This window comes from Nymphaea colorata, chromosome 7 (assembly GCF_008831285.2).
Source record: "Nymphaea colorata isolate Beijing-Zhang1983 chromosome 7, ASM883128v2, whole genome shotgun sequence".
Lineage (NCBI taxonomy): Eukaryota > Viridiplantae > Streptophyta > Magnoliopsida > Nymphaeales > Nymphaeaceae > Nymphaea > Nymphaea colorata.
This window is the reverse complement of record NC_045144.1, coordinates 3,427,257-3,571,435: the sequence shown is the minus strand read 5'-3', so window position 1 is coordinate 3,571,435 and position 144,179 is coordinate 3,427,257. Positions and strand designations below refer to the sequence as shown.

Sequence of the window (144,179 nt, the reverse complement as noted above, 5' to 3'; positions counted from 1 at the left end):
GAATCCTAGGAGACTCTTTACATGTTACAAGGACATTAAATATCTTAACACATTCTACAAGGAGGTGGAATCCTAAGAGACTCCTCTTCAACGTGCTGGTGAAGGATTTATATTTTAACACCCTCCCTCAAGTTGTGCATGGTTTTGCACCATGTACAACTTGCCTTTTAGAAACCAGAATCGTTCCTTTGTTAATCCTTTTGTAAAAGTCTGCAACTTGTTCATCTGTACGAACATAAATAGGCTGAATCCCCTTGTCTTCCACCTTTTGTCTAACAAAGTGTTGATCAATCTCAATGTGCTTTGTTCGACCATGTTGTATGAGATTAAAGACAATGTTAATAGCGCTTTGATTATCGCACATTAACATTGACGTTTTAATCTTTTCTCCAATGTCTTCTAGCAAATGTCTAACCCATGTAACTTCAGTAGTACCTGCAGCCATGCATCTGTATTCAGCTTCAGTGCTGTTTCTTGCTACTGCCTTTTGCTTTCGACAACTCCAAGACACAAGATTACGTCCAATGAAAATACAAAAACCAGAAATGGACTTTCTTTGATCGGGATCTCTATCCCAATCTGCATCTGTGAATGTCATAAGTTGATGTCCAGTAGTTATATTTTCACTCTTACCATAAAGTAAGCCATCTCCTGCTGTCCCTTTAAGATATCTTAATATTCTTTTGACTGCATCCATGTGAGTATCTGGTCTAGTAAATGTATGATATTGAAGTGCCCCAACAATACTTCGATATTGCGTAGGATCTTCATATAACTCCCCATCCTGAGCACTTAGTCTTTGATTTAGAACACTAGGAGTTCCAACAGGCTTACAATCAGACATACCTGACTTTTTCAGCAGATCTAACGTGTATTTCTGTTGTGTCAATGTGAGGCGATTATTGTGCCTATCAATCTCCACTCCAAGAAAGAATCGTAAATCACCAAGCTCTTTCATTTTGAAGTTTTGCATCATCAAAACTTTAGCTTCTTCTATGTGTTTTTCTGAATTGCCTATGATAACAATATCATCAACATATATAAGAAGTAAAGTAAATATGTTTTCCTTTCGATAAATGAAAAGAGAGTGATCTAGAGGACATATCCGAAAACCACATTCTTGAATCTTGCAGGAGAAACTGTCAAACCACGAACGTGAGGCCTGTTTAAGTCCATAAATAGATTTTTTTAGTTTGCAAACCCATGCATGAGAGTCTCCTTTCGTGTATCCTGGAGGTTGTTCCATATATACTTCCTCCCTTAAATCACCATGATGAAAAGCATTATTTACGTCCATTAGATGTAGTCTCCATCTATATTCAACTGCCAATGATATAATCACGCGAATTGTTCCCATTTTGATCATAGGGCTGAATGTCTCATCATAATCTTCTCCATATTGTTGTGTAAACCCTTTTGCTACTAACCTTGCTTTGTGTCTTTCTATGCTGCCGTCAGGTTTGTATTTAATTTTGTATACCCATTTGGAGCCCACTACGTTCTTTTCGTGTGGCCTTGGAACGATCTCCCATGTTCCACATTCATGCAAGACATCCATTTCTTCTTTCATAGCCTTTCTCTAATGATGTGATTTTGATGCTTGATCAAATGAAGTGGGTTCTTCCTCCTTGCCAACTTTTGCCATGAATAACTAAAAATCAAGTGATAACGAATCATAGCTAACCCACCTGTGAATGGGATGACGAATGCTTTGGGATCTTCTAAGGTGGGGCATGTTGTCTTCTTCACTGTGAGCATCTCTGTCCCTTAGTCTTCGGCTGTAGATAAGACCCGAATACCGATGTGCATCGTTGCTCTGTTCTTCATTATTGCTTTCGTGATGACTTGATGACTGTGTTGGATCTTCTTGATTTTCACTTTGAGCCATATCCGACGGTTGTATTGCTCTCTCTGGATCTTCATTTTGAGGCACATCATTTTCTATAACAGAATCTGCATTGAATAACTGTGTACTGGTCCAGGGATCATAAGATTCAATGGTCATAGGCATTTCATTTGTATTATCAAAACTATGTTCATCAAAAATGACATTTCTTGAAGTTTTGATACGTTTAGTTGTTAGATCATAGCATCGAAAACCTTTATATTCATCAGCATATCCAACGAATCTACATTGAATAGCTTTGTCTCGAAACTTGTTCCTCAAGGCAGCATCAACGTGAACATAGCATACACAACCAAAAACCTTCAAGTTCTTGTAATCAGGTTGTTTGCCTAAGAGTGTAAAATATGGCGATTTAGACATCAAGAGTGTCGTAGGCAAACAATTTATTATGTATACAGCAGTATGGAAGGCTTCAGTCCACAAGGAAATGAGCACATTAGTATCATGCATCATGCTCATGGCGCTTTCAACTATATGTCGATGTTTCCGCTCAACTACACCATTTTGTTGTGGTGTGTAAGGCCAGGAAATTTGTCTAGTTATCCCTTTTTCATGTAGAAATTCAATAAAATCAAGCGAGGAATATTCTCCCCCTCCATCACATTGAAAATGCACCACATTGGATGAAAATTTGGTTTGAATCATGACATAGAAGTTTCGAAATATGTGGGGTACTTCTGATTTGTGTTTCATGAAGTAAATCCAGGTGAAACGTGAGTAAGAGTCAATGAATAAGACATAATATCTTGACCCAGACATGGAATCAATAGGGGCTGGCCCCCATACATCAGAAAAAATAGTTTCAAAAGGTTTGGAAGCCCTTTGATTTATATTATGGAAAGGTAAAACATGACTCTTACAAAGTCCACAACTTGAACATTTTTTGACACTTGAAGTAAGAGGTAAGCTTGATCTTGGAATGAGACTATCTGTGACAAGTTTTTCAATGAAATGTCGACCACAGTGTCCTAGCCGACTATGCCACAGATCAGACTCCATAAATTGGTTAGGGCCCCTTACTTTTGATTGAAAATGACAAGAACTTGGCACTGATGACGCATTATGAGAAAGAGAAAATGTCTTCAATCCTATATCAAAAGTGGATGAATCCTTGGGTAGACATTCCTTGAGGACGTACATATTCCCTTGACGCTCCCCTCTAGCGAACATTTTCTTCGTTTGGAGGTCCTTGACATAGACAGAAGAATGTGTGAATTCAACAGAAGAGCTTGTATCATCAATGAGTTTAGAAATGGATATGATGTTCTTTTTGATATTGGGAGCAAGAACAACATTAGACAGTGATAAAGGCGAGGATGATAATGGAATATGTGCATTTCCAATATGTGTAATGGGATGAGATTTTCCATCGCCTGTTATAATGCAACTTCTACCATAATGAGGGGATAAGTTAGTTAATTTACCTGCATTTCCTGTTACATGGGTAGCTGCACCTGAATCCAAGAACCATTCTCCCTGCTCATTTTGCTTTATAGTCATCTTTGAGAATGCGGTCATCAATAGCTGTTGCATATCTTCCGCGGTGGATTTAGAACTTTGTCCTCCTTGTTTATAATCATGTCTTACCCCTTTGTTTTTATTTTGAGGATTAAACCAACACTGTGCCTTCATGTGCCCTTTCTTGTTGCACTGAAAACAAATTGGTATTTTTCTTGAAGTATCCAAAGGAGACATACCTTGGTTATGTGGTGTTGGTAGAATGCCACGACCACCATGGTTGGAGTTCCCATGGCTCTTACCAAACTTTACATTCATAGCCAACACATTTTGGGAGTTCCCTTGATGAGTCATTTCAATGACTCTTTTTATATTCATTTCGTGTTGGAGAAGTTTACCTTGTAGTTCGTTGGAGGAAGGCAGAACAGGAAGGACCTCAAGAGCTGTAATAAAAGCATGATAATCATGCCCAAGTCCATTCAAGGTTTGCTGCACCTTTTCCTTATCAGAAATGTTATTCCCTGAGGCAGCAAGTTGGTCTGCGACGACCTTAATACGCCCCAAATAATCCATGATAGATGTTGGACCTTTGCTCAAATTCTGAAATTCTTTCTTTAAGTACATAATTCGAGCTTCTGATATTTGGGAAAAGGTATCAGCAAGGGTTTCCCATAATTCTTCTGCAGTACAATCATCAGAAACTGAAAGTAACACTTGTTGAGATAAAGTGGACAAAATATACGCAACCAGACTTTGGTCACGTCTCATCCACATAGCATGTTCAGGATTGCTGTCTTCATGAACAACAATAACTTCTCCTGCCTCATTTTTTATTTCCTACAGAACATGTATTGGTGGAGCCTTTGTTGAACCATCGAGATGTCCAAAGAGGCATTGACTTCTTGTGAAAGACATGATTTGCCTTTTCCAGATCAGATAATTCTCATGGTTGAGTTTTTCTGTAATAAAGTGAGGAAGAAAACTTGAGGACATGCCAGAATGCGAAAGGTTTTCCATAACAGCAGAAAAGAAGGGTATAGGTAGAAGATGAGAGGGAAAGAAGACACGATATAACAAGATGTGTCCTTAGGTAAGCAAGAAGAAAAAGGAACAAGAATTGTGCAAGAGAAAAGTAAATTCAGGATAGAAACAAGATGAGAAAAGAGTTCTGACCAGATCAGATCAGTTTGGGCATTTCGTTTGGTAGAGATAACGTAACCTGGCGCTCTGATACCATGATAGAAATCTAGCACCAATATCTGTAACCAGAAAACAGTACTTACGCAGGAAGATATATATATATATATATATATATATATAGAGAGAGAGAGAGAGAGAGAGAATGAAAACAAGAAGAAACTGAGGAGAAGAAGTTGTAGCCAAAATGGTTTGCATGGCCTCTATTTATAATCCCATTTCCAGAATTCTAAGAGTCTCCAATCGTAGAATCCTAGGAGATTTCACAAGCTCCAAGGACATTAATTACATCATAGAAACCTAAGAGACTTCACATATTACAAGGATATTAACTACAACATAGAATCCTAGGAGACTTCACATATAACAAGGATATTAACTACAACATAGAATCCTAGGATACTCTTTACATGTTACAAGGACATTAAATATCTTAACACATTCTACAAGGAGGTGGAATTCTAAGAGACTCCTTTTCAACGTGCTGGTGAAGGATTTATATTTTAACACCGGGCTCGGCCCGATAATCTTGCCCGGCCTGGCCACCAAAAGTCAGGCCTGGCTCGGCCCGCCGCGAAGAGGGAGACACGGGAAGGGGGAGCCGAGCGGAGAGGGAGACAGAGGCGGAGAGGGAGAGGAGTGAGCTGCGGGGGACGGAGGCGGTGTGGGAGCAGAGCGGGGCTACGGGAGACGGAGGCAGAGAGGGAGGGGAGCGAGCGGGGCTGCGGGGGACGGAGGCGGAGATGGAGGGGAGCGAGCGGGCCAGGCGGAGAGGGAAAGGGAAAAGGGAGAGGGAGACGGAAGGGAGATGGAGCAGAGGGAGACGGAAGGGAGAGGGAGAGGGAGCAGAGGGAGACGGAAGGGAGCAGAGGGAGAGGGAGACGAGAGAGAGGGAGGGGTTAGGGGAGCGAGCGGAGGGCGGAGGCCGCCCTTGCCGCCCGGGCCCGACCCGGTTTGGTTATCGGGCCGGGTTATCGGGCCCGGGCCCGGCCCGGGCCAGGTTTTCCCTGGCCCAGGCCCGGGCCCAACCGGGTCGGGTCAGCCCGGCGGCGGCCCGGCCCGACACCCAACCGGGCCGGGTCGGCCCGACGGTGGCCCGGCCCGACTCCCAGGCCTAATCCAGCCCTCTCTGTAGGTACATCCACGCTTGATTCAAGTATTTCTCGGATTATTGCCTCAGGAGCATTGAGACATTTCTGCAGTAGACCAACTTTTTTCACTTCTTTGCATAGATTCTCTCTGCCATGTCATGTCAAAATTGCAAATGATAGAATGTCTCATGTTCTGGGTTATAAAGATACGAAGCTTTCTCATTTCATAACTGTTCCATATGTCTTATTTGCTCCTGAGTTTCCATCTCATTTGCGACTTACAAACTGGGAAGACGATTGGTGGTGGCTAGGAGGAAGGGGGAGTCTGCATCTTGTCAGATCTTATGGGGTTTACAACTTCCTCTTCTTCATCTGAGTCTATGTCCTTCAAGTGGCATCTCAGGTTTGGTCATCGTTCAGGGTCCGTGCTCTATTACATCCTACCTCAGTTGTCTGTCCCAAAGTCATTTCAATGCGAGGCTTGTTAACTTGGCATGTACATTCGTAGTAGTTTTCCTTTGAGTCTTACTCCATTGAGTCAAGGTTTGTTTGATCTTTTTTATGTTGATGTGTGTGGGGACCTAGCAGGGTTTATAGCTGATCTAAATTTCAGTCATTGTCAATGATTATTGTAAAAATCAATTGAGTATTTCTTTTGAAAGTCTGAAGTCATTTGTACTCTCAAAAACCTAATTATTGAAATAAAAACTCATTTTGGTTTTATGGTCAAGTGTATTCACACTGATAATGCTCTTGAGTTCAAATCATCAATCTTAATGACCTTTTATTCTAAAAATGACATATCTCTCCAATTTACATGTCTCCATACCTCACAATAGAATGGAGTTGGCAAAAGAACACATCGACAACTTCTCACTGTTGCCCGTATCTAATGCTACATAAATATGTACCTGCATATTTATGGGGAGATGCAATACTCACAAATTGTTACTTGACCAATCGTTTACCCTTATCCTTAATTGACGACAAAGTTCCTATTAAACTTGTTTACCCTAATCGACCATTATTTCCAATTGCCACCGAAGTATTTGGTTGTACTTGTTTCATTCACATGCTTGGACCTAAACGTGTTAAACTAGCTGCTCAAGCCATTAAGCGTGTGTTCATTGGTTATCCTTGAAACCAAAAGGGTTACAAGTGCTTTGATCCGTTAGCTCACAAACAGTATATCAGTCCAGATGTCACTTTCTTTGCGTCTCAGCTTTACTTTAGTGCACCTTATGTCCCATTAGCTCTAACCAGAAAGCACATCAAAGTTTGAGATGCCTTCCCCCATTAGCTCTAACCAAAAAACACATCAAAGTTTGAGATTCCTTCCTTTACTTCGAATGTGAATTGGTTCCAAGATTGCCCACTGGTCTACACACACCGACAAGATCCCTCTAATGATCGACCCTCAGAGTCTTCTCAAGGTGTGAGCCCTATTGAAGTGAGTATACCTGGTGTTGATCCATCTTAGTATTTGTTTATAACCCTTCGCAAAGGTAAGAGACAGTTTATCATGCATCCTATCTCGCAGTTTCTTTCTACTGATCACCTTGGTGACAACTTACAGCAGTTCCTTCATGCTTTGTCAGTTTATATTGTGCCTACTAGTCATCACCAGGCATTACTAGACTGTAAATGGCGACATGCTATGCAGGATGAGATGCATGTCCTCATATAGCATGGTACTTGGGGTTGATTGATCATCTTTTAGCTTGTGATATTGTCGGCTCCAAATGAGTGTTTATAGTCAAGTATCATTCATATGGATCCGTAGAAAGATATAAGGCTCAATTGGTGGCTAACTCTGTAACACAGGTACGGCTCCAAGGGAGGAGTACCCGTTCGGTACCGGTACGACACTGGTACGGGTACGGCACCCGGTACGGCTATTTGAGGCGTTGACTGTACCAGGTACGGTCAACACACCAGAGGCCGTATCCGTCCATTTTTGGACACGGTCAAAGTTGACCGAGTCCAAATATGTCCATTTCTTTATTTTAATGACTGTTTGATTTTATCTTTTAAAACTATTTTAACGTTAAAAAACCTTAAGTTCGAAACCTTTTTTTCGTTTTAAGTTTTCTCCTCTCCGAGTCTCCGGCGACGGCAGCGGCAGGGAAGGCAGGGGCGGCGAACGCAGGGTCCTCTCCGGCGACGGCAGCAGCGAAACAAAGGCGACAACAGCGGCAGAACGGCAGGGCGACAACAGCGGCGACTGTGAGGGTATTTTTCATTTTTTTTTCATTTTCCACCCCTGCCTTCGCCGTCGGCGACGACCGGCAACGACAGTCGTCGATCTTGAGATGACATTCGAGTTATTGCCGGCAGCGGCGATTGTAAGGGTATTTTTCAATTTTTTTTTTCATTTTACACCCCTGCCTTCACCATCGGCTCTTGAGATTGTTTTTTGTGTTCCGTTTGCGTTTGTTTTTTGTGTTCTATTTTCCAAGTGTTTCCCCGGAGATATGCATCGATTGTCAGAAATAAGCTTCTCTGTTTGTGTTTGTGTTCCCTTTATTTGACCTCTTAATCAGAAAACGACGGCGACGGCAGGTTCTGAGATATATCGTTTCGTGATCATCTCTGCGTCTTCCCTAGTTATTGATGTGATATATCGTTTCATGATAAGATTCGTCTATTTGGAATGATCCCCGTTTCTATTGGTTCTGTGTTGCAGCTCTTTTGCTAGGTGCTTTTCAAACATAAGTTGTAATGGCTGATAAAGGAAAAGAAATGATGCCTACAGGAAGCGGAAATGTAGAAAGCAACAGTGGTAGTGTTAATACCGCTATAGTAGAGAAGGATAATCCATCTCAGCCTCTTTGGCGCTATGTGAAGAAACTATCAAAAGGACCAGGTGGTGGTGGGAATGTAATGTTTTCTTGCAAATTTTGTGATATGATGTTCACGGGCTCTTATACACGTTGCAAGGCACATTTGTTGCATATTTCTGGCGTTGGAATTAGACCATGCCCAAAAGTTACCAACGAGGAGATTAAGATATTCAAAAAAGAACAAGATGCAACTGAGACGAAAAAATCTTCATCCAGATCAAGTGTGTCTGTTCCTCTTTATGCTACTGAAGGAGGTGAAGATCCTTCAAAGAAAAGAAAAACATTAGCACAAGCATTCAATAATATGGGAAGGGCAGAGATGGATAGAAGAATCAGAAGGTTCTTTTTTGCAAGTTCACTTCCTTTTAATGTAGCCAGAAGTCCTTATTGGAAAGATGTTACAGGTTTGGCTAATTGCAGTTTGAGTGGTTATGTACCCTCGAGTTTAGAGAAGTTAAGAACAGTAATTCTTGCAGAAGAGAAGGCAAACATTGAAAAATTATTAGAGCCTATTTGGCAGATGCTAAGAGAAGTTGATAAAGAAGGGCAGAGAAGTTGATAAAGAAGGGCCCATGCTTCATAAAGTTTATGATATGTGGGATAACATGATTGAAAGAATTCAAAACATCATTTTTAGACATGAGAAGAAGAATGTTGCACTTGATGATTTTGAGTTTTTCGATCATGTGCATAGAATTTTAGTAAGAAGATGGAACAAAAGCAAGAACCTTTGCATTGTATGGCACACTCTTTAAATCCCAAATATTATGGACAAACATGGTTGGTAGGAGGTACTGGTCGTGTTCCTCCTAATCGAGATCCAGAAATATCAAAAAATGGGGAGATATGTTTGGGAAGATTGTATTCTGATTTTCATGGGTTAAAGATAATAAATAATGAGTTTGCGAGCTTCTCTGGTGGAAGAAATGATTCAATACAAGCTGCAATGGCATGAGATGTAGAAGATCCTGTTAATTGGTGGTTGTGTTTTGGAGCATCGACACCAAATCTCCAACAACTTGCGCTGATGTTATTATCTCAACCTGCAACCTCTTCATGTTGTGAAAGAAATTGGAGCACTTATTCTCAAATTCACAACATCAAGAGAAATAAGCTAACTAGTAAGCGAGCAGAAGATTTAGTTTATGTCCACTCCAACCTACGCTTACTTTCACGTACTTCAAATGATTACAAGTATTTTTTTTTTTTTTTGTATCTTTGATATGTAAACATGATTTAGTTTATGTCCACTCCAACCTCTTCATGTTTTAAAAGAAATTGTTGCAACTTGCAGTTCAGGATCATCGAAGTATTGGGATGTTAATCCAGAGGACATTAATGTGGAACTTGAAGGAGAACATGATTTGCATGCTTTTAACATGGACCTTACAGAACCTGTTGCTCCTTCTAATCTTCATGATGCGACTGAGGAGAATCAAGAAAGCTGACATGTTTGTATAATTGTATGTTAATTACTTCCATACTGTGTTTTGGATCATGATTTTATTCTGTTTGCAATTTTTGATATATATGTGTGAATATGTTATATATATATATATATATATATATATATATATATATTACGGCCATACCCCCATACCCAAATTTTTTGAAAATGGTCCGTACCCGTACCCGTACCTATGTGACATAGGTGGCTAAGGATATCACCTAGACGTATGGAGTTGATTTTAATCTTTTATTGATACATTCTCCCTTGTGTTTAGGTTATGAACTATTCGGCTCATTATTTTTGTTGTGGTACACTCTGATTGGCCTATGTATCAACTGGATGTGAAAAATGTCTTCCTTTATGGTGATCTTGAGGTGACTGTATATTTACAACAGCCCTTAGGGTTTGAGCGCCAGAGGGAGTGTGGGAAAGTGCATCGTCTGAAGAAGGTAATTTTGGGACTCAAGCTGAATCCCAGAGCATGGTTTCACAAATTTTCTGAAGTTGTTTCACTGTGTGGATTTGAGAGATCTCCTCTGGACCACTCTCTGTTCATCAAGAAGACCTCCAAAGTATAGTTGTTTTGGTATTCTACATTGTTGACATTATCTTAACAGGTGATTGTGATCAAGAGATTTTGGCTACAATGACTTTCCTTCATAAGCACTTTGTTACAAAAGATTTTGGTCACTTGCAGTATTTTGGGATTGAGATTGCCTATAACAAGGAATGTGTAGTTTTGTCTTAGAGGAAATATATACTTGACCGATTGCAACATACAGGGATGTTAGGAGCCAAGTTTGCGAATCTTCCTATGAATTCATGTCTTCATCTTCACAAATGATCAATCAAAGCTAGTGGATTCACGTTCTTACAGGTCCTTCATTGGCAATCTTCTTTTTGTTACTATGACTAGACCGAACATTAGCTTTGCCATTGGGAAGCTAAGTCAATTAATAAAAATGCCCAAAAAAGTTCACTAGGATGCTACATTGGTGGTTTTAAAATATCTAAAGTCATCCCCATGCAAAGGGCCTCTTATTCAAGAAAGGTGAGTCTCTAGAGATTGTTGCTTATGCTAACTAGGTAGGGTCTGTAGATAACAGAAAATCCACCACTGTTTGTGTATTTGTAGGAGACAACCTCATATCATGGAGAAACAAGAAACAAAGTGTGGTTTCTTGCTCAAGTGTGGAATTAGATTATAGAGCAATGTTTCAAATGGCTACTGAGATGCTAACAAGCCTAAGTGTTCATGTTCTTTTTCCTATGAAGATGTATTGTGATAACAAGGCTACCATTTGCATTGCTAATAATTTAGTGTTCATGAGAATAAAAGCATATTGAGGTGGGTTGTCATTATATTCGAGATCTCGTTCAAGGGGGTGTTGTGTCTACTATTCATGTAGCATCTGAAGATTAGGCGGTGGATATGTTTACTAAGACTCTTCCTATTGGTGATTTTTCTAGATGTTGTAACAAGCTGACCATGGTCAATATCTATGCTCCCGTTTGAGGGGGAGTGTTGAAACTAGAAAATTTATGTTTATGTTGGGTAGTTTTTTGAATTTTTAGAGAGTTAGAGTCCTCTTTATGTCTTTCTTAATATTTTTGTGGTGTTCTTTTGTAAGAAGACTTGCTGCCCCTTAATCTTTCTTAAGTTAGAGTGTAGGATCAGCTAACACATAAATTTTTTGCTCTTTCTCTCTTGCCGTGAGTTCGAATAGATACTACGACTATGGAACAAATAGCCAAGTATAATTATGCTCATAAAGCTTAGGAGTTTCTCAAGAAAACCCATAGCATGAAGGATATAGTGCAACCTTCAAATGAAGATTGCAAATTTCCAACAAGAAGATAAATCTATCAAAATATGTTGGAGAGATTAAACAATTAGCGGATACACATGCCTTATTCAAACCTGAATAGTTGGATCCAAGAAACATAGTATTAAGAGAGAAGCAAATTCAAAGGGGAAAAGTTTACAAATTCGTTCTTGGTCTTAGAATAGAATGTGATCGGGTCAAAACTTCATTTGCTTCATAGACATAAAGTGCCATCTATGAAGGAGACCATAACGGAGCTACAAATGTTGGAGAACAGACTTAACTTTTTTAAGGAGAAGAATGAAAGTGTTCTTGCCACTTCAAGACTGGTGCTCATATAAAAACTTGTAAACCTCCTTAGTTCAATCCTTAATTATAAGGAAAGCAACAAAGATCATGTGTTCATTGCTGAAAACAATGACATATAAGCTTAAGTGTCCCAAGTTAAAGAAATTTGATAAGAAGACTAGTGTGGCTAGAGTAATGCATAATGAAGGCAAAGAAAGCATTCTTCGACCTAGACAAGCTTGTAAGTGCACTCCAACCAAAATTCATTGATGCTCTTCAATCGCTTTTTAAAGGAAGAGTTTGTCCAATTTTCAGAGCAACGGTGGCATCTACATCTTCAAATAAGTACTCTTGGATACTTGATTTGGGAGCCTCATTCCATATGACTCTTTGTGGTTCAATACTTACTGAATGCACTAAGGAAAAGTCATGCCCCGTTGTTAAAACCGCTGGTGGGAAACCTCTTGAAATTAAATGTATTGAAAATTACAAAATTTTAATTCAAAGGTCTTCAAAATACCTAAAGCTATTCTCAAGCTTAATTTGAATCTTTTGTATGTTTCTCAAATAACTGATTATGGATACGATATTGTATTCTCACACGATAAATGTTTTGATATAGGACCATCTTTTGAAATAGACGATTGGGAAAGACTTTAGAAAAAAATAATCTCTACTATGTTAATTATTTAGATCTTTCTAACCCTACTTGCAGCATTATCAAGAAAAGTGATTCAAATTTCGTATCAATGATCATGATGATGATATTTTGCACTCTTTATATGATGAAGATTCCTTAAATGAGATTTGACAATATTTCGTTTCATAATAGACCATCAAGAGAAATAATAGTTTATAGGAGTAGAACTCAAGAAAATGCCCAAGAGTGTCAACCTACTCTTAGGAGATCTTAAAGAGATAGTAATCAACCTCGAAAGTTCGTCTTGTATGAGTCTTTTTCTCCCAAAGATAGTGCTTGCTTTTTGATTATTCACTCTTTTAATAAACCTTCATCCTATCTTGAAGCCAAGACACATCAACATTGGAAGAAGTGATAATACAATGAGCTTAGTACCTTTGAAAACAATAAAACTTAGGAAATTATTTCTTTTCCCACACGAAAAAGGCTATAGGGCAATGCTATAAAAAGTGTATGTAAGACGTATCAGTCGGGCTTTAAATACATTGTATCATAAAATATTGTAACCTATCATAACCGTATCGTATTTTGAAAAAAAAATCAGAAAAAATAGAAAAAGATTTTGAAAAAATCATAAAAAATCAATAAAAATCAAGAATAATATGTTCTCATGAAAAACATGTTTTACAGAATGATAGACTTATTATTACTATAAACTATGAAGTTATGGTTCATCATTCATAAACATCAAAATTCATAACAATATCAATCTAGAAAGCACAACAAGGAACATAACATAACATATATCATAATTTCACAACCATAGATTCATGAGTCATAAGGCCCATAAGTCTATGAGATATCACATCAAAAAACAAGTTTTAAATGTTATGTATTACATCACAAGATGATCATGAAATTGGGAAAATGTTCAATGTCAATACATATAAAATGAAAGCACTTTCGACTCTCATTCGTAATCTTCATCATCTTAATTCTCATCCTGATCTCCATCTCCATCTCCTTCTTCATCTTCATCTTCATCTTCATGAATTTGAAGATCCTCACCAACATATCCGGCAGGCTCTCATTTGTTAGCAATTTCTGTTGCTTTAGCTTCAAGGTTGAAGTATTGAAGATCATCATCATCAAATATTATAGTTGGTTCTTCCTCAATCTATGCTTCTAGATCTTTAAAGTTTTCTAAGCTGATAGGATCAATCTGAGATGTGTGCTTTCTGTTTTCTTGTTGATGTTTTTTGTAGTTGTCTATGTTAAATAAGAGAAAACTTGTTCATAGATAATTATAGTATAAAAATAATGTAAATATTAAGCTGTATTACCTTTGTTTCAACCTCATATTATATTGAACAAAGACAAGCTCATTCAACCTTTTGTGTTCGAACCTATTCCTTATCTTGTTGTGGATATGTTGAAAACACTCCAATTCCTTTCGCATCCACTATCACTGCATGTCTGCTGAGGACTATAATTGCAAAAAGTCTTAGGTTTGGACAATCATGCCCAAACCTATTCCATCACAAATCTAAGCAAAAGTAAAACGAATCTCATGTAAAAGTTAAAACAACAAAAAGAATCAAAGGCAACAAGTGCAAAGTTAATTAAAAATCTCTATGTATTTACCTGAACGCATAGTTGTCCTGGCTTGAACGGCAAAGCTTATTCCCATGTCTCCTCCACAATTATCATATAGATCCAACTTATTGTGCACAACATCTTGTGCTCTAGAATCTGCCACTAACACTTCAACACAATTTAATAAACCATGCTTGACTTCTCTGTCATTTTTAAATGTAGTTTAAAAATCTAATTGCAGGATTTAGATAGTAAGTTGCCACATGAGGAGGTTGATGAAGTTGTCCAGTCCACCTTTTATCTATAATCTTCCATATGGGCATATATAATTTTTTCTTCTCTTTCAAGTTGTCTTGAATTGCCTCTTTTGCTTTATCCATAGCCTCATATAAGTACCCTATGGAAGGCCTATCTTTGTTGTCATCTTACTTGAGAACTTTAACTAATGGAACACATACCTTCAATAGCTTCACACATGATTCCCAAAATTTGTTATTAAATATAATACCACTACTAAAGAAGATTTTCTTTTATGAGCATGTAGATATGCAGCCCATTCTTCACTAGAGAACATCTGCTTCAACGGAGTTCTTTGTTTCAGTATACTCTGCATAGTCAATACATTTATGGCAAATGTAGTTTGTGCATGTCATATTAATTCAGCTCCTTTTGTAAATTTTCTTATCAAAATCAATACATATGCATGATTATAGATAAATTTTGTAATCTCCTGGCATTGGTCAACGGTTGATTTCATATGATACATCTCACTAAGATCTTGAAGCATTAGATTAACATAATGAGTGGCACATAGCTTCTAATAAAATGTTCTATACTTTTGAAATAAAATATCCCCTGCAGCATTATCTATAATAAACTGTACAATGTTTGCAAGTCCAACCTCTTGTATGACATTATCAAAAACATTGAACAAAATCTCAGTAGTCTTAGGAACATCGGACAAATCAAGGGATTTCAAGGACATTGTACCTTTAGAGCAATAAATAAGAAAATTAACAAGTGTTTCTGACCCTGCATCAGTCCATCCATTTGATATAATGGAGCAATCTATTTCCTTCCAGCTTAATTTCAACTGGTTGCAATGTTTCATTACTTCTTTCACTGTAGCTTCAAGAATTTTGGCCCTGAATCGATGATATGATGGCATTTTGAATTCAAGGCCTATAGATGCAATTGCATTTGCCATGGCCTAGAACTGAAAGAAATCAACTGCATTAAAGAGAATACATGCATCATAAAACCATTTTCCTAGCGTCAGTTGTGCTTGATGTAGCATATCGTTGGATATCATAGTAGCACGTATCTGGGGTTGACAACCTGGGCTAGTATAAGAAAGGAAAAAGTTCCTAATAGAACCAACACTAAACCGACCACTAGAAACTCTACCACTAGGTTGATGACCACGCCCAATATCTGGTGCATCTCTTCTTTTCCTCTCCAGATGGTCAAATCGACCTCCTTCATACATGATTCCTTTTCCTTTACCTCTTGAGCTCTCCACACTATTCTTAGACTGATGTCATATTCATCATGTTCAACGTTTTCATCCGCTTCTTCTTCTTCTTCATCTTCCCAAGGCTCATTATAGCATTCATTTGCCTTTAACATTTGTTTTTTTTTTTACCTTCTTTTGATGTAAAACATTGAGCATATCTAAACATTGCTAATGCACAAATGGAGACAAAGGTTTGTCTGATTTTTCAATGCATGGAGCTATATCAGAACATGTCCCTGTGAAATGGTGTTTCATTCTAATAATCCCTCCTGAAAATGTGTTCTCACAAAAACTACATTTGATTCTTAACTGGTCATTCTCCTTCACCCTTTCGCACCACTGCCATGTGGGATCAGACGATGCCATATCCTCACACAAAAACGAAAACCTATGGTAAACTTAACGAAAAACAATTGAAATCTTTCAATCTACGGTAAAAATATATGAATCTATGGCTCTATCACATGAGTACTCCTGTTGAGGAGTACCCTCACGGTACCGGTACGACACCGGTATGGGTACGAGCCTGGGTACGGCAGTGGTGCGGTCAACGCGGCAACGGGTACAGTCAACGTACTTGGGATCAATTTCATCCATTTTCTGACTCGGTCAACTTTGACTGAGTCCAAAGTTGTCCAGTTTTTTATTTTAACGTTTAAGTTTTTAACATTTTAATGCGCTCTTCTTTCCATTTGTCCTCGGCAGACGTCGCTTTCCGCCAGCGAGCGACCAGCGACCGACGACCGGTTCTTTGGTTCACGACCGACGCTGTTCCCTTTTCTTTTCTATCTTGCCTTCTCTGGCTTTTCTCTTTCTGTATTGGTTCTGTGCATATGTTCTTTTTATCCCAATATTATGTTCAGCTGCTATGATTATTTACCATATGGGATGCATTTGTTTGCAAAGAAAATCTTGACTGGTTGGGGAAGTTTAGTGACTGATGGTCTAAGATTTTTGTTTTTGTGTCTGTCTTTGCAGCTCTTACTAGGTGCTTTTTATATAAGTTGTACTGGCTGATAAGGGAAAAGAAACGATGCCTATGTATATGTTATTCTGTTTGTAATTTTTTGATTATATATATATGTGTGTGTGTGTGTGTGCGAATATGTTACTCTGTTTGAAATTTTTTGACATATATATGTATATGTGCATGTGAGTGTACGGCCGTACCCCCGTATCCCCGCACCCAAGTTTTTTAAAAATGGTCCGTACCCGTACCTATGTGACATAGATCTATAGTAAAAACAAGAGATTTTATACCTTATGGAAAAGAAATAAAAAAAAATCTCTTTCCTCCTAACGTTGAATCAGCCACCCATGCACAAATCCACAGTTTAATCGAGATTTCATGGTGAAAATTGATGATTTCATGGTGAAAATCGATGATTTCCCTCCAAGGCGGCACAATGTCTATGGTTAGAAATGAAGAAGGGGCGGGTTTTTAAAAAGAGAACGTGAAAAAAGGGGGTCGAGACTCCTTTTTCTGAAATCAGCCCGTATTGTGAGATACGGGGCATATCGCACCGTATTATACGATACGGTGTCGGTATCGCACGATACGTGTGATACAGGCATTATACACCACCTGTTCATGATGCAAGTGGTGTATCCTGTCGTCTTTTGTAAACGATACAATACGTATCGTACAATACGACCCATATCATACGATACGTACAACAGTGATATAGGGTGTAGTTGAGTTATATATAGTTTAGTTTGGAACTGATGGTTCACTTGAAAGGTATAAAATTGGATTGGTTGCTAAGGGATATGCATAGCAGTATGGCATAGGCTATGAGGAAACTTTGTTCATGTTGCTAGAATGACACTAGCTGGGAACCTTATGGCTGTAACCTCCATCAAGTGATGGTCTATATATCAAAGGGATACCAAGAATGCTCTTTTAAATGGTTATTTGAATGGGAATGAGTACGTGGATTCACCCCCTGGGCTTGATATTCCTAAAGGTAAAGTTCATCTTAGAAAGACATTGCATGGCTTGAAGCAAGCTCCAAATGCTTGGTTTGATAGGTTTATTAATGTTATGTTTAAAGTTTAAACAAGGTTTTAAGTCATGTTATTGCCATGTTTGTTAAAAATACTACTATAGCCATAATTTTGTTGCTTTTATATGTAGATGACATGATCATTATAGATAATGATGACAAAAGAATTATGCAAGTAAAGTATTTTCTGAAGAATAAATTTGAAATGACTGATTTAGGTAATGGAACATATTTTCTCGGTATTGGACTATTTTATAGTAGAAGAGGATATTTACTGTCACAAATGAAGTTTACTAGTAATATCATAAGCAGGTTCACAGATGACAAGGTGATTCATATTCCTGAAGCATTAGGAATAAAGATGAGGATTGATTATTGGGAAGTTCTAGAGAATCCTATACCTTTTCATCAATTGGTTGGAGCTTTTACATATCTATCTATTACAGGGCTAGACATATCTGATGTTGTACATGTAGTAAGTCAATTTCAACCTAAGTCACTTGAGTGTAGAGTGCGGGTGCGGGAGTGAGAGCAGGATGCTTCAATCACAAAACCAGTATCTCACATGAGAAATTAGTTGCATGGCTGCTAGATTTAAAAGTTAAAAATCCTACAATCACAAACTATTATACAATTAACTAATATATAAATAAGACAGGGCTCGGACAACATAACTAACAAGTAATAACTAATATATAACTAAGAACAGCATTCGTCAACTGAAAAAACATGGCTTGGACATCATAACTCAACAAAAACAGCATAGCTCAAACAAAAATACTGAAATAGATGAACATTATAAGTTATAACTACTGAACAAAGTAGTAAAGAAGCAAAAGAAGATAAAATATCTTAAAGAAAAACAAATAACAACAGTGAAACAAGTGAAAAAGGTAGAACAACACACAAATTTGGGAAAATCAGTATGAAATAGGCCAACACATGAAAAAAACGAAATAAACAAAATGTAAGCATTGAACATTCGTAAGGAACAAAAAAGCACACGAATGATTTGTAAAATCACTGTCGCCGGTCGCTGCTCGCCATCGGGCATTGCTGTCGCCGATATATTTCTTCTACCGCCGAAAGCTGATGTTGCCAGGCGGTGGAGATAGGAGCACCAGAAAACTCAGATTTTTTGCTGGAGAAGTCGTCGAGGAGAAGCTCAGAAGTCAGAGGGAGGTCGAAGGAGGTTGGCAGCACTTGAACTCTCACACACAAAAGGGTTAAACCCTAAATGTGTGAAGTTTAACAATAAAACTTAAATTTAAGTAAGAAAACAAAGACAAAATTGTCCTTGGGGCACGTTGACTGCACTGACTCGGTGTTGACTCGTGTCGGGTGCGTGTCGAAAGCATACTGTTTTTACACCCATGCTTGGTAAAGCTTTAAGGCCTGGTTGTTATGCTTTAAAATTCAACAATACAAGTTATTCACCTTTGGTTTGAGGTTTTTCCTTTGTGTGAGCTCTTGGTGAGGCTGGTGTGACGGTGTCTTCAAGTGTATGTTGTTGAAGAATCTCTGTTCACTAATTCAGCTTTGATTTACATAGCCATGGGGTTTGATGAGCCTAAGTGGCGAATAAGTCTTCTAACTCAGGTGTGGCATCCCTGCATAACAAATTAATGTCTAGCTTCTTTTCCTGAAGAATTATTGTTCATACCAGCAGCAAATGAGTTGCAATTTGCAAGCTGTAGTGCCATGTGGCTTGCTTTTGATGTGGATCACTTCCAAGGCCTGGTCTTCCTTTTCCGAGTTTCAGTTATGACTGTTCTTTTTGTGCTAATTTATCCTGCATCAGTAACTTCGGAAATAAATTGGTCCATCTGAATATTGGCTTCCAGTTTCTTAATTTTTCCTCGGGTGATATTGACTGGATTACTTTAATCAGGAATGGCTTTTTTCTCTATAGTTATTGTGATTAAAATATCCCATTTTTCCAGGTAAAGCGCCGATACAGGATTGCACCAAATTTGTCAATTACAGAGGAAAGAAACTCTGGGTCGTTACTCCTAGAAGGATCAAGGCACAAAGATTCTTCTAGATCAGAGAGGGATGATTTGAGGTTTTTAACTAAATCTCATGTTGATGCCGAGCTAGCAAAGATGAGGAATATGAATGCACTGGAGGCTGCTAGGGCTGCTGCCCAAGCAGTTGCTGAGGCAGAAGCAGCCATGGCTGAAGCAGAAGAAGCTGCAAGGGAGGCAGAGGCAGCAGAAGCTGATGCCGAAGCTGCACAAGCGTTTGCCGAGGCAGCAGTGATAGCCTTGAAAGGCAGGAATGCATCAAAATTGGTAACTGTTAGAAACTTGCTGTCACGGTTTTTTACTTGAGGTCACTCACCACAAATATTTTTATGAACACACTGCAGTTACACAATTCTAAGTTTTAAAGAAATTATGGAGTTCTTAACGAATATGAAATTTTTTTTGTCCGCAAATGCTTTCCTTCCAAGCCTAGTAACACAGTTCATGCTTCATATGCGGTTTTTTGAATTTTGATATCTCTAAACTGAGGTTGTTGGTTCACAAATTTTGAAACAGGTCACCTATGCTTTATTGGTCTCTGACATCCTAGATCAGTTATTTTTATATAACACCCATACTTTTAGTGTCTAACAGAAATAAAAATAAGAAAAGTTGAGATACACATAAAAGTTGAGCTACTTAGAGATTTTCAGATATTCTAGTTTCATGCTTGATTTAGAAACTAATTCTTTAGATACCTCTCCTAACTCACACGTTACCATGGTCAGACCACATTTGCACAACATAGAATTACCTAACTACCCATAAAGGTGCATTTTGTGAATATATTTGTAGGTGGACTTGCTTTTGAAAATTTCCAAAACATAGGCATGTTTGAGAAACGTAAAAAACTATGAGTATATCCTAGAAGTTCAGAACTTGTGTGTACTATTGGACATTTTCCACTGAGCTGAATGTTCTTCAGAGGATCTTAAAACTGATGTTTGCCTTTAAAATTGAAAGTTTGTTGTTTGAAAATACTAATAATTTAGTTGTGTCTTTTAAAAACTTATATATGTTTTGTAAAATTGGAAAAAGAATAGTTAAATCATGGTTAGGTGAAAAAAAAGTAGTCAAACTACAGTTTCTTTTATTGATTTGTATTCATTTGTTGCTTTTGTAAGAAGCATTAGATGTAATACCTTACGTAGTCCACAACTAAGGTGCCTTTTCTGATCCATGGTCACAAATATCTCCAATATCTAGAAATTTTCCCAAAATATGCCATTTTATAGTCATCCAATGATTATAATATCCCTACGGCTGACATAGGTACGTTGCCCTTTTGTAAGCTATGTCACACAGACTCGCCAAAACAGCAAAAACACCCGAGTCGAGTCGACTTGGGTGTGGGTGTTCCTCCGACATGGCACCGAGTATGGTCACGAATCCGGTGCGGTCAAATTGTGTTGTGGTCATTTTGTAGTCTTTTCAATTTTTTGAAGGAATGATGCTTTTGTTGTCAGTTTTGTTGTTTTAGTATTTTGCTGCATACTTTCTGCAGTTTAATAGTAGATATTATATGCTGCTGATAACTTCATATAATGCGGAGTACACTCAGTAGGGGGGTGCTAGTGAAGCTGTAAACCAACTGCAAAGGTTCAATAGTCATGCTCGTTGTTGAATAATATGTGTGTAAGGTAAGGCTGGGCACTGGGCTGGGGCCGCCGACCCGGTACCCGGCCTGACTCGGGCCCGGGTGGGCCGACTCGGGCCTGATAATTGGTTTTTTTAATTTTTTTATTAATTTATATATATTTATAATATTTTATTACAATTAATTATATTTATATATTATTTTATAGTAAAAAATATATTTTTAAATTTAATAGGGCACCTGGCTCGGGTTTGGGTTTTCTGGGCCGGGTCGGGCATGGGCCGGGCTCAGGCTTTCTGGGCTGGTCCCAAGTCAAGCTCGAGCTTGGGTTTTTCGGGCCGGGCTCGGGCTTGGGTTTTCCTAGTCGGGCTAGGCCCGGGCCCTGTTTTTGGATGTTGGGCCAGCTCGGGCCCGACTCATTATCGGGCCAGGCCGGGTCGGCCCGATGCCCAGGCTTAGTGTTAGGTGGTGTTTTGAATACTTAAGAGTTTTAGGCACAACTCTTTACAAATAAATGTTCTAGTTTGGACTTATCTTGTAATTTGTTGGTTTCAAATCACCCTAATTCTCATTTAACATGAGATTAGGGCAGATTAATGAATCACAAAAATAGTTTTTTTCTCTCTCTCTCTCTCTCTCGTCCTTCATGCAACATGGTATTAGAGCCCAACCCTTCTTGGTACTGAAACCTATTTCTCTTCATCGCCTTTCTCATTGTACCCATCCTCTTCCTCTTCTTCTGTTCTCATGAAGGTTTTTGTGGATAAAACAGTTGGATCATGCATATTGGGCTCGATCTAGGGTTTTCTTAACAAAAAATTAAATCCCTAGATCGATGCCTTGTTGAAGTAGATGTGGATGTAAAAGAGTTAATTGTTCTTCAAGCTAGATGGACATCAAACTATATTAGTGGAGCATCCTGGTTCAAAGTTCACGTCAAAATCAGAGTTCAAGTCAAAAGTGCAAAAGAGTTAATTGTTCATTCAAGCTGGATGGACCTCAAACTATATTGGTCGAGCAGCATGGTTCAGAGTTCAAGTCAAAACGTTGCAGGTTTCTTCTTCCTTGTCGTTCGTCATTCCTTGCTAAATTCTGACGTTTTTCTTCCCTTCAACATTTGATCTATTACATCGTGGTCTCCTGCTACGTGTGGAAACATTTGTAAGTGTTAAAGGTATCTGCTCATGTCTATGGATTATGCGATCAGCCCTCAAGTAGTGGCGTGGCGTGGATGTTAGGTCTGATAAAACTATCGTGAATTACATGTGGATGCAAACGGAGCATGAAAAAGAGACCTATGATGATCAGTTTCTTGTCTACCATGGACCAGTTCTCTACGTTATGAAGTGGTATTTTTGTTATTGCAGAAGGTTCCTTATCATGCTTACTCCTGCTGCATATTCTACTTCCTGCTATGTATTCTAGTCAGTTTGGGTGGTTTTGTTCTTTTTGTGTTTTCACAATGGAACTTGGGCAGCAGTCTAATATGGTAGACTGCCCTAAGATTGAGTTTCATACTGAATACAAAGTTGTTGGGAATCTATTCTTCTATGGTTCTACTGTGAAATTAGATGGTTACAACTATGAAATTTGGGTGTGTATGTTTATGATCTGTAGTAAGACATCAGAAAGACCACATCATTGAAGAAGATGAACCGTGTGTTAAAACATGTAAGTATACCACATGGAAAGAAGATAATAGTATTGTTATGTCATGGATTATAAACAGTGTGCAAACTGATATTGCTCCTATTCTTGCTTACTATACAACTGCCAAACGTGGACATTCTTGAGACAGACTTATTCTCATGACAAGAATGTTTCAAAAATTTTACAAGTTGAGGAGCAATTACTCAAACTGCAACAAGGTCACCTGGAATTATCTCAAACATTCTTGAGGCATACTTATTCTCATGACAAGAATGTTTCAAAAATTTTACAAGTTGAGGAGGAATTACTCAAACTGCAACAAGGTCACCTGGAATTATCTTAATACATTGCTTCAGTTAAAGCAATATATGAACGATTGAAGGCTCTTTGACCTCCATGTCAGGCATGTTACATGGCTCATTTTGACCGGACAATGGTGGCAAAGTTCTTAGCTGGTTTGCCCCCTAAGTATGAGTTAGCTAAAGTACAGATGCTTATTGGAGCAGAAATTACAGATCTGGCTGAGGCATATGATACTCAGTAGATTGGTTGCATCTCTCTCTCAGTCCCAGAATGAGTCTCCTATTGCAGCCTTAGCTGTGTCTAGAGGGCATGGACAGGTCACAAGGGGAAGAGGCTCAGGTCGTGGTGTAGGGGGCATATGAAGATTTCAGTATACATTTTGTGGAAAATTGGGACATTTGGAAGATAGATGTTGGGACAAAAATGGTCGACCAGCTTCTAGTTCCCATGGTAGAGGATTTAGTGCTTCAGGTGGCAGAGAGACCTTCTCTTCGTAGATTCCTGTAGGCTTTGCCCAAGCTGCTACACCACTTGGAGAGACTCCTTCCATGACGAGTCCTGATAGCTCCACTGTGATTATAAGTAAGGTAGAGTATGATCAGCTTATAGCTCAGCGATTTCTTCATGCCATGATGTCTACAGTTGCCTCCTCGGTTGTGGTGGATTCCTCTTTATCTGTTGGTAGTAGCTCATGTGAACCAGGTACCATGTGGATTATTGATTCTGGGGTTTCAAAACATTTTTGCAGTCAGCCTCACTTATTTACTTCATTACATCGTTTTTCACAGCTTCAACATGTTAAACTTGCAACGGGAAGCTTTCTCCTATTATTGGAATTGGGGATGTAAAACTCTCTAGTTCTGTCTTTCCTTCCAATGTTTTATATGCTCCAGAGTTTCCTGCTAACCTTCTGTCTGTTACTTAGTTGACGAATGATTTGCGATGTAGAGCCATATTTGATCTTGGTTCATATGTTTTTCAGGACTTGCAAAATGGGTGGCGGCCATGAGCACAATGGAGTTTACATACTGTTGAAACCAGTGGAGAGTGTGTCTATGGCTCTATCTAAGCCTACCCTTAGTGGCATCTCCAACTAGGTCATCCATCATTGTCCATGCTTCGTGGTGTCCTCCCTAATATTTCTATGTCTAAATGATTCCAGTGTGAGGCCTGTCAATTGGGCAAACACACTAGAAGTAGTTTTCTTTCCAGTATTAGCCCATCGAGTCATTCAGTTTTTTATCTTATTCATGTTGATGTTTGGGGGCCTAGCCGGGTTGTAAGCCGGGCCAAGTTTAGGTATTATCTTGTTATTGTTGATGATTCTTCTCGTCTTAGTTGGACGGTCTTGTCAAAAGAGAGGTTTGAAGTTATTTGTATTCTTCAAAAATTTTGTTGTTCAAATAAAGACTTAGTTTGGTTCCATTGTCAAAAACATTCACACTGATATATTGCTGTAATTTTACACCAAATATGGAATTTGCCCTCAATTTACTTGTCCCCACACTTCTCAACAAAATGGTATTGTCCAACGTAAACATCGTTAGTTACTTGATATGGCTCGTACTTTCATGATATATAGCTGTGTTCCAGCCTAATTTTGGGGCGACGCCATTATCACTATGTGTTACCTGATTAACCGTCTTCCATTATTATCCATTGGCAATCAAATTCCTATTCAAGTTCTCTATCCAGATAGACCCCTATTTTCCTTTCCACCCAAAGTCTTTGGGTGTACTTGCTTTGTTCACATCCTTAGTCCTAATAGAGACAAACTTGCTGCACAATCAATTAAATGTATTTTCATCGTTTGTCCAGAACACCAAAAGGGCTATGTCACATGGGTACGGGTACGGGTGCCGGTGCGGGTATAGGTACGGACCATTTTTAAAAAACTTGGGTACGAGGGTACGGCCGTACACACACATATATATGTCAAAAAATTTCAAACTGAATAACATATTCGCACATATATATATCAAAAATTACAAACAGAATAACATATTGTTGTACACACACACAATGTTATCCGTATCGTACGATACACGTATCGTATAGGTCAAGAAAACCTATACGATACGTGTTTGAAACACGATACGCGTCTGTATCGTATGCGTATCGTCCGTATCGTACGATACGGGAGAAAACACATATTTCTTTATTTTTTAAAAGTTTAAACACTCCTCCCCCTCTCTCTTCTTGTATTTAAAGACTCCAATAGACGTAGGAGGGAGAGATTTTGCCCATTTTCATCAAAAATAACCAAGGATTCATCAATTTGGAAGATATTATCGTTGAATCAGGAAAGTTGATAACTATATGTTTTGAACTTATAAAATTGTGATGTAATCTAAGTCCTAAAACTCCAAGTCCTAAGACACTAAGTCCTAAGATTCTATAAAATTTTCAAGTTTAAAATCGTGATGGATGCTTATATGTTATTCTTGAAAATTTGATTTCTTATTTTGGAATGTGTCGTTAATACACATGAATGTTCCTTATGTATGATAAACTTTTTAATATTTGAATACATTTTTCTTAATTTCTGATTTTTTGTTCATTTTTTTCAGATTTTTAATGATTTTTAAATATTTTTTAAAATTAAAAAATTAATTTTACGATACGCTACCCTACGTTTGCGATACGTTACGATATGGCGTATAGGTCGGCCCGACCGATACGCGATACGCTACGCCTTTTATAACATTGCACACACATATATATGTCATTTCTTTTCCTTTATCAGCCATTACAACTTATGTTTTAAAAGCACCTACCTAGCAAAACAGCTGCAACACAGAACCAATAGAAACAGGGATCATTCCAAATAGACTTCCAGCAGAGATGAAAAATCTATAACTCCAAACACTCTATTGAGTACAAAGACGACGCCATTAGACGCTAGCAAAACGCCTATCATCGTGTCAGTTTGTCATCGATGCCGAAAATTGGTGTGAAGGCAGTTCATGGGGCATATGCACGTGCCTCTGGCAAGCGGGAGACACAAGCAGATCAGACGGGTACTTGTCGTTGTTCATATTACTAAACTTACAAAAATCCCTATTTCAGACAGTTTTACATTGAAAATGGGGAAAGCAAAAGGAATAAGATAAACTCTTGATTCGATTTTGATCCTGATACGATAAAAAGGGATGGCATTGTGGTAGACCGGCGAGGATAAACTAGAACTTCTAAAAATCAAATCCCCATACTTCAGTCTGAGGGTTTCGAGCAGTAGGAGAGGGCTTCCGGCGAGTGTGCAGGGGTGGTCGCAGTCACCGTCGGCGGTCATCACCGACGATGAAGGCAAGGGTGGAGCCGATGAAAATGAAAAGAAAAATGAAAAAAGTAAAAAAAATACCGTGATAGTCGCCGTTGCCGTCGCCAGTCACACACGCCGGAAGTCGTCGCCAGTCGCGCTGCCGTCGCTCGGTGAGAGGTAAGAACAGAGGAACGAATGTTTTAAGGGTTTCGTTTCTTTTTTTGTAACATTAAAATGGTTTTAAAAGTTTAAATCAAATAATCTTTAAAAATAAAAACGGATGGATTTGAACTCCGTCAAAGTTGACTGTATCAAAAAATAGACGGATACGGTCTTTGGTACGTTGACCGTACCGGGTACGGTCAACGCCGCACCATCCTATACCCAAGCCCGTACCCGTACCCGTACCAGTGTCGTACCGGTACCGGACGGATACTCCACCCTCATGGTCGTACCCATGTATCTTAGCAAAAGGGTTATATCTGTTTTGACTCCCATACTCATAAGCAGTACATCAGTGCGGATGTTACATTTTTTGAGTCACGTCCTTATTTCCAGTCTACTCCATTACTATCAGACATGTCATCATCTATTTCTTTACCTATACCACTAGTTCCCCTGCAGTCTATTCCTTGTGATTCATCCCCCAGTGTCACTAGATTCCATGATCCCCCACTAGTATATACCTACCGACATGCTTTTGCTCATGACTGCCCAACAGTTGCTTATCAGGATGTAAGTATACCTGACGTCACTAATGCTCCTGCACAAGATGCTTCTAAAATATCTTTGGATTTACCGATTGCCTTACGTAAAGGCAAACGACAGTGTACTCTTCATCTTGTATCTCAGTTTGTTTCTACTAATAGTATTTGTGGTAGCCTACAACAATTTGTGTCAGCCTTGTTAATGCATTTTGTTCCCTCCAATCACCAACTGGCATTACTTGACTCGAAGTGGCGGCAGGCTATGCAGAATGAGATGGAGACATGCAAAGGGAGGGAATTGGTTGATCGCTCTTCTGGTTGTGATGTCGTTGGCTCCAAATTTGTTTTTACCATCAAGTACCTATCGAATGGCTCAGTGGAGCGTTACAAAACTCGTCTTGTATTAAAAGGGTATACACAAACATATGGGGTCGATTTCTTTGAGACCTTTTCTCATGTGGCTGTGATGGGAACCATACATTTTATTGTGTCTGTTGTTGTACATTTTGATTGGCAGATGTCAAAAATGTTTTCTTGTATGGGGACTTTGATGAGACTGTTTATATGCAACAACCTCCTGACTTTGAATGTCAGGGTGAGTGTGGTAAGGTGTGCAGGTTGAAGAAAGCTACATATGGCTTGAAACAAAGTCCTCGTGCTTGGTTTCACAAATTCTCAGAAGTTGTATTAGAATGTGGTTTTAAGAGGTCTTTGTTGGACCATTCGTTGTTCATCGAGAAAGGATTTAGAGGCACAGTTGTGCTAGTTGTGTATGTTGATGATATTGTTTTGACAGGTAAATATGAACAGAAGATAGCACTAACAAAAAACTTCTACAAAACACTTCGTTACCAAAGATTTTGGCTAGCTATGGTATTTCCTTGCCATTGAAGTTGCTCATAGTAATGGAGTGGTGTTATCACAAAGGAAGTATGTTTTTTATCTTTTACAGGACACAGGGGATGCTAGGAGCTAAACCTGCGACTCTTCCTATGAATCCATGACTACATTTATATGATGATGACTTAGAAGAGATAGCTTCACAAGCCTAGATCGTTGATTGGTAAGCTTCTTCATGTGACCGTGACTCGGCTAGATTTTAGCTTTGCTATGGGAAAATTAAGCTAATTCATGGAGAGACCAAAAAAGTCACATTGGGCTGCAACTATGTTAATTGTCAAGTATTTAAAGTCCTTCTGGCAAAGGCCTTTTCTTTAAAAAAAGGTATATCTCTTGATGTTTAAGCTTATAATGATGGAGATTATGCGGGATTGATGAGAGGAAGTCTACCATAGGGTTTTGTGTGCTTGTGGAAAGAAATCTCATATCTTGAAAGAGTAAGAAACAGAATGTTATTTTTAGGTCCAGTGTGGAGTCTGAATATTGTGCTATGACTCAAACTGCTGCTGCTGCTGAAATGACTTGGTCGAGATCCTTACTTGAGAGTCTCGGTATTTCTACGTTTATACCTATGAAGATGTTTTTTGATAACAGGGCTGCCACCTACATTGCCAATAATCTTGTTTTTCATGAGAGGACAAAGTACATTGAAGTATATTACCATTACATTCATGATATGGTTCAAGAGGGAATCATCTCCACTATACATGTAGCCTCTGAAGATCAAGCAACTGATATCTTTACTAAAGCATTGCCTATTGCATAGTTTTCTAGATGTTGTGATAAGCTGAGCATGATTAACATCTATGCTCCAGATTGAGGGGGAGTGTTGATGTGTGTTAGGTGGTGTTTTGGATATTTAAGAATTTTATGGACAGCTCTTTACAAATTAATGTTCTAGTTGTGGAATTATCTTGTAATTTATTGATTTCACCTTAATTCTCATTTAACGTGAGATTAGGGCAGATTAATGAATCACGAAAATAGCTCTCTCTCTCGTCCTCTTCTCTTCTCCCTTCTGGCTTCACGCAACACTCGTGTTTATTTGCCAGGAAGTGTACCGCCTCCGAAGCACACAACTTGGCTACTTCCTTATTACATGAAATTTTCAATCTGCATGCTTAGCAGAATTCCAAGCACATTGTCCGACTATATTGAAAATACCTACTTGATTACGGCAAAGTAGGAACACCCAGGAAGGCCTTTTAATGTTGAGCATCCCTACATGGGCAATGGGTTTACTTGCAGAGGACCCTAAACAAAACAAGTAACGGGGAAAGCAGTGGCATTCACCACCCCTTCGCAGAGGTTGTTGTGGAGAACAACTGCATGGCCATTGTTTATAGACACCCTTTTATCCACTGCACTTGCACGAAGTGCCTCGATAAGTACACAGCAAGCAACACATTACTCACGACAAAGACACTTCTCATCCAGCAGCAATTTTGTTACAGCGGTTCACACCTTGAGGACAAGGTGTTTCTCAAAGGAGGGAGTAATGTTAGTTGTCCAGGTTTCGGGTTTGGAACTGGGTCTGAAGTGGGTCTACTGGATTGACCCAAAAGATAGATATAAAGAATCCGGGAGGGCCTTTAGTGCTGTGGTAGTAATAGGGATTTTCCTCTGGTGAGGGTTGCTCTAACTCGTTTAGGGCAGTGAGTGAGGGTGAGTGTTTTCTTGTAGCGGGTGGAAGTTAGCAGGAGGTGGCTAACAATTATGCAGTTATAAAATTTATAATACTAGATATATAACAGCTACTTATTTAATGTCTGCTTATATTATCTGAGTAAGATTGTAAAATTTGAAATCAGACTCCAGGGTATATATATTACATGGAAGAAATAGAATGCTAGATTTTGAAATCTAGGATGTGACTTTGTATTATATGTATATACATACACACCCTTGTTGCACCTGTACCTTTTTTTTCTTTGAAATTTGTTTCACCCTGCACCCCATACCCATGTGACGCAGTTTGTAAATACATGGTCTATGAGAATTTAAAAGCATAATTATATATATATATATTAAATAATATGCTCAATTGTTTTTGCAATTGAACTTATATTTTGAAATCTTTTCACAAATACATCAAGATTTTGAAAAAGTTGCAACGACAAAGAACTTGGTGGGCAAAACGCATGCATAAGCCCTAGGTGACCATGTAGGTAACTATAACACCCCAATTAAAAGTGTAGTTATGTTTCTAATATTGTAACGAATCTTAGGGGACTTATAAAGAGGTTGGCTAAGTGATGGTGTCTTGGTTCCTAGCATTTTTTGGGTTTAAACGGAAGTTGGTAGGGGATGGGTTGGGATCTATCGAACATGGAACCTAAGCTTGGTGTAGGATGGGTTGGGTTGTTATAGTGGTGTGAAAGTCGTTTAATGCTTGACTTGGCGTCCCACATGCATGGACGTGTGTGCTATAAAGGGGGTGGATTCTAACACCCGAGTAAAAAGTTTAGTCCTATACTAAGTCACATGGGTACTTTAAAATGCACCCAGCACCCGTGTCGACAAGACACAGGTGCATGTGACGCACCCAAGCTGCGCCTGATTATCGACACAGGTGCAGGACTGCAGGTGCGGAGACAGGTGGGGCTCCGACACGCACCCAGGCCACACCTGATATTTTCCCTTTTTTTCTCACCCTTTTTCTCCTTTTCCTCGCCCTTTTTCCCTCCTCTCTTTCATTCTTCTTCAAACTTTCAGCTTTGCCCCTCTTTTTAAAAAAGAGGGCAGTCAAAGGTGCAGCAGTCGTCCTTTTTAAAGGACAACCAGTCTGCTGTCCTTTAAAAGGACTACCTGACTATGTATAGTTAAATGAAAACCTTTATTTTATTTTCTTTTTCCTTCTTTCTTTTTCAAGCTTCCAACTTTTCTCTTTAAAATGGAAGGCAGCAAAGGAACGACCAGTCTGCTGTCCTTCGACTAGACTGCTTACATTAAAAAAGACTTCATTTTATCCAATTTAGAATTTTAAAAATTAACTGCCTTTAGCATGCCTGACCTTTAAAAAGGATGGTTAGAATGCCTATATTCTGAAAGACCATTATTTTATTCAATTTAAAATTTTAAAAATAAATTACATTTCTGTTTTCATGCACCCAACACTTCCATGCAATTTAAAATTCACCCAACTGCGTTTGGCATTAGCTCATATTTGTAGTGTGTTTGACTGTTTTTCAGTTCTTTTTTGTGATGTTCAGGATTTAGTGATTATTTTCTGAAATGTGGAATTGTTTGATCATTGTTTTCATGGTATACACTATACATGCTTGAGTTTGACTGTTTAAGTGTTAATGTTTTTCACCTAGATCAGTTTTTGTTTTGCTGCAATTATGGTTATACTGTTTTTTAATGTTTACTTGCTTAGCATGTTTTTATGTCTAAATTTTGCTGGGTTTGCTGTTTTTTATAGTGTCCATCATTTGATCTGTTTTGCTGCAATGACTGTTAGCTCCGAATGTTTGAAGTGTATTGTAAACATTTACTCATTTACCATTTACTGATTTAAATTTGGGTATTTTACTTAGCACCGAATGTAGATAGTGTAAATTTGTAATTTTTTATGTTTATAGACAATTTTGTTATGTGTGTGTGTATACATATTTTATAGTAATAATAATGATAATAATAAATTACCCTCGCCACACCTAAATTTTTTGGAATATGCTGCTCCAACACTAGCACCCGCACCTTGCACCTACGTGACATAGGTCCTATATTTAAGATTATGAAGAATGAAGCTTGAGGGACTTATAAGGGGGTTAGCTAAGTGATATAAGGGGGACCGGATAAACATAAGGGTGAATGCCATTGACACCCTCTTTCTTTTGTGCCTACCGACACCAGCCGATTGCCGACTTATACTAAAATACTAAAGACCACCTCACATCGAACTAGTAGATCTTACTAATACAAATTGAGGTCTGTATTGCTATTAAGGTTTACAGATGGCTTTAATTGCCTATTGGTTAGTTTTGTATTCCCTATGTGTTCACATGTTTTAAGGTTTCTAATTCTTCATTTTTGTTTCTTTCCTTTCATTTATGTACTTAACTTTATCATAGATACAGGGTTCAAAATATGAATGAGTTGCAAGACAATAAGCCCTAAACTTAGAGAGAAAACGTGAGACACAAAACTGATGGCATTTAGTGTGATTCTTTTGAAACTTATACGATAGGTAGTTTAATTTTGAGAAAACTTTCAAAGGAGCCTTGGTAGTTGCTCTTTTCTTTTCTTGTATAAATGATGGGACTATTGGACGTCCCCTCTCCGGTGTACGTTAAGTTCATCCTTTACATAGTCATGCTTTTAGTTTCAAAATAATCATTATCACAGGTATTATTACTAAGCTTACAACAGAATTAAATAAATATTCATATCATCACCATGAGGCTTCCGTTCTTCAAAATTGTTTCATCTTATAAAACAGAAATAACAAAATATCTTTTTCTGTAAATGCTTGATATTTGATTCCATTTGTAAATCAATCTTCTTCCCTATGGGTTTCAGTATCTTAAGGATTAGATGTTCTTTCTACTATTTCTGTCTTATTCTTACATACTGTGAAGAATACCAATTAGTTGTCTATGGATGATGAGATTCCATTTAACTTTGATATCCCTGCTCCCTAGGGATCTCTTGTACATGTGGGAATGTTGTCTTCTTACTGTATGCCCCAACAGGCCATAGGCAGCGCTAATGATATGATAAGATGGTGCAAAACTATACAAAAAGCATGCATTACATCAGGCAAATCTTTCCTCTCTCTTTACACACATGCACACATGTTCATATGCATACATATATAACTTGTGATTTTCAATATCATGCAATTCCTTCATTATGAGATCATTTACCTGAAAGGGATATGAGAGGAATTATAAAATGGGATTGAAAACTGTTGCCTAAATCTCAGATAAATGGAAATTTTATTGATAAAACCTCTTCAATTGTAACCAATATCTTATCACAAATAACTTTAGACAGCAGGTTGATTGATCTACTTCTATTATGTCCATATTGTTGGAGTGTGGAGCCTGATCCATAATTCATAGGCTTCCCTAATTTTGTAAGGGCATGTTTCTTGCGGGTTTGCTCTAATCCCCATGTTTAAGAGAGGGGGAGGGGGGTGTTGGGGAGTTTCCTTTGTATTTTGATTCTCTCGTGGTAGTGAAGAAACTTCTATGTGTTAGCCGTGGATGTAGGAGAACTCTATCTCCGAACCACGTAAATCTTTGTGTTTTCTTCTTCTTTCTCTCATTCGGTTTTTTCTTCTCTTCGTATGTTAAGAGACTAGTGAGAGAGCCTCGTTCCTAACACATATCAGTGACTGGTGATGCCCTAACCATATATATTTATAAGTTGAGCTACCATTTGTTTGCTAGATCACCAGTTTGATCGAAAAAGATCACACCTATACTTGATAATAAATCTGTGGGAGAACCTCTGTACAATTACTTTTTGTTGCTGTGGAGTAAGCAGGAATTCTTATTCTATTGATTAGTAAGTAGAAGCAGAACAAAAGGCATAACCCATGCCCGCCATGCATATTGTTACTTGTGTTCCATAATGCTAATAAAACTAAATGAAATTGACTGTATTGATGATTTTTCTCGATTCATATTCATCACCAATTACGATTATTTTTTTAAAACACAAACAAGATCAGAATATTCAAAAGAAACAATTTTTTTTTTTATTCTTGCTTTTTCTCGTCTATTTAAAAGCTGAATGGCTGTTACAATTGAATTGATGAAATGATATAATTAAGTGAGCTGTTGGTTACCACTAAGGGTTGAGTAGTTCGTAGCTTTTGATACACACACACACTCTATATGTGTATATATGCTTCCATTCTATATGCTTTTCTTAAGAATATGAACTTTATTGGGATTTTATCTGTTGTGTTTGTAAGTTCTTTTGAACACCTTTTTAGTGTTTTTTGTGGTCCTTTACTGTGTTTTTTCTCTTTGAGCTTTTGTTATAGCTTTTATGAGCATGATTGCTGTTTATGGCTATTTAGATCCATATCTCCTTGTGTTGCACTTGTATGTGTGTGCGTAAACAAGCTTTTGTTGATTGTGCACTAGCATAGAGGATGTTCAAGTCAATCTATTCTATTATTTTAGTTGTTTAAGATGGCCTACCATTTTTCACTTAGTTACTTTGAAATTGTATAATTTTTCTTTTTGTGCATGCTTATCTGCTAGTTTATTTTTCACTTGGAAACGTTTAGTGGATGAAGTGAGTCATCTCTTGCTTTATCACTTTACCACTTGATATTCTGTTGTTTTTTCCTGTGTTAGGTAAAGTCTTCACAGAAGGAGTTTGAACAGATGCTTCACGAAAGCAGGTTTGTCTCAATTACATACAAGTAATGAGATTTTAACACCAGAATTAATTAGTTCTTGTTTTGTGAGTCTTAATTATTGGTTATTAGACAGAATATAAGTATCTCCTATTTCCTGTGTGGCCACTTTAATATGCTGTTGCTTGTTTAGTGCAGATTTCTTCCTATCGAAGCTTCTTAGGGAATAAAGAGATGATTTGTCAGTTGTAAATTAGTTTGTTGGGGTATTTAATGACCTGGTTAGCGGATCCCAACCCACCCCTTGTAGCTTTGGTTCCAGCCCCAAAAAAGCTAGGTGTTACGTTAATTGTTAGTGAAAATAGGAATAAGTATATATTAAGGATTTTTTAAAATATAGTCATCTCTTCATTTTAATTTTTAGCTATTTAACTTTTCGTTTCCCATGAATTCAATAGGTTAATTGCTAGAAATTAAATTGGTCCACTAAAAGATGGCTATATCAACTAAAAATGGTGTGGTCCTTGATTTGTGTGATTGTATTGGAAAAAGCACCTTTTTTGTCATTGTGCCATTATTGGTTGGACAATTTTGGCCTTCAGAAATCCTAATGAGGAGGGTGATCAAAAGAGGGAATATAACAAGTGACATAGTATTTTGGGAACAATTCAGCAATATCTAATGTATCTACAACAAAAACTTAGAGAGAAACTAGGGAAGACTAAGCGGAAAGAGAATTTCTTTGACATGAATTTCTTTGGGCATACATCACAGAAGTCACAGACTTCTAATGTAACCAGGCCCTGAACCATGTTAGATTCGAAGAGAACAGCAGCCACAGTCTATGTGATAATGATTGGGTTCAACGTGATGGGCATGTGTGATATTATTAGACTGTAAATAGTTTATACTTCTGGGATGCTTATGTCCATGTAAAAAATATACGATTTATATGATAATTAGGGTGAAAACTTTAGAGGTGCTGCTGATGCCCCTATGTAACAACCTGATCCACTCTTACACTGGGTTTAAGCCCTTGGTTTCATGGATCCTGACTTGCCCCCTAGCAGCTTTGGTTTTGACCCCAAAATGGCTAGGAACCATGACAACGAATCACTTAGCAACCCCATTTATGGCTCCCAAAATTCTTTCACAAACTTACAATCTTACATATGAGACCACATTTTTTGAGGTGTTATACCTGCTCCCATCCTTTACGTGTATTGTTTTTTTTTTTACTTTATTTTTCTATTAATCTACATGGCCTTTTCAAGATCTGATAGTAAAAATCCTTCATGATATCAGAGCCAGGTTGCTGATGCTACACTCTTTTTGATGTCTCTAATTCCCTGCGAAAAGGGCACCAAGAAGAGCAGAAACAAAGAGAATTGCACAAAAAAATAAGGGGAAACCAAATGCAAAGGAAAGTAGGGTCCTTAATCACCAATTAGTATCAAAATAACGACGAGCTCTTTTTAAAGGGGCTAAACGCTAAATTCAAATTGGATCTCAGGTCTCAAAACAAGAAGGCTCAAACCCAAAGAAACATTAGAGCATCCAAATTAGATTAAATTCTATCTATCCTAATATCCAAAATGGATCAAAGTCCGGGGCCCAGCCTGCAAATCCATACTACGTTAGAAGGTCATCTGCCTTTCATCTAAGCTTTATCTTTGGAAGGCCTTCAATTATTTTATCAGTCTCCAATAGATGGAGGAATTGGTGATCATACATCGAAGTCTCAATGGCATTACCTTCCTCCTATGGACTCATCCATTTCCTTGGGGGATTCCTTTTGAGGCCTGCTTTAGATTCCATCCTCTTTGATAGAAATCTAGCACCAATATCTGTAACCAGAAAACAGCACTCACGCAGGAAGATAGAGATAGAGAGAGAGAGAGGGAGAGAGAGAGAGAGGGAAAGAGAGAATGAAAACAAGAAGAAACTGAGGAGAAGAAGCCGTAGCCAAAATGGTTTGCACGGCCTCTATTTATAATCCCATTTCCAGAATTCTAAGAGTCTCCAATCGTAGAATCCTAGGAGATTTCACAAGCTCCAAGGACATTAATTACATCATAGAAACCTAAGAGACTTCACATATAACAAGGATATTAACTACAACATAGAATCCTAGGAGACTCTTCACATGTTACAAGGACATTAAATATCTTAACACATTCTACAAGGAGGTGGAATCCTAAGAGACTCCTCTTCAACGTGCTGGTGAAGGATTTATATTTTAACACCCTCCCTCAAGTTGTGCATGGTTTTGCACCATGTACAACTTGCCTTTTAGAAACCAGAATCGTTCCTTTGTTAATCCTTTTGTAAATAAGTCTGCAACTTGTTCATCTGTACGAACATAAATAGGCTGAATCTCCTTGTCTTCCACCTTTTGTCTAACAAAGTGTTGATCAATCTCAATGTGCTTTGTTCGACCATGTTGTACGGGATTAAAGGCAATGTTAATAGCGCTTTGATTATCGCACATTAACATTGATGTTTTAATCTTTTCTCCAATGTCTTCTAGCAAATGTCTAACCCATGTAACTTCAGCAGTACCTGCAGCCATGCATCTGTATTCAGCTTCAGTGCTGGATCTTGCTACTGCCTTTTGCTTTCGACAACTCCAAGACACAAGATTACGTCCAATGAAAATACAAAAACCAGAAATGGACTTTCTTTGATCGGGATCTCCAGCCCAATCTGCATCTGTGAATGTCATAAGTTGATGTCCAGTAGTTATATTTTCACTCTTACCATAAACTAAGCCATCTCCTGCTGTCCCTTTAAGATATCTTAATATTCTTTTGACAGCATCCATGTGAGTATCTTTAGGTGCATGCATAAATTGAGATACTTGATTCACAGCATATATAATATCTGGTCTAGTAAATGTAAGATATTGAAGTGCCCCAACAATACTTCGATATTGCGTAGGATCTTCATATAACTCCCCATCTTGAGCACTTAGTCTTTGATTTAGAACACTAGGAGTTCCAACAGGCTTACAATCAGACATACCTGACTTTTTCAGCAGATCCAACGTGTATTTCTGTTGTGTCAATGTGAGGCGATTATTGTCCCTATCAATCTCCACTCCAAGAAAGAATCGTAAATCACCAAGCTCTTTCATTTGAAGTTTTGCATCATCAAAACTTTAGCTTCTTCTATGTGTTTTTCTGAATTGCCTGTGATAACAATATCATCAACATATATAAGAAGTAAAGTAAATATGTTTTCCTTTCGATAAATGAAAAGAGAGTGATCTAGAGGACATTTCCGAAAACCACATTCTTGAATCTTGCAAGAGAAACTGTCAAACCACGAACGTGAGGCCTGTTTAAGTCCATAAATAGATTTTCTTAGTTTGCAAACCCATGCATGAGAGTCTCCTTTCGTGTATCCTGGAGGTTGTTCCATATATACTTCCTCCCTTAAATCACCATGAAGAAAAGCATTCTTCACGTCCATTTGATGTAGTCTCCATCCATATTCAACTGCCAATGATATAATCACGCGAATTGTTCCCATTTTGATCACAGGGCTGAATGTCTCATCATAATCTTCTCCATATTGTTGTGTAAACCCTTTTGCTACTAACCTTGCTTTGTGTCTTTCTATGCTGCCGTCAGGTTTGTATTTAATTTTGTATACCCATTTGGAGCCCACTACGTTCTTTTCGTGTGGCCTCGGAACGATCTCCCATGTTCCACATTCATGCAAGGCATCCATTTCTTCTTTCATAGCCTTTCTCCAATGATGTGATTTTGATGCTTGATCAAATGAAGTAGGTTCTTCCTCCTTGCCAACTTTTGCCATGAATAACTGAAAATCAAGTGATAACGAATCATAGCTAACCCACCTGTGAATGGGATGACGAATGCGTTGGAATCTTCTAAGGTGGGGCATGTTGTCTTCTTCACTGTGAGCATCTCTGTCCCTTAGTCGTCGACTGTAGATAAGACCCGAATACCGATGTGCATCGTTGCTCTGTTCTTCATTATTGTTTTCGTGATGACTTGATGACTGTGTTGGATCTTTTTGATTTTCACTTTGAGCCATATCCGACGGTTGTATTGCTCTCTCTGAATCTTCACTTTGAGGCACATCATTTTCTATAACAGGATCTGCATTAAATAACTGTGTACTGGTCCAGGGATCATAAGATTCAATGGTCATAGGCATTTCATTTGTATTATCAAAACTATGTTCATCAAAAATGACATTTCTTGAAGTTTTGATACGTTTAGTTGTTGGATCATAGCATCGAAAACCTTTATATTCATCAGCATATCCAACGAATCTACATTGAATAGCTTTGTCTTGAAACTTGTTCTTCAAGGCAGCATCAACGTGAACATAGCATACACAACAAAAAACCTTCAAGTTCTTGTAATCAGGTTGTTTGCCTAAGAGTGTAAAATATGGCGATTTAGACATCAAGAGTGTCATAGGCAAACAATTTATTATGTATACAGCAGTATGGAAGGCTTCAGTCCACAAGGAAATGGGCACATTAGTATCATGCATCATGCTCATGGCGCTTTCAACTATATGTCGATGTTTCCGCTCAACTACACCATTTTGTTGTGGTGTGTAAGGGCAGGAAATTTGTCTAGTTATCCCTTTTTCACGTAGAAATTCAATAAAATCAAGCGATGAATATTCTCCCCCTCCATCACATTGAAAATGCACCACATTGGATGAAAATTTAGTTTGAATCATGGCATAGAAGTTTCGAAATATGTGAGGTACTTCTGATTTGTGTTTCATGAAGTAAATCCAGGTGAAACGTGAGTAAGAGTCAATGAATAAGACATAATATCTTGACCCAGACATGGAATCAATAGGGGCTGGCCCCCATACATCAGAAAAAATAGTTTCAAAAGGTTTGGAAGCCCTTTGATTTATATTATGGAAAGGTAAAACATGACTCTTATAAAGTCCACAACTTGAACATTTTTTGACACTTGAAGTAAGAGGTAAACTTGATCTTGGAATGAGACTATCTGTGACAAGTTTTTCAATGAAATGTCGACCACAGTGTCCTAGCCGACTATGCCACAAATCAGACTTCAAAAATTGGTTAGGGCCCCTTACTTTTGATTGAAAATGGCAAGAACATGGCACTGATGACGCATTATGAGAAAGAGAAAATGTCTTCAATCCTATATCAAAAGTGGATGAATCCTTGGGTAGACATTCCTTGAGGACGTACATATTCCCTTGACGCTCCCCTCTAGCGAACATTTTCTTCGTTTGGAGGTCCTTGACATAGACAGAAGAAGGTGTGAATTCAACAGAAGAGCTTGTATCATCAATGAGTTTAGAAATGGATATGATGTTCTTTTTGATATTGGGAGCAAGAACAACATTAGACAGTGATAGAGACGAGGATGACAATGGAATATGTGCATTTCCAATATGTGTAATAGGATGAGATTTTCCATCACCTGTTATAATGCAACTTCTACCGTAATGAGGGGATAAGTTAGTCAATTTACCTGCATTTCCTGTCACATGGGTAGCTGCACCTGAATCCAAGAACCATTCTCCTTGCTCATTTTGCTTTATAGTCATCTTTGAGAATGCGGTCATCAATAGCTGTTGCATATCTTCAGCGGTGGATTTAGAACTTTGTCCTCCTTGTTTATAATCATGTCTTACCCCTTTGTTTTTATTTTGAGGATTAAACCAACATTGTGCCTTCATGTGTCCTTTCTTGTTGCACTGAAAACAAATTGGTATTTTTCTTGAAGTGTCCAAAGGAGACATACCTTGGTTATGTGGTGTTGGTAGAATGCCACGACCACCATGGTTGGAGTTCCCATGGCTCTTACCAAACTTTACATTCGTAGCCAATACATTTTGGGAGTTCCCTTGATCAGTCCTTTCAATGACTCTTTTCATATTCATTTCATGTTGGAGAAGTTTACCTTGTAGTTCGTTGAAGGAAGGCAGAACAGGAAGGACCTCAAGAGCTGTAATAAAAGCATGATAATCATGCCCAAGTCCATTCAAGGTTTGCTGCACCTTTTCCTTATCAGAAATGTTATTCCCTGAGGCAGCAAGTTGGTCTGCGACGGCCTTAATACGCCCCAAATAATCCATGATAGACGTTGAACCTTTGCTCAAATTCTGAAATTCTTTCTTTAAGTACATAATTCGAGCTTCTGATATTTGGGAAAAGGTATAAGCAAGGGTTTCCCATAATTCTTCTGCAGTACAATCATCAGAAACTGAAAGTAACACTTGTTGAGATAAAGTGGACAAAATATACGCAACCAGACTTTGATCACGTCTCATCCACATAGCATGTTCAGGATTGTTGTCTTCATGAACAACAATAACTTCTCCTGCCTTATTTTTTATTTCCTGTAAGACGGATATTGGTGGAGCCTTTGTTGAACCATCGAGATGTCCAAAGAGGCCTTGACTTCTTATGAAAGGCTTGATTTGCCTTTTCCAGATCAGATAATTCTCATGGTTGAGTTTTTCGGTAATAAGGTGAGGAAGAAAACTTGAGGACATGCTAGAATGCGAAAGGTTTTCCATGACAGCAGAAAGGAATGGTATATAGGTAGAAGATGAGAGGGAAAGAAGACACGATATAACAAGATGTGTCCTTGGGTAAGCAAGAAGAAAAAGGAACAAGAATTGCGCAAGAAAAAAGTAAATTCAGGATAGAGACAAGATGAGAAAAGAGTTCTAACCAGATCAGACCTGTTTGGGCATTTCGTTTGGTAGAGATAACGTAACCTGGCGCTCTGATACCATGATAGAAATCTAGCACCAATATCTATAACCAGAAAACAGCACTCACGCAGGAAGATAGAGATAGAGAGAGAGAGAGGGAGAGAGAGAGAGAGGGAAAGAGAGAATGAAAACAAGAAGAAACTGAGGAGAAGAAGCCGTAGCCAAAATGGTTTGCACGGCCTCTATTTATAATCCCATTTCCAGAATTCTAAGAGTCTCCAATCGTAGAATCCTAGGAGATTTCACAAGCTCCAAGGACATTAATTACATCATAGAAACCTAAGAGACTTCACATATAACAAGGATATTAACTACAACATAGAATCCTTGGAGACTCTTCACATGTTACAAGGACATTAAATATCTTAACACATTCTACAAGGAGGTGGAATCCTAAGAGACTCCTCTTCAACGTGCTGGTGAAGGATTTATATTTTAACACTCTTGAGGTCCCTTCTTAGGCTGCCTCTCTTCTTCTATCAGGCCTGTTGCTTCCACAAGCTTTCTGCCTGATTCTATGTCATCTCCTCACTTTGTGGGGTGCTTTCATCACAAATTTCCTGACGCCTAATTTTTTTGCTTATGTATGTCAATGTACTTTCACTCATGCACCACATCAATGTGAAGCCTCATGTTTTCATTCCAACACCATCCATCTTATTGAAAGGCAGTTCTCTCCATGTGTATGGGTTAAACTGTTGTGCTTCAAGTTGTTAAGTCAGCTCCATGTGTTTTCTAGCTTGTCTTGGTTAATGATGCCGGTGTCAATTGAGTCAAGTAGTTCCGAACAGCATGCATAATTTGGTTAACAGTTAGAAATATTTGTCAACATGGTACATCCCTCTAGCTAGTCTATGTGTTTGTCACTTTACCATATCCTTTGAACCTTGAATCACTTATCTTGACTAAGATGAACTTTAACTCATCTTCTGACATGTATTTTCCCTATTTTTGTGTTTCTTGAGTGACTGATAAATTGTTACTGCTTTTCTTGTTGAAAATAAAAGAAGCCACAGATATTGTAGAAGTAATACTTTGAATTTCATCACTTTCCTCTCATATATTTTTTCAGTTAAGATTCAAGGTTTTCTATCTAGAGAATTTACATTGAAGGAGACTCCCCAGTTTTTCTTGTGGTGGTTTCTACAGGTCTACTTCATTCCAAGGGAAACTTCTTAAACATAATCTAGATCCACTAGTTGTTGATGCTCTAAAGGATCTTAAGCAACAGTTATCTGACAATCAATCGAGATAACCAGTTCCTATTTTTTGGTGCAGTTTCCTCCATGTTCTATACAAGTAGCTCTGAAAACTATTCAATAATCTGTAAACCTTCTTTAATTTATGTAAATAACCGTAGAAATGCAATGTAAGGTAAAAACAGTGACTGATAAAATTAATTTGATCGTTTCTTGTTTGATGCATTGAAGAGCATGAAGGCTGTGGTCTGGAGTGATCATATTCTGATATTACAATCGTGTTTTCCATCTTTCACTTGGGGAACCATGAATAGGTTTCACGAAAATCACCTATAAATGTAGTGGATGTTGGAAAGACTGGACTGGAATATCAGCGCCCCTCGTGTACACCATTTGAGGGAAAAATGTCGTCCAAGCAAAGTTGGTAAACCACAAAAGTGCTGCTAAATATTGGATTTTATAATGTCGTTTACTTTACTGATCTGTTTGATAATCAAATCTAAACATGATCAGACTACAAAAAAATCACCTAGTTAAATGCTCAAGTGAATGTTGGAAACAATGGTTCGGGGATATCACTGCGCTGCCTAGTGTGGCATTTTGAAGAAACAATGTAATACCTCATGATAAAAGACTCTAGAATAGTTTTATAGTCATGATATTGCGACTTACAAATTATTGTATCCACTATTAGTTGTCTTGGTTCGAACGATTTTGAGTTGTAAATCAAAGTTTGCAATCAGACTGGTTTGAGGTCACGTCAATAAAATTGTTACGGAAGTCAAGTTCAATGCTAGAATCAAAGTTGTATGACTTATTTTGGAGAACTTGAAATTGGCATTATCTTAATGAAATTGGAATCCTTGACGATTTAAAAAATAGTGCCTTATTAATTGTCCTTGGCTAACCTTTCTACATTATTGCCATGCGACGTTTTCATACTCCGAGAGCTAGTTCGTCTCCTGCATGCTACGGTTGAGCGGTTTTTTTTAGTTGTTCCAGATCCCCATGCGTTTATATCGTCCTCATTTGACGCTCTGGTGGGCCTAATGAAATGCTTCCAACTACTTAAAGTTGTTTATAATACATCTAGCCCGATGGATGCTAAGGCTGAGCATCGGGCCAGCCTCGCCCGATAAAAACGTTTGATTTTGAGCCCGTCGGGCCAGCTAGATGCCCGGCTCATTAATAATCCGGCCAACCCAGGCAGATTATTAATCGGGCTTGGGCCAAGGCCTGGCCCAATTATTAGCGGGGCGGGCTTATTTTGGATGGGCCTCGGGCTTGGCTCAAACTCAAGTCCAGCTCGTCAGCTAAAGGCCGTGCTTGAGCTTAGCAAGCTCGACCGGCTTCCTACTGTAGACGTTTGGAAAACAGAGCATGGTAGTATGGATATCTGCCTCATCTACTCTCTCTAAAAAAAAAAGACATTTGTGAAACCGAGTGAGGGTGAACCTTTTCCGAATGAGGGTTAACGAGCGTTTTCAGAGATTGTAGCTTGGGCGCTCTGAAAACAAAACCCTCGTTTGGGCCAGGGTTTCCGAAACCCAAACCCTCGCTGAAGCAAAGGTTACTCGCTCCAGCGAGGCTGCGATTATGAGGGTGAAACCATCTCGCCCAAGCGTTGTACTCTTGCCCAAGCAAGGGTTTCAGGTGCCATGAAAACCCTTGCTTGGGCGAGGGTTTTTTCAGATTCAGAGAGAGAATCCTATACAAAGCAACCATCGAGCCTCAAGAAAGAATCTGCTAAGCTTACTTGCAACTTTGTGATGATTGCTCACTTTCATTCAAACCGTCGTTTTCCTTCTCACGGTCCTTCTCCTCCACCGGGCTTGGCTCAAACGATGGTCAGAATGAAAGTATGAAACAAAGGTTCCACCCTAGGTTAATTTTTCTGAATAATTTTTTTAAAGTTACTGTCGGGCTTCTCGGGCCCTCGACAATCACGTTCTCAAGTCCGAGCCCGACCCGTTAAGTATCGGGTCAGGCCGAACCCAATAAGATGAGTCCGTTAAGCAATTTTTTAGGGCCCGAGTCCGGTCGGGTAGCGGATACCCAGCAGCGTTGCCCAGACTTAATGGATGCACTTAAAAAAATCTGGATTATTGGGAATAAAAGTACGGAAATCTAATAAATAGGTCAGGTTTTATAAATACGAATTTTTATTCAACATTTAAAGAACTTGGCCGATTTACGCACAAAACTTTTTTAAAATCTATATTTCAGTTATACTTTTAACACTTTGAGTAAATTATTCCTTAGTAAATTATTCCTTGGGAATTAATAAGTTCATGTGGCCAAAAGAGTTTGGTGATCCTCTGGAACCTTTTTTTTGTGTGCCTATATGTATAGATGGAAGGAATTTGGCCTAACATGCAACTTAGTTTCCTGAATTACTGTTATCAAGTTGTGTTGTCCCTCTGGTGCAATATTTTAAACTTAACCCCGTGGTTGGAATATTTCGTTGGCTCCCAGTATCTTGGCATGAGCCTGACTTAGTACGTTAACCTCACTGGTTCAGCATGATGAGGTTAGGAAGCGGGCTAGGGCCTGCTCTCACTAATACACGTCGCTCATTAAACTTGAGATTGTGCCCGAGACCCGGCCCGCTTATAACCGGGCCGAGCCGATGAAGTATCGGGCCTCGCGCTTGAGATTGTGCCCGAGGCCCGGCCCGGCCCATTCATAACCGGGCCGGGCTGATGAAGTATCGGGCCTCGGGCTTGAGATTGTGCTCGAGGCCCCGGCGCGGCCAGGCCCAATCATCCGCCTAGGCTTGGCCTCCTGCAGGCTGCAGCAGGGTCTCGCTCTACTTTTCAGTTTTCAAGCTTTCCCCTCTTTTTTCAGTTGTTTTTTCCTCTCCTACTTTTCATCGTCTTTTGGAAGGGAACGCTCCATTCTCGTTGTCATATGTTCCCTCTTCAATCTTTGGAATGCGATTCTGCGAGGTTGTTGTGCAAGACAGGCAAGAAAAAGAGTGAGACTCACTGCCATTCTGCTGTAGTTTGATAGAAATCAAAAGGAAGAGAGACGGACCCTCTCCCCAACTCTTTGTTGTTTTTCTTTTCTTGTTTCTTTTCCGGTTTTCTTGTTGCTAGAATGTTGGGAGATAGAGGAGAAAGTCAAATGAAGCACTCGTCATCAGCCGTCCCCCATGAGAGCTTAAGAATAGAAAACATGTGGCGGCCCAATACCATGTGAGTGAGAGAAAGAGGGAAGGAAAGAACAGGGTGATGGTGGTGATGGCGTGGGGATGACGGCAGTCGTAGAGCCGTGGGTGATGGCCAACAGGGAGGACTGGAGAAGGTGTTCAACGGCAGTCGCCGAGGTCATGGCATTGGCTATGGGGGAGAAGAATGAAAGGAAAATATGAAAAACACATTCCAACGAAGTGGAAATCGGAAAACCTAACATAAATAAAGGGGCAAAAAAAGAAGTCTTTTTTAAGTTACGGGCTTGTCGGGCCGTCGACGAACGTTGGATCAAGCTCGGGCCTGACCCGTTAAGTATCCGTTCGGGCCGGGCCCGATAAAACCGGGCCCGAGTCGGGCCGGGTACCGGGTACCCGGCAGTGGCCCAGCCCGGTGCCCAGGCTTAGTGATTCATGGTCAGCACGGTCAAATCATTGGTCAACCTATTTTTTGACATATTTGACCTTTTTGTGTAATTAAACGTGTTTTAAACAAATAATGACTAATTGTACTTTTAAATTACCATAATACCCTTAATCCCCTTTCCTCTATAAATACCCATTCATTTATATCTTCTAACACATCGAAAAACTTTTGAGCACTCTCTCTTCTCCTCCTATCTCTTTCTCTCTTTCTCTTGTCTTTATTTTTATCAACTTCAAGCCACCATTTCTAACATAAGGAGACCTTGGAAGAGCATGATGAGGACTTGAGGAACTCATCTCTAATCCATTGAAGCCACCATCAAAGATTCCCCTTTTACCTGGAAGGCCAAGGTATCACCTCTCGTTTAATCTATTCTTTTCAGGTATGTAAATCTCTTTTCTTTTATATTTCTCTTATCTCGTCTATTCATAGCAAGTATTCTCCTCATATTTATTTTTTATTAATTTTTTCCATTCTTTTTTAACCTATCTTTTTATCTTTTTAACTTGTCTTTTCATTTTTTTTAACTTGTTTTTTTTTCAACTATTTTTCTCTAATTTTTAACGTTTCTATCTTATATTTGAACTTCTGCCTCTTTACTTTATACCAAGCTAATGAAGGTCTAGGGACCCTTTCGGAGGTAAGCATCTTTCTTAAAGCTCTAAAAGCATGACCAATGCACTTGCTTCTTTTTGTATTTATTTCTCTATTTTTCTATTTTTCCTGTCCCTCTTTCTATGTTTCTCTCTTTATTTTCACCTATCTCTTTTTCTCTCTTTTTAAATTGTTTTTCTATATTTTAAAATGTATTTCATTCTCTGACTCTCTTTTAAATCACTCTTCTCATAATTTCATTTATCTTCTTGATCTCTCCTCTTTTTATTTCTCTCTCTCTCTCTCTCTCTCTCTCTCTAACATTACTCTCCCACTCATTTTCAAATTCTTCTTTTATTTTAACCTCTGCTTCTCTCATTTTAACTCCTCTTTCTCTTTTTACTTCCCTCTTTCTCTTTTTCTTTCATTACTCATTCTCTTGAAATCTCTCTTTTGTTAATTTCTCTCTCATTTTATTTTATTAATATCTCTTTTGTTAATATCTCCCTCTCTTTTATAATCTCTCTTTATTTTATTAATTTCTCCCTTTTATAATCTCTCTTTATTGTTACTACCTCTCTTTCCCTTTTTATTTGATTAATCTCAGTTTATCTTTATTTTAATTATTTATTTTTGTCCCTCTCTATTTTTCTTTGTTTCTTACTTTCTCTCTCTCACACATTGTCCATTTCATTCTCTCTACCTTGATGGCTTGATGATTTGTGGATGTATTTTATGATGGTGAGGAGTTAGAGGGATGTTTTATTATTTTTGAAGTTGGGACATATCCAACCCAATAAACACCTAAATATGCTTGATGTACATAATAATTTTCACTGAGCATGTCATTTTTTATTTTTCAAATCATAAATCTAGTCTCCACCATTTTCCAGTCCTTCATTTCTTCCTAGTCTCTTCATGGCCAACCTATATTTATAAAACAAACCCTCTAGTGATTTACTAGATGAGAGTTTATTCCTGGATATAGGTGAAATCAAGTTTGCTACCATTCATATTAATGCTTTTCTTTGAACAGTTTCTATCAATTTCATATAGATACGCAGATGCACACAGCCACATATCACAAAAAAGAATGGAATGATGGGTGTGCTTTCCATTGAATCCTAAAGAAGCGTGATTATACTTTATCGAGGTAAAAATTGGAATAGGGTAAAATCTTAATGCTTTTTTAGAATTCAAAGGAAACACTTTCTCAAATTATGATAATTCTCTCTCTTTTCAAGAGCTAGATCTTCAAATCAAACTCTTTTCAAATTTTTTGCAGTATTGCAAAGTCCCTTCCTTTTGTCCTTATGATGAGCTGAACTATGGTCATTATTTATCTAATTCACAATCTTATTTTTCAAAAAAAACTTAAAAAGCTTGCTTTTACAAAGCATAACAAGTTAAACTCACGTTTTACAAAACAAGCAATTTACAAATACGTTTTTCCATCATTTCCCCTAATAAGTTGTAAACTTTGATTTTCAAAACTATCTTCAAACATAACTCTGTATTAATAAACCTGAGGTCACTATATTTTAAACTAAACCATATTTAAGCATCTTCAAAACCTCTATCAATCTTTTGAAAAAATTGCTTTACTTGACATACATGCTTATAGGGTCTTAGGATAACACTTTAAAGTATTGGAATATGCCAAGGAAATGACTAGTTCTTGGTTGGGTTAACCTCAAGAAAGGTGTTGGAAATGGCTGATCTTCGTATTGATGGGTGAATTCTTTTCTCTCTCTTGAAAACAAAATCTCATTTTCTTTTGAAGTTCTTTAAAAACTAAATCAGTTTTGGGATACAAACGACCGTGATGGGACCCTTCAACGTCTAACTAATTTTTTATCTGTACATTGTTTAAAAAGTGTTATTCTTAATGCCAACTCTAATCATGCACCTATCTTCATGGCGTTGACCTTGTTGGCATTCTATTGCACATACATCTAGGCACAATTTGGTTGTACGATTTACTTGTTTTCTTATATCTTAGACTAATTAAGGAGGATCAATTATGTTCATTAAATATATGATTAAATACAAACCTCATCAATTTAGGACTTCATTCCAGCAAGATCAATGTTCTTCATTGTAATATATTGCTCATACTTTTTTATATTTTCTTATCTTACCATTAACACACTGCTAAATTGATTTCTTGTTATGAAAACTGCCATCTACTGATTATATTCCTACGGCAAGTTTCTTTCTTCCTGAGTTGAATTAGCCCATGTACCAATTTCTTATTACTAAAGATGAATCCAAAGAATTCTTTTTACCAAGTTCATGAATCTAACATTACCTTCTATTCAAGTTCCCTTCAGCAGTCTATTAGTAAAAATATATATCACTATTCTTTACATAATTATGTCTACTTACTAAAGTTTTTTTCGTTATTTTCATCACCCTAGTCCCAACCCAAAGCATCAAATCCCTCTTTTACTCAATATATTGGGGCATCTTGTTTTTGAATTGGATCTTATCTCTTACTAGTTATGACAACTATCACTCTTGAAGGACTTTTAGTGTTTGGGCATCCTTTTAGATTTTGAAACTTCCTTTTTTCAAAATATTTTTCCACAATAATTATTTAAACAATCTTTCAATCATCATTTCCCATCCAAAAAGGGCTCATTTCCCAACCATTTCAATTCAACCACTAAACATAGGATTTGAACAAACATAGGCCAACTGCTAGGCTCAGGGCCTTATAAAGCTAAAGTTAGCTCAACCATGTTGATAGGTAGGTAACCTTATGGTGCAAGGGCAACTTGGCTATGGTTAAACTAGAAACTATGGATAAAAGAGCAACCCATGAAGGTAAAAGGTTAAAGAGGTTAAATATTCAATGCAAACCAAAACAGCCCATTTAAATAAGGAGTTAAACTTGAACTTAATTTGGATAACCTGTGCAAATAAAGAGTTAAACCTACAACATATGCTCCAACAACTCATTCAAGTAAGGCTAAGCCTGAAATATAATTCTTATATTTTTAATTTTCTAGCCAAAATTTTTGTCTATCAAAATTTGGATTGCTTATCTTTGCCACTAAGCAGTATACACTTGCTTAGTAGCAAACTGGGTCACCTCTACCCCAATTTTTTAAAAAATCTATATTCAGAATATTTTAAACATTTTATGATATATTTATAGTAAGTTTCAAGGATTTTTTGCCTAAGGCTTAAACACTTCAATTTCTTTTCATTTCGACCAATCTCTTCTTTGATTTAACTATCACTATCAAATTCTGACACAAAGCTCAATCTCAATTTAGACTTACTTTATAATTCAAACCTAGATCTAGTCCAAAAAAACTCTTACACAAGCCTGAAACAAATTCCTTGACCAAATCTCGGTCCAAATCTTAGCTTCAAATTCAAAATAGATCCCTATATGCAAATCTGGATCCAAAGCCAAACTCAAGATTCAAAATTGATCCCTAAATACAGATCCATATCCAAATTCTGGATCAAGATTCAAAACATATATCTGAATCTAAATACTAGCTCTAGATCCAAAAGATCCCTAGATCCACATTTGAATTCAAATCCTAGCTCTAGATCCCAAACATAGCCCAAGATCTATGACCAGATCCACATTCCAACTTTAGGCCCAAAATAGAATTTCAAATCTAAACCAACTCCAAAACAAAATTTTATATCCATACCTATATCTAAAGCTCAATTCTAAACTCATTTGATCCAAATTGGAACCTTGGATTCAATTTTTATATGATCTAGATTCAACATCCAAAATCTAAAATACTGGTCTATATCTTTTCTCTGTTTCAATTTATTAATATAGATCTAAATTTAGATCCAATTTCATGTTTCTACCTCAACCCATATCCAAATCTGAACGTCAGCTCTAAATTTGAGAAATAAATCCAAATATGTTATTTAGATCCAATCTAAGAGTTTGATCCAGATCCAACTCAAAATCTGAGATTTGGATCCATTTTTATATTAAAATATATAGTCAAGATCCAAATATATTCTTGTATCAACTTTCAATTTAAAAGTTCTTAATTTGACTTCCCTTAGTAGTTGGATATGGTTTCAGATCCAAATCCATGTCACTTACCCTTCCCAAGCCCAAGTATCAATGCGTAATGATCATTTTTCAAATACCATTGATTTTTCGTTCAAAATTCCCATTTTTCCCTTCATTTTTGAAAGATATTTGTGAATTTTCCAAAATGCTCGCCCTGGGCTGGGGGTGGATCCGTGAGGACTATGCTCTTGATTTTATCTTAACGTCCTTCAATTTTCCAAATTACCTTGACTTTGCCAAAAATACCCAAAATACCCTCTACGTGGCCCACCAATAACGTGGCAAGCTGTACTTGGCACGGCACAGCTAGGCACCGTCTGGCTGGCTGCTCTTGGCTAGGCTATGTTAGGCTTGCACCCTAGCAGGCTAGGCCTTACTCGGCCTACTCTGCCTAGCCAGGACCCAGCCCATGGCTAGCCAGACCAGAATAGGCATGTGGTCATGAGTCAGGCCTAGGTTGTGAGGGCCTTTGAAGGACAATCTTTTCTCAACCTATTTTTGGATATATTTCAACTTTTTTGTGTAATTAAATATTTTTATACCAATGACTAAATTAATGGCTAATTATACTTTAAGATGTTCATAATGCCCTTGAGCCCCTTCTTTTTATAAGTACCCTTTCAATCCTACCTTCTAGCACATCCACAAACCTCCAAGCCTTCTCTTTCTTCCTCTAGACTTCTCTTCTCCTCAAATCTTCTTTTCTCCTCCTTCTATCTCTTTCTCTTTTCTTTCCTTTCTCATGCCTTCATTTTTCACAACTTCAAGCCATCATTCCTAACAATAGGAGACTTTGGAAGAGCTTGTGGAGGACTTGAGGTGCTCATCTCTCTAATCCATTGAAAGAGTCCCCATTGGCTGGAAAAGTTAAGGTCCCACCCATCTTTCTCTTCAAGGTACGGAAATATCTCTTCTTCTACATTTTTCGTTGTCCCTTCTGTTCTATGGCAAACTTTCTCATCTTTTATTTTTATGAAGATATTTTTCCTTCTTTTTTTAATATAGCTTTTTTATCTTTTTAACTTGTCTTTTCAATTCTTCTATCTTGTTTATCTCAACTCATTTTTCTTTCGTTTTTAACTTTTCTATCCTCAATTTGAAATTCTCTCTCTATTTTATAACAAGCCAATGGAGGTCTAGGGACCTTTCAAGGCTAAGGATATTTAAACCTCTTCAAAATCTCTATCAATATTTTGAACTTTTTGCTTAACTTGAGCACACATGCATATATGATCTTATTGGAATATGCAAAGGAAATGCTAGTTATTGGTTGGGCTACCCCCAATAAAGACATTGAAAATTACCATACTTCGTACCAACAACGAGTCCTTCTCACTTTTGTTTTTCAAAACAAAACCTTATTTTTTTTAAAACACTCAAAAATTAAAACTAATTTTGGGATGCAAACATGTGGAAGCAAGATATGTGGAAGATGAGTGAACAACCTATTTAATTAACATGGATGTGATAGCAGTGTATGATTGACACCTATCAACGAGATACTTATAGTGAAACTATGCAAATGTATTCCTTGAAGACTACTCGAATTGTCCCCTAGTATGAGATGTATATAAAGCTCTATACATATTAGCACCAACAAAATCCAAATGAGCTTTCGCACAAGTTATATGGTCATTATGATTTTCAGGTTATGCCATTCGAACTTACTAATGCACCAACAATTTTTACAGATGTCATAAATCACACATTTAACGAATATTTAGGCCAAATATTATCTATTGATCATGTGCTAATGTACTCATATAAATTGAATAGTCGCATGCATTGTACCTTGAGTTGGTGTTGGAAAATTTCACAAAATCAACTCTATGTCAAGTACTCAACATGCAATTTTTAAGGCACCCAATTTCAAAGGAATAGTCAATTTAGCAAAGAGAAATAGGCTATTTGACAACGGAATGTGTCTACCAGCATAAAATAAATTAAAAAATTTCATGATATAGTAGGTTATTATTGGAACTTCATCCAATATTTCTCAAAAATTGCAGCCATGATAAGTAAACAATTGTAGAAGGGAGTCAACATAAATTACTGAAAGATAAATTCACCACTACTTCAATTCTAACACTGTCAACGAGGTGAAAGAGGTTTGTTGTGTACACTAATGTGTCATTAACAAGTTACGGAGTCATGCTTATATAGGAAAACAAAGTTGTAGCATATACCTCTAGGCAAGTAAAGCCTCATGAAAAAAGTTACCTCACTTGCGACTTTAAATTCATAGCTGCAGTGTTTACAGTAGAGATTGGAGATATAACTTTATGACATGAAATTTGAAGTATTCTTTTACTACAAGTCCTTTAAGTATTTATTCTCCTAAAATGAATTGAACACATAACAGAAGAGATTACTTGAGTGTCTTACGGATTATAACTTCAAGATAATGTGTCATCCTAAAAAAACTAATATGGTGGCAAATGCACTCAGCAGAAAGGCTCCGGTTAAAACTTGTGGATTGCTAATCCAAACATGAAAGCTAGTGGAAGATCTCATACAATGGAATCCAATGCAGAATGATAGTACAACAGTGAAGTATGCTACCATGATTAGAGACAAATTTTTAGAAGAAACTGTCAATAAATAAAAGCCTAGAAAGAAATCATTGCTTGACAGATATATATATAATGGTTAAACAAGGTGCCTATCTATTGACTATTAGCAATTGTATAAACGCTTCCTTTTTCATATAATATTGGTTATACACATAGAAGTATGAACCGAATGGACAAGTTGAAATTCGAGTTACAAGGTTTCAGAACTTTGTTGACATATTCATGAAAGACGTCTGCCATTAGTGCATGGAGCAAACTTTCCTGCAGATCCTACATTCAGCTTGGTGGTTGATGGCACTTACCATGCGCATTTTCATTGCATCTTCTTGTCAATAAGTAGAGCTGTATCATCCCCTGCATTGATTGCAATGGCAATAGGAAGATATGGTTCATTGCGGTCACTAAAATGACGTACTATTGATAGTCACAAAGAAGGCTTGTAAGAAGTCCATTGGCAAAAATGCCAAATAGAGCAGGCAAAAGACGAGGAAAGAAACAATTAATATTTTGGGAGCCACATCTAAAAGGATGACGAGATCTTCGGTGACTCAGCTTCGCGGACTGCTGAAATCCACTATTTGTTTATACAGTAGGTTTCATGGAGGTTTGATTTGAGGTACCCATGGAATTGGCCGAGGGGAAACAAACGTTGCCTAAGGAGTTGCTCTGCGTTTAGGAATCCGCAGAAGATCCTTAGGGAGCTTCTTTAGGAAGAACCTGTAAGCCACCATCGTGTCGTGAGTCGCCAATGAGGAGTTGCTCGGGATCCAACAAGAAGTTCCATTCTTTCAATGATACGTAGTTCTCTCAGATAGATACTGTGTTTGGCTGTAGGAACAAACAAAAACAAAGAGTTATTGTTCATGTACTTGTAAGAAATTTTCAACTAGTACTGTCTGCCGTTTATTTAAATGATTAGATAGACATCTTTTTTACACATTTTTCATTTCTCTCCCTCTCCCCTGACACATGATAAAACAAGTAAAATATAACTAACAGCATACACACGGCATGCTGTTAATTTCACACGGTGACCAAACAAACACACAAAAAAGCACATCAAGAACTAAGTCACATGGGTGCAACCACGTTGGCGCGAGTGCGGCTCTACATGGCGTCAAATGAGATTTAACTATTTTGAAAAATGTTTTGGTCAAAATTTTCATTGATATAACGACTTAAGGTCATTTTAAAAAAATAAATAAATAAAATTACTTATAGAACAATATATAAAACTTTTTACAACACAAACACATGGCGATCTTTCTTTCCTCTGCTACTCAACCTAACAAGCCAACTAGACATTCCAAAATGTACGGAAAACCGGCGGACATCAAAGTTCTACGGAACTGTGTAAGAGACCTAAAATTCCGTGGGTTCACTTTTAACCTTGTTAAGAATGACGTTCCGTGAGGCGAGCTCGAGAGGGAGGCGCTCCATCGCCTCCGTGTCTCCAGATACGAAAGAGGCGCTTCGGCGACAGAGAGAGACAATGCTCCGGCTAGGGTGAGGGCGAAGGAGGGCCTCTGGGTCGCCGATCCTTCTGTTAGGGTTTTGGAAAGAAAGAATGGGCCGGTGCTGGAAGAGAAGAATGCGACCCGCTACAAGCTGCCGATCTCGCAGTGATCAACGGACAGAGATCCGCCGGTACATGAAACGGGTTCCACACCGTGGAGGATGTGAGACACCAATCTCTGAGCGCTTCGCATCTCGTGCGCTCTCTCTATCTCTCTCCACCATTCAGGCGGGAGAGAGAAGACGCAATAGCAAACGATGAAACCGATGTAGGGGAAGAAGAAGAAAAAAAGATGGATGCTCTTCATGGCAAATGAACAGCAGACGACCAGCAATCTGAGAGAGAGAGAGAGAGAGAGAGATGGTCACTTGTGGCGGAGAGGTGGAAAGACAGGCGGCACCCGAGAATGAAAGGGGAGAACAGAGAGTTGCAGGAGAAGGTATGCTTTTTGTTGGGCAAGGTTTCGAGGCTACTTGTGGCAAAGAGGAGGAGAGACAGGCCCTTGCGAGAATGAAAGGGGAGAACACAAAGTTGCAGAAGTTGTGCTTTTTATCGGGCAAGGTTTCGAGGCTTCGGCTTTTTAATTTCAAGCGTTCCATAAGGACACTTGCTTTTTGGGTTCTCTCTCGATGGATAAAAGAACGCTCCTTTGTTTTTAGTTTGGTAAAACAACACATTTTCAACAACAAAGTGTCTTTAAAACAATGAAATGAACATTATCCCAAATTTGTCACATGTTTGGAGTATAGAAGATACCAAATTTATCACAACTCAAGTTTTGACACAATTTTTTAAACACAATAGAGATGATTATTTAAACATTAGAACAAAATCATAACTTGAATAACAATAGTGCACAACAAGCCAAAATGTGTTAGAACCACAGTTTCAACGACTCACGTAGAGCCGGACAAAGACAAACATTGACCTAACTAACAAAACATCCACAAGAACCCCATACTCGATTCAATGTTTAGCTCGCCAATGTCAATTTATTGCAAAAATAAAAAATCCATTCAAAATCCTTGAGCTACCTATAAAGATAAAAGAGAAAATGGTCAAAATGTTTTATATATCCGATATCCAGCCATAGGTGGAGTATGGTTCGATAAATAGATAATATCAAAACATATGTAGCTCACGTCTACCACCCATGAGCTGCATGCCACACCATGGAGTTATAGCTTTTTATCACAAATGGGGTAGCACGATCCATTATGGGTTACAAAATTATACAAACAATCAATTGATCACTAACGACGATCATAGTGACGAGCATCAATGGAAAACCTTGTGAACATAATACACAAGTAGAACAGAGTAAATGTTCACTAGGTGATCCACATAAAAGTGATGTAACTTAGAGTGATGTAACTTGTAGTGAACCTATATCCTAGATTGCCAATGCAACAATAAGGTCAAACCACCAACAACTTGGAGTGGTAGACCGGCCCCTCTAGATACTTGGACTGAAAATGTTTTTATGTCCAAATAGATGAAAGTTAATGTGATGACAAATTTAACGTGAACTTTATTATTTGTTTTGATGACACAAATACGTTATTATGTCAGTAGAATTTAGAACAATTTAACTGTTTAGGAGTGTGCACTAATTACGTAGACATTTTTTTATTGCTCACATCAGTACAAGTCAAGCCATATGTGGTAGCATCAATTACGTAGGCTTGACAAGTCAAGCCATATGCTAATTATGTTGGGAGACACTCAATCATGTTGATATTTCCATCGCACATCATATGTTTTAGTTGTGTGTGAATCGCATCACCACAAGTAGTGTGCAGTTCGTCACAGTTGAAGTGGACTGCATAGCAACGGGTATTGCTACTGCTTGTTTTCTTCCGGTCTTCTTTCTTTCGTTAATTTTGTAAACTTTTATTGTAAAATTCCTAATGCTAGCGAGCTTGGAATTATGTTTTAACTATATCAAGCTTTTCTTTTGGGAGCTTGAATAAGGGGGCATTTGATGATCTTGAATTTTGATTTAAAATTAAAATTCTAAAAACAAAATTCCACCTCGAATTGGAATTGGAATTTTCTTTGTGTTTGGTAGTCTGAAATTTAATTCCAAAATTGAAAATAACGTGCTCGATAAAACATGAATTAAAATTCCAAACTTGATGATTTAAAACCATTATTACATGTACCCTAAAGAGAGATTAAAAAAATCTTAAATTTTGGAGTCATAATTTTCACTTCTAGGATAAAATAACAATTCTAGAATTGCGATTCAAGAATGAACCTATAATTACAAAATTCAAATTCTTGGTTTGATAACGCAATTCCCATTTTGTAAAAAAGCAGAATTTTAATTTTAGAACTCCATAGGTCTAGCCTCATCACTGCAAGGGAAAGGCTAAAATGCTGCAGAGGAATAAAAAAAAAAAGCATTTAAAACTGCAGTGGGATCATAAACCTGTCTATGAATGCAAAAAGAGAGAGAGTGAGGGACGAGGTTGCATGTAGTGTTTGAAGTCGTGCCATTCATATTCTACAACTGCATGGATATTCATGGGATAGTTTGGCCTTTGAGGCTGCTGAATTTCGGACAGAACTGCAGCTTGGGTATTTTTAATTAGGTAAGTATTGAAATATAGAGATAATTTTTTTCTGAAAAGTTGATCTTTTATATTTGGTCATTTTTGTTTGTTGAAGTTCCGCAATTTTCGTTGAAGGCTTTAGTATTGTTGCTTTTGTGTAGCAGTTGACAAGGCCGATTGTCTACATAATAAAGCTTCCAGGGCAACAAACCAGTGACAAAAATGCTTCAAAATAGAAGTGGCATGCGGAACTTTTATTCCACCCCAGCAGGCATTTTAAATCTCATGTAGCCAAACACCATCTGAACGTTTGTTGTACGGCTTTCCGATCGAAATGTCAAGGAAAATAAAGTGACAGGTGAGCCAGTGGTTGGGGAGTCCGTCGCCGCCTGTCCAGGACATGCAGGGTGGGGCTTTCCCTTTTGTTTTGGTCCTCTGTCCGCTGCTGCTGCTGCTGCCGTTCGGCGGGAGCTCGCATCAAGAAGCAGATAAACCCTCAACCCCCACCTCAAGGTTTCAGCGGTACCTCAGGATAAGGACGTGCCACCCCAGCCCGGATTATGAAGCGGCAGCTTCATTCCTAGTCTCCCAAGCCAAAGCCATTGGCCTTAAGACGCTGGTCCTCGAGTTTGTGGAGAAGAAGCCCGTGCTCGTCTTCTCATGGCCTGGACAGGACCCGTCATTGCCGTCCATCCTCCTGAATTGCCACATGGATTCCGTCCCAGCCGAGGCCGAAAAGTGGCTATACCCACCCTTCTCCGCTACCAAGGATCCATCTGGAAACATTTTTGCCAGGGGTTCCCAAGATGACAAATGCATAGGAATGCAGTACCTTGAAGCCCTAAGGAACCTGAAGAAGTCTTCCTTCATCCCTCTCAGGACCATCCATGTCTCGTTCGTCCCAGACGAAGAGATCGGGGGACTTGATGGTGCGAAGAGATTCGTAGGATCTAGGGAATTCATGGAGTTGAATGTGGGGTTTATTTTGGACGAAGGCCAGGCGTCACCCACTGGCGAATTTAGGGTCTTCTACGCGGATCGGTTGCCATGGTCGTTGGTCATCCGCTCGTCGGGCAAACCAGGCCATGGGTCGAAGTTGTACGATGGTAGCGCAATGGAAAACTTAGTACGGAGCATGGAGATTATCGCTCGTTTTAGGGAGAACCAGTTTGACATGGCGAAGGCAGGTTTCGTCCCAAAGTCAGAAGTGATATCAGTGAACCCTGTGTACGTGAAAGCCGGTACGCCGACACCTACTGTAAGATATTTGAGAACCCTCAACCTGCCGACCTTCTTTTACCTTCCCTTTGCTATCCTAGTCAATACCAAGTGTAGTATATAATTATAAAAGGCAAATTACAACTTTTTACAAAGTGATGAATATAGAACGATCGAGAGAGAGAGAGAGAGAGAGAGAGAGAACGGTCCTATCTTCTGCCTTTCTTGTGTTCATGATTATGGTCTGCACAGGGTTTTGTTATGAATCTGCAACCCTCAGAAGCAGAGGCAGGGTTCGATGTTCGCCTTCCACCAATGGCTGACCCAGAACTTTTAAGGAAAAGAATTGCTTATGAATGGGCTCCTTCGACAAAGAACATGACCTACCAGGTGAAGCACTTGCATTTCCAAAGTATATAGATATGTTTAACAGTTTATTTGGACTGTCAATTCCTCTTTTGGCTTGTTTCCAGACTCAGACGGAGTCAGAGTGACTGACAAAGCTAAACGATTGTTTAAAATATTACAATGTTGAATCGTTAGTTCTGGATTTATAAATGATCTAAAACACATAAAAGACCCCAAAAACACCCATACGTAAGTGAATGGGATTTGGTTGAGAAGTATGGTTTCCTTTGCTTGATTAGATGTTTCCTGTTCGTATTGTTTGTCTAATTTTTTGGCTCTACAAGTGGCAGGTATAACTAAATACTTGTGAGTTCTAACTACAAAAGAACTATGACGAACAGATCTTTTAGCTTGAAACTGACAATGTTCCAGTGAAGCAATTCAGACATAGTGTAAGGAAAGATCTTTCTGGCCTTTATCAAGGGGACGAGTCATTGGACCCAATCTTTCTTGCATGAGCATAGTCACTGAAAGTGGAAGGAAAGATCTCTGGCCTTTATCAAGGGGACGAGTCATTGGTCCCAATCTTTCTTGCATGAGCATAGTCACTGAAAGTGCACAGTAAGCATGAACTCTGAAAACGATCCTTTCAAAAATGTTGAAGGAGGTTCACAAGCGCACTATAGAATACCAAATTCCTTCAAGATGTTCTATTTTATGCTGTGTTAAAAGCTTAAAGAAGTGATTATTACCACACTTGGGACATCCCGTTATCTAGACTGGAACGACCATTAGGTGGTTTGGGGTTTCTATTGAGGCGAATCACTAGAACTTTCAGAGAGGTGGTTGTAAAACACAAGGTAAGGAGATCCTGGAACCCTTCCTACAAGGATGGGTTGACCTAGGATAGGTCGAAATGTTTATGTCAAGTATGTCTCTGAAAGTTGATGAACATGTATGTTTGTAAGATCTAAGTCCATCCTGAATATAACCAAAGAGATTATGAAATCTACCATTTTAAGGACTATTCATGGTCAGTATGGTTCAAGATGCTGCATTTTCATGAGATGTTTCTCAGCACTTGTAGTCTTTGTATGGGTTACCATACCTACGTTTAGGTTTCATCTTTTTCGTAGAATTGGGAATCACATGTACTGAAAACTTGGATGGGCTTCTAGAACTTATAGTTAATAGTGCACTCAGCTTTCTACCTAGGACTTCGATGGTAGCCTAAACCAATGTTGTAAAACGCGTATCATAAGCCGTATTGGCCGGGTTTTAAGATACGCCGTATCTTAACGTATCGTAACAGTATCGTAATTTTTTTAAAAAAATTATTAATAAATCAGAATTTTTTTTAAAAAAATCGGAAAATTCATAAAAAATAAAAAAAAATTAAAAATAATAAATTGTTCATAGAAAACATGTTTGAGATAATGATAGACTTATTATTGCTATAAACTTATGCGTTCATCATTCATAAACATCAAAATTCATAACAATATCATTCAATAAAGCATAAGGCCATAAGCCATAAAGTGATAAAGTCATAAAACATTCAATCAAGTGTTCAACAACCATAGATTCATAACTCTTAAGTTTTTGATACATATAAAATGAAAGCACTCTTGACTTGACTCTCATTCATGATTCATCATTCATAATCTTCATCATCTTCATCTTCTTCTTCTTCATCTTCATCGTCAAGAATTGGAAGATCTTCACCAACATATTCAGCACCAGCACCAGCAGTAGCAAACTCTCCTTCATCAACAAAGCATTATGTTGCTTCAGCTTCAAGGTTGAAGCATTCAAGATCTTCATTATCAAATATTGTAGTTGGTTCTTCTTCAATCCATGGCTCTAGATTGTTAAAATTTTCCAAGCTGATTGGATCGAACTGAGATGTGTGCTTCCTTGCTAATGATTTTTCTAATTCTCTACATTAAATAAGAGAAAACTTGTTAGTATATAATTTCATATAAATATATTGTACAAAAAATGTAAACATTAATTAAGCTATATGTCTATATTACCTTTGTTTCAACCTCATATTATATCGAACAAAGACAAGGTCATTCAACCTTTTATGTTCGAGCCTATTCCTTTTTTTGCTATGGATATGTTGGAACACACTCCAGTTCCTTTCGCATCCACTAGCATTGCATGTCTGACTGAGGACTTTGACTGCAAAACGTGCTAGGTTTGGACAATCAAACCCATACCTATTCCACCACAAATCTAAACAAAAATATAACAAATCAATGTGAAAGTTTTAAAAGAATCAAATGTAACAAATGCAAAGTAAATTAAAAATTTCTATGTATTTACCTGGACGCATCGTTGTCCTGGCTCGAACGGCGGCATGTAGTCCCATGTTCCGAAAACAACTATCATATAGATCCAACTCATTGTGCACAACATCTTGTTCTATAGAATCTTCCACTAACACATTAATACAATCTAACAAACCATGCATGACTTCTCTGTCCTTCTTAAATGTAGGAGAAAATCTAATTGCAGGATTTAGATAATAAGTTGTTGCATGAAGAAGTTGATGAAGCTGTCCAGTCCACCTTTTATCTATAATCTTCCATATGAGTATATATAACTTTTTTTTTTTTTTTTTAAGTTGTCTCGAATTGCCTCTTTTGCTTTGTCCATAGCCTCATATAAGTACTCTATGGAAGGTCTATCCTCGCTGTCAGCCAACCTGAAAACCTTAACTAATGGAACACAAACCTTCAATAGCTTCACACATGATTCCCAAAATACGTTATTGAATATAATATCCACAACTAAAGAAGCATTTCTTTTATGAGCATGTAGATATGCAGCCCATTCTTCACTAGCAAACATCTGCCTCAAAGGAGTTCTTTGTTTCACCACAATCTGCACAGTCAATACATATGTGGCAAATCTAGTTTGTGCAGGTCGTATTAATTCAACTCCTTTTGTAAATTTTCTCATCAAACTCAATACATATGCAAGATTATAGATAAATTTTGTTACCTCTTGACATTGGTCAATGGCTGATTTCATATCATGCATCTCATTAAGATCTTGAAGCATTAGATTAACACAATGAGTGACACATGGACTCCAATAAAATGTTATATACTTTTGAAATAACAAATCTCCTGCAGCTCTATAATGTGCAACATTATCTGTAATAAACTGTACAATGTTTGCAGGCCCAACTTCTTGTACGACATTATCAAAAACATTGAATAAAATCTCAGCAGTCTTAGGAACATCAGACAAGTCAAGAGATTTCAAGAACATTGTACCTTTAGGGCAATAAACAAGAAAATTTACAAGTGTTCTTGACCTTGTATCAGTCCAACCATCTGACATAATGGAGCAACATGTTTCCTTCCAACATAATTTCAACTCATCGCAATGCTCAGACACTTCTTTGACTGTATCCTGAAGAATTTTGCCCTTCAACTGATGATATGATGACATTTTGAATTCGGGGCCTATAGAAGCAATTGCATCTGCCATGGCTTGGAATTGACAAGAATTAGCTGCATTAAATGGAATACATGCATCATAAAACTATTTCCCTACCTGCTTTTGTGCATGATATAGCATATCTTTAGATGTCATAGCAGCACGAATCTGCGGCTGACCACATGGGCTTATATATGATGGGAAAAAACTCTTAATAGAGCCAACACTAGACCTACCAGTAGGAACTCTACCACTATGTGGTCGCATACCACGCCTGGCACTAATATCTGTTGTGCCTCTTCTCTTCCTTCCCGTTATGCCAGATCGAGCTCCTTCATACATAATCCCTTTTCCTCTACGATCTCTACCTCTTGAGGTCTTGAAATCTGTTCTTAGACTGCTATCGTCTTCATCATCACATTCATAAGCTTCTTCATCTTCTTCTTCATCTTCCAAAGGCACATTATAGCCTACATATGCATCTTCAATTTCTTTTTGTATTCTCTTTTGACGTAAAGCATGAAACATATCTAAACATTGTTGACGCACAAATGGAGGCAAAGGTTTGTTTGGCCCTCCAACACAAGGAGACGCATCTTTGGAGGTCCCTGTCAAATGGTGTTTCATTCTAATAATCCCTCCTGAAAATGTATTCCTACAGAAGCCACATTTGAGTTTCAAGCGGTTATTCTCTTTCACCCTTTCGCACCATTGCCATGTAGGATCCATATCTTCAAAAAAAGAGACGAAATCCTATAGTAAACTTAATGAAAAACACTCAAAGTCTTCCAATCTACGATTATCCAGTAAAAAATTAAAAATACATGGTAAGAATATGAGATTTCATACCTTACGAAGAAGAAATGTCTGAAATGAAGAAAACTCCTTTCCTTCCGACGAAAATCAAGCACCCACACACAAATCAACCCCTTAATCTTCGATTTGACGATGAAAATCAAGTTTTTCACCGTGAAAATGAACGATTGCCCTCCCTCACGGCACTATCCAAGCGTTATAAATGAAGAACGAAAGAAAATTTTCAAAAAGAAGCCGAATAAGTAGGTCTCGGGCCCCCTTTTGCGTTTTTAGCCTGTATCGTACGATACGGGGTGTATCGCCCCGTATCGTACGATACAGGCCCCGTATCGTACGATAGAGGCCCCGTATCGTACAATACGTGCGATACAGGGCCGATACACCTCCTTTTTACGATACGGGGGGTGTATCGTACCGTTTCTTTCAAACGAGACGATACGTATCGTAAGAGACGATACGTATCGTACGATACGGGGCCGTATCGTACGATACGTACAACATTGGCCTAAACACCTATACTGAGTTTACGTAGGTAAACCAGTGTTGTACGTATCGTACGATACGAGCCCGTATCGTACAATACGGGCCCGTATCGTACGATACGGGCCCGTATCGTACAATACGTACCGTATCATACGATACGGGCCCGTATCGTACAATACGTACCGTATCATTTTGAAAATACGGTACGATACACCCCCGTATCGTAAATCGGGGGTGTATCGTTATTGTATCGCACGTATCGTGCAATACAGGTTGATTTCGCAAAAACCCACTCGAGACCTACTTATTCGACTTCTTTTTGAAAGAAACCCTCTGTTCTTCATTTCTCACGCTTGGATATTGCCGTCAAGGATGACGATCGTCCATTTTCACCATCAAAAAGTTGATTTTCACCGAGAAATCGAAGATTAAGGGGTCGATTTGTGCGTGGGTGGTTGATTTTCGTTGGGAGGAAAGGGGTTTTCTTCATTTTTTCTTTGTAAGGTATGAAATCTCATGTTTTTACCATATGTACATAATTTTTTATCGTAGAATCGTAGATTGAAAGATTTTGAATGTTTTTCATTAAGTTTACCATAGGATTTCGTTTTTTTTTTTGAAGATATGGATCCTACATGGCAATGGTGCGAAAGGGTGAAGGAGAATGACCGCTTGAAACTCAAATGTAGCTTTTGTGGGAATACATTTTCGGGAGGGATTAGTAGAATGAAACACCATTTAGCAGGGACCTCCAAAGATGTGTCTTAATGTGTTGGAGGACCAAACAAACTTTTGCCTCCATTTGTGCGTCAACAATGTTTAGATATGCTTCATGCTTTACGTCAAAAGAAGATACAAGAAGGTAGAGATCGTAGAGGAAAATGGATCATGTATGAAGGAGGTCGATCTGGCATAGCGGGAAGGAAGAGAAGAGACACAACAGATATTAGGCCTAGGCGTGGTATGCGACCACCTAGTGGTAGAGTTCCTACTGGTAGGTCTAGTGTTGGTTCTATTAAGAGCTTTTTTCCTTCATATACTAGTCCAGGTGGTCAGTTGTAGATTCGTGTTGCTATGACATCTAAAGATATGGTATATCATGCACAAAAGATGGTAGAGAAATGGTTTTATGATGCATGTATTCCATTTAATGCAGCTAATTCTTTTCAATTCCAAACCATGGCAGATGCAATTGCTTCTATAGGTCCCGGATTCAAAATGCCATCATATCATCAGTTGAGGGGCAAAATTCTTAATGATACTGTCAAAGAAGTGTCTGAACATTGCGATGAGTTGAAATTATGTTGGAAGGAAACAAGTTGCTCCATTATGTCAGATGGATGGACTGATACAAGGTCAAGAACACTTGTAAATTTTTTTGGTTATTGCCCTAAAGGTATAATGTTCTTGAAATCTCTTGACTTGTCTGATGTTCTTAAGACTGTTGAGATTTTGTTCAATGTTTTTGATCGTACAAGAAGTTGGACCTGCAAACATTATACAGTTTATTACAGATAATGCTGCAAATTATAGAGCTACAAGAGATTTGTCATTTCAAAAGTATATAACATTTTATTGGAGTTCATGTGTCACTCATTGTGTTAATCTAATGCTTCAAGATCTTAGTGAGATACATGATATGAAATCAGCCATTGACCAATGTCAAGAGGTAACAAAATTTATTTATAATCATGCATATGTATTGAGTCTGATGAGAAAGTTTACAAAAGGAGTTGAATTAATACGACCTTCACAAACTAGATTTGCCACAAATGTATTGACTGTGCAATTGCAGAGTATGATGAAACAAAGAACTCCTTTGAGGCGGATGTTCGCTAGTGAAGAATGAGTTGCATATCTACATGCTCATAAAAGAAATGCTTTTTTAGTTGTGGACATTGTATTTAATAACGAATTTTGGGAATCATGGGTGAAGCTATTGAAGGTTTGCGTTCCATTAGTTAAAGTTCTCAGGTTAGCTGACAGCGAGGATAGACCTTCCATAAGGTACTTATATGAGCTTATGGATAAAACAAAAGAGGCAATTCGAGACAACTTGAAAGGAAAGAAAAAGTTATATATGCTCATATAGAAGATTATAGATAAAAGGTGGACTGGACAGCTTCATCAGCCTCTTCATGCAGCAGCTTACTATCTAAATCTTGCAATTAGATTCTCCTACATTTAAGAAGGATAGAGAAGTCATGCATAGTTTGTTGGATTGTATTAGCGTGTTAGTGGCATATTCTAGAGAACAAGATGTTGTGCACAATGAGTTGGATCTATATGATACTTGTTTCGGAACATGCGACAATCTGTCGTCGTTCTAGCGAGGACAACCATGCGTCCAGGTAAATACATAGAAATGTTTAATTTACTTTGCATTTGTTACATTTGATTCTTTTATAACTTTCACATTGATTTGTTATATTTTTGTTTAGATTTGTGGTGGAATAGGTATGGGTTTGATTGTCCAAAACTAGCACGTTTTGCAATCAAAGTCCTCAGCCAGACATGTAGTGCTAGTGGATGCGAAAGGAATTGGAGTGTGTTCCAACGTATCCATAGTAAAAAAAGGAATAAGCTCGAACATAAAAGGTTGAATGACCTTGTCTTTGTTCGATATAATATGAGGTTGAAACAAAGGTAATATAGCTTAATGTTTACATTTTTTGTACAATATATTTATATGAAATTATGTATTAACAAGTTTTCTCTTATTTAACGTAGAGAATTACAAAAAACATCAGCAAGGAAGCACACATCTCAGTTCGATCCTATCAGCTTGGAAAACTTTGACGATCTGGAGCCATGGATTGAGGAAGAACCAGCTACAATATTTGATGATGAAGATCTTGAATGCTTCAAACTTGAAGCTGAAGCAACAGAGGGCTTTGTTGATGAAGGAGAGTCTGCTACTGCTGGTGCTGAATATGTTGGTGAGGATCTTCCAATTCTTGACAATGAAGATGAAGATGATGAAGATTATGAATGATCATGAATGAGAGCCAAGTCAAGAGTCCTTTCATTTTATATGTATTGAACAACTTATTTTATATGTATTGAACAACTTAAGAGTTATGAATCTATGGTTGTTGAACACTTGAATGTTTTATCACTTTATGGCTTATGCTTTGTTAAATTATATTGTTATGAATTTTGATGTCTATGAATGATGAACGCGTAAGTTTATAGCAATAATAAGTCTATCATTATTTAAAACATGTTTTATGTGAAGAATTTATTATTTTTAAATTTTTCTGATTTTTTTATGAATTTTTCGATTTTTTTTAATTTTTTTCTAATTTATTATTATTATTTTTTAAAATTTATGATACGTTACGATATTTTACGATACGGCATATCTTAAAGCTCGACCGATACAGCTTACGATAAGCGTTTTACAACATTGATGCAAACCAAACAAATCCCAAAAAAATATTATTATTTTTTGTTTGCTCTATCATTTGATATATTGATCAAGGTGTGGACTTTTGGAAGTGTCCATGTTACATGGTGATTGAATTTGGTAAACAATCATAGAAATTAGAAAGCAAGTCATGGTAGCTGTCAAAACAGATGACTCGATTTAGAACACCTCCCATGGTGCAAAACAGGAAAACCTAACTAGACCCTTGTGGAAGATATCTAGCAGATAACTGATTGAATCATTCTGGTACATTTGATGCAAGGCTTTTACATTATATATGTTGCTCCTGATGGTTCTATCAATCTGGTAACCTTTATGCCTTGTTAACTGTGCAATGCTGTTAAGTTTCTCGATGATACTTTGATTTACCAGCTGATTCAGAAGGGACCTCAAAGGGATTATAATGGTCATCCCCTTGTAACTTTTCCAAATGAGTCCAACCCATGGTGGAAGGTCTTTGAAGAAGCGGTGACTGCATCTGGTGGAAAGCTTTCCAAGCCAGAGATATTAGCATCAACAACTGATGCTCGATATGCAAGAGAGATGGGAATACCAACACTTGGTTTCTCACCCATGATGAACACACCTATCTTGCTCCATGAACATAATGAGGTTGGTTGGTCTCCATTATTTTATGGTCTTATTTTTTCTGCAATAGTTTGATTGCTTATTAATGTTATTTGTTAATTTGTTCATGCGCATAATGAGCCATTATTTTATGGTCTTATTTTTTCTGCAATGGTTTGATTGCTTATTAATGTTATTTGTCGATTTGTTCATGAGCATAATGAGGTCGCTCGGTTTCCATTATTTTATTGGTCTTATTTTTTCTGCAATAGGTTCATTGCTTATTAATGTTATTTGTTGATTTGTCTTTCCAGTTCTTGAATGAAGCTGTCTATCTTAATGGCGTCAAAGTTTATGAGTCTATCATAAGGATGCTTAGTTTGTGCTCCTTATGCTCGCAACAAATTTGACATACCAGAACGTCAAGAACCAACAAGGCAAAACCTTGGTGCCCTTGATCAGGTCTTGACTTGCTCTATTCAGTGCAAGTGCATTGCCTGTTTAGGAAATGTAAGGAGTTAGCTGGCGAGTTTGTGCACAAAGATTATCCATCTTCTTTGAACATGCATATTGTAATATTAATAAACAAACAAATACTAAAAAAATGTCGTAAAAAAATAGCATTATATCCTGTTGAACTTTATGAATACAAGGTCTGATTTATAAATCCTGCAATTTTCTGTTATGTGGATACTTCTGATGAAGGGTTGTTCAGCGTTCCAAAAATTTGGTGATTAATATAAAAAAATGTTATCTACAGAGCTTATGGATTTCACAAAATATAAATGACTTGGGGATTTTTCTCTATGAAATGTGAAATTAAGGGCATATGTTGCTAGCTTGATAATAAACATTCACCTTCTTAGTAAATGTTGATTCTTGTGAACCATCAATTTTTTCATCTGGCATCTTGTGAACATCAATTAAGCTGTTGGATGTTTTATGAGCAGTCCATGTACTTTGTTTGTGGATTGCTCATGAAGCATCCAAACAGCTTAATTGGTGATTCACAAGATGCCACCTGGAAAAAAAAAAAACTTATATTACTTTGTTCAAATATTTATAAACTCACATTTGAAGTTGCTGGCTTCATTCCTTCCCCTAACAAAGCGCCTCTCATACAATGGCATCCATTCACACTTTCACGTAGCTCGTGTTAACGCTAAGGGAGCGTTTGGCTACATGCTCAAAACACCATTGCAAAGCGACGTTTTGCCTCCAAATGGCATTGGGAGTGTTTGGTGATACATGAAAGTGGGTTTCTTAGAAACCCACTTTCATGAAAACCTGGTTTTCAACCAGCTTTTGCAAAAGCCAAAGGGGTGGTCTTTTTCACAAAAAACAGCGTTTGGGATGCATCTCAGCAGGTAGATTCCACGTCTTCAACCATCTTACAATAAATACTTATTTGTTTATAATCATGTTAAATTGCACCATTTCATGCTTTTGATTCTCATTGAGTTTCTGGATAATGGAATGCAAGGAGGCTGTTCAAAGCACTAGTGTTGAACCCTTGTTGCTAAAAGAGTATCTTTTATGATTCTACATAATCTGATTCGTTTCACAACCATTTTGCTTTGATATGGTAAACAGTTTACATTTTATTTTTTATTTGTGCTATAAATATAGTTTCTACCCCATTACATGCACAGTTTTAAGTACTTAGCTAACTAATTGTAGAGAGATGAACTTAATGTTGTAAGCCAACACCAAAAGTTATCTTTTTTTCATCCAAACAAAACCAGGTTTTCAATAGTGAAAACCTGGTTTTTTGTCATGCTATCCAAACACAAACCAGGTTTTGAAAACACATTGAAAGAACTGGTTTTCTCAAAACCAGATTCTAACCAAACCCATTTTTTCAAGGAGTGCATCCAAACATGCCCTAAAGAGTTGAGGAAACTGCATACATTCTCACTAATTGCCATCAGCGGATCAAAGTTGTTGGCTTCATAATAGAGAAAATATTGTAGGAGGATGATATTCTAAGTTTTCCTAGCAGAATTTATTTCAAATCACTTTGAAGACAATCACATAATTTTTATTGGATGTGTGGCTGTTTACAAACAAAAAGGTGTGCTCAGGAGTCTTACATCCAGAGATGTATATGGCTTCCTCCAATGATTCATCCACAGGTCATCAATGCTAGTAAGTCCTTAGTCTAACAACCTCTTTGAAGTGGGAAATCTGCTTATGGTCCCCATGTGTAGGACACCTGAAATGGAATGGTCTAGTTTCTTGATGAGTTAATTCAGGAATATTTTTTTGTTTTGCTGTCCGTTGGACGGTCTTTTTGCATCTTACTTTCTTCTCCTACCTTTTCTATTTATTTTTTTTCGTATGTATAATTTGATTTTCTTAACGGGAATCCCCAGCAGGTGTCTTCGGAAATACTGTCATCCATTTTCTCTAAAAATAATTATGATAACAGTAGAACTTGACAATTACATTCTTGACAATTTCCCTTTCCATTGAAGGCCTATTGACAGGGCTGCACAATAAATACGCCGGAACCTTCTTCCCGTTGTTAAGGATTAAGGCTCATCATTGTACAACCCTCTGCCTCCATCTCGCGCACCTTCACTCAGCAAACTGCCAGCTGGCGTATAGGGCCAATTTATTCACAAAATGTGATTATGTACAGAGCAAAGACGGCCTGCCATAGCTGGCTAGTTACGAAAGCGCACTGAAAGGGTCCCAGTCCCGATTCCTTCACAATTGGTGGACTATTTCCTGTGAGTGAAAAAGATGCTTCAGCAGCAGGAGGTCCGGCATAGACCTGTAACCGGTGCTTGCAACTCCACAACTGAGACTGCATGGCATGCATAGAATTCTGAACCTTGAAGGAAACCTGCTAAATTCACGTCTCCAACCACCTTGGTTCGAGCATTTCCCCTGGTTGCTTCGTTGCTTCCTCTAGCAGCCAGATTAACTGCAAACGTCGCGCAAGACAGCTTTCTCTAAGCATTCCCCCTTGCTTGTACCTCCCAATTAACAGCCTGATTCAAATGCCTTCCACACCGCTCCCTCCCTCCTCGAAAATTTGATGCACAAATCACGTTTTATGGCCAACGATTATGTTATGGACGTTTCAACTAATGATTGGACAAATACGCAGATCTTTTTTATCTATAAAAGGTTTTCAGTTTGCGCCAATGGCATCGAGCGATTGGGTAGGGAAATATATGTGATTATGAAGGCCTTTTAAAAAATAAAAGATAACGTGTTACGTACATTTAAAAGGGATTTTTTTTTTTGGTTGAGGACATTTAGGTCATGTATCTTTCAGACTTAAAAATTGAGACATTCGAACAGTCATTATGATACACACAGACATTATTTTGAGAGGATGACGGAGGAGAAAGAGAGAGGAAAGGAAAATAACATTAACATAAGGTACCATCGTTTTTCCATGAGTTATAGGAAATTAGTCACACATCATACAAAAGAGAGAATGTCATGCCCTGAATTGAGACAGCTTCATTTCTATAAATAATATCGTTCTTCGAGTTCCAAATGACCCACCAAAACATAAACAGTCAAATTCTTCAAATACCCCATTGCTTTTTGTTTCTCAGTCCAACTGGTTCATGGATCAAGTCTCGAATTGTAGATATGTTTGTGACTTTAATTTGGAAGAAACACATCTATTGACATTACACAAGAACGCCGCAGCCTAACACGAGCGCAAGGTACAGAAATATGAAAACACCGAGAGAAAGATGGTGTTGGCTTACAAAAGAGACAAAAGGTGCAGAGAAAGGAGATCCCAAGTAGGTAGGTAAAGACTCAACATCACACTTAATGCGAGTGGCAAGGATTAGCATTTCACACTATCCACCAAGTTATAAAAAGCTAGATACGCGAGAGCAAGCAGCCCTCCTTAGAAAAGCGACAGCAAAAGTATAATGTGGCGAAGGAGCAAGGAGGACCGAACTTCAACCACTAACCAAGAAAGACATAGATGCTGCATAAGAGGGCAGGTCCACAAGAGGTACTCAATTGTCTCCACATGCTGAAGGTAAAGTTCACAACTGGGAATATGGAAGCCACAGCGTTGGAGAATATCATGGGTTTGTACCTTCCTATGAAGAATAAGCCAAGCCAATAAAACAGCGAAAGGGGGTGGACCACGGCCCTAGAGAACATCCTTATTAGAGAACTATGGAACGCCTGGGGAGAAGAATGGAAAGATAAGACTTTGGCCAGTGTGAATGACCCGGAAGAGGCGGAGGCCACTCGAAGCAAGAATCACCACGAGAAGGGTCATCATTGCGGTCTCTGAAGAGGAGGAAGGTAGGGATCCAAAGATTAGATTTGTTGTTGGTCAGGAACCCAGGAGCTTTCGCCTTTCTGTATGTAGGTCATACCCATTACGCAAAAATAAAGCCCAGTCACAAGGAGAATGGAAAAGTGCATGCCATCATTTCACCAAAAGCGCTACATTATGCATCTTAAGCGACGGGATGCTAAAGCCACCATGTGCCAAGAGATGAATTACATCGGACAAGCAAGAAAGATGTTTCTTAGGGTGGTCGAGGTCATCTTGCCAAAGGAAGTTGCACACGAGGACGAGGGCTTCCATTTGCTTGACAATGAGAGGTGGCATGAAGTGAACATACATCAAGTGGTGTGGAATAGAACTGAGGAGATGCTTAATCAAGGTCATGCGGCTGGCCATAGACAGATAGTGCGTTTTCAAAGAGAATCTGTTCTGCATCTTGTTGGAAAATCCCGTTCCACGCGGTAGAGGAGATCTGTGGAAGTTGAAGTTGGAGACCAAGGTAGGTGAAAGTAGATTCCAGGGAGGCAATGTTGAAACTTAAAATGCAATAGCCCGGATTTGGACATCCTCATTAACAACCATGAGTTTGCTCTTCGCTTCATTGACCTAGATACCTGTCAGAGCATGAAACACTTTACAAATAGTTAGCATAGGAATCAATTGTGGAAGAAAAGCTTCCCCAAAGAGAAGCACATTGTCATCATATTGGAGAAGGTTGTCTCAGAACCCATGGAAAGTGACAGGTGTAAGCACATGATGGTCATTCGCTCGTTAGATGAGGACATACGGGCTTCGGCAACACTGTTGAAAAGGGGAGGAGAAAGTGGACGACCCTGCTGCAGTCCCAATTTAAGCTTGAATGCAGGTTCCACCTGCCCATTAACGCAAGCCCAAGCCTCAGTTTTAGTGACCAGTTCTCTAATCCTAGATATCGAACAAGGGCCAAAACCCATAAGTGACAAAGATTGAAATAAGGAATCCCATTGGACGGAGTCATAAGCTTTCTTGAGATCCATCTTAAGGAGAAAGTAAGAGCGTCCACTTATCTCCATAGAATTTAAAATCTCATTAGCGAGAATGTGAATGAATGCAAATTGGGAAGGAGAGATAAGCTTCTGAGTCACCCTCCCGAAACCATTCACAAAGACCTTGGGATGATATGATACAGTGCCCCAAGAACTGCAATAGGCCGGAATTTGTTGATGTCCAGGGCAGCCTCCTCTTTGGGGGTTAAGATGGATGCAGCAATGAAAAGGTCTAGATACCAAGGCGTTGAAGTAGAATTCCCTGAAAAGCTGAACTAGATCTAATTTCACGATGTCCCAAAAATGTAGGAAGATCCACTTGTAATCCATCAGGTTTGGGGGCGTATCTGCAACAAGCAAGCCTCGTGAAAAGATAAAGTCGAATAGCCAGAGGTCAAATACGACCCACATCAGCCTGAATAAAGGAGAAAGGTTTTTGGAAGAAGTTTCTCGCTGTTGTTAGGCAATAGTCGGCATTGTACTGAATGTCGTCAATGATCAGGAATGGCGTGAAGCTCTTACGGTGCTTGTGGGATGCCATCTGGTGGTAAAATCTAGTATTATGGTCGCCAAACGTAAGCCATTTGGAAAGCGCCTTCCATTTGATATCCTCCTTAGCTCGCCAATCATTAATAAGCAAAGAGAGATCGTTAATCCTTTGTTTGATCAGAATTAGTTGGACGTCATCCATAGGTGGTGTCGGATCAAATTTGACCCGAAGCTCCTCCTCCCAAGCAATGAAGCACTGAAATTTGGACACTCGATAATCCCTAAGCGAGGCCCAAATATGTGATTGCAATAGCCGCCCAAGGAACAGAGACATGTTGGAGCCGAGAACTGGCAAAGACATGTTGGAGCCGAGAACTGGCAAAGACATGTTGAAGCCACCGTTGTTCGAAAGCGAAGCGACGATACGTAGAGAAGGAGTAGCCCAAAAAAATAGTAAGGACCCAATGATCAGGCAGTGAAAGCACAACCAACTGCATCTTAATATCAAGGAAATGGTCCAGAATGCTCTGAGACACCAAAATGCGATCTAGAAGCCAAAGATACGGTCGTGTCAGCTCATTGGTCCAAGAGTACCTACTACCAACGATAGGAAGTGGGCACAATAGACGAAGTTGAATGAATTGTTGAAATCCACGAATAGCTGAATTAAGGGCAGTGGGGGGATTGGAGTCATCAACGGTTAACAAGTAATTGAAATTGCCAATAAGAACATGCGCCAGTGCTTCCCCGAAAATGTACATGATGCGGGTGAGGTTAGTCCAAAAGAGCACTCGCCGCAACCCAATAACCGGCCCATAAACAGTGGTAAGAAAGAAAGACGGTCCTGTGAAGAATGAAGGTGCCAATATTGACCAGAGAGACTTACAGGTCTGAGCACCATAGCAAAAGAATGCCTCCCACTGATCTAATCGCTGGCTTAAAGCAGCCTTGCCAAAGATTAGAGATGGTTGCCAGTTGAAGCAGCAATCACTAGAGAAACAAGAATGGTGAAGTTGCGGTGTCCCAGCGGGAAGTTCCAGGGGGGAGCCGAAGGAAGTAGTATGCGGCAAAAGAGGAGGGAAGGAGATGGTTACTCATTGAAGGAACTGGTAGGGGAGGCAAGGTGGAAGGCGGAGGATGGTAGGGACCAAAATGATATTAAGTAAAGGGATGTTGGAGCTTATGTTACCGCCCATCCAGCAGTTGAGCACGACGATCCTCTACTCTGGCTCTACTCGAAGCCCCGTAGAGAGAGAGAGAGAGAAGATGGCGGCAGAGAGGACTACAAATGTTTTTAGTATATATGTATAACAAAATTTTGCCTTTCAGAAAGCCGTTAATGCTCAAAGTGCCTGATGCGTTTTCCTAGCAAGGATTAGTCATAAATGCTTATAATAATTGAATTAACAGAATGCGTTTAAGAATGTTTTTCCAGTTTTAGGAAGAGACAGAGATGTCGTTGGATCAAATATATCTAACTATTGATCCAAATCTGAACTATTTAGCAGGTTCTGGTAAAGAAACTAGACTTGATTTCTAATAAGAAGTAGGCAGTTTCACAACTGAATTTAGACCCGATATCAATCGAAATCCATAGGAACCAATTTGGATAATATATATTCTCATTGGATTCAGATTTTCCTTAAAAAATAAGAATGAATTTGATTTTCAAGTTTGAATGTAACTACATAGAATCTGATTAAGTCAGTGTGATAAAGCTAGATTCTCTTCCAAATTGAACCATTTACATCCCCCACAAAGAGACTAATGGAACGGGTTTGGAGGATTCCATTTCCCGGTGTTTGTTCTTATATTGGATGGGCGGGGAGGAAAAGGTGATTAATGGATAATAGTAATGGAAAAAGGCAAGAAGTCATTTTTGGCATTTAGAGTTAACTAAACGGTTTATTGAAAGACAGGCACGAGTCTAATAAGTAATGTGAACTTACTATACTTAAAATTAGATTAAACTTTTGATTTTCGTTTTCCTATTAATATTATAAATTTTATATCCATTTATACAGCTGGATTTATGGAATATAACATTAGTAGTGCTCAATAATAAGGTGACAAGAACGAAGTGTGAGAAATGACATATATATAAATGTTCCAGAGGATCACTCAACTTTTCTGGCCACTTGAACTTATTAATTCCCAAGGAATCCAACTATATGAATTTACTCAAATTGTTAAAAATATAACTGAAAGAGAAAATAAAAAATAAATTGTGTAAGTCAGTCAAATTTTATGAGCTGACAACTTTAAAGGTTAAATAAAAATTCATTTTTATAAAATCTGATCTATATATTAGATTTCCGCACTTTTATTCCCAATAACGTAGTTCGAGATTTCTTGAGTACATCCATGGGGTTAGATCCATTATAAACAAGTTTAAGTAATTGGAAACAATTCATTAGGCCCACCTGAGCGTCAAATCAGGGCGACGTAAACGCATAGGGATCTGGAACAATAAAAAAATTGCGCAACCGTAGCATGCAGGAGACCCACTAGCTATTGGTGTATGAAAACGTCCCAATGTTTATAAAATCCTCAAGGATTCCAATTTTATTAATATAATGCCATTTTTTAAGTTCTCCAATACAAGGTGTGAAACTTTGATTCTAGCGTTGAACTTGACTTCGGTAACAATTTCATTGACATGACCTCAAACCAGTTTGATTGCCAACTTTGTTTCACAACTCAAAATAGTTCGAATCAAGACAACTAATAGTGGGCTACTTTGTAAAATTCTCAACATCATCAATACAAAACTATTCTAGAGTCTGTTATCATGAGGTATTACATTATTTCTTCGAAATGCCACATTAGGCAGCGCATTGATATCCCCAAACCAGTCTTTCCAACATCCACTTGAGCACTTAACTAGGTGATTTTTTGTAGAGTCCATGTTGAGTATGTTCAGATTTTATTATCAAACTGATCACTAAAGTAAACGAAATTCAAAAATCCAATATCTAGCAGCATTTTTGTGGTTAAAATACCAACTTTGCTTGGAAGGCATGTTTTCCCTCAAATGGTACATGAGGAGAGGTGATATTACAGTCCAGTCTTTCCAACATCCATTTAAACATTTATAGGTGATTTTCGTGAAACCTATGTGAGATTCATCGTGGTTCCCCATGTCAAAAGATGGAAAACACGATTGTAATGTCACAATGATAACTCCAGATCACAGCCTTCATGCTCTTCAAATCATCAAACAAGAAATGATCAAATTAATTCAATCAGTCACTGCTTTTACCTTACATTGCATTTCTACGATTATTTACATAAATTAAAGAAAGTTTACAGATTATTGAATAGTTTGCAGAGCTACTTGTATAGAACATAGAGGAAATCGCACCAGAAACTAGGAACTGATCATCTCGATTGATTGTTAGATAACTGTTGCTTAAGATCCTTTAGAGCATCAACAACTAGCGGATCTAGATTATGTTTAAGAAGTTTCCCTTGGAATGAAGTAGACCTGTAGAAACCACCACATGAAAAACTGGGAATCTCCATCGATGTAAATTCTCTAGATACAAAACCTTGAATCCTAGCTGAGAAAATATATGACAGGAAAGTGATGAAATTCAGAGTATTACTTGTACAATATCTGTGGCTTCTTCTATATTCAACAAGAAAAGCAGTGACAATTTATCAGTCACTCGAGAAACACAAAAATGGGGAACAAACATGTCAGAAGATGAGTCAAAGTTCATCTTAGTCAAGATAAGTCATTCAAGGTTCAAAGGATCTGCTAAAGTGATAAAGTGCATAGACAAGCTAGAGGGATGTACCATGTTGATAAATTTTGCTAACAGTTAACCAAATTATGCATGTTGTACGAAACCACGAGTCAATTGACACCGACATCATTAACCAAGACAGGCTAGAGCACACAGGGAGCTGACCTTTGCCAACTTCAAGCACAATAGTTTAACCCATATACATGGAGAAAACTGCCTTTCAATAATATGGAGGGTGTTGGTATGAAAACATGAGGCTTCACATTGATGTCGTGCATGAGTGAAAGTACATTGACATACATAAGCAACAAAATTTAGGTGTCAGGCAAGTGATGAAAGGACCCCACAAAATGAGGAAATGACATAGAATCAGTGCAGAAACCTTGTGGAAGCAACAGGCGTGATAGAAGAAGAGAGGCAGCCTAAGAAGGTATACCAAGAGGATGGAATCTAAAGGTGGCCTCAAAAGGAAACCCCAAAGGAATGGATGAATCCATAGGAGGAAGGTAATGCCATTGAGACTTTGATGTATTATCACCAATCCCTCCATCTACTGGAGACTGATAAACCGATTGAAGGCCTTCCAAGGATCATGCTTAGATGAATGGCAGATGACCTTGTCACATAGTATGACTTATGGCTTAGCAGGCTGGGCCCCAGACTGATCCATTCTAGATCTTAGGATAGCTTGTATTTAATCTTATTTGGATATTCCCATGTTTCTTCGGGTTTCAACCTTCTCATTTTGAGACCTGAGATCCAATTCGAATTTAGGGTTTAGCACGTTTAAAAAGGGCTCTCGTCTTTGTTTTGAGACTAATTGGTGATTAAGAAAGACCCTACTTTCCTTTGCATTTGGTTTCCCCTTAATTTTTTGTGCAGTTCTCTTTGTTTCTGTTCTTCTTGGTGCCCTTCTCACAGGGATTAGAGCTTACACTCTTCACTGTCAAAATAATATAGCTTCAGCAACCTGGCTCTGATATCATGAAGGATTTTTACTATGAGTTCTTGAATAGGCCAAGTAGATTATTAGAAAATAAAGAGAAAGTAAAAAGAAAAATACACAAAAAGGAGGAAGAGGAGGCGTAACACCTCAAAAATTTAGTCTCATATGTAAGATTGTGAAGAATCATGGGAAGCATAAAGAGGGTTGCTAAGTGATTGGTTGTCCTAGTTCCTAGTGATTTTGGGATCAGAACCGAAGCTGCTAGGGAGCTGGTCAGGATCCATGAGACTAAGAGCCTAAGTCCAGTGTAAGAGTGAATCAGGTTGTTACAAGAAGGGCAGCAGCAGCAGCAGCTCTAAAGTCTTCACCCTAATTATCATATAGATTGTATATCTTTTACATGGACATTAACATCCCAGAAGTATAAACTATTTACAGTCTAATAATTATCACACATGCCCATTAAGAATATGTGTTTCGATCCAGATCCAAACCCGTTGAACCTAATCATTATCACATAGGCTGTGGCTGCTGTTCTCTTTGAATCTGACATGGTTCAGGGCTTCATTACATTAGAAGGATGTGACTTTTATGATGTGTGCCCAAAGAGAGTCATGCCAAAGAAATTCCTTTCCTCTCGGTCTTCCCTAGTTTCTCTCTAAGTTTTTGTGGTAAATACATTCACTTGCTGATTTGTTCCCAAAATCCGGAGAGACAGGTATGTGTGTGTCTAAATCGGAGAGAGAGCAGTGGATGCCGGACGAAGATGATGCTGCTGGTGGAGGTAGAAATCAGAGAGAGAGCAGCGGACGCCAGACGAAGAGGATGCTGCTGGTGGAGGACACAATCGATCAGAGAGAGAGCAGCGGGAAGGGGCGAAGGGCATGATCGACTGTGCCCTAAATCAATTTTCGTCAAAAATAAAAATTTAAAAAAAAAACCCAAAATGGACCAAAATGTCCATGGTACAGTTGACCGTACTGGACTTGCGTTTGACGCAAGTTGGGTGCGCGTCGACAGTTGACGAAAATAGTCGGGTGCGGTTGACCGCACCCGACTCACGTTGACCGACTGTGGGTGCAAATCCGGATGCAGGTGCGGCTCCAAAAATGACGCACCCATGTGACTTTGCTGAGCAGTGAGTAACCACCAGACAAAAATGAGGAGACCATTAACCTTAAATTATAGTCTCCAAACATAAGTTGCTAATTTGAGAGTATTCCCATAACACTCATAGACAGAAAACAAAACAGAGTCAACCTTTTCTTTTATGTAGAGGGACAAAGCAAAAATGACTTTTTTTTTTAAATATTTGTGCACTATATCACTGTCATTAAATCAAAATCAACATGCAGCAGAGGGGAAAAAAAAACATAAATGAGTTTCATCGAAAGGAGCTCAAATGATTGAGATGTCTTTGGAGTCCATTGATGGCCAAACCAAGGGGTTGCACTAGATTAATTGAAAAGGCGAATGCTAAACAACTATTTACTTGGATATGTATAAACTTGGTCAAATGCAAGCAAAATATTCCTGATTCACCAAGTACAAAAATGTTGACTAAAGGAAAACTAGTGGTGATTACCAGAGAAAGATAACATGACAACATCATTTTGAAAGACATATATTTCCATAGCATCATTACTTTTCAAATAATGAGAAATGGGAGAATGTCCAACCATTAATGGCTCAATGACAAAAAGATGCTTATTCCAATACAATCACACAAATCAAGGACCACTTTTTTTTTTAGATGATATAGCCATCATATTGTGGACCAATTTAATTTCCAGCGATTAATATATTGAATTAATGGGAAAGAAAAAAGTTAAATAGCTATAAATTTACATGAATAAATTGCTATATTTTAACCACTTCTTAATATATACTTATTCCTATTTTCTTTAATAATTAATTTTAACACCTAGCTTTTTTGGGGGGCTGGAACCAAAGCTGCAAGGGGGCGGGTTGGGTTCGCTAATTGGGTCGTTACAATTAAATACCCCAACAAACTAATTTTCAACTGAAAAATCATCTCAATTTATTCCCTAAGAAGCTTCAATAGGAAGAAATCTGCACCAAACAAGCAACAGCATATTCATGGCTACACAGGAAATAGGAGATACTTAAATTCTTTCCAATAACCAATAATTAAGACTCACATAACAAGGACTAATTAATTCTGGTGTTAAAATCTCATCACTTGTATGTAATTGGGACAAACCTGCTTTCATGAAGTATCTGTTCAAACTCCTTCTGTGAAGACTTTACCTAACACAAGAACAAACAACAGAATATCAAGTCGTAAAGTGAAAGAGCAAGAGATGACTCACTTCATCCACTAAAGGGTTCCAAGTCAAAAATAAACTAGCAGATAAGCATGCACAAAAAGAAAAATTAGGCAACTTCAAAGTAACTAAATAAAAAATGGTAGGCTATCTTAAAAAACTAAAAATAATAGAATATATCGACTTGACCATCCTCTATGCTAGTGCACAATCAACAAAAGTTTGTTTACACACACACACACACATAAGTGCAACTCAAGGAGATATGGATCTTGTTGAATAATATTTGTGTTAGGTGGTGTTTTGAATATTTAAGAGCTTTAGGAACAACTCTTTACAAATAAATGTTCTAGTTGTGGACTTATCTTGTAATTTGTGGTTTTAGCCTAATTCTCATTTAACATGAGAATAGGGCCGATTATTGAAACAACGAACAGAATTCTCTCTCTCTCTCTCTCTCTCCCTCTTCTCTTCTTGCTTCTTGTTTCCAGCAACATGTTATCGGTTCCCAACCCTTCTTGGGACTAACACCTCTCTCCCTCGTCATCGTCATCTTACCCATCTTCTTCCTCCTTCCTTCTCTTCTATTGTCGTTGTGGATTGTGTGGGTAAAACTTGTGGATCGTGCATATTGGGCTCGATCTAGGGTTTTCTCAACAAAAGATTAAAACCCTAGATCGATCCCTTATTGAAGTGGACGTGGTTGCAAAAATAGCTAATGGTCCTTCAAGCTGGATGGGCATCAAACTATAGTAGATGGATCAGAATTCAAGTCAAAACAGCACTGGAGTCTTCTTCCTTGTCGCTGGTCATTTCTGCTAAGCGTGGGAACAACAGTAAGTCATAACATCGCTGCAGTCTTCTTCCTTGTCGCGGGTCACTTTTGCTAAGCGTGGGAACATCAGTAAGTATTAAAATTGTCTTTTATCATGTCGGTGGAATATATGATCAGTCCTCAAAGAGTGGCGTGGCGTGGATGTTAGAACTGATACATGTGGAGTTAAACAAGGCATGAAAAAGATATCTACGATGACCTGCCTCTTGTCTGCCATGGACCAGCTGTCGATGTTATAAAGTTTTCTTTCAGCAGAAAGCTCCTCTTCATCTGTTTACTGCTTTAACTACTGCTGTGTGTTCTCTTTATCATCTGCTTACTGCAGCTCCATATTCTACTTACTGCTGCGTAGTTTAGTCAGACTGTGTGGTTCGGTTGTTTGCGTCTCACAATGGATCTTGAACAGCAGTCTAATATGACAGAGCCCGAAAATCGAGTCTCATACTGAATACAAAGTTGTTGGAAATCCATTCTTCTATGGGTCGAATGTGAAGTTAGATGGTCACAACTATGAAATTTGGTCACGTATGTACATGATGTCAGTAGTAGGACATCGGAAAGACCATATCATTGAAGAAGATGAACCAAGTGTTAAAACAAGATAGTATACCACATGGAAAGAAGATAATAGTATTGTTATGTCATGGATTATGAATAGTATGCAGTCCGATATCGCTTCCACTCTTGCTTACTATATGACTGCTAAACACATGTGGACATTTTTGAGACAGACTTATTCTCATGACAAGAATGTTTCAAAAATTTTACAAGTTGAGGAGGAGTTACTCAAACTGCAGCAAGGTGACTTGGAATTATCTCAATACTTTGCTTCAGTTAAAGAAACATATAAACGATTGGAAGCTCTTCAACCTCCATGTCAGGCAGGTTACAAGACCCATTTTGAGCAGACAATGGTGAAAAAGTTCTTGGCAAGTCTGTCCCCTAAATATGAGGTAGCTAAAGCTCAGATGCTTACTGGCGCAGAAATTCCAGATCTTGCTGAGGCATATAATAGACTTAGTAGATTGCCTGTCTCTCTCTCTCTCAGCCCCAGAGTGAGTCTCCTGCTGCTGCCTTAGCTGTGTTTGGAGGATGTGGACATGCTACAAGGGAAAGAGGCTCAGGTCGTGGTGCAGGGGGCAGAGGGAGATTTCAGCGTACATATTGTGGCAAATTGGGACATTTAGAAGATAGATGTTGGAACAAACATGGTCGTCCAGCTCCTAGTTCCCATGGAAGAGGATTCAGTAGCTCAGGTGGCAGAGCGAGCTTCACTTCTCAGATTCCTGTAGGTTGTGCCCAAGCAGCTACACCACTTGGAGAGACTCCTTCCATGACGACTCCTGATAGCTCCATGGTGACTATGAGTAAGGTAGAGCATGATCAACTTATGGCTCGGCGATCTCTCCCTGCCTCGACGTCTGCTACTGCATCCTCAGTTGTGGTGGATTCTTCTTTGACTGTTGCTAGTACTTCCTGTGAACCAAGTACTGTGTGGATTATTGACTGTGGGGCTTCAAAACATTTTTCCAGTTAGCCTCATTCATTTACCTTATTGCATCATTTTGCATAGCCTCAACATGTTAGACTTGCCAACGGAAAACTTTCTCCTATTATGGGAGTTGGGGATGTGAAACTCTCTAGTTCTGTCTCTCTTTCCAATGTTTTATATGCTCCAGAATTTCCTACTAACCTTCTGTCTGTTACTCAATTGACAAAGGATTTGTGATGTAGAGCCATATTTGATCTTCGTTCATGTGTTTTTCAGGACTTGCAAAATGGGAAGACGATTGGTGGTGGCCATGAACACAAGGAAGTTTACCTTCTGTCGGAACTAGTGGCGGGTGTGGCATCTATGGCTCTGTCGAAGCCTACCCCGTATCTGTGGCATCTTCGACTAGGCCATCCTTCATTATCCAAGCTCAGTGGTGTCCTTCCTAATATTTCTGTTGTCTAAGTCATTCCAATGTGAGGCCTGTCAATTGGGCAAACACACTAAAAGTAGTTTTCCTTCTAGTATTAGCCCGTTGAGTCATGCAGTCTTTGATCTTATTCATGTTGATGTTTGAGTGTTCTTGTTAAAAAGAGAGGTCTCAAGTTATTTGTATTCTTCAAAATTTTATTATTAAAATAAAGACTCAGTTTGGTTCCATTGTTAAAAACATTCGCACTGATAATGCTTTTGAGTTCAAATCCAATACATTGCTACACTTTTACACCAAATACGAAATCTGCCCTCAATTTATTTGTCCTCATACTTCTCAACAAAATGGTATTGCCAAACGTAAATATAGTCAGTTACTTGACATGACTCGTACTCTCATGATATATAGCTATGTTCCGGCCCAATTTTGGGGTGATGCTGCATGTTATCTAATTAACCGTCTTCCATCCTCGTCCATCGGCAACCAAATTCCTATTTAAGTTTTCTATCCAAATAGCCCCTGTTTTCCCTTCTAGCCAAAGTCTTTGGGTGTACTTGCTTTGTTCACATTCTTGGTCCTAATAGAGACAAACTTGGTGCACAATTAATTAAATGTGTTTTCATTTGTTATCCAAAACACCAAAAGGGTTATATATGCTTTGATTCCCATACTCATAAGCAGTACATTGATGCGGATGTTACATTCTTTGAGTCACGTCCTTATTTCTAGTCTACTCCATCACTATCAGACAAGTCGATGTCTATTCCTTTACCTATACCACTGGTTCCCTTGCAGTCTATTCCGTGTGATAGCGGTTCACCCCCTAGTGTCAACAGATTCCATGATCCCCCATTGATCTACACCCGCCAACATGCTTTTACTCATGACTACCCACCAGTTGCTTCTCAGGATGTAAGTATACCTGACCTCACTAATCCTCCTCCACAGGATGCTTCTGAAATATCTTTAGACTGACTGATTGCCTTACGCAAAGGCAAACGACAATGTACTCTGCATCCTATATCTCAATTTACTTCTACTGACAAGAGTGGTGGCTGCTTACAACAGTTTGTGTCGGCCTTATCAGTGCATTCGATTCCTCCTAGTCACCAACAGGCATTACTTGACCCGAAGTAGCGGCAAGCTATGCATGATGAGATGGAGACACTACTGCAACGAGGGACATGGGAATTGGTTGATCCCCATTCTGGTTGTGATGTCGTGGGCTCCAAATGGGTTTTTACCATAAAGTATTTATCTAATGGATCAGTAGAACGCTACAAAGCGCATCTTGTTGCAAAAGGGTATACTCAAACACATGGTGTCGATTTCTTTGAGACCTTTTCTCCTATGGCTAGGATGGGCATCATACATCTATAAATGTGAATATAATAGTCACTAAAGAAGAATATGATAGAAAAAGGCACTAAGGCCACTTGAAAAGATATTAATCTTATTGAATGAATACTCAATGGCTGTGTAAAACAGCTACATAATACAAGAGATTGCTAAAATATATATACAAGAGACAAGAAAGAAGAAGAGGCTAAAGAAAGAGTGGTTCTAGCCGTTGAGAGTTCCAACGGCTCTTTTGTGAGCCGTTGGAACCTCCAACGGCTAGATTGAGGAGGGCAAAAAGAAAAGAAAAGAAAATAAAAGAAAAGAAAAAGAAAATAAAACGTAAAAGAAAAGAAAAAGAAAATAAAATGTAAAAGAAAATAAAATGTAAAATACCTAAGCTAAAAACCTAGTTACAATATCACTATGAGATCTTATTTCTTAACACCCACGGTGCTATCATCGAAAGTTTATCTAAAAGAAAGTTGAATTTGGGAGAACATAGAGGCTTGGTGAAGAAGTCAGCCAGTTGGAACTCGGAGGAGACATATGGGAGCTTGATAGTCTTCTTCAAAAATTCTTCATGAACATAGTGACAATCCATCTCTATATGCTTTGTTCGTTCATGGAATGTTTGATTCTTGGCAATGTAGATAGAACTCGTGTTGTCGCAGCACAAATAAGTGGGTTCTTCAATTCTTGTTCTCATATCAAGAAGCATTTGACGAAGTCAGACAATTTCCATAGTTGTAGTAGCCATGGCTCGATATTCAGCTTCAGTAGAGGATAGGGAGACTTTCTGTTGCTTCTTGCACTTCCATGAGATGAGTGATTCCTCTAAAAAAACATAAAAACCAGTAGTTGAGTGTCTATCATTTGGATTTCCCCCCCAATCAGCATCAGTATAAGCAATCAAGTTTAAGGAGGAAGAGGAAGACATAAATATTCCCTTATTTATTGTTCCCTTAATGTATCTAATGATACAAAGAACTGCTCCCATATGAACGGTTGATGGAGCATGTTGAAATTGACTCACAGTATGAACCGCATGAGCAATATCAGGCCAAGTGATGCTAAGATACATTAAGGAGCCCACAAGCTGTCGGTAAGGAGTGATATTAATAAGAGGAACTCCATCATCAATCTTCATTTTGTTTCTTACTGCTTCAGGAGTTTCTGTGACCTTATCATCTGTCTGATTTAGCAATGATCTCTGCAGCAAATTTAGTTTGTGACAAAAAATATCCTTTAGTAGAATATGCAACCTCAATACCCAAGAAATATGTTAGAAAACCTAAATCTTTCATTTCAAAAGTTTTCTGTAGTAATCTCTTACATTTTTTAATACATTCCTTATCACTACCTGTAATAATCATGTCGTCAACATATAGTAGGAGGATTATGATACCTGCAGTAGTATTCTTAACAAGTGGCCTTAGTGTCTTTTTAACAAGTGGTATTCTTAACAAGTGGCCTTAACAAACAAGGCAGTGTCAGTTAAACATGAATGAAATCCATAATCAGAAATAACAGAGTTAAAATGGTCAAACCAAGCTTTAGGAGCTTGTTTGAGACCATAAAGAGAACTTTTCCCTTCTTCTATAAGATCTCCATTTAAAAAGGCATTTTTAACATCCATTTGATAGATGTTCCAGTTTTTAATGGATGCTAAAGCAATAAGAGTCCTAACAGTAGTCATTCTAGCTATACGGGCAAAAGTTTCTTCATAGTCAATACCATATTCTTGTGTATAACCTTTTGCAACAAGTCTCGCCTTATAGTGGGTTGTCTTACATTTCTAGTGGATCTTCTAAAGTTTTCTTCACTTTATAGAGTTGGTTGGAGATCAATAGTCTCATGATGTTCTCCTTCACCAACATCATGTTGTCGGTTTCTATGATATGTGATTATATCATTGGCTACTCCACTATCATTATCATCAGTGTTACTATTATCAACATCATGTATTTCATCATCACATTGAGAGAGATACTTAAATAAAAAGGAATAGTCATTAATGTGTTGTGATTCTCCACAAGTTTCAAATCCATTTTCATATTCACAAAACTTTACATTTCTTGAAACTATGATCTCGTCTTTGACTGGGTCATAACATTTATAGCCTTTTTGTGTTTCAGAATAACTAATGAAAACACACTCAATAACTTTTGAACTTAGTTTATCAGCTTTGTCATTAAGAACAAAACATTTGCAACAAAAAACACGAAGCCTTTTGAAATCAAGTTCATATTTGAATAATTTTTCAAAAGGGGTTGTATTATTTAAAGCTTTTGAAGGCATTCTATTTATGAGATATACAGAGGCTAGGGCTGTTTCGGCCCAAAAGTTTTTAAACACATTTTTTGCAATAAGAAGAGTTCTAGTTGTTTCAATTATGTGTCTATGTTTTCTTTCAGAAAGTCCATTTTGTTGAAGTGTTCTTGAACAAGATTTTTGATGGACTATTCCATAGTTTACTAAATATCTTTTGAACTCATTTGAAATGTATTCTCCTCCAGAATCAGTCCTTAGAATTTTTAATTTAGCATTAAACTGTGTTTGAACTAAGTTGTGAAAATTTTTTAACATGTCAAAAACCTCAGGTTTGTATCTTAAGAAATATATCCAACAATATCTAGTAAAATCATCAACAAATATCACATAATATGATAGCCCTCCTTTTGACATGATAGGAGAGGGTCCCCACACATCGGAATGAACAAGTTCAAAAGGAAAAGAGGAAAAGAAACTTCTTTATCCAAAAGATAAGGATTTCATTTTTTCATGTATACAATCATTACATTTGAAATTCTCAATACAAAAGTCCTTGGTAGGACTCATCATAGACAACTTTCTAATGTTTGGATGACCTAATCTTTGATGTCAAACATTGATATCCACATTTTTCACATAATGACAAATCTTTTCCTTGGGGATACATAAATTGTCCATGTTGTAAAGGTCTCCTTTGCTAAAACATTCCTCAATCAATCTCCCGGTTTGGTGATCCTGTATCAAACATTTATTTGATGAGAAAACCATGTCAAAACCAAAATCTAAAATTTGAGATACAGAAAGTAAGTTAAGATTAAGTCTAGAAACATAACTAACTTTTGGAACAAAGAACTTTTGTTTTCCAAATTCCTTTTCAAAATCCTCAATCCCCTTAACATTCAAAGATGTTCCATCGGCGGTAACTACATTGGATTCTTTTCTTGCGTGTTCAAAAAGGGTCAAAGCTGATATATTTGGTGTCATATGAAAAGATGCACCGGAATCTAAAAGCCAAGGAAACATACCGGGAGTGTTGGAGGTGGATGCCGTTGTTGCTAGTGCTCTTGGATTTGACTCCTTGATTATAGGTTGAAGCACGGACATGATTTGATTCAATGTTGAGATTGATGAAAGATCACATCCTTCATTTGCAACATTTGCAACCTTCCTTTGGTCAAATTGTCTATTGTTGTATTGCCCACCTTGTGAATATGAAGTTCCACTTCTACGGTTGTGTTGCCCTCCTTGAGGATATGAAGCTCCTCCTTTGAAAAGATTTCCTCCATAGTTTCGTGGTTGTCCTTCATTGTTGTTCAACTTTGGACAACTACGTCAAATGTGACCCGGTTCATGACAAAAGTGGCAAACAACCTGGAATTCCCCTCTACTTTGGTTTTTAAAGTGAGGAGGTCTAAAGGATTTGATGTTGTTCCCGGGTCTAGAAGCGGCTAAAACTTTATGATATTCATCCATGGCATTTTGTCTCTCTTTTTCATTCAAGTCTTTCTCAACTCCATTTTCAATTTTGGTCAACTTGAGAGAAGGAGTAGACGTAGCTCTTATGAAACCCTATAAATATTTCCCTTTGATATGCATCTCCAAGCATTTTGCCCATAGAGTGTAGTTGGTTCCATCAAGCTTGTACGGAGCATGATAACTTCCTCCTTCGATCGAGACTTTGGAGTCCTCCATAAGAGCAAGATTTTAAGTAACAATCTCCAAGAGAAACAAAGAGGAAGTTCTTCTAGAAATTTCACCAAACAGTTGGTGAGCAGCAACAAGAAGATCTTCAAGAAATGAGATCAGCAGTGTAGAAACACGAACCACGTAAAGGAAAAAGAGGAAGAACACACGATGTACGTGGAAAAACCTCTAACGAGGAAAAAACCACGGGAAGCTCTACCTAGGTGCACACCCGCGACCCTAGGAGAGAGAGGAACCTTTTTCACTTAATTCAACACTTATACATAAGTGACAATATAAAGAGGGAGAGAGGAGAAGCCACCTAGGGTACCGAGCCCGCCTCGGTACCCGCGCCCCATAGTACCGGGTCCAGATATGGACCCGGTTCCCACAACAACATATTCTAACACTCCCCCTCAAGCTTGGCATACATGTCAAACATGCCAAGCTTGCTAACATTCTTTTCGAATGAAGAAGTACAAAGCCCTTTAGTTAGGACGTCTGCAACTTGATCTTCAGACTTCATATATGGCAGAATCAGCTCCTTTGAGTCAATGCGTTCCCGGATAAAATGACGATCAATCTCCACATGTTTGGTCCTGTCGTGTAGAACTGGATTAGTGGCAAGATTAATCGCAAACTTGTTGTCACAGTACATCTTCATTTTATCTTCCAGTTCCACACCAATATCAGTCAAAAGAATCTTCAGCCACAGCATCTCTGTAACCCTCATTGCAACAGCCCTGTACTCAGCCTCAGTACTAGACCTCGAACATACTTCTTGCCTCTTACTTCTCCAAACAACTAGGTTACCTCTAAGAAAGATACAATACCCTGTAGTGGACCTCCTTGTGTCAGTGCAACCTGCCCAATCTGCATCTGAGTAGCCCTCAATAGTAAGTCTGTCTTGTCGTGTATACAACAGTCCTTTTCCTGGGTCATTCTTTAGATATCCCAACACTCTTTCTGCACTCTTCCAGTGACAATCCGTGGGAGCATGCATAAATTGACTTAGCACATTTACCGCATACGTGATATCAGGGCGAGTTAGAGTAAGATAGATAAGCTTACCGACTAGCCTCTGATATCGCCCTTTTCCTTCCTCATCCAGAATAGTGCCCGTCTTGATACTTATCTTAGTCCCCGACTCCATATGAGTAAGATAGGGCCTACAACCAAGTTTACCTGTCTCCTTTAGTAAGTCAAGAGTGTACTTCCTTTGATTCATAACCAGCCCTGTCTCTGATCGAGCAATCTCTATCCCCAGAAAGTATCTCAGCTTACCCAGATCCTTGAGGTCGAATTCTTTAGCTAATCTCTCCTTCATCTTTCTGTTTTCTTCTTCATCACTGCCAGTGACAATCATATCATCAACGTAGACAAGGAGAAGACTCACCAGACCATCTCTCTGCTTTATGAATAGGGTATGATCTCCATTTCCTTGCTTGTACCCGGTAGACTTCATAACGATCCTTAGTCTCTCAAACCAAGCTCTAGGCGACTGCTTCAGGCCATACAAAGCTTTCTTGAGGTAACAACATTTTCCCTCTTGAACATACCCGGGAGGCATGCTCATATATACTTCTTCCTCCAGATGGCCGTTCAAGAACGCATTTTTAACATCAAGCTGGTCCATGCGCCACTTCCTGTGCACAGCAAGAGCAAGAATAACCCTCACGGTCTTCAACTTTGCAACAGGGGCAAAGGTCTCAAGATAGTCGATCCCATCAGTGCTTTTTTGAGTGGAAGAATACCCAAGAAAGATGCCTTTAATAGATATGGGATCAAGTTTTTTCACATTTGGGCTGTGCTTATGTATGAAACACATACATCCAAAGACTCAAGGAGGAAGGTGAAAATGTTGACTACTCCCTGGAAGCATAGAGTAGGGAGTACGACCCTTTAGCACACGACTAGGCATGCGATTAATCAAGTAGACACTAGTAAGGATTGCATCTCCCCAATAGTATTTTGAGATATTTCTTTGGAACAATATGGCTCGGGTGACATTGAGCAACTGACTATTTTTCCTCTCAGCAACCCCATTTTGGGGGGGGGTATAACTACAGGATGTCTCATGAACAATCCCCCTCTTTCGAAAGAATTCTTTAACAGTGAGACAAATATACTCATGAGCATTATCAGACCGAAAGGTCTTGACAGAATTTCCATACTGGTTTTCCACTAGGAGGATGAAAGTTTCAATAATGTGAGGCACCTCACTACGATCTTTCAACAAATACACAAAGGTACACCTTGAATAATCATCTATAAAAGTTATAAAGTATTGAAAACCACCACGAGAATGAATGCCCGAAGGCCCCCACACATCAGAATGAACCAAGGAGAAAGCTTTATGAGAACACTCTCTCTCTTCAAAACTTCATTAACACTAAGATTTGGGTTTACAGAGATATAAGTAGTCCTAATTAGGACAAACCGGATCGGGTAAGGATCCAGACCCGAACAACAAAACCCGTCAACATTTCCAAATTGATCTCTATTTTAGATTCCTCCAAAGGTATTTGGTTGTACCTATTTTGTTCATGTTTTTGGCCCAAACAGGAATAAACTTGTTGCTCAGTCTATCAAGTGTGTTTTTATTGGCTATCATTCCCATCAGTGCTTTGATCCCTTATCCACAAGGAATTTATCAGTATAAATGTTACATTATCGGAGTCTCAACCTTACTACGTATCCAGTCGTCTTCCTAAAAAGGTGCCACCCTCCATTCTTCTTCCTATTCCTTCCTTCCCATTGGAGTCTGTTCCTTCTCAGTTTGAGTCTGTTTCTCCTTGAAATAGTTGCTTTAAGGATCCTCCATAGGTTTATACCCGTTGACATAAGACTCCTACTACTACTCGACCAATGTCTCCTCAGGAGGTAAGCTCACTTGAAAACATGGATTATGGCACTCATGGCTCTAATGGAGCTGATGATCCGCCCATAGCTCTTCTCAAAGGAAAAAGACAATGTATATTGCATCCCATCTCACATGTTGTGTGTATTGACCATGTCAGTACTAACCTCAATCAATTCATTCATACTATGGCTGTTCATTTTATTCCTCCAAGTTATCAACAGTCTCTTATGGACCCAAAGTGAAAGCAAGCGATGCAAGAAAAGATGGATGCATTGGTCTCCATAAACAAATGGGAGTTGGTGGGATTTACTGCCTAATTGTGATGTTGTTGGGTTCAAGTGGGTATTCACTATTAAGTACCATTCAGAAGGGACTGTTGAGCGGTATAAGGTGCACTTAGTTGCAAAAGGGCTTACTCAAACATATGGAGTTGACTTCATTGAGACCTTTTCCCCTGTGGCCAGGCTTGGGACCATCAAGCTTATCATCACCGTAGTTGTGTAGCGCGAATAGCCTATGTATTAACTCAATGTGAAAAATGCATTTCTTTATGGAGATCTATCTAAGACAGTCTATATGCAGTAACCATCTAGCTTCAAAAGTCAGGGGGAGTATTCGAAGGTGTGCCGCCTTAAAAATGCTATCTATGGACTCAAGCAAAGTCTTCATGCTTGGTTCCACAAACTGTCGGGGGTTTTCTTGAAGTGTGGAATTTAGAGGTCGCCGTTGGATCATTACCTTTTTATCAAAAAAAGGGGCTTTACATATGGTTATTCTAGTTGTGTGTGTGGATGATATTATTCTTACAGGAGATAATGATAAGGATATTTCTGCTACAAAGAAGTTTATTCAGCAACACTTTGAAACAAAAGATCTTGGTCAATTGAGATACTTCCTTAGCATTGAGATTGCCAAAGTAATAAAATGATAATATTATCACAAAGAAAGCATGTGCCAGATTTATTACAAGAGATGCCTAAGAATCCTCGTCTACACCTGCACGAAGATTAATCTAAAGTTCTAGACTCATGATCGTATAGATCCCACATTGGGAAACTGTTATATGTCAATGTCACTCATCCAGCCATAAGTTTTGCAGTGGGAAAGTGGTTTCACTATTTGGGACCACCAAAAGGATGTGGAACTGACAAAATCTGCAGAGCATCCAAAGCAACTGGGAAGCTATAGTAGTTTACCAACACAGTAAACAAGGAATTTATAGATAACACACACTAGTACTAAAAGGAACCATTTTTATCCCCAAACCATATTTAGCCATGCTCTATTTTTTATATTTTGTCATCATATTTATGTTTATGCAAAAGAAAAGTTTTCAATAGAAAAGGGAAACAAGAAAGGAAGAAAAGTAACACGTGACTATTGATAGCATGCAGGAACCTTGAGGAGACATGAAGTATAAATTTCAAAAGACTTACCTCTGAAATCAATGCCTTGCAACTCCACACAAATGCACCCTTCAGCATAGTTGTATAATCATAAGTCACAAAATAGTTACCACAAATACACATGGAAGAAGCATGTAATTGGAGTTTGGAATGAAGCTTCAAAATGTACTAAGATTTCAAGAAATCAACCGGTCTATCATCCAGCAATAATTCAGGCTTAATGTTTGTTCAAGTATCAAACCGAAAACATGAAATCAGCAAGAAACACAAACTTGAGTGACTTATCTTCATTATCTCCAAGCTGTTAGTGTAGTAGCAGCAGCATACAACAGCCATAATACAAGAACAACAAGAATTAACAAAAAGAAGGGGGTGGACAGCCAAATACAAGTGTATGTCCTTCTGTGTCTATACATATGTACATATATATAATGCATGTGTCTATGAGTATGATAACTTCCTGGGTTCATATCCCTGACAGGATTTGCTTTCTGATATGAGCCCAGAAGATTAACACAATAAGGGAATAAGGAAGAGAACCAAAGAAAAGTTGGAAAGGATGGGAATTTCCTTATAAACCATGCTCCTGCACATTTCCTTTCATGTCTTGTTGTATTTTTTTATGTCCCCTTGCATGACTAGATAACACCAAGAAAAGATCAATTTCTAAGACAGAGCACTCTTTATTATAATGCAGTGACTTCCAGAATGCCCCGTCAAACTGTACATGGATGGCTAAGAGCACTGGCATTTTCATTTCAAGGTGCCAATGCATAGGAAAAGTTAATGGCTAAGTAAATAAATCAGCAGTTTATTCATTTCATTTGATAGATAATGAGTAAATCTTTATACTTTCCAGCCCTTTCATGTACAATTGTTGGTCCCTGATGCGCCCTGCCCTTGTAGCTGCTCAAATCTCACCAAGATGCAGTCGCTTCCCAAGATCTATTGGGAACTAACACGCCGAAGGAGGTTAAAAGAATAGGAAATACAAAATTCGATCCCAAGTCGGACACAACCCCTACTGAATATATCGCTTAGGACTGATATACAAGTGGAATGTCCCTCCCAAATTTTCAACCCACTACAATCAAGAGTGGGAATGTGAGACTTTACAAGCGTTCTCGATACAATTTTGAACTCTCCCTCACTCAACAATCATTCATCCATGCCAAACCATTCATGCAATCAGTAGAACGAGCAATCCACACCCTTCGCCATAGGTAAGTCCAGCAGCTTGGGAATGTGTCCTCGGCTAAACAAGCTTTGGAGGATTCCCTACAACTGCAAACCCGAAGGTTGGCTGGAAATAGAATGCACCCTCCCACGCAACTATAGGGGGTTCGGATGTACCTTGCTGGAGCTACCCCAGCACTCACCGAGGAAGAAGGCCAATACAATCCTCGGTATTCGCAAGATGGTGATCTCCAGCTGAGTCCTCCTCTTCGGAGCACCTCAACTCGCAAGGGAATACAGCAGATCACAATCGCATCAAATCAGAAGTACATGAAACTAGTAAGTTCTGCACTTCACCGGATCACAGTAGGAACCCCTGTTTTGAGTGAACTAGGGGGTAGCAGACGCTGGATAGACGCCAGCGCTCGTCCCTTCAATGATCAGCTCCACAGCAGCTCACGTCTTCCTGCTGATCAGTCTCTCCTCGCTTGTTCAGTTTTGTGACAGCAGCTTACAGAAGCACAGCAATCACTGTAGGCAATGGTTCCATGATAACGAGAGAACTCAGAAGGTTTAGGAGCGTCACCAAGGATCGATGGAACCCCTGTTAAGTGATGAATTAGGGGGTGCCCCGTTCAGCGCCGGCAATGCGCTCTTCATAAATGCAGGTTCAGCTTAGGAACAGGTTGTAGCAGCAGCTTACAACAATGGATCTGATGCTGCAAATGAACCAGCAAATAAAGCAGATGTATACCTTGCAATTAATCACGATTCAAGGTCATTGAGAATGCACCAGATCTTTGGTTTCACCCAAATCTAAGATAGAAATTGGGGAAACTGGCGAGAATCCCTCTCGCAGGTGTGAAGCCAGCTTCCAGAACCTTGCTCTCTCAAAAAATCATATCTCCTCGTCCAGATCTCCTTCATGAAAATTGGTCTGGAGGAAGCTGAAATATGAATGATTAGACGCTGTAGGAACACGAACACAGAGAAAGAGAAAACGAGGAACACGATGTAACGTGGAAAACCCCTCAACAAGAGGAAAAAAAAAACCACGGATGAGGAGGAGCTGGTGCCCACTAGCTGCCAGACACTCTCTCTTAAGATTTCATTAACCTTAAAGATTAGGGTTACAATGATATAAGTATGCCCTAATTAGGACATACTGGATCGGGTCCAGACCTGGACCCGTACACCAATATCCGTCAACACTCCCCCTCAAGTTGAGCATACATATCAAACATGCCCAACTTGGATACATTTCTCTCGAACAAAGTCGAGGATAGAGCCTTCGTCAGAACATCAGCGGTTTGGTCTTCAGACTTCATGTAAGGAAGGATTAACTCTTTAGCATCAATTCTTTCACGAATAAAGTGACGATCAATCTCAACATGCTTGGTTCTGTCGTGTAGAACAGGGTTGTTAGCAAGATTGATTGTAGACTTGTTATCACAGTACATCTTCATAGATCCTTCAACCTCTATTCCAATATCAGTCAGCAATATTTTCAACCATAGTAACTCTGACACTCCCATAGCAACGGCTCTATATTCTGCCTCTGCACTAGATCGAGAACATACATTCTGTCTCTTGCTCCTCCATACTACAAGGTTTCCTCCCAGGTAGACACAGTACCCTGTAGTAGACCGTCTGGTATCAGCACAACTTGCCCAGTTTGCATCGGAATACCTCTCGACCTCTACAATCTCTTGTTTTACATACAAGAGTCCCTTGCCAAGATTTCACTTCATGTAACATAGTACCCTGTCCACAGCCTTCAGATGTGCATCAGTAGGAGCATGCATGAATTGACTCAATACATTGACCACGAAAGTGATATCAGGTCTCGTGAGGGTAAGGTAAATCAACTTCCCAACTAGACGTTGATATCTTCCCTTAGCTTCTTCACAGAGCAGCTCTCCATCTCTAAGACTCAACTTGTGCCCGGTGTCAAGTGGGGTAGAAGCAGGTCTACACCCCAACTTACCAGTCTCTTCCAACAGATCTAATGTGTATTTCCTTTGGTTTAGCACAAGACCAGTACTCGATCTAGCAATCTCAATACCAAGAAAGTACCTCAGCTTGCCAAGATCCTTGAGATCAAATTCCGTAGCCAGTAACCCTTTTAACTTGATGATCTGCTCCTCATCATTACCTGTGACAATCATGTCATCCACATAGACAAATAAAAGAGTGACTCTTGTAAATCAGGCCTGATCTTGAGAATACAAATGCTTCAAGAGATACACTCTTGAAGATCCCAACAACTTCAATAGGTAATACACAACCAAACCTCAAACTTGAGGAGAAGATACCAAATCTATTAATCTCAATAGAAGAATACACAAGAGAGGCCTAAAAGCCTTAACCAAACATGGGACAACAGTCCCATATATATAGTACAATGAAAGGGAGAGAAGAAGGAGAAGTTGGCTGTTGGGCTAGCTCCAACGGCTAGAAATCTAGCCGTTGGAAGCTGGTCCAACAGCTAGTTCCCTTTTACAAAAAGGAAAAGGTAAAAAAAGAAAAAGAAAAGAAATAAAAAGTACATAAAAAAGAAAAGGAAGCAAATAAAATAAAATACATAACACATATGCATACATAGATATTCATATATACAAATCATATATGAAACATATGTATACTTACATAATGTCTAATATTTAAATTCTAACACCCCCCCTCAAACTTAGGGTGTGATCACCGAAAGTTTGCCAAGAAGAAACTGAAAACGTGCTGAAGCAAGTGCCTTGGTAAAGAAATCTCCAAGTTGATATTCGGAAGGGACAAAGGATATATCGATTGTTCGGTTAAGATATTCTTCTCTCACATAGTGACAATCCATTTCAATATGCTTCGTCCTTTCATGAAAAGTATGATTGCTAGCAATGTAGATGGCACTTTTACTGTCGCAGCAGAGCTTGGTTGCTTCATTTAAGTCAATTCCAATGTCCTTCAATAAGCTTTTTAACCACACAATCTCCATGGTGGTGGTGGCCATGGCACGATATTCTGCTTCAGTTGATGATAGAGAGACTTTATTTTGTTTTTTGCACCTCCACGAAATAAGAGAGTCACATAGAAAAACACAAAAACCGGTGGTGGAATGCCTGTTATTAGGATCTCCACCCCAATCAGCATCAGTATAGGCAATCATATTCAAGTTTGATGAGGATAGAAAAAGTCCTTTAGTGATTGTGTGTTTGACATATCGAACAATCCTCAATGCGGCTCCCATGTGTACAGAAGTAACGACCCAAGGCAATGTTCTTTATGTTGGCTACTTAAAGTTTTAAACTTTTGAACACAAATATCACATACATATAGTTTACTTTGCATGAGACAACTCCAACATATGACTTTTAATTAGAGAATTAAAAACAATGAGGTAGCAAAACATTTTCATTGACAAATAAGGTTATAAAGGTTTGCATTTTATAATTATCTAAGTATGAAAAACTGCAGTTACTTTTAACACTTCTTAGCAATGTTGTAAAAGGCATAGGGTAATGTGTATCAGTCAGGCCGACCTATACGTTGTATCGTAACTTACTGCAAACATAGCACGGTTTATCATAAAATTAATTTTTTTATTTTAAAAAATATAAAAAAAGGAAAAATAGAGAAAAAATTTGAAAAAGTTCAGAAAATAAATAAAAAATCGAAAAAAATCAAGAAAGATTGTCAGAGTTCACTAGACAGAAGAAGCACATAACTATCCTGCAGTCTTACAAGTTAAAAAAAAAAAAGAACAAACTAGGAAAAGTGCTATTTTGAGAATACCCCCAAAGGTGACGATTATTATGGAAAAAATATCCCCCAATAAATTGGGAGGCTCAACCCTTACTCGTTTCCCTCTCTCTCTTTCACAGACACACCCTCCCTAAAGGAACTCTGCATCACACTTTGGCCGTTTGAGCTTGCTGACCTCTTGGACGTCATGGCATGGCTCGTCGATGATCCCGTAGCTCGACTGTGCTGGTGAGATGCTTTTCAGTGCAAAGAGGATGCTCAGTTGTTCCTCGAGAGTTCCCTGATCGCTCACCCATGGGCCAAGGCCATCTGCCTCAACGGCCACCCCATCATCGGCCAAATGACTTTCAAGCAGAGATCTAACATTGAGCGTTGCCGGGGAGAGATCTGGTATGCATTAAATTAGCCTATGAAAATTAGGGCAAAGGCATCACCACGGAAGCCGTGAAGATGGCCATCTTTGTGACCTTCTGACAGTTCTCGTAGATTGAAAGGATCGACGCCGCCATCACCGTTCCGAATGTGGGATCACAAAGGGTCCTGGAAAAGGCTGGGTTTATTAAAGAGGGGTTGCTGAGGAAGTACTGTCTGAAGAGGAGGGATATATTTGTGTTTTTCCCTATATCGTATGATACAGGGGTGTATCGCCCGTATCGTACTTCGATACGGCGCCCGTATCGTATGATAAGGGCAATACATTTACAATACACAAGCATATCGTGTATTATACGCGTATCGTATAGTTTTTCTAAACCTATATAATATGTATCGTATGATACATATAACATGCTTTTAATTGAACATTTGTATGCATTAGCAGTGCAAAATATAGAACCTAATTTACACAATCACATAAGGTACACTTTCTCACAATGGCCCACAAGGCAAGGATAATTTAGGGAAAAAGAAAAGCAAAAATAAGTAGTGTTTTTCACCTTTCATTTCTGTATGTGCTATGATTCTTTCCTAGTATTGTTTCTATTTGTTGATAGAAAGTTTACTAGCATTGAAGATATAGTTCAAAGAAAACAAAGTCTAAAACAGAATAAGGTAAAAACTGAGACTCCTAATCAAAGTCATAGAGGAAAAAATTGTTAGAAAATGAATAGCATCAAAACCTACTGCTCCATGTGCTGCTTTCTGCTGGCAGGAATCAGAAGTAACGACCCAAACTTTTGGGCAACCATCCTCCTTCAGAGCTACAACCTGTACAAGGTAAGTGAATTAGAATCATATTATCGGGTGAAGAAGAATACAAAAAGAAAGAATATGAAAAAAGCAAGTTAAATCGATAGTAGAAAAGTTGTAATGAAGTCATAAAAAAAGGTCAATGCCAAAAGGCATGAAATTAGAAGATGTTGAATAAAACTTCACTATACAAGAAATGTGCTCCTAATGCAATCAAACTTGGAAAATTGGATAAACGTCTTGAAAATGGAAAAACTGAATAGAGAATGAAAGAGCCGAGAGTCAAAAAGCTTCACCGTTGAACCAGAGTAACTCCAAACTCATGAACATGTTAATAAAAATAGAAGATTTATGATTTCTACTTGTACACTCATTTGCATCACACTAGGAAAAACTGAAGTGCTCTCCATGCAGAGCATCACAAATTTTTGTTTCCAATGCCTTTCAAGAGCAGGATCTCACTATCCAAGTAAAAAATATAGAGGGAACAAAGACTGCACTTTACACTTGACACCAGAAAGCTGCTGAAAGTACCTTTAAGATGTAGCAGCTCATACTGTTTGTAGTACAAATATCATGAAATTTACTTGAAATGAAAGAAAAATAGACATATATATTTTTTTTACCTCCTTTTCAATCCATGCATCAGCACATGTTTCACCTGTGAAAATGACATCAACACTGAAACCAAGAAAGAGGAAGAAAAGTTAACATTACCAAGGTTGATAAACGGAATCTTTAACTCATTTATTTGGAGACAGAGTCCACACCACAATGTATATCCTTCAAATAATTTTGAATTTTGGTCTCAGGCATAAAGGTTTGGCATAAAAAACATTGCTCAGCCATCATCTTCTACTAGCAATTTTCAGATGGACACATGCAAATTGTCAGATAATGGTGGCATTGTCCGGCCAGTAAAGAATCAAATTTCTTCATTTCCTCATTGGTCTTGCTAGTATTTTCTTAAATTCAATTATTTCCCAGAAATCACTACCTTTGTAAGAACCAATCAACTCATACATAAATATGTTTGTTAGTTTATTCATTTATTCATTTTAAATTTTTAATCCAACCATTTTTCACCAACCCTCTAGCCAGGTAATAGGGCTAACAAAGGTGCTGAGGTCATCAATGTCTGACAGCTCCATCAGGCCCTTTCTTGTTCAGTGGGTGGCCACAGTCACAAATATCTGCTGTATTGCGAAAATATGACAACATAAACCCCAAAATAGAGTGGTACATGTTCATTGGGAAAATATCATGATTTTTCAAACTACAGCAAAAATAAATATTGTGATAAGATCGCCGTTATTGCAATAATATTGTGATATTATCTGCTTTAGAAAAACCTTTTTATATATAAGAAGCATATGCTTTCCATTGTTTACTTTTAAAACTTATTTTGAATCTTTATGAACATTTTGTAAGAAAGTTAGTAGAAAAGTCATAATTTCATACTTTTTGTTACTCTTTATATATTTTTTAATTTTTTGAAATTCCAAGATTTTGTTGAGACAACCAACTTTGGCTATTCGTATCTGGGAATCATTTTGCTAAATGCCCAAGAAATAAAGTATATGTGTTTCATAGTCATAACTGAGCATGGAGTAGTTAGTTTTTGGGCATGGATCCTGCTGATATAGCACCTAATATTTGTTAAGAAATAAAGTATATGTGTGTACATATATTACCTGTATTTATGTATGTATAATGCATATATGACTATAAGCTAATATATGTATTATGTATACTTGTATATAGGTTTTTTGGAGAGTTTTTTGTTTTTTATTTTTATCCTTTTTTTTTTTTTTTGTTCTAGCCATTGGCCAGTTCAACAGCTAGTCCTTTCTAGGCTTTTCCTTTCTCTTTGTGTATACATACTTTACTATTCCTTTACAAAGTAAGCAGTAATAAACAGCATTTTCGAGTGATTGAATAAAGGATTTTTCTTCTTATATTTGGCCTTGGTGCCTGTTCCTTGCTGTGCAATCATTTGGTGGCTGTTAAAGTCACATTTTCAATATTCATATGATCTTACATTTGTAATTTATGATATATTGAAGTGCACTTTTGTCTAAACTGGGGCATCTTCCTTGTAAAATTATATAAAAGAAGACAAATGAAAGAAAAGAATGTGTTACTGAAGAGACCATACGCCTCGGCATTCTCTTTTTTATCTTTCAGTTTCGGTTACTAAACAGGTCAATTGTCAAATTTGTAACATGGTACTGAAGCAGTGATCAGGAATGACCAGTCATGATTAGCCTACCCTTGCATATTCTGTGTTTCTTTCTGCACGAGTGCTCTTTTCTCGGTCTCTTGGTGTTGTTAACAAAAACCTGCTCTGTGATTGATCATTTTATATCCCTTCTGCAATATTGTGCCAAGTTTATTCATTATGATTGTTATGTTTATAGTGGACCAAACTGCACAGTTATTTCTATTAATGTTTTTAATCAGAATTTCCCTATTTCTTTCTGATTGTGTTGTGGGCTCATAACCTGATTTGGTGTGTAGCCTTCGTTCATTTCCTAGGGGGTGTTTTATTTTGATCAAGTCACTTTTGCTTTTCTTGCCTCCTATCTCATGTTGTACGGCAATCAGGCTCTAGAAAGGTCCTAAAACCTAATATTTTGCCAACCAATCCTCTTCATCTAGTTTTCTTCCTCTAATTGAGTTGTTTTGTTCCTTTATTTATCTCTGCCTATTTGCACATCTCAACTGGTATCTGAAAAATTGAACTGTACCAGTTTCTGACTTGAGAAAGCTAGATTATTCCATTCATAAAAGTTATAACTTGTGTTGTCAACTTGTTGGTTACATTTAGGAATTGCTCATTTTATTCCATGGGAACAGAAGAATGATAAAAGGGTTGGTCACTTTGCACTGAGCTAATTAAAGGATGATAAAAGGGTTGGACACTTTGAGATGAGTTAAAAATCCAGAATGGGGTGTTTTGGATGAAAAAGGATCAAATGTTTTGTTTTTATTTAATTTTCTTGTCCATGTATCTCAGCTCCTGGCCAAATGAAAGGTCCTAACTTGTCTGGCCAACTTGATGGTTATATCGAGGAACCTGCTGAGTTTATTCCATAGGAATGGAAGGATGATAAAAGGGTTGGTCACTTCCATATGAGTTAATAGAAGTATGATAAAGGGTTGGTCACTTTGGGATAATTAAACATCCAGAATGGGCGTTTTGGATGAAAAAGGATCAATGGTTTGTTTTATTTTATTTTCTTGTCCACGTATCTAAGTTCCTGCCAATTTTGACCTTTGACCAGGTCTCAGCTAGTTAATGGCTATAGTTTTAGGCTTTTAGCCATTGGAGTTGGTTCGACAGCCAGCTCAACCTACTATGGAGCTGTATATGTGTAGGGGTTTCTCCCTTTTTGGCTAATGTCTTTCTAAGCATTAAAAGCCTTATTCCTAAGGGTGGGCATCGGGCCGGGCCGGCCCGGCCCGGCCCCTGCTCAGCCCGTTTAAAAATAAAAAACAATTTTTTAATCATAAAATAATTTTTAAAATATAAAATATATTTATTAATAATAAATATATATTATTAAAAAATTAAAAATATATATATTTTTTAAACTTAAACGGGCCGAACTGGGCCAGGCCGGGCCGACCCGGGCCGACCCGGGCCGGCCTATCGGGCCCAGGCCAGGGCCGCCGACCTGACGCCCACCCTTACTTATTCCTTATATCCTACTCTCATAGACTTGCAAATGAGTTATTCTTGTGTTAATCAAGTTCATTATTTGAAATTGATCTGAGAGTTGTTTTTACAGCCTGCAGCGGCAGGATAGACCAAGGTGATCCAAATGCATATGTATGCAAAAAAAAAAAAAATCATTTATGGACTGAAACAATGTCATGATTCTGGTTTGAGGGTTTCCCTAAAGAAATTCAGTCACGTGGGTTTTAATCTTGATTGTTCCCTTTTTGTTGGTGAACAAGAAAGCACAACATTTCTTATACATGTGACCAACAGGATATAAGCAGAACACATTAAAAAAGCCTACAGATTCTTGGAAAAAAAAATTGGAAGTTTGAAATACTTTAATGGGGTTGAAATTGATAAAGAAAAAGAAAGGGTTGTGTTGACAACAGTAGTATACCATTGATTTACTTGGTAAGAGCAGGATAAAGGATGGTAACCTAGTGGCCAGTCCAACTCTTATTAATCAACAGCTGAGTGGAAATGATGAAGAAATATATGGTGATGCAACTCAATACCAAAGTAAAGTTGGTATACATAAATATTTGACTTTTGGAAAGACAAACATGAAACATGGTATATATAGTGAATTAGGTGCCACAATTTGCGCATGCATCAAAACCCCCTCACATGGAGTCTGTTGAAAGAATATTGAGACATATAAAAAGCACTACCAAAAATGGCTTGGTATATAAAGAAGAAAATATAATCAAGATATGATAGTCATCATGGGATGCATAGGTGAAGATTGGGCCGGACATTCGAATGAAAGAAGATTAATATCTAGTTATTGTTGTTGTTGGGAATTTAGTTTCATGAATCAGCAAAAGACACTGAATAGATGTTCTAGTACAAAGCTGAATATCATGGTATGGCTTTTGTCACATCTGAGTTTAGGGCTGCACAACGAGTCGAGCCAACTCGGGCTCGAACTCGCTCGATAAACTTGACTCGAGCTCGACTCGTTTTTTATACGAGTCAAGCTCGAGCTTAAATATAAACTCGAGTATGTTAACGAGTCAAGTTTGAGTTAGTCAGACTCGACTCGATTTTAATCTCATTTTTTATTTTTTATTTATTTTTTAACCAACGCAGCATAATCTATTTTTTTTTGTTTTATGTTTTTTAACTTTCCCTCTCTTCACCACGCCTAGTTTCTTTACCCTCGCGTTTTTTCTTTACCCTCATTGTTACACTTTCAATCAATCAAACACTTTTCTCATTCTCCCTCTCGTTTTTCGCTGGTTCATTTTCCCCCTCTGTTTTTCTCTTTTCATTTTCCCTCCCTTTTTTTCAAACACTTTTCTCATTCTCCCTCTCGTTTCTCGCTGGTTCATTTTCCCTCTCTATTTTTCTCTTTTCATTTTCCCTCCCTTTTTTTGTCTTTTCTTGCAACGCCTTTCATCATCCTCATTAAGGTTTTTTTCTCTTTTCTTGCAACGCCTTTTCCTCATCGAGCAGGTGGCACCGTGGCAGGCTGATATGCAGAGACTCTTTCTCACCCACGCCTTTCCTCCTCCCCCATGTCATAATGGCAGCATCGTTACCGAGGAGCCAACAGCGAAAAGGATGGCAGGGCGAACTTAGCAAACACGCATTAATGGCGATAAACGAGCTGGCCTCGAGTCGAGCTCGAGCTGAAGTTGTGAAGCTCGTCTCGAGTTCGAGCTTGGCTCGAGCTCACTAAACATGAATCGAGTCGAGCTCGAGCCGGCCAAGCTTGAGCTCGACTCGGCTCGTGTGCAGCCCTATCTGAGTTGCCTTAGACTGGATGTCTTTTTGTTGAGGAAAAAAATTGTCAAAATCAATTTTATTTTGTCATAATCAAAGTGCTACCAAATTTCGATAGTTCTAATATAGCATTGGGAGGATTTAGCAAGTGAGAAACAAAAGATGGACAATCAAGAAATTGGAAGCTCGCTATATTGGGACAAGCATCAGATTGCCGATTTGTCTATTAAAGGATTGTAAGAAAGTTTTCATTTCTTAAATAGAAGCTGATCATGATTTCAAGACACACTAAACTAGAAGGAGGATATGGAGACATGCATTTGAGCATGCAGTTTGTCTTTGGGTATTTGGTTAAACTAGCAAAATGATCAGCCTAATGATCAGCCAACTAATCCTAACCTTTAAACATATATCTGCATTCTTTATATGTGTATGTTTCTGTGTTTATCTACATATAAATAATACAATTTTTATTTATTTGTGGTCACTCAACTTGGTCCAAGTCAGACTGACTAGTCACAAATAGTATTTTTTAGGATCCGAACGACTTGTTCCTGGCTGCCAATTCTACAACTTAATCTACCCTATAATCTGAAGAAGGTCGTAAATTGACTGATAATGGGTAGAGCTTGGTAGCCCATTGGCTGTTTTGATATTTACTTGATATTTATGAGTGCATGAATCTCAAAAAATATACACTTAGATTATAATAAAAGCCTACCTCTTCTATGGCCATGTCCATTTTTGCTCCACATGGTGACACACATAAGAGAGAAGGGGAAAGACCGAAAGAGAGATGGAGACAGAAGAATAGGAAGAAGGAGATAAGAAGAGAATAAAGGAGCAAATCATGGTAAAGAATGTGACTAGTCTTGATTTGGTTGACACATCCTTCTATTGCATGGTTATTTTCGGGCAAAAGACAGAATTTTCCTTATCTAAATAATAAAAAACATTACACATATAAAAAGACATGATCAGCAAAAGTGTCTGCACGACAATCCTTTTAGGAAGCCAGTATTGTAGTTATCTTGAGAACAGAAATGAAAGAAGCAAAAAGCAACTCAATGAGGAAGCCTCTTTCAACTGAAGATTCTTGTGAATCTTCATAAGCAGGAAGGATCCCCTTGTCTAACATAAACAAAAACAATAGATACACAAAGGAATAAAATAAGCTTCTACTGCTTAGTATGTCAAAAGGCTCATAGGTGCCTCATCTGACTGGCAGCATATTTTGTCCTATCTACCTGTACATATGACAAATTAAAAAGCACACAGGCATATGCGAACAATGAGCAAAAGAATGCACAATCAGACAAAAACTGTTTAACCCAAATAACAAACTAAAGTTTTCAAGTACAAACCCTGCAAAGTGTTCCTTGTGAGTAGACATGCCTGACATCATGGCATCAAAGACCACAACCACTTTTACCTCTGCAAAATAGTTGCCACACATATAGAGTTAAAGCAAAGTGAATCTCATGTTGTTACAGAAAGAGATAATCTTCATAGAAACCAAATTTCCCACAAGGAAGTAAATGAGGACTCACATTTCTAAGAATGATGAATGTGAAAAAGCTACCTACATGTCCATATTTATTTCTTCTTTACTTCAATAGGCTGATCACTACGTGACAGGATGCCATATACAATCTGCTAATGACATGGAAAAAAAAAAGTGTCCACAAGAGACATGGAATGCTCAAATTTTTCATGAATGATGAGATTTTAATCAGTATAAAAAGTGTGTAAGATGATAATATGGGACACACACCCCCACCATATGCATGCTCTTTGCTCCCTAATCATTTAAGTAGCAAGAAGGATATCCTTCAATAGCAAACACAAACAAAAGCATGGTCTTGTGAAAAAACAGGGTGTGCCCGTATCAGCCGATATGTATCATTTTGCTAGTGAGCAGTAAAAGATTTTCAACATCAGATCTTGAGGAGGCCACTGCAAACGTAGCTTCATAGAAACTATAGAGAATGAGAGGAAAAGAATGCACAAAGAGGAGGCACCGAAATCCATACATAACCCTAATCGAGTAGTAACCCAAGTATAGTCCCAAAAGAGCAGCAATACAACTGTCCTGATTGCAAGGATATATAAAAAAACAAACCCTTCAGCACACTAAATGAGACCAGTTCATCAATAAGCTTTTGGCGAGCAACATCAAGTCTTCCACTCATAAAATGCTTTTTAAGCTTTGGCCAGTAGCCACATACATTATATCCATCAACAAGCAAAACAGGAACTGCTGTCTCCAGTCCTTGGTTTGTACTGTAAAGGCAAAATGATGAAAATAAGTAATTTCTGAAGACGCCATGCACCTTTTCTAAACTTACTAAAAGCAACTGAAAGTCTAAACTATAACCATCAAATGGACTTCTTCGAAATATAAATTCATAATGTCATACTAGTAAAGACTTGTAGTAGGATCTTGGTATAGATCTGTATCATCTGGAAGCTCTTCTTTTGAAGCTTTCTTCCTCCTGTAGCTGGTCATGGGCTTTGGCGCACTTGATTTTTGTTTATTGTACTCCTAACATTTTAAGCAACAGGAAATTATGAATGTATTACAGAATACATGCTTCACAAAGGAATGACTTACCCTCCATAGCTTTAGGAATTGTAAATTCTGTTTCACATTGGAAGTGATTCTTGGAGGAACTGGGTCAGAACCCTGTAAAAAGTAAAGACAGTCTATAGATAAGAAGGAGAGAGAGAGTTAACTTAGTTCAGATATAATGTTAATGAGACCACTTATCCAAAAATATAAATATGTATTCATATACATATTTCATATAATACATATGTATACCCAGTAACTAGATCATTTAATCCAAGAGAAAGGGAGAGGAGTCATGTTTGGCCATTGAAAGGAGAAAGAAAACTCATGGTTATATATATATATGGTAGATCATGCTGCCCAAATATGCAAACCAATTTTTTATGCTTTTCTTCAGAAAAAGTTCAACCATACGGATGTATGGACAACGTTGGAAAATGAAGGAGTAAAAAAATGTGAAAATCTGATGCCGGTTGGATTTTATGAGCCAAGAAAGCAAAGACTGTTAAATATATAATGCTTACAAATGCAATCGAACTGTTATCATTCTTCTTAAGAACATGGAGAGAGCGAGGGGGAAGTGTCTGGTTTTTAAAGCTAAGGACAAGTTATGTGTTCCGGTAAGTGGTTGAAAATGAGGTAGGTATAATTAGCAGAACTCGGAAGCCGTGAATGCAAATTATGAGGAGCTACTCGAAAAGAAATTCAGGATCGAGGAAGAAAAAGCTACTAAAATGAGGAGAAGGGGGGACAAATTCAGAGTAGAGCAAGCCAGCAAGAAGACCATTAACTAGGTTGAGACTAAAGTACGACGAGAACACAAATGGGTGGCAAATATAACCTAAAGCGTCTACAGTGATTCGATAGCCGCACAGCATTAAGTTAACTTGGCGACGTCCCTTCTTTTCGCAAGCACCTATGGATTTCCTATTGAGTTTGACGCATAAAATAATGGTAGATTCTTGGTGCCGTTTCAAGCTACAGCAAATAAGAACGCCACTTCAAGTTACAGCAATGAAAAAGGGGTCCCAAAAATACAGCACAAATGAAGGGATAATGACATGAGAATGAAATTGTGCAACCTTGGGATCGGACTTCTTGGATCTTGCCAGCACCATGGAAGAACGAGAGGCGGTGATGAAGGTGGTCATGGGATGGGGGCTACAACGCCCTCATGAGTTCATTGTCTCCGACGTGCAGTGGACCTTGTCTGCTCTGACCAGCCTCCGGTGGCCAACATACGAACACGATGACTGAAGGCACCCGATGTAAAGGCAGTCCTCAATTCACCTTCCAATCTGATTTTCAGCCGTCCACGCCGCCCGGCCTCGCCTCAAAGTTGCAAGGCAGCAGCAGATAAAAAAAAATAAGAAATAACGGATAACGGTAGACAAAATTTCAATAGTGTTTACCTTGTAAGTTGTAAACTACCTAATTTGAAATACTGGTCTATTTTACAACATTTCTTGCTAATGAGGGCTAGAATTAGGGGTGAACACCAGCTGAGTCGAGCACAAGTTCAGTCAGCTCAAGTTTGGCTTCACTAATGAAACCTCAACTTGGCTTTGCTTGATCTCGAGAATAACTTGACGGAAGTAACTCAAGCTCGACTTGACAGTTGCGTTTTGAACTAAAATTCGACTCCAAACTCATTTGAATAGAATTGATATTCATCTTACGTATTGAGCTCGAACTTGACTCAATTAAGACTCGACAAACTCGTTTGAATATAATTGATATACATCGTTATGTGTTGAGCTTGAGCTCGACTCGATTAAAGTTTGACAAGCTCGTAAACTCGTTTGAATATATCGAACTTGATTAAGGCTTGAAAATTTGATTAAGGCTTGAGCTCGAATCGGCAGTTACGTGTTGAGTTGGAACTCAACTTGTTAAACAAATGACTCAGCTCGAAATCGTTCACATCCAAGGCTCTGCCAACCCTTCCCCCTTTTCCCGTGTCACCAGACATGTTCAGCTCCTCGCCAAACGAAGGATCATAAATTTAAGTCATGACAAACCTCGGACACCGAAAAAAAAAATTGTTTTCCGTTAACGAGTTGGATATTTTTCCAACTTTCCTCGATGAATCAAAGGAAGAGTGTGATGTCTAGTTCTGAATAGGCGGTAAAGAAGAAGACTATTGGGATTTAAGTGTGGTTCGACTCTGGGTCCACATCCATGGCTACAATCTCTCTCTCTCTCGCCTCCCGCGCCCCCCCCCCCCCCTGTCGATGAGAGGAGAGGTTTCCTTTAAACACATAATCTCGTTACAGTCCAAGACCTCCACCTTAGATTAAGGAGGTTTACACGATTTTAGCAATTCTTCTTTAGTAAGGGAATCTATATTACAGTATTAGCATTAGATTTTGCTTGTCTTCATCTCCATCGTGCTCATCTCTATCATAATGCAAAGGCCTGGGCATCAGCCCACCCGTTTATAAAACGCCGGTTAGGATTTGGATTCGGTCGGCCCGCAACCTGGCCCAACTATTAACGGGCCGAGCGGGGCCGGGTATTGGACCTCGTCAATCACATCCCCGGCCCATTTTTTAACTGCTAAACTAAACGGGCCGGGCCGGGCCAGGCCAGGCCCACCGTTTGATTCCTCATGATCTTCGTCCAGCAGTTCCCACTCAAAATGTGTGTTTTTCAACCACTTCTGCATCTTCTCCTGCCTTGTTTCCCTTCGTCAATCACATCCTTTCCATCTCCTTTCTTTCTTTTGACATAGAGGAGATCACTTTTCACAATACAGCGCCATATTGCTCTACCGCCATACCGCCATGTCCAATTCCTTCAAGTTTTTCACGTTCTATTCTTGCCTTTCTTGGTAAAAAATAAGTGAAACTTCACATATAATTTAATAATAGACTTCCTCTTATATCCGGGGTCCTCGTATTCATATTAACAAATTGGAAAAGAACCATAAATATTCTCTCATCTGGCACTGTCTAAAGACTCAAGACCCAGTTGTTAATTACCGAATGAAGGTCCAAGACTTGCAGGTTGGTCTGTGTGGGCAGTTGCCCATAGAGGCCAATTTGTGGTGTCACACCTGTCCCTTGCACTTAATCCGACTCTCATATGAAACAGAGTAAGAAAGAAAGACCACACGCTGAAACAAATTTAATGTTCCAGCACCTGAACTCAAGCTTGTGTGCCAAATGATTAAAATGCCTCATATAAGCAAGAGGTGAAAATTAATTGCCTTTTAAGCAAACAAAAATGCAAGTTAAGCCACTAATTTCAATAGTTAACTCCAAAGGGTCATTGGGCAGCAGGACATTGAGTGGATGATTCATGCATTTTTTTTTTGTTTCAGCCCTTCGTTCATATTATTATGATTTTTTTATGCTTCCCAAGGAAAATACTAATCCACTGATTCAACTGGTCAAAGAACAAGGCGTCGATGAAGAAATCAAAATCAGAGGTTTTTTAGATATGAACAAACACAGAAGTGCTGACCACATATTTAAAGTAAAGAAAACATGCCTGTTAGCTTAAATTGGGATTCAGATACCAGTTAATTACGAGTAACATACATTGGGAACTAGGATGTGGGATAGAACTGGCTTGATACATTAAGCCATGGGAATACGTTTAAAATATTTTTTAAATAATAAAATATTTTTTTAATAATAATAAAATATATATCATTAAATTAAAAAAAATTATATACATTTTGTTATTATATATTTTGTATACAATCAGGCCAGACCTCGGGCGAAGCCGGGTCAAGCTCGATTTGGATCAGTCGGCCTCATACCAATTTCAAAAAAGTTGGTACATTGGTAGAGATAAATGTTCAACTAAAGAGCATTAAGACCCAGTTGACGGGCCAAGACAAGCAGGCTGGACTGAGTCGAGCCTCATTCTTACTTGAGCACCAACGGGTCTGTGTGGGCAGTTGCCCACAAAGGCCAAATTGTAGCATCACACCTAAAATGTACAAAAGACCATTTTTGTAGAGCACCATTAAACATCTGTTCTAGTGCACATTGCATGGCCAATATAGCACCATTGCACATGGTACTACCATGTTGGAGCTAGAGCATTTACCTTCTTAATGAGCTTGCACATGCTTAATGACCATGGTGTGCCTCTTTAGGTTTGACAGAAAAAGGCCAACACCAAGCTCATTAAGCAAATGTGTGCACCAGCAAACATCTCTTTAGTATCTCTGCAGTTTATGATCCACCTTTATGAAGCTCAAAACAAATCTTACTAGACAAAAGTCTTAAGGTGATCACAGCAAAAGACAACTGACCTAGGGAAATAAGTGGGTGCCATTTCAACAGAGGAAAATGGCATTTAGCTTTTGACAACCAATTCAGGTGTTGGACATGAGACGTTCACGTAGAAGTCAGTCAAGAGTGCAAGACCTCAGCAAACAAACCTCAGTCTATATGTACCTAACCCCAATGTGTCTATATACCAAGAAAAAAAACATAAAGCAAGGAAGAAACAAACAACAAACAAAAGAAAAGGCTCATTGGAGACTAGTACAAAAGATGGCATAAATGAGAAATATCAAAGAAAACTCTTCACCATCAACTTCCTGCCAACATCCCTAGCAGAGGAGCGAGATACTTCTATCCAAGTCTTTCAGAAGAACATGCATGTAAATAACTTTCCCTAAAAGGGAATGACTCCAACAATTCCCAACCATTGTAATCCTTCCGCCACATAACGTTATTCAAACCATTTGCTCAATTCTTATGAGGCAAAATCCTTCAATTTTCCCATGAAAGCCACAGTTCCTAGGAAACTCGTTTCCCTTTCCTAGATAATTAATAATTTCAAGAAGTGTCAAGATGACAAATATAACAACATAAGGCGACCTTCAAACCGAATAGATTGTTTATCGGATATCTTGAAGACAGAAAATCAGACATTAAAGTTACTTGACGAATCGTGAAACACGTTCTCCTTTTGCAAATAAACTCATTAAGCTGCTGATGGATATCAACAACATAAAACAGAATACGTCATCTTTACTTACCAAAGTATAGCTTTGCAGAGAATCTTGAAAAAAAAAGCCAAGAAAAAGAACCAAATAAGCCGAATACCCAATAGAAAGCAAAGGAAAACACAAATTAATGTGTGACTCTGCATTCTTGAGAGGTCGAGCTTCCAGCTCAGTTTTCCTTAGCAATTGTGGGAAGCAGAGTTAGTAACTTAAGTGTGTTAAACAACATGAATCAGTGCATAAAAAAAGAGGACAAAGGTACAATATTTCATCCATCTCGTCCTCTTCTTCTTCCCACACAAAATATTTTTTTTCCCGTGCTTTTGTTCTTTTTCGCTCTATCGCCCTTAGATAACCGGTATAGTTTCACAACGGTGGGGATCACCACCGTATAGCTATTTGGGCCCCGGTCACTGCTATAGATCTATACCAGTGAAACCTTCCTCGCTATAGCCCTTCGAGAACTACCGGCGACACTTTTCACAGGCTGGCTGTACAGGTGACCTATTCACCGCAAAATACCGGCGATCTGAATCACCGCTGTAGCCTTGGAGGATTCATTCCAAACCGAACAGACCGTACAACAACTAAGACATATCTATGTAGATTCTTCACTTCGTTGAAGAGCATGATTCTGACTGATTCATATGCCATGCAGTGTTCATTCTAGCGTGCACATGCACGGTTATGCACCTAGGAACTCCTGTTGCTCCCTTCTATTTTCATTTTTTTAACATCCCTATTCAACAATACTTTAGCTATGTCTATGTGATCAATACCACTTTGTTAGCTGTAGCATATGATTTTTTTAACCCTCCATCCTTCACGTTTATATGCAATTGAATTGTTTGCATGTAAAAGTGTCGCTTCTCTAGTTGCTTTATGGAAATGTTAATCATGTCTTCACTTGCAATTCTAAAGAATCCAAAGGTTGTCAAGCCTAGCTTGGTGGGTCTTTAGAACCTCCTCTGTTTTCTTGGTACCTTCATCTGGTTCATGACCATTGTCCACATGTGAAGCTTCAAAGAGCAATAAACGTCTGATTCAGAAAAGTTACTTTTTTTTCTTACATCAATAAAATTTAGCTAGCCGTCAACACTTGTGGCCACTTCAACATTTAAGCACGTCTTGGCATCAACATATATAATCATTGCTCAGTTTCATGTTCCATCTACTTGGATATTTGTACCTGCAAAACAGAAGCAGCGCCATGTATTTTATAAGCAAGTTCCATTGGAAGACCAAAATAAAGAAATACATAAAAAAAATTTTAACGAGAAACCAAAAGAACAAAATACATAAGAAAGGGGAGGCAGATGACTTATTGATCTTACGTCAGTGGAACCCATGCACCAACAAAAGATCGGATTCATTCTTCGTCTTTGACCCAAGTGGACCTGCAATTGGAGCACGCAAAAGCCTGTGTTCTTTTATACATTGACAAGCTAATATCAAGGAAATGTCAAACGGCTTCAGGTCAAAAAGCTGAAGAAAGAAACCAATTGGGTTGAACATGATGCCAAATCTGCTACAAAACATGCCTGATATGTATCAAGAAAATTGAGAAAGAAACATTGTAAAATATCAAATATAGGAACGCCAAAATTATAGTTGAACAAATGCAGTGTCTTGGTTCATTTAAATGGAAAGGAAAAAATGCAAAAGAAAGTTGGGGCAATTTATCCTCATGATCAAAAGTCAATGATCTTGAATGTGGATGCTGGTAATGACAAGAGAAAAATTATTGCATTTGTTGCAGGGTTAGATTTACGTAATGGGCGATATGATACCAAAGCATTCTTTATTTATGCCTTAACTTTTTTGCTGTTAAAATTTTCTTGTTTTTATCCATTCTCTGCACCATTCTCCTAATCCTGGAAAATTTTCAATTTCAATTTCCATTTCATCATTCTCCTGTGATAAACTGTGCAAATCTACAGACATAGTTAATATTGCTTCATCTAATAACAACCCATAGTCTTACAAGCATGAAGATCTTTGTGTGCCATGAGTTTTTTTGAGACAACAATAAGATTGCAAGCTATAACATCAAAACATTCATTTGTCATTTTTTTGTTAATGGGGCCCTTATAAGCATGTGTGACTTCCCCAAGGGAGCCGTGGCATGATTTACCCTTACCCTGCAAAACTTGATGGCCCTGATGATTCATTACTGAAGCTTTCAAGCATTTCTGAGATACTTAATGTAGAAGATGTGTGACATTTAAAATGAAAATGATCCGAATGCATGACATGTATAGCTCATTAATTGTTCCTATTGGAGCAACAAGTTTTCGGTCTCAATAATTCAGAGACATTCAGCCCATGCATCTATCCACCAAGAATGTCTTAAAAATGAACAAAAGACGCAACTTCCAATGGTAAGTCTAGCTAATTAGAAAAACCAACATCAAAATTCTACATATGAAATGAATTAAAGAGCGATGAAGAGGAAACCCTTTCAATTTTTACAGAATTGAACCCTCCAGTGGCGGAGGGTTTCGGTTCTGAAACCCTCAGCCATTGCCGAGGGTTTAGAGGGTTGAAAGTTGAAACCCTCTCAATCTGGCTAGGGTGAGTCCCTCTTTTTGGCTCACACACACATAGAGATGAAGAGAGAGAAGCCCGACACGGTCGACACCCACTGGTGCTTGGCCCTACGGTGATCATCCAGCCGCTGGGTGCGCTCCACTGCTGCTCCCCTCACCGATCGGCTTTCCCGCTGGTGCACCAGAGAGAGAAAGAGAGCTAAAAAAAAATGATGAAATGAAACCCCGATGAAGTAAAAACAAACACAACTTCTTTAAAAAACTTCGGATTTTAGATCCGAAATCAACCCTCATATCAACATCGAACGCGACCTCATCGTCAAATATATAGTTACTTTTATTCTAATTAATGATTTGTCGAGCCTTTTATCCATGCAACTAGAATTTAATATCGGTTTATTTATTTTTTGCTTGTTATCTTATTGAATTAAATAAAAAACAAATATGATAATAGACACCGATACATATCAATATCACTTAGATTCTTTAGTGGTCGCCGTTTGGTAGTGTCCCAACTATTTTGAAATCTTTGGTCCTATAGTAGAACAACAGCTTTTATCGGCATCCCCACGTCTTTATTTGAAAGACGTAGATAGATCTGTTCTTCTTCTATATATATGTTTTTTATAAGACTTTCATTCTCCAAGTTTTCTTGAAATACTAGTGGCCCTTTCCATAATTTTTTTTCTTTTTGGTTCTTCTCCCGTGGGTTGGATGAACAAGAGTTTAAAGAATTTGGAAAACCGCTTACCTAAAAAACCCCTGATTTAGAAAACTCTGGACAAGAATCTAATGCAATGAAGCTTTCCTAAAGAAGATCAGTCATTCATCTTGCTCGATGCAGCTTCTTGAATGGGCACCTTGAAAACCAGTTAAATAATATAATTCCATGCAGCTTCTTGAATGGGCACCTTCCACACAAGTCTGGACACGAGCCTTCACGCTTTTTTTCAAGGGAAGACTTGACGCAACGGCTGCTTTCACGTGCATCAACGACAAAACCGTTCTCCTGTGTTTGGAAAAGGAAAAGTATTTCATAGATTGTTTTTCCAAAATTTCTGACACGTATCGGTATCTTAAAATTTGAATGGTTCAACACACTGGCTCTCGCCAGCTACGTTTTACTAAGTCCAACAGAATCAACTCTCATTTTTCCGGCTTCGTTCATTTTGATTCGGACATGAAACTTGGATGTTCACTGGCTCGGAAATGAGATACAACTATGGTGTAATCTCATTCTTTCAGCAAACACAGCATTCGCAAAAGTTTCAGCGCATTTTTGGCCTCATTCACCTGAAAAAGAAACAGGAGCACTGAACAATTGAGGACAAAAAATATATAGTTGATTTTCCTTTTTTCCTAGACTTAAGGAAGACAATGCATCACGTAGCTTAGAAATTCTCATGAAGAACTTCGACAAGCAATTTTCTATAAATCCATATTCCAGGCTACCAAACTCTTATTTTAACAAATTAAAAAGAGTAAAGATTAAGCGAAGAAGGCAAAATAATGTTATACGTATGTCTATATATGGTAAATATATGTATTATATATTTGTTACGTATAATTACAATATATATGTATATTTTGAACTAGTATATATGCAGTATACACATAATAATATATAATCTCGTATATATTATTACATTATACTAGTTGTGATTTACAGGTACATTAAATAAATTTATATATACATGTATATTATATGTCATGTACATATACATATAATAATATGTAATACTTATTTTATAATATTATTATTATATAAAATATATGTATGATACATACATATTCTAATACGTAATGTATATATATATCTATATATATATACCACATAGGCCGGTTCCAAACATTTGCCCCATTGATCATCCGCTCTTGCTGACCTTCCACAAGCCTTAGATCCTCATTTAAGACCTGCATGCAGTGTCTGATCAGTTCTAACATCAAATTCCAGAAGCGACAGGGATGTCATTTTATGACTACGATTTATGCAACCATTAGGTCATGCAAACAGCAAAATCTTGTCGGAATGGTTAGCATAGGCATGCTGGTTCGGGATACAGCTGCAGTTAGAAGTTACTTAGGAGCCAAGAAACACATTTGGATGATTGTCTCAAGTGCAGCGAAAACAAAGACCAATCTGGTATGATTGATCAGAAAACATACGAATGGAACACCTAACAGTCTCTAGAAAGACAACATAGGTATGCAAGCAGCTGTTTCTATGTGAGAATGTGAACACAATCACCATTTTCCACATTTCTCTGAACGAGAGAAGGGGTTCATCTTCTCTGCTAAATACTCTGCATTCGTGTATGTACACAATTGCATTGCTAACTTTCTTTGATAAAGAGGAGATGACTTGCCTTTTCTGCAAAATGCCTCCACAGAATTTGCATGAAGGGGAGGTGTTGGAGAAATGGAGCAAAATCAAAAGACATCCTGTATAAAAGTCTTGTTTTCTGCCTTGTTGAAGGAAGACACACGTGGAGTTGATGTAGATGGGTGGAGCACTGCCTCGTGTTCTGTCCCTCTAACCTCCCTGGCTTAGAAATTCCGATGGCTGATATTACCATACAAGGTGGCCCGAACTCCATGTCAATTGGATATGGATCCCAATGCCCTTGTAGTCCATTTTCTGGTGTTAGGAACTTCACTAGGCTGCAAAGGTCAGTGCAGCTTCAAAGTGAACAAAACAAGAATTCTATGACATTTCCTTTTCCTAATCAAACATTTAATCACAAGGGATTTCTTAAAATGAAGTTCAGCAAATAGACCTTGGTACGCTGCATCCTTTTGCAAAGGTAGATGTGTGAGTGAATGGTGCATGTGCAAGATCCAAAAGATTGTCTATAGGCAGCCCATGCTCAATAGGTATCCCCATTGTTATCTGAAAGAACACCACAATGTAAAACATATATGTATCATGCTACTACAACAAGGACAAACTTGATATATGTGAATCCATAAATTTTCATCAATTGAATTTTATGGAACGCCCTGTGGTGGATCACATGTATACACTGCTCTAACTTGGCAATGTGCAGACAATCCTACAGTATGGTAGACCATTAACTCCGCATGGATCACAAATCTTGGTGGAGGTTTCAAAGAAGGAAGGGTGGCTGCAGGAAGTGCATCTCCAGGCCACATCCACACAAATCCATCCTGTTCAAAGCATGGTAGGGATCTTATTCGTATATCCAGCAACCTTGCTGATGGCATTTTCTGACATTTGCCATCAGTTGAAACTCCCAACCTAAGGCAAACGGATTGCTTAGTCAACAGAAGAAAGTTGGGTCCTGTCTTAACAAGAACTTCAGCAAATGAACGATAAGCATGTCGCACTTTCAACGATGTACTTGAGAACTTTTAGAAATTTTCTGAAACTATCAACAGAAAAGCTTCAAGTTAGTCTGGACAGCTGTATTGCAAAATAAGAATTACTCGAAGCTGATTGAGTTTCCACTAAGGAAAGGTTAATATAGTTTCTTCCACTGTACTAACCATGGTAAGGGCACGGGATATTTCCATCAACTACATAACCAAGATGAAGAGGACAAGATCTGTGGGCACATGTATTTTGGACACAGCCAACTTTTCCATCTTTCCCACGAAACCACACCCATGGCTCCTCAAAGCAGTCTATCAGAATTTGAATCAAAATAAACAGCATATGTTGCCGTTCTGAATTTGATTACTCTTACGGCAAGGATATTAAAATCCTGCACTAAAATATCTATACCAAGCCATGTTGGAGTGCACAGGGCTTTCCAGATGCATTTGCATAGATCTACTACTGTGACTGTCCTGATATTGGTAAAGAAACATATGAAAGGAAACATTTGTCCAATGCTGCAGTGTATATATTATTATGCAGTATACACATAATAATATATAATCTTGTATATACTATTACATTATACTAGTTGTGATTTATAGGTACATTAAATAAATTTATATATATATGTAAATATATGATATGTACATATACAATAATAATATGTATACTTATTTTATAATAATATTATTATATAAAATATATGTATGATACATATATGTTGTAATATGTAATGTATATATATATATATATATATATATATATATATATATATATATATATATATATATATATATATATATATATATATATATATATATATATATATATATATATATATATATATATATATATATATATATATATATATATATAAACAATATTAGTAAATATATATAACATTTAGGACAATATGTACTATAATGTATATGTACATATTATAATGCTACAATACATATAATGCATAAATTATATAAATATATTCTACGTATTATATATATATATACTATATGTAATATTGTGCAATATATAATATATATTATATACATATTGTATGTTATATTGTATAAAATATAATAAACATATAACATTATATATACATAATAAGTTATTACGTATAACATATTTTATACACGTATTATATTGCATAATGTATATAATTATAGCAACATCTATTAATGATATATTACTAGAACAATAATGTATATGTATAATATACAATATATTATATTATGTATTATATGTTAAACGTATAATATATATGTATATCAGTATATGTCATATTTTAAAATATTATATATATAATATAGGCATATATATATATATATATATATATATATATATATTAATCACAACTGCAGTCTTTCTCTCCACTGAAGCAATGTTGAGAGGCCTACCATAAGCATTACGCTTAACAAAAGAATTTGAAACTGCACCATATTAGCAAGATGATCCCTATATCAAATCACTTAGTTTGATAAATTTTGAACCATGTAATTTGACAATGCTAAGGCATACATGCAAAAACAAACAATGTCAAGATGTACAGAGCATTCATCCATGAAAGTGTTTCCTTGTTGAAAAAGTTCTTGAAAGATTTCCTTGGGAAGCTGGGAACAATGATGTAGTCTGACGTAGGCATTACCATGTCAAATTTTCAAACCGTGTTTCTTTCTAAATGGGCCTGAAAGCAAACACAGTTGAAAAATCTCCAAAAAAATTTTTTCTTCCCCTTTTTGAATAAAAAAAGAGACTGCTGGTTTTGTTTGTTATATGGTCAAACAAGTGGAACACAACTTTGTTTTGAACAGAAATTTTGTTGACTCGTTAAACTGTCAAGTGCATACCTTCAATCAGGTTGCTGAGAAGAGGTTCCAAAGTCCATTTTCTGCCATGGTCTTGATATTTTTTGGACACTTCACCAAGTTGTTTGGGTCATGTTTGCTTTTTCAGCTACCATTCAATCAGAATGGCGCCAGGCCTGGAGCCAATTTTCTCACATAAAGATAAATTGTTCTTTGATGGCTCTAGCAACAATGACACTGCTGCAAGCTGTTCCCGTGGAATTGACATGAGTCTTACTGCTAATGGCATTGCATGTGTTTGAGAAATCAATTTCTGCAACATGAAGAAAGTTATTGTGAGCAAGCAAAAATGTTAGCAAGCATTACAACTTTCAACAATTGAAGATGAAAAGTTTCCAACAGAGAGCGTAGTAAGATCAGACCTTTCCTTTGTCTTCCTTTGCTAGTAACCGTAATGTCTCCAGTGCCTCAAGTAAAGGTTATCTGGAAGAATTTCCAAGTTCTTGACTTTTTGTTTTCGGTGTCTTTTTCTCACTCAAATTTGATTAATGAATTTCCATTTTGTCGCCGCTCTCTCTTCCCTCTCTGTGAACTGAAATTGAAAGAGTACAACGGTTCTATTCTGTGACCACCAAAGAAGAAGAAATGGTTGTGCTTGAGTCATTCCAACTTTGGCTCCATCGTCAAAAACACACTATTCACCAGTTAAATCCTGGCCCTCCGTCTTCATCTCTCTCTCTCTCTATCCCTTGCAATCTCCTCCATGAAACTGCTTGGCCCTTGCCATATATCTCCCCCCACTACCATATGAGTCTTCATCACTTGGATGACGGAAACATAGCCTGTTCCTTGACTTGGGTGCGTCTTATCACATATATGTTTGGGTAGTTGCAAAATTTTTTCACTGTTTTGTCAGTGGCCCCACTTTCCCATGCCATATGCTGATGATCAGCTGTTCAGTAGCTGTTTGCTCTGATTCAGTGAGCCCACCACCTTTTGCGCAATAAAAGCACTTTATTGGATATAGATATGTATCTCTGTGATATCTCTGTCGAGGAAAGGCTTTCATCATCTCCCTCCCCCTGCCAATTAAATGGGCGGCAAACTGAAGGAAGTGAAGGGCATTAATTTAGAGCATAGAGAGTTAGTCACGTCGTTGCTGTCTCTGTTGATGTTTTGTGTTGAGCTCCTGATCTTAAATTACCGCCAATCAATTAACAATATGCCCCATCGATTTGCTCCTCTTAAATCACCTTTAACAATATGATATGGCCCATTGATTTTGGATTTCCATTAATATTGGGCAAGTCAAGATTCTCAACCAGAACAAACATGGGGCCCCAGATATATATAATTGAGTGGCCTGCAAATAGACATTGCACTGAGCATGTACATTACAAAAACTCAACCATTACGGACAGCCACCAAATGTCAGTGAAAATAAACCTAAAAGCTAAACAGAAAGACAATTTTACATATATATATATATATATATATATATATTGTAAAACAATAACATCATTGTACTAGCATACTCAAAATACCAAAGCCACAACCATCATGTGCTGATGAATCGTGGGTTGTCATTCCAAACATAATTCCACATCACCCAAGCATGGACGCATTGTCAATTGCGGATAGGTCATGCATAAATTTAATTTAGAAGACCCAAAAAGTGGGCACCAGTTGTCAAATAGGGTTTTCTAAAATCAGTTGGAAAGAAAAGATTTTGTTCGATGGGACAGTTGGAAAGAAAAGATTAGAAACAATGCGTACTTTAAAGCAATCAACTTAACCGATTGCCAAACCTATCCTCGACTCATTTTTACATAACACAGGGGCATTTCGCCAAATAGAAAACCCGGACCATTTTTAATTGTTTGGCCATTTGGTAACATCCAGCAGTCAGCTAATCTCAATTAACTTAATTAAAGTTCAGATTCAAATCCTTCTATCCCATATCAGGTTTGTCAATATAAAATAATCAAGTTTAACCTAAGATCTTAAGATTGATGCACCACCATCAATCTTTTTCCACCAGAACATTAATAATGAAAATTGAAAACATTATCAAGGAAATATAGTACGAGCGCTATATTAGGACAAAATCAGAATTTATCTCTTATGGACCCGAAAATCATGAGTGTTCGGTGTAGTGGAATTAACTAATCCCTAAAAACTAGAATTTGGGTCTAACGTAAATCTAGATCAATGGTCTACTGTACATCTATGTCAATGGTCTACTGTAAATATACATCAACGGTCACCTACAAGAACAATTTTAGATGAAATATCAACTTTTCAAGAAACAATTGAAGTTAGAAAGCAGGAAAAGCACAAGAACCAACCTCCAGTATTGAAGTTCAATGAGAAGAGAATCAGATGGACTTGTAACTATCCTGGAAATATGTGAACATTGTATACCCAAAGTAAAACCTTATCTCTAAGCATGCTGCAACAGGGTATCCTTCCGTGTTCAACAGTGAAATTTCAACTGCAAACAAAATATATCAGATTACAAATACAAAAGAAAGGCTGATGTATCAAAAAGTTGGAGATGATAACTTCGTCTAGGACAGGAAGGAACATACGAGCGCATGACTTCAATGAGGCTTGTGGCATGTAGTGTGTTCTTACTTCATTCCAATAAGAAAACATAATCAGGTTGAACTAATTTCTTTCTGCAGAACACAGTAATTTGCCATACAAATACAAAAGAAAGGCTGATATATCAAAAAGTTGGAGATGATAACTTCGTCTAGGACAGGAAGCAACATACGAGCACATGACTTCAATGAGGCTTGTGGCATCAATTACGAGTGCATGTAGTGTGTTCTTACTTCATTCCAATAAGAAAACATAACCAGGTTGAACTAATTTCTTTCTGCAGAACACAGTAATTTTCCTACCATTAAGATTGTCATACCATTAACGATCAAAGAACAACATTATAGATTTTTCCCTTCACACATGCACGTTAACACATGAATGACACATGCACTTGAACTGTATGTGCATGCAAGAGGCACATAAGACATGCATTTGCCATTCATACACACAAACAGACACACGCCCATGGGGTACCACAGAAGATAGAAGATAAAATGCAAATAGCTTTGTAAATACTTAGGTTAGCAGTCCAACTGTATGAACAGAATGCATATAATGAAGTTCATAAATATTTCCTTGTGACAACGGCTGGTACATGCATTGAAGTTAACGCTTATTAGGGGTGGAGGCTTAATCCATTTACATCAGATCCAAGTACTACATGTCTTGTTCAATTGTTTTTGCTCACCATCCAAGCCCCCCCTTATATAACTGCTGATCATTTCCGAGCAATTGGAAGCCGCTGACGAGGCCGAGAAATTGATATTACGCTATCCATCGAATTCATGGCTAATCACGGAAACCCAACAAGGGAGGGGTTTGACGACAACAACCACCACCACTCTGAAGGCTAAGGCGGCGGCTAAGGCGAGAAGCACATTACTTTCTTTCATTGATCGGAGACCATTCTGATAGTGGAGGGCGGGAGATTCCAGAATTGCTGCCTCTCGCTCAACTTGCAATGAAGAAAGGTGGTACCGCGTGTCACCCGAAAAGAGATAGGACATGAGGATCTAAAAGAGAACGGGCCCAACATGCCCCCATAAAATGTTTGATCGTTCCTCACTATCCACACACTGTGCTATTAGACTCCAACATAGAAGAATGATTTTCCACCCAGCGCTAGAGCCATCTTCCCCTAACCAGGTGGGGAAGCACTACCGATAGTCCCCAGACAGCCAGGCCAGCTCCATTTCTCTTCTTTCTTCCCGCAAGACACTCTTTGCCCACAACAAGTGGATAATGAATGACCAATTATCATAGTCATATCCCACTAAGACGAAGGACGACTGAACGAGCAGTGTAGGCAAGTGTCGATATACATTTCCTTGTTCCCAGGCTCATGCCCTCGAAACTCTTCTCTACACTAGGGTCCGTCCGTCCAGAAGAGACGAAACGACAGGTTCTTAAAACCTAGTCGTTAGAAAGTCCGCACAAAGAGTGTTCAATGCCTTCATTCACTCCACATCATCACTAACTCTTCACGTATGAGAATTCGCAAGAAGAAAGGGCGTGTCTCTATGAGCAGTCGTGTCTCGAAGACGTTGGGAGGCCCCTATGTATGGAGACAAGAATCATTTTTTTCATATGATTATCCGTACCATAAGACATCTGTGTATAGTGTGTATAGTACTGGCGCACCCCAAAGCGGGTGACAATTGACTCGCTCAGAGCCCTGACTCATCTACCAATCATCAAATAGCTCTACTTTGTTAACTCATAAAAAAAGAGGTTTTGTGGGGATCATTATAATCACACGCCCAGCTCTACTTTTCATTAGTTAGAAAGGGTTAGATACAACAATTACAAAAGTAGCCTGGGATCCTCAGAATGTTGAATTAATGACAAGCTCGTGCCCTTCATTTAGAAAACTTTGACTTGTCCCCCCAAAGCTGGAGCATGAAAAAAATCATGCCAAGCTTGCCCAATCCTGTAGCCTTTTCTTCCCAAGAGCTTTAGTAAACAGAAACATATCAGCCAACTGAGACTTCCCATACGGCCTTTGTAGTTACCTTGTTTCTCACAAAATGACAGTCTACTTCCATATTCATTGTCCTCTCCTCATGGAAGACTGGGTTGGAGGAAATCTGCATCGCTGTGTGTGAATATCACAGTGCAATTAAATAGGAAGTTTCACATTGACCCCAACCTCCGTCATGAGAGTTGTTCACCAAGCTAGTTCACATGCTGTAAGCACCATAGCTCTGGCACTAGATCTTGCCAGGAAAGTACACCTTTGAAATTGGCTGTTCCAAAACCAACGGACATCCACAAGAACACTCATCAAACCGTTTCCTAAGCAAACCTTAAAAGGAAATAACAAGAATGAAGCAGAATGTAGTACCAACATTTAGAACCAGTCTGGACTTGGGTTTTACTCCACTTATATTAGGTAAGGACCCTGAGACCTAACAATTGAAGCATCCTCACTAGGTTAAAGGCCATGTAGATCAAAATTAGCTTTCACATTTACATCAAACAAATCTGTACTTAAATGTATCAAGAAGACATAGATCATCAACTGTTACCTCTGAAGAGGGACAACAAGATTATCATTAAGATAAGAGGTAAGATGGACAACAAGATTATCAGCAAGATGAGAAACAACAGTGCAAAACGGATTTGAGTTGAGATAACCAGTGATCTTACATTCCCGTGGATCTCAGATATGCAGTAAACAGGCCCTACCTTAAGTTTTTTTTATTCTTTAGCTTCCTCCATGTGAGGGACTGGATCACTAAATTTGTTTCATATTCCAATGCAGGCAAAAAGCCTAGACATCCAAAAACCATTCCCAAGTCTTTCACTACTAAGGCTTGGAGCTATAGGATCCAACTTGTGGTGAATTATTGGTTATCAACTCATATTTACCCCTCATTACAAAAGAAGGGCTGACGGAAGGTCATCTGACTTAAGTTCATATGAGGCTTCTATTGGTTGACACCTCATATCAACCCATGTGCAAAGAATCACAAATGGTTTGTTTTCGTTTTTTAAACATCAACTGCATTTGCCCAATTTGAAAAAAGAGTTGGGGTTTGAATTTGAAATAATAGCACCTTATAGTTTTGCTTACACAAAACAAACTTGCATAAAAATACACATGTAGGCCACAGACAAAGGGATAAATTGTACCTCTTAAAGTTGGTTGAAGAATGAGAAGATAGTATACATACCCATTTCATACCTCTTTAAACCCAAGCATTTCATACCTCTTTAGCCTCAAGCCAACCCAGACCCAACTGATAATCTTCCAAGCTACAACAGTCTCAACAAATCCTTGTGTCTCAGTTTCATAGAATTTTTCCTTACAGCTCATATCCAAAATTTTTTCAGGTTTCCTCTTCTATCGATTGACAACAGAAACTTGAAATTCTCCTTTTACTCGGGAAGGTACTACGAATAAAGCAAAGGCATTATCATTGTGTGAGAAAACACTTTTAAAAAGCTTTTAAACAGAATTGAAGATTTTCTCTTTTATCAGAGTTCTTGACATCAAATGCTATATCACCAGGAGGAAAGAATTTTACTCCCTAAAGAGAAGGCCGAGTCCTAAAATTTTGTGGGCTGATACTAGAGAAACTTCATACCAAAAATCAGACCCAAATTCAGATTCCAATCCACAAAGAGAAAGTACAGCTGACTTGTTCTAAAACAAGGGCAGACTTCTCAGGTTTACAACCCGGGTTAAAAAGACAATATATTGTAAAGAGATGATACCAAAACTAAGCACTAGTTAGCTCTACAAAAAAATAGAGGATTTCAGGAGACCAAAATTTACAATTTTTTTAACAATTCAGAACAGTTTCTGTAAAAAAAAAAGTAGAAAAAATAGTTCTCAAAGACAATTTTTCTTATTGACAAGAAGATCTGTAAAACTCACATCAAACTATACTTACATGCAAGAAGATCAAAAACATAAAACATTTCTACTTCATTAAGCTTGCAACCAAGATGAAGATACAACACAAGCACACATTGCATGAATAACACAAATAACAAGAGAAACAAATCTAACATATGTTGATAAAGAATTGATAGAACAATAATTTGGATACAAGTATCTTATAAAGAGCTTCAGATGCAAACTTTACAGCTACAGGTGAAAAATCAAGGTTTTGATACTGATTTGTATATAGCTGTAAGAAAACATAGAACAACAATTTGGATGTAAGTACCTGAAGTTATCAAGGGTGCACCATTCTAAATGAAAACTGAACAATTTTGACCAGCAAAAAGAGAAAATCTCTACCCTAACAATTACAGTATGAAACCAAATATATATATATATATATATATCTAGACACACACACACACACATATGAAAGATCTGCCAAAAGATGCATAAGAGCTGTCTACAAGGTTATCCTCTGTTGAGCATTGAAGTGGTTTTCTCACTTACAGAAACCCACTAACAAGATGCTGCTAGCATTGTGAAGATGCTAGTTGGTCACAAATCTTCAACTCTTACAAGCACCCTTGGAACCACCAGCTACATTGTGCCAGGTACCAACTCTTAGTCCTGTCACAAATTCTTTGCTTTTCACAGTTATAGGCAAGTGTTATTGCTTGAACTGTTTCTTAGACAACTTTGTCCAGCTTACCATGGAGAGGAAATTTTATCACCATCCATAATTTCAAAATATCATGCTTTAATTTTGCTACTTGGAATTTATTATGAAAAGAGAAATACCAGATTAATAAGTGAAAGAGGATGATCACTAGCAATTTTGCATATAAATATCTTTGGAAGAGACTCAATCATGATATCCAATCGTTGATGACTCTAAGAAGGATTCAGTGTCTAATTTGGCACATCACATTGCATTCAATGTCAAAACTTTTTGATGCGCCATCAGATAACAAGTTTATGACCTTAACAGCCACCATTGTTCCATCCATTAAAGTTCCTTTATACAAAAGCTTCCACTCCCTAAAAATTTTGCATCACTGAAGTTGTTTGTCGCTTGAGATAACATTCTGCATGTGATCACTGGGATGGTAATTCCATGAAATCTTTCAACCTCCTGATCATGTTTCTCCAACCCCCTCTTTCTATATTTTGTGACAACAATGAGAATCCAAACAATTAGTACAAGTGCAAAACCCCACTCACTAAAAAAATATCAACTCTGAGTATGTTGACATTATTGTGCTTCTTTGCTCCATCTGAACATACTGGCACATGGAATTTGGGAGCTCCACATGGTGCATAGTACCGTAGGAATGATTCAGCAGAAAGGTTTGCAAACTTTCCACCACTTGGAATCTCTCCTTTCAATAGATTGAAGGACAAGTCCAAGACCTGGATGTGTTGAAATTTCTCCAATGATTTTGGTATCTCACCGGAAAGCTTGTTATGGAAAAGGTAAATAGTGTCACGGTTTAGTATGTGATCAAGTTGTTCAGGAATGTTACCATCAAATGAGTTTTTGGAGAGATTCAAATATTCTAGCATTTGGAGCCTTGATAAGGACACAGGCAGCTCTCCGCTCAATTGATTCACAGAGAAATCCATTTTGTCCACCGCAACCAAATTTCCCACATATGAAGGCAGCTCACCAGTGAAAAAGTTGTCTTGCAAGTAAAGCCATATCAAATTCTTCAACTCACAAAGGGCAGGAGGGATTCCTGATGAGAAATTGTTTGAATTTAAATACAACACTCGCAGATTCGTGGGATTGTTTATAGAGGTCGAGATTGGCCCACTGAGTGCATTCATCTCCAAATAGAGATTAGACATGCGAACCAACTGGTAAAGTGAGTCTGGAATTGAACCTTCTAATGCATTGACAGAAAGACCTAACTCATGTAACCTGTTCATTGATCCTATATTTGGTGGAATGAGCCCATTTATTTTGTTGAATCTCAAATCTAAGGAAATTAACTTGGTCAAGTTGGATAAGGGCAATGGGATGGTACCTTTGATTAGAGGACAGGTCAAGTATCCACAAGTGGGTTAGGCTTCCCAACTCAGGAAGAATGGTGCCGGTGAGCCTATTACCACGAATGTTTAAGCCCTTGAGTTCTGACAAACTACCTAGCAATTGTGGGATGCTTCCATAGAATTGGTTATCTCCTGCTGACAGTATTTGCAGACTTCGACAATGGCTTAGTGTTCGTGGAATCAACCCCTCAAAATTGTTTTTTCTTATATAAAGATTTTCTAGCAGAGGGAGGCAAATAAAATCAACGAGAAGGTGACCATGGAAACTTTCACTCGAGAGATCAAGAATCTGTAAGAAGGAGAGATTGCTGATGTATGGGGAGAGAGTACCTTCAAGTGCCTTTTCAGAGAGGTTCAGAGCAACTACCCTTTGTGAACCATGACTGCATAAAACTCCATTCCAGTCACAGAAAGAGATGTTGGAATTCCAATTTGATAACACATTATAAGGGTCTCTAGTGACGAGGGATTTGAAAGACAACAATGTGAATTGATCAGTCAAATTGCTTAGAGAAATAAGAGCTGAGGTCACCTCCATTTGGCCAAGGACCACAATCAAGGTGAATGAGTAGAAACACAAAAGAAAGACGAGCAGCTGAGGTGACCAACCGTTAGGAGCCATGCCTGTCCAATTTTCTATGCAGAAGATGCATGAACAAGAACCACAGTCACTAATTTATGTATAATTTATATACAGATTCTCTTCTAGAAATTTTACTTATTTTCTTTTGCAAGTTGCAGGAGTCTCAGGTCTACCACTCTTGAACACGTTGCTTCATATTTCCAAGTCCACCAGCACCACTGATGATTGCATCAATGAGACCTTTTCTTGGTACCCATTGTCTTATTTCATTTAATCACTTCTCAACCCTATTCAAACCCAACTCTTTAGAAAATTTGCCTATGTTGGATAAAAAGTTTATCAAGTATGGATCAACCTCTAGATTCCAACACCAAAGAGTTTATCTCTCAACCGTTTTTGCCAATCAGACTATGTTATTCAATTATCTTGAAATATTTGCTTGAGTCAGCATGTTCATTCAAAATCTATGCTAAATCAATTTGATCCAGTTTACATGTTTTCTTTTTTTAAACCAAGTTTTTTATTAGCTTTTATATATTATTTATTTATTTTCCAATAAAGTCTGTTTTTTAATATTTTATGACAATCGACACATCGAAGCGGCTGATTTACTTCCACAGATCTTCTTTGTCCCAAGCCTGTGATTATCAAATTGTTGGAAGACTCAAGTCTAAGAGCAAACAAAGGTTCTTCCCCTCTCTTATCTTCTTGCCAGTTTTCTAACTTTTTTTTGGGGGTTTTCAAATGAACGACCTACACTGCATTTAGTAGACCGGGCTTGTTGGTAGGGCTGCACACGACGTCTCGACTAGGCTCAACAAACTTCAGCTCAAGCTCAAGCTTGGTTGAAACTCGAGTTGAACTCCTTATAGCAAGCTCGAGCTTGACTCGACTACACAAAATCAAGCTCGACATCGACTCGTTCAACCCATTTAACTCATTTAGGCATTAGCTCACGTAAGCATTAACTTGCTTAACTAGTGTAAGTGTTAAGGTCGTGTAAGAGTTCAGCTCGTGTAACTTGTAAAAATTTGTTTTTACCCTCAAAGTTAAAACCAGTGATGCGGTGAACTGGTTTTTGCAATATTATATTGAATACTGGTGCGAGTCGAGTCGAATCAAGTATGAACTGAGTCAAGTTCCTAAAACTCGAACTCAACTCATTTATAAAGGAGTCAAGCACAAGCTGAGTTTTTTATAGCGGGTTTAAGTTGAGCCCAAGTTGGCTTGGCTCATTGTGCAGCCCAATCTATTCCCAAAGATCAGATCATCGATATTAGTGTTATCAGAATCAGCCCAATTCGGTTTGTGGCTCCCCATATTGCACTAATCAAGCAATATTTTCATGAATGACAAGAACCGCCACTTACATATAGGTTATGATTGATGACAACCAAAATTAGGTAGTAATAAATCTTTTTTTTTTTTGAAAAAACAGTGATAAAACATGAAAAATAAGTCTGCTAAATAAAACGGTAGAAAAATAATCTTTTTTGAAAAAAATACAAAAATAAAAAAGGTGGTTTTCCATTTTTGGCATTTTTCATATTTTCTAAATGTCAAATTGCTTGTTCCCATTCTGTAATTTTTAGTTGTTGCTTATCTTGCCTTATCACTTACTCATTTATCTTATTTCCCTCTAACTTTTAACATTTTTCAATTTTTTTTAAAGTTAACAGTAGAAATGCTAGTACTTTTTTATAAAACCTATTTCACTTCTTATTCGGCTTAGTAATCAACTGATCAACCTTGTTGAAAGCATGTAAATTTAAACAGTCGAAGAAAGGAAGGAAAATTTGGTAGTAGATTTGAGATGTTGCTCTAATTCAGTTACCACATAGTTAGAGCTCCATCTCATATTGCTTAAGTTTTTTTGGAGAGGTGCTTGTGATCATAAGTGAAATTAAGTGGGTGAGAATGCATGAATGCATTGATCCTACATGATTGGAAAGAAAAATCATTCATTCCTACCATAACATTCAAGTAAGAGCATTCCTACCATAACATTCATCGAAGATTTTTGTTTTGATAAATATCATATATAAGAAGAAACCTCACCCCTTTCGTTCTTCACAACAAGGACAAAGATATCTTTGTTCTTGCAATAAAGAGTCACTGATTGGCTACCAAACTCTCATGCCAATAAGGAGGAGACACCTATATAATTAGAATGAGTTTTCTTGCCATTGCATGATCAACCGCTTATCACTTTTGATCATCGCATCTTTGGATATTGCTCTTCAGTTCGCGAAAAGTTAGCTAGCTTCAAATGGAGTTATTGAGTTCGTAGAGCTTTAATTTTGAGTAAATGACAAGCACCAAGGCTATCTTAATTAGGAAAATTGGTTTCTGGATCGAGTCAACAATGCTGCCAATTTGGTGAACCGGCCAATCCAATAATCTAAATGATTTAAATGCAAATCAGCAAAAAAGAAAAAAATTAAAAACTAAATATTTCTTTCAGAAAAATGAATCGATGAATATAAAAAGTAGTATAAGAATAAAAAGCATTTATAACTATTAAGAAATGCATAAGGAAACAGCACGTAGCGCTCCCAGAGTCCCGAGTTGACCACTTAATGGAAACATTTATTGGAATGAATGTCTCGTCTTCTTCAAGCCCATTCATCAACCATGTCCAATTTTTTTCAAAAATATATGAACAACGTATATTTTAAGCTAACCTGATAAATTCATGGCCTGTCCCAGAATACAGCGTACTCAACACCATCCAGTCGTTGCTTAATTTATGACGTGGGTTGCCACTATACAATTCCTGCTATCATGGAACCACCCTATATTTTGCCCAATCTAGTTATATACGTTATATTGGTGCACTAATTTTCATGTGCTAGCATGGTTAATGACTAAAATACCTTTAGTCCACATTGAAAAAGAAAATTTTAGTTAAGAGAAAATTGAAAATAGAAAGAAGTAAAAAGGCTATAAAAGAGATTTTTTTTAATAAATTAAGAAATGTTTTTCCTCTTTTATTGCGCATGGTGCGCTAAATGCACACAACTTTCTCTCTGAGTTGTTGCACATGTTTGTCTTACCAACGACAACCACCACTCACAGGTTGCCATAGATGACAACCAAAATTAGTTAGTAAATATGGTCACAACAAATGCAATTTTTTTATAAAATCCGTTTTAAAAACATGAAAAATAAATTTGAAAAAATGCCAAAACAAAAAACATGTTTGTTCTCATTTTTCTCTTATTTTCCTGTTTTTTTTCATTTCTTGCATTTTTTCAAATTTTTTAAATGTAATCATGAACCGTGCCACTGGATTTGGAAATGTAAAGCAATGTGTGCCGGAGGAGGAGTTGAGTCTTCTACATTTTCAGGAAGTAAATGAGAAATTTTATAAAAGAGAATATATACATAAATTAAAGACTTGTAATTCCTGTTCATGCATGCAGGCATGGCTGCCACTCGGTTACCTCAGCCTCATGTAATGTACAACCATGTATATATATATATATATATATATATATATATATATATATATAGAGAGAGAGAGAGAGAGAGAGAGAGAGGTAATAATGTTACATTTGGAAAACTTAAGAACCTGGGTAAAAGACCTAAATTATTCGACTTTTCAAATGATTTTAAGAAATCTTCACTTTTTTTTTTGCAAAATATTCACGCAACCAACCAATTTATTCACAAAAGTTTTCAAATATCAAAGACTGATAGAAAAGGTTCTAATGCAAAACGATCTTATTATCTTAATTCTTCCAAGTTTGAGACAATATTATCTTAATTCTTCCAAGTTTGAGAAAATAAGTGCAACGATCAAGAACACAAGTCCGTTAGAGGAGAAAAATAATAATCAGAAGATATTCTGCAAGAGACAATCCCCCGCAACACAGGAAGCCTTGGTACAGGTTGAGTCTTTCACGGTTTTTTCCGGATTTTTATCATCGAAACAATAAGAGATCGAGCTAGCGGCACTTCTAGAATGATAATTTTTCTGTAACTTTCCCTTCAAATTCCACACAATAGTCACTTCTGAAGTTCCCTTGACAAAGAGGCATACCCAAACAAGTTATTGGGAGATGGGTCTTAGTCCATCTCAAGTAGTCAATAAATCCACTAGAAGTGGGCTCATCTACATAAAAAGAAATAACTGCAGACATTAGATGATTAATAAATAACCCTGCTTTGTGGCCCAAGGGAATGTTCAGGTTACATTCCATCTTTTTTCTTGTTCTATCAATACATATAAATGTGTGTCTACATGTTCATGTTCATGTGTGCAACCCACTGAATGAGGCTTTTGGTTGTACAAATTGTATCTTTTATTTTTGGTGGATTTATGCTGCGTTTTTAACACTTAAATGGAAAAAGTGATTGCCTTAAGCACTATGATGTTTGGTGAGCTTTACTTTGAATAATTATTCTAACTTTGCTATTTTTTTTATATATGTCAGATGGCAATGTCAACTATGTTTATTTTGAGTGTTAGGGGTGTCAACGTCCTGTGCTACAAAGAGGGGTCACCAATGCACAAATTGGAGCACAACAAGATGATAGTACCTTTAAAGCACTGAAAACAGATCTTGTACCTTGGGGAGACAAGAAATTGGGTAGGAGCATCGGCTCTCTACCGGATCATAGGTCCACTACATTCACCCAGATGGCCAACGAACTTTTGACGAGCTTTTTACTTGGTAAAGGCATTTGGGAATGAATTGGCCAACAAAATGAGTGAGAATGCTGGTATGGCTTTCTACGTTGTTAATTCAGATAGTTGCTTCCTCTCTTGAGAACCAAGCCAGGTTCTTGGTCGAACCAGGTCAAATTCAAGGTTCCATTGTAAGCGGAATTGCCTAAAGGCCCAGTTTACTAACCTCAAGTGTTCAATCACAAAAAAACCTTGACATGTTTTGGATTATTTTCTTAAGCTCTCATCCTTCTCCTAGTCCAAGTTTCATCTTGCATAGTAACACATTCCCAGCACATGAATAAACCCGATAAAGGTCAAAAAGTCTTTATCCCTCACAGAGTATCCAAGTACACTTTGTTTAAAAATGAGAATCTTAAAATTGTAAAGTTTGCAAGAACCCCAAGAACCCAGCATACTTGCACTCGTCACCCTATTTGTTAATGCTCTTTAAACATTAATTAGATTAATCTTAAAAATGCTTCAAGGAATTCACTTTTCCCCTATTCACACTGAAGGCAATAACAGCGAGATATGGGTCACATATTGCAATGCTTCCACGATTTCAATATGAAATAGCATCCTTGAACTTCGTACTGTTACAGAAAATAATTTTATAGATATGGCCATCGGCATGTTTATGGGATTGGCTTCATGCATTTTTTGATGCTTGAAAATACCAAAGAAATAGAACTAGGTTACATAGACCTGGAGTCATGTAGAACAAGGACGTAACAAAAAAAATTTAGATCTGAATACAAAAACTAAGATCAAGATCTGAGATATTCTTGTTTTAAATTTCAAGGTTTGAGATCAACTATCCAAAGTCCAAGGTTTGAGATCAAAATTCAATATCCAAAATTGGAGATACAAAATCCATAATCTAATGCTTCAGATCCAAAATATGATATCCAAAATCTAAAATCCAAAATCTAAGATCTATAAACCAAGATCTGATATCCAATACCTAGGATCCAGGATCCAAAATCTAAAGTATGAAATCCAAAATCTGATATCCAAAATGCATAATCTAACATTTATCTCGGGCTTGTTTTCGGATCTTGACTTGGGATTTTGGATGGGGTTTAGATCTAGATTTGTCATGAATTATCATCCTAGATTGAGTCGGGCTTGGGTTGGAAGTTTAGATTTAAATTCAGATGAGTTCGAAAATATAGTCAATAACCAAATTAGAGGGTAATTGGATCAGAACTGCGATAAATTGAAGTATTTGAGACCCAAAATTGTTGAAAATAATTGTGAAAATGCTAGATATATACGAAACTTGAAAATTTTTGGGTAATTACAAGGTTCTGCCAATTTATTTCGGATCCTATGGAATCTCAATGGGGAGCTGTCAAGAGAATATTAGGATTCTTAAAAGCTACCATTCACTATGGTCTAATCTTCAAAGTTCAAACCACCCAAGAACAAAGAAGTTCATATATATGGCGATGCAAACGGTGCTGAATGCCCAAATGATCGATCGATGGTCAACATTTATGCAGCTTTCTTGGGACCAAATCTTGTTGCAGAAAGTTAAAAAAAAACAGCAAGTTGTTTCTCATTGTAGCATAGAGGCCGATCGAATGTCATGCAGTGGCCAACATAGCAGAAGATGCAACGTGGTAGACATATCTATAGTTGAACTTGGAATAAGAACAAAAAAACATAGCAGACATTCCAACTTTTTCATAATAGAAGGCAGCACATTGAAGTGGATGTTCATTTTGTTAAGGACAAAGTTGCTCAAGGTACTATTGTAGTGAGACGTACATCATCCAAAGAACAGATTGCAGATGGGCTTACAAAAACCATTAAGCTCTCCTGACTATCATGTTAATCAAAGCAAGCTTAACATAGGAGCATCTAGGGGCTTATCCAAAATTTTTTCATGAGGGGGGTCTGAATTAAAGTTTCTAAATTTTGACTGGGACCAAAATACCATTTTCCAAAATTTTTATATAGAAGAAGTGATTTTTTTTTTAAATTTACATATAATTTTTTTTTTTCAAAAAATTGAAGTAGGGCAATGGCCCCATGCAGGCCCCCCTTTTCTCTGCCCCTAGGAGCATCCTTATGGGTCCAGCACCTAAGGGTTGGGTACCTTTTTCTTAGACAAAAATACCAAACTCGCTGCCCCAATGACTGCCATTTGAGAGAGAAAATTACGTTACATGGTAAACGATGGAAGGACATTTTGGTCATTTGTTAAAAAAAGAAATGTGATCTATAGTCTTTTTACTTTTTTCATTTCCATTTTTTTCTTCTTTACAAAAGTTTTTTTCAGTGTGAATTAAGGGTATTTTAGTCATCATTAACCATACTTGCACATGAAAATTTGTGCACCAGTATGGCGCATATAACCAGTCAGCTATTTGATGCTTTCCTTCTCAGTTTAGATGGTATTATTTGTTCACTGCATGAAGTATTGCAGCATTTCTTGGACAATCCATGGCATGATGTATCTTCTTCTGTGACATATGGGATATTCAATTACTCCATAGCAGGACGCCACCACAGTATTATGGATGCTTGATGATTTGAGCCAACTCTGGTTCACTCTGACGTCTCTTAGTTAAACTCAGATCGAGCTCGACTCATCTAATAAATGAGTCGTGTCTGGGTTAAAGTTAAGTAAACGAGTAGAGTTCGAGCTTGGCAAGCTCCATTTACATAAACTTGAGTAAGATCAAGATCAATATGATAACGTGTAAAAGATAATTTTCAATATCATCATGACAATAAACAGCAAATTCTAATCTGGCTGTTCCTACTCATGTTCAAATTGATTTTTCTTTATTTTTTTTTAAATATTGTCCGGCTAAGCTCCAGCCCAATTTTTGCCTGAGTTTAGTTCCCTTTTTCTTTGTTTGTTCGTACCGACAAAACCTTTCACGGAACTCAGAGAGTTTCCCATGAGCAACAAAAAAAACAGTGGTGAACCACCCTTCCCAATTCAAACAACCCTCTTTCGGTATTCAACATGGATCGGTGTACCGAATCGGTCACAAACAGTATAAAACAGAGTCTATCAAGTACAGAACTCCTTCGTCGGACGACACTAATACATGCATGCTTATTCTGTTATATATATAATAAATTAATAAAAATAATAATAATAAAATACCCTTACCGCACCGCCGCACTTAAATTTTTTATAATGTGCTCCTCCGGCACCCACACCAGCATCGGCAACCGCACCCGCACCCCGCGCTCAGGTGATAGAGCTTAAAACCAAAGAAAGAAATTAGGTCAAATGGGGAGTTGGTAAGCGACCTTAAAAGAGTCATGCTCAAGGTGTGGCTTGGTCTATCGAATTGAGTTCAAGCTGACCTTGTATTGCTAAACACGAGCTCGAGACAAGCTGAACGAGCTTAATTTTGACTTGGCTCCTATATAGCCCTACAAGTGGGTCAAGTGTGTGCTGAAGTGGTGTGAGGTTCCTATAGGTATACTATCTGCACCCTCAAATAACATTCCTTGCACTTCATCTGTATATAACACCTTGCGAAAATAAGCAGTGCACACTTCAAGAATCTGTCTACTCTGTACATATTCAGTGCCATCATACTCTATACTTCTAAACTTTCGTTTAGCTTGCCTAGACTTAGCCATCTCATGAAAAAAGGAGGTGTTCTTATCCCCCTCTGCAAGCCAACGAATACGCGATCTTTGTTTCCACATTACCTCTTCCATGAGAAGGGCCTGAGATAGTTGCTTCCTCACTCTGTGTTCCTCATCAATCGCACCTTCCACCCCTTGTTCCATATGCTCCCTGCATTCCTCTAGCCGGCTTTGAAGGGTGGTGATGTTGTCACTAAGATTACCAAAAGAATGTCCGTTCCAATGTAGAAGAGCCTGACGCAGGTGATTAAGCTTAAGAAGGAGGCGCATCATTGGGCACCCCCGAGCCTCACCTCTCCAAGCTTGAAGCATCACTACCTTACCTTCCTTGTCCATCAACCAAGGCTTAAAGAATCTAAACGGCTTCTGACCCCATGTATCATCATTAATGTCCTTGGACTGATATAGAAGTACACTATGATCGGATGTGGTTGATGTCTAGACGTTAAGCCTGCCTTCTCCATCAAAACCAGTTTTCCAGTCATTGTTAACCATGCACCAATCCAGCTTACACTGCACTAAGTCTTGCCTTTGTCTATGGTTCGACCATGTAAACCTCTTGTTACTATCTTCAACCTCCTTTAACCTGCAAGCATAAACAAAGCGACTAAAAATAGGTAGGAAGCAAGTAATGGAGCAGAACCCGAGTTATTTCGGCTGTGGAGCATGACATTGAAATCATCAATTAACATAACCGGTCCTTCGACTCTAGAAACAAGGGCCTCTAGTTTGTAAAGGCTTTGCAGCCTTTCCCCAAACCTAGGAAGCAGGTACACACCAAAAACTACAAAGACTTTGTCATTTGCCAGTCTACGAAAAGAAACACCAAGCCAATTATGATCAACAACCAGAGAAGTAGCTTCCATTTCCTCCTCTTTCCAAACACATAATATTCTCACCACACCGTCAGTACCTTCAACGTTAGACACAAATCTATAGTTGTGGTATCTTTCCATAATTATCTTCATCCTATGATTGGTAATCATCGAATCAAGAACAAACCCAACAAAAGGATTAAACTTATTGAGAATCAGACTTAATTCTTGCTTTGCAGGCTCTTCGCAAGGCCTCTAAGGTACCAGCTAAATACTTTCATGATTTAAAATGCTGATAGCCTCTACCCTTGCTCCCTCAATTCTGAGAGCCCTGCCACTAGCATTCTCTTCATTATCTTCCACATTCGGAAGGTTTATAAGTGCCTGATTCATATTGTCAACCACCTTTTTCCGCTTCTTGGACCCATTATATCGGTGAACAATTGCATCTTCCAAACTAATCACAGTGGCTGGTGGGCGACCTTTGTTGCCCTTGCTGGCAAACCTGGTTGATTTTCTCGTCCCCCTCTGCCTAGCATCAACTACTTCGATGTGGCTGCTCACAAGGTCAGAACCCTGATCAGTGCCCTCCTTCATATTCAAACTATCATTCTTCTCCTTGCCGAAGTAAGAATCCTTAGCCCCCAGCTGCGAACATGAATTTGATTGGAGGTACATGATCATCCAGGCTGTTATGGCGGTATGTTGTAGACAAAGGAAGGGGTTGGGAATCCCTTCATCAGCATTTTCAGTGTTTCCTTCCTCTGGCATGCTCTGTGAAGAGTCCCTCCCCCATGTCGTCCCTCCTTTATTAACGTTTTTCCTCACCTGGCAACCCACTCTCTCTACCTTTTTCTGCTTTAAGCCCCCATCTCCAATATCAAGAGCCAGCCTACTTCTCAGACCTGGGTCAGTCTTATTACTATTCCCTGCATCATTCTCAAGCTGACTCCCAAGTGAGGCAAATCTGTTTCCTTGTGTGTCCCTTCTCCCATAGTCATTTTTCTGCATCCCACCTCTTTGTTTCTTAATGACCAGAACTTTACTCCAAACTTTCTCCTCAGCGCCTGACATTTCTGCTATACCCTTATTCTTACATGCATCCTCGTAGTGTGAAGTAGTGCCACAAACACAGCAGTAACGAACCCTAGATTCGTATAACACTTCTTGAGATATCCTGTTTCCCTTGGCTTCAATGATGATTTTGGGCAACAGTCTAAAATCAAGTGGAACATCCATGCACACCCGAGCGAAAACCTAGTTTGTCCCTGTGCATCGTGTATTCATCTGCTCTAATGAAGGAGGCACCCATCCCCCTAGCAATAGCTTTAAAGCTATACGAATTCCTAAAGAAAACTGGAAGTTGAGGAAGACGAATCCACAAAGGGATCGATTCCTTTTCATTCAGGCATAGTTCTGTACCTGGCTTCCAACGATTAGTAATCAGAAGTCGACCCCCAACTACCCATTTTCTGTACATTACCTCACTGAGCTCTTCCTCAGAACTCACCCACACCAAGAATCTCCCACTCCAAATAACAGAAAATGTTGGACAGTTTACATTAATCAAAAAGCTTACGCAAGGCCTAGAAAACATACCTGTAGTCCATGCCAGTGCTCATTCTACCTCCGTAAAAGCGAGCTACTTCGGCAAACCAATATTGCTCCTCCATTTTCTGGTACGCCTCAGCAGGGAAGACCACCGTGGGTTCATCCCCAGATCTGTCCACAGTGGCCGCCGGGCACTCCTGAAAATCCGACTCCTGGCTACCAGCAACAACACCTCCCCACCCTTTTAACTTCCTCGTTTGAGGGGTGGTTGGAGCATCACCTTCGCCCTGCTGCATATCCTTGTCACCGCTATCTTCTTCCATTCCGTGCAGGTTGGAGTTGTCGCACTTTGCATCACTCCTTTGGGTTGCTCCATCCATGCTCCCCAGGTCTGGAAACTCACCCCTATTGTTGAGATCCATATGTCTGCCGATTCCCATCTCCCCAGCGAGCTTTCCCTTCCCCACTCAATGCCCTAATCTTCTCCCCTCAGAGCTTCTCTCCTTCGATTTCCATCCCCCCGGCGAGCGCCGGTGGTTCCCCTCCAACCTTTCCCTTCCCCACGCGATGCCCTAGCCTGCTCTCCCCTCAGACCTTCTCTCTCACATCTCTAAGGGGGCCTTGTTCATCTAGTTGGAACAGTCCTTGCTGCTAATCATTGAGGCCTGTTGGTTTTGCTCATCTACTAAGTTGCTGTCGAGCTCTCTCTTTACTTATTCTTTGATGTTCTTGAGAGAAGATGGACTCTCAATATATAGAGTGCAGGGCAAACCATTTTAGGTAAGATAATCTCACAAATCCAGCATGATAAACAAAGTGTCAAGAAAAAAGGGATCAGATCTCTTATCAAGATCTGTTATTGTTATGAAGATTACATTTTTAGGTGGTTAATGGATTTTGATAGAAATGATAAGATTAAATCAGCAAAACGTGGTTTTACGGATATTCAAAATAAGAATATTTCTGAAGACGTTGAGGATCTTGATATCAACTGAAATTACTTAAAAGTGAGACATGGCAGATTTGTTCCATTATAACCTTCCCTTTTATAATCCTTCATCCACTCCAAAAATTGTGGATCATGTAAATGTAAGTGAGAAATATTTTTTTAGTACTCTCAATTTTTCATGAAATTGTGTATTATCATGATCTTGTATACCAAAAATCTTGTAAGCGATAACTTTTTTTTGTACTACATATATGTTGTTCAAAGGAATCAATAAAAACAAGTTCTCTCCAGCTTTATCTTTTTCTCTTCCTCTGAATAAGTTTTCTCATGTTATCAGAGCAAAACGAGAGAGAGAAATCGACTGCTCGCTTCCGTTAATTCCAAAAAAATCCAAGCTTTTGTCCTTCAGACACCTGGAATTGGAATAATCTTATGCTCGACATCTAGAATCACCTGAAGAATCAGTGCTGGCCTTCCTCTCTGCTGCTTGATACACCTTTGTCTCCAGCAAATTATTCCAGAGAACGGCGGGAATGGAAGTCAGGGGAGGGCGCCTTTCTCGCCAGATTCTTCTTGTACTCCGGCAGCGACCCCTATCACCGGAATTTCTCAGGCTCAACTAAATTTCTCTGCTGCGGATGTCAGTGACGAGCCCATTGCAAATCTCCTCTTGGCAGCTCCTGTTCTCAGCCTACAGGTTCAGCTCGACAGCAGGTTCTCTCAACCCTTCACTGAATCACAAACTCAGGCAGTCATATTTGCTTCTATTCAAAGGCTTTGGTTTCTTCTCTGATTTAGGACGGCAAAAGAGCTTCTCCAGCGGAGGAAAGAGGGAGGAAACAGAATTTGGGTCTATTAGGGAGGAAACATAATCATCTACACCGACTTGTCATATGAGTATATATTGGCTTTGCAATGGGAGGAAAATTTAATATTACTGACATAGTTGATTTCTTGAAGAACAATTCCTCCCTCTTCCATCGGTTCTCCCTATAGAGCTCTGGCAATAGCTTGGAATGTGCATCGATTCCATAAAAATACTGGCAATTAAGGAACCCTAATCCAGATTGGCACTCCCATATTCTCAATCGAAAAGGAGCATCTTGGATCCCATCTGCTTGCAGCCATCACTCTTCCACCCAGTTTCCGTTCTCCCCTTCTAAAAACTACCCTGAGTTCGTCCTCACTGTGAACCTTTCCAAACCAGTCATTTCTTTCCTAGTTTTCATTCCATCCAAACAACAAGAATTTTGAAAATTATTTTTTAATGGTGGAGAAAGAATCAAACCTGATGAGGACTCACGGTTCTCTCCTTCGATTCTTTTTGTTATCAATTGATTCTCCATCTCCTGCTCTATCTTCTAAGTCAATCACCAGCTGGTTGTCTTCAAGTTACTCCACAATTGCTGGTCTCCTGTAAATCAATCTCTGCATTCCAATCATTCTGGGTCTAACGTTCCTTTTCAACTTCCATCTGCCTAGCGGTTCGGACACGTTACAGATTGGTCAATATAAACATATTTCAACTTCTTGCTAGGCTCGGACGTTAGTATGACACGTTCAGAGTAAAATCCAGCCTTAAATGAGGTTTGTTTTATTGTCATATATGTAGAGGATGGATGACGTATATATGAAGTCTGCTGGTTTGTTCAATCATATTTGCAGATGATTTTGCGGCCGTAACAACATATTCTTGTATTAAAGCACATGGTTTATCACATTTTTTTCAATAAAAATAAGCTCACTTTTCAATAGGCAGCATCTGAAAAATCACCAAAAGCAATTCGAAGCAAGGCTTTGTCGTCCAAAATTCAAGCTTTCCTTTCGGTACTGAAAAAGCAAGAACATAGTAACATACGGTCTTGATCAAATTATTGTTTTGACACAGCGTCCGCTTCAAAAACACCGAATCTCGATGTGACAATCAAATAGGCGGGGATAACAACATAGATTTATTCTAGAAATCAACCGCCAAGTAATGTAACAAAATCAAGAAGTAAAATGCAATAATGGCACACACATTATGTCTAGATAAAAGTGGGAACCCGGCTTGGCCAGGCTCGACAATTTTTAATTAATTTTAAATAAATAAATGCATATATATAATATTTTTGTGATATATTTTTTGATTAAAATTTAACTGGGCTGGGCCAAGCCCCTCTTTTGTCATTTTGATGCTACAATTTAGTACTAAGCAATGGTTGAAAATAAGAAGACCAAAATTAATGATTATGGGTGCATCTAGGAGGAACACACCTGTCTTAATTAAAAAAATTACAAAATAGGAAAAACATATATATACATCTGAGATGAAAATTACTTCATTCTAAATAGTGCAATTCTTGTTTTATATTATCATTTTCCAATTACTTTTAATATTCATTCCTTTCCAATTCTCATGGAGATTGACCAATTTGGTACCGTTTCTTTGGCAAACTATTCACAAATGTTTGAAATGTGATGGTCTGAAATTAATTATTTTCTCTCCAAGAAAAGCACATGATTTGGGTTAGTAATATTACTTGATAAGCTGATAAATATGGACCAAGAACCAAAGAGGCACTTTTGTTTAACAAGAAAGTGTTAAGAGCAAAGGTTGGGATGCAAATCAACCACCACTAAAATGCCAAGCTGATCAAAGGCTGGGAAGTCATCTTGTCGATGGTGAACTTGGTCGTTCCAACTCAACGCATGGTCAATCAGTAGAGCAAGTATGACTCTGGCCGATGGGAGGAGCAGCTGGCCGTGGTGCCCACCAGATGGGGCGGGGAGGAGAGGTTCGAGAAGAAGAGCGGCTAGGAAAGGGCAGAGGAGTAAGTGGGAACTGATGTTGTGAATGTGAAATGACCAGAGTCCCTCATATGTGAAAAGGAAAGCCCCATAAGATGCCTTGAACAAAGGTTGTTTCTCTGGTCAGGCAAAGGGTGTATCTATTTGATTGTTGGGACGTCGTATCGAGACGTAGATGTGGTAAAAATTGTGATCTTGATTTCATAATAGAAACAAGAAAGTAACAATCTAATTAGAATTCAAAATGGTTTTTGCATGCTCAACAAGTGCAGGGAGGGATCAACCATTTCAAGAAAGAAGTTAACCTTTCAACTACAAAGAGGACTGGGCCTATTGTGATATTAGATGGTCCTGACCGATGTGAGTCATGGTAGGATCAAAACATTATAGTTATATTTTACCAAAACAGTAAAAACCCACTTGCAATGCCATCATAAAATGGTATTGCTCACACATTCATTGAAAATGATGACAACAAAAACAAAGTGTCCGCATCATAAGCTATTAGATAATAAATCAGTTGCCACATGAGAACATTGTGTTTGTCTAAACACTGGTGACCAAGTAATTTCATTTAACATACCATAACAATAAAGGACAGTTTACCCATGATTACAGCTCAATATTCAATTATTTCCGACAAGAATTAATTCTATTTCATAACAAATAAATGTCCGAAACACCCTTTTTTACCCTAAGGAAAACCAAAAAGAGAGTTAGCAATTAGACAAATTTTATAAAGTTCATAAAATGCCAAGGAAAACCCACAGATGCCATATGAATTCTTGAAAAAACTTCAATTATGACAAGAACTAAAGAAAAATAAACATAGAGAAGGTTTACATTGAGTAAGATGGAGAGCAAGATTGCTCTTCTTGACCCCTTAAGTATTTTCCGGTCTATCTAAAAATGTAGCATTCTTGCCATTTTGGAA

General features: G+C 38.1%; 7 protein-coding genes across 13 annotated transcripts in view; 3 read left to right on the top strand and 4 right to left on the bottom strand.

The window, feature by feature from the left end:
- The window catches only part of LOC116257489 (telomere repeat-binding factor 1), a 64,603-nt gene extending 21,835 nt beyond the window's left edge, over nucleotides 1-42,768 (top strand). The window contains exons 8-11 of one of the 4 annotated variants that reach the window (XM_031634293.2): nucleotides 19,761-20,111; nucleotides 32,910-33,027; nucleotides 34,584-34,630; nucleotides 42,417-42,768. In XM_031634293.2, the coding sequence (XP_031490153.1) occupies nucleotides 19,761-20,111; nucleotides 32,910-33,027; nucleotides 34,584-34,609 (495 nt within the window). In that variant the 3' untranslated portion in view covers nucleotides 34,610-34,630; nucleotides 42,417-42,768. The remainder of the gene's footprint in view (nucleotides 1-19,760; nucleotides 20,112-32,909; nucleotides 33,028-34,583; nucleotides 34,631-42,416) is intronic. The other 3 variants (XM_031634295.2, XM_031634292.2, XM_031634296.2) reach the window with 3 other exon arrangements.
- Nucleotides 42,769-57,680: 14,912 nt separating this feature from the next.
- LOC116257676 (uncharacterized) lies at nucleotides 57,681-68,467 on the top strand. Its single transcript, XM_031634624.2, has 4 exons — nucleotides 57,681-58,722; nucleotides 58,935-59,072; nucleotides 67,588-67,827; nucleotides 68,097-68,467. Exons 1-4 carry the CDS (start codon nucleotides 57,865-57,867, stop codon nucleotides 68,190-68,192), a joined length of 1,332 nt encoding a protein of 443 aa, XP_031490484.1. The 5' UTR covers nucleotides 57,681-57,864; the 3' UTR covers nucleotides 68,193-68,467.
- Nucleotides 59,382-63,127, bottom strand: LOC126410234 (uncharacterized). Its single transcript, XM_050078815.1, has 2 exons — nucleotides 61,067-63,127; nucleotides 59,382-60,970 (listed from the first exon to the last, which is right to left on the bottom strand). The coding sequence occupies exon 1, from the start codon at nucleotides 62,535-62,537 to the stop codon at nucleotides 61,614-61,616; it is 924 nt and encodes a 307-aa protein (XP_049934772.1). The 5' UTR covers nucleotides 62,538-63,127; the 3' UTR covers nucleotides 59,382-60,970; nucleotides 61,067-61,613.
- LOC126410235 (uncharacterized) lies at nucleotides 65,356-66,942 on the top strand. The gene is made up of 3 exons (XM_050078816.1): nucleotides 65,356-66,136; nucleotides 66,227-66,431; nucleotides 66,516-66,942. The coding sequence occupies exons 1-3, from the start codon at nucleotides 66,091-66,093 to the stop codon at nucleotides 66,778-66,780; spliced, it is 516 nt and encodes a 171-aa protein (XP_049934773.1). The 5' UTR covers nucleotides 65,356-66,090; the 3' UTR covers nucleotides 66,781-66,942.
- A 3,434-nt stretch (nucleotides 68,468-71,901) lies between the features above and the next one.
- LOC126410233 (uncharacterized) lies at nucleotides 71,902-74,805 on the bottom strand. The gene is made up of 2 exons (XM_050078814.1): nucleotides 73,615-74,805; nucleotides 71,902-73,439 (listed from the first exon to the last, which is right to left on the bottom strand). The coding sequence occupies exons 1-2, from the start codon at nucleotides 73,967-73,969 to the stop codon at nucleotides 72,724-72,726; spliced, it is 1,071 nt and encodes a 356-aa protein (XP_049934771.1). The 5' UTR covers nucleotides 73,970-74,805; the 3' UTR covers nucleotides 71,902-72,723.
- Nucleotides 74,806-76,794: 1,989 nt separating this feature from the next.
- Nucleotides 76,795-108,404, bottom strand: LOC116257677 (uncharacterized). Of its 4 annotated transcripts, none has more exons than XM_031634625.2 (10): nucleotides 108,118-108,403; nucleotides 107,078-107,149; nucleotides 106,884-107,008; nucleotides 106,586-106,746; nucleotides 105,828-105,897; nucleotides 99,635-99,689; nucleotides 98,943-99,026; nucleotides 92,922-92,960; nucleotides 80,504-80,550; nucleotides 76,795-77,068 (listed from the first exon to the last, which is right to left on the bottom strand). In XM_031634625.2, the coding sequence occupies exons 1-10, from the start codon at nucleotides 108,184-108,186 to the stop codon at nucleotides 76,963-76,965; spliced, it is 828 nt and encodes a 275-aa protein (XP_031490485.1). In that variant the 5' UTR covers nucleotides 108,187-108,403; the 3' UTR covers nucleotides 76,795-76,962. The 4 variants fall into 4 exon arrangements, with proteins under 4 accessions (XP_031490485.1, XP_031490486.1, XP_031490491.1 ...); XM_031634629.2 differs by having other exon boundaries at nucleotides 77,038-77,144; XM_031634626.2 differs by lacking the exon at nucleotides 92,922-92,960 and having other exon boundaries at nucleotides 108,118-108,404.
- A 4,646-nt stretch (nucleotides 108,405-113,050) lies between these two features.
- Nucleotides 113,051-123,751, bottom strand: LOC116257657 (chlorophyllide a oxygenase, chloroplastic-like). Its single transcript, XM_031634606.2, has 10 exons — nucleotides 122,293-123,751; nucleotides 122,050-122,195; nucleotides 120,124-121,064; nucleotides 119,744-120,014; nucleotides 117,334-117,446; nucleotides 116,923-117,217; nucleotides 116,388-116,470; nucleotides 114,638-115,849; nucleotides 113,342-113,404; nucleotides 113,051-113,196 (listed from the first exon to the last, which is right to left on the bottom strand). The coding sequence occupies exons 5-8, from the start codon at nucleotides 117,438-117,440 to the stop codon at nucleotides 115,846-115,848; spliced, it is 489 nt and encodes a 162-aa protein (XP_031490466.1). The 5' UTR covers nucleotides 117,441-117,446; nucleotides 119,744-120,014; nucleotides 120,124-121,064; nucleotides 122,050-122,195; nucleotides 122,293-123,751; the 3' UTR covers nucleotides 113,051-113,196; nucleotides 113,342-113,404; nucleotides 114,638-115,845.
- Nucleotides 123,752-144,179: the final 20,428 nt, after the last annotated feature.

Excerpts from the sequence above, each read along its gene's own strand:
- LOC116257676 (XM_031634624.2), top strand. The coding sequence starts at position 57,865 with ATGCAGGGTGGGGCTTTCCCTTTTGTTTTGGTCCTCTGTCCGCTGCTG. Across the intron at positions 58,723-58,934 it reads CCGGTACGCCGACACCTACT|GGTTTTGTTATGAATCTGCA; the intron begins GTAAGATATTTG and ends TGGTCTGCACAG. Across the intron at positions 67,828-68,096 it reads TGCTCCATGAACATAATGAG|TTCTTGAATGAAGCTGTCTA; the intron begins GTTGGTTGGTCT and ends TTGTCTTTCCAG.
- LOC126410234 (XM_050078815.1), bottom strand. The coding sequence starts at position 62,537 with ATGGCAGATGCAATTGCTTCTATAGGCCCCGAATTCAAAATGTCATCA.
- LOC126410235 (XM_050078816.1), top strand. The coding sequence starts at position 66,091 with ATGCGACAATCTGTCGTCGTTCTAGCGAGGACAACCATGCGTCCAG. Across the intron at positions 66,137-66,226 it reads GAGGACAACCATGCGTCCAG|ATTTGTGGTGGAATAGGTAT; the intron begins GTAAATACATAG and ends ATTTTTGTTTAG. Across the intron at positions 66,432-66,515 it reads AATATGAGGTTGAAACAAAG|AGAATTACAAAAAACATCAG; the intron begins GTAATATAGCTT and ends TATTTAACGTAG.
- LOC126410233 (XM_050078814.1), bottom strand. The coding sequence starts at position 73,969 with ATGTCTTTGCCAGTTCTCGGCTCCAACATGTCTTTGCCAGTTCTCGGC. Across the intron at positions 73,440-73,614 it reads GATGGCATCCCACAAGCACC|ATACGCCCCCAAACCTGATG; the intron begins GTAAGAGCTTCA and ends TGCTTGTTGCAG.
- LOC116257677 (XM_031634625.2), bottom strand. The coding sequence starts at position 108,186 with ATGACCACCTTCATCACCGCCTCTCGTTCTTCCATGGTGCTGGCAAGA. Across the intron at positions 106,747-106,883 it reads CCTACTACAAGTCTTTACTA|TACAAACCAAGGACTGGAGA; the intron begins GTATGACATTAT and ends TTGCCTTTACAG. Across the intron at positions 80,551-92,921 it reads GCAAGGCATTGATTTCAGAG|GTAAAGTCTTCACAGAAGGA; the intron begins GTAAGTCTTTTG and ends TTCTTGTGTTAG.
- LOC116257657 (XM_031634606.2), bottom strand. The coding sequence starts at position 117,440 with ATGGGGATACCTATTGAGCATGGGCTGCCTATAGACAATCTTTTGGAT. Across the intron at positions 117,218-117,333 it reads AAAGGATGCAGCGTACCAAG|CCTAGTGAAGTTCCTAACAC; the intron begins GTCTATTTGCTG and ends TGACCTTTGCAG. Across the intron at positions 116,471-116,922 it reads GGAGGCATTTTGCAGAAAAG|GTCTTAAATGAGGATCTAAG; the intron begins GCAAGTCATCTC and ends CACTGCATGCAG.